Source organism: Ictidomys tridecemlineatus, chromosome 4, assembly GCF_052094955.1.
Source record: "Ictidomys tridecemlineatus isolate mIctTri1 chromosome 4, mIctTri1.hap1, whole genome shotgun sequence".
NCBI classification, from domain to species: domain Eukaryota; kingdom Metazoa; phylum Chordata; class Mammalia; order Rodentia; family Sciuridae; genus Ictidomys; species Ictidomys tridecemlineatus.
Genome location: NC_135480.1, coordinates 86,827,599 through 86,971,777, shown reverse-complemented (window position 1 = coordinate 86,971,777; position 144,179 = coordinate 86,827,599). Strand labels below are relative to the sequence as shown.

Genomic DNA, 144,179 nt, shown 5'->3' with positions numbered 1-144,179 from the left:
TAAGTGGAGAAACTTTGAATGGGGCGAAGAGGTGTGGGAGGGGGCAAAGTGGTAGGAAAGAGAGTGGAATGAGATGGACATCATTACCCTAGGTACACGTATGATTGCAGGAATGGTATAACTCCACTTCATGCACAACCAGACAGGTGAAAAATTCTGCTCCATTTGTATACAATGAATTGAAGAGCTTTCTACTGTCATGTATAACTGATTAGAACTAATAAGTAAGTAAGTAAATAAATGAATAAATAAATAAATAAAGTTATTTATTCTCTCTAGTTTCCACAGAGGAGAGAAAATATTTGACTCTTAACAGGGTTATTTCACTTAGCATGATATTCTTCAGTTCCATCCATTTACCAGCAATTGACAATTTCATTCTTCTTTATGACTGAGTAAACTTCATTGTGTACGTATTCCACATTTCATTCATTCATTTATTTGTTAAGGGATATTTGGGCTGGTTCCATAACTTGGCAATTATGAACTGCGTTGCTATAAGCATTGGTATACATGTATCACTATAGTGTGCTGATTTTAGTTCTGGAATAAATAACAAGGAGTGGCATCACTGGGTCATATGGTGGATCCATTCCTAGTCTTTTGATTACTTTCATATTTTTTAAACAGCATGATTATATTATCACTCTTGATTTTTGAATTTCGTAAATGTCCTATAGCCTTCTACTATGAAGTATTTCTTATACCATTCTCCATCCTTCCTTTTCTCCTAGAATACTAAAATACTTACCAATGTTATAATTTTTGTTAGATATTTGAAGTTGTATTATTATGACTATGTAAATAGTGATTTTTGCTGTTGTTATCTAGTGTACCATGAATATTTGTTTATTTTGGGTACCAGGGATTGATCCAGGGGCACTTAATCACTGAGTCACATCCCTGGTCTTTTTTTTTTTTTTTTTTTAAATTTTTGAGACAGCGGCCTTGCTAAGTTGCTTAGGGCCTTGTTAAATTGCTGAGGCTGGTTTTTGGACTTGTGATCCTTCTGCCTCAGGCTCCAGAGCCACAGGGATTACAGGCCTGTACCACCGTGCCTGTCTCTGTTTACTTTTCTATGTGGTTTATCATTATTTCTCTTCCAGAGTGCAAAGATCCTTTTAAGAACAGTCAAACATAGTACATTTTCTATCAATTTATCTTTTGGGGCCATATCCTCTGTGTCTTGACTGGTTATGTTCTAGGTTCTCTGCACAATTGAAGTTTTCCTTTATCATCACACTGACTTTTGTTTGTTTTTGTCTTCTCCTGTTGGTTCTGGGTCTTCAGAGAAGCTATTCTCTGGGCTGACAGGTTTTCAGAGCACATCAGCTGAGACTTTGGTCCATTTGTTTTTATAGTTGGAGGGCAAACAATAGATGTGGCAACTATGGGCATGTACTAATTAAAAACCAAAAAAAAAATTTTTTTTTTTAAAAAAGAGATAACCTGCGCCAAAGAGGATGTTGGCTGAAAGCTTCTACCTATCCAGCATTATAATGTATGGGGTTTGGATCTGAGGTCTGTTTCTTAAACCAGACTTTTAACTAATTCTGTTCCAGCCTTATCTTTATCCCCAGGTTTCAGTGCTACCTGATGACTTAACAAAACTGACTCTGTTTGTGGCTTGCCTTAGGCTTCTCCCACTGCCAGCCTAAGTGTTAGCTTTCTTTGGTTATCTAAATTAGTTGTCTCTTGACCATCTGCTTTCTAGCTTTCAAAGTTTTGGTGCATCTTCCCTCCCCTTCTTTTGGCTTTTTTAATCCTTAATTATCACTTAAGAGGCTTCAGGAAGCAGCAGAGGTAAAGCGTATTTTCAATTGTTCTGTTTGCCTAGAAGCTATCCTCAGTACTCTTCAGAGATTTATGAAGGGTAAAGCAAGCTGAGTTTGACATAGGCTTTCTTTTTTTATGATTTTTTAATAGAGAATTTATTTATTTATTTTTTAGTTTTTCAGCGGACACAACATCTTTGTTTGTATGTGGTGCTGAGGATTGAACCCGGGCCGCATGCATGCCAGGCGAGCGCGCTACCGCTTGAGCCACATCCCCAGCCCCGACGTAGGCTTTCTTTAATGCCGGAAATTACTCCTTCCTCTTTCATCTTTGGAATGGATATATATTATATATATATATAAATAAATACCTGAGGATATGGCTCAGTAGTTAAGCAATACTAAGTTCAATCCCCAGTACAAAAAACAAACAACAACAAAAAACTCTTAAAAAGTTTATTATTTAAACTTTTAAAAATATTTAGGCATTATAAAAATCTCTAGAAGAAAGGCTTCACTATAGTTACTATGTGAACAATAAAATATAAAAAATGGAAGATGTTTTAAAGAATTTTTTAGGTGTTTTACAGATATCATGTAGGCCATGATCCAAATTTTGAAACTATAAGCAACAATAATAATCAACTTAGCTATTTAGTATTGTAATTTATATATATACATGTAGTATCTATTAGAACACTACTCTAACAGTGCTTTCATAACCTTGTTTTCAAAAGTACTAGCCAGTGGAAGGAAAGTCTGACCAATGCACTATGGGAAAGCTCTTGAAGAGTTGGTTTACACTGACAGTCATGTGTGAAAAAAAATAAAGCAAATTTATGCTCAGTTCTGATTCTGGTGGTCAAGAGGGCCTTTCAGGAATAACCGTGGATCAGAAATACCCTGGGAGATGCTGTTGTGACAAGCAAACTTGTCCTCCAATGTGGAAAATCTGTTACAGCTTCTGAAATTCAGGTTCATAGGACATCTTGGAAGGCAAACTTAGAGGGATATTCTTCCTTTTCTCATATAAACACTTTTATCAAAGGAGATAATTTCATTTGCTCTTTTTTTTTTTTTTTGGTACTGGGGATAAAACTTAGAGCACTCGACCACTGAGCCACATCCCCAACCCTATTTTTTGTATTTTATTTAGAGACAGGGTCTCACTGAGTTGCTTAGCACCTTGCTTTTGCTGAGGCTGGCTTTGAATTTGTGATCCTCCTACCTCAGCCTCCAGAGCCACTGGGATTACAGGCGTGTGCCTCTGTATGTGGTCTTATTTGCTCTTAATAATGTATTTTGGACTTCTCTATTTAAAAAAATTGTACATATACAATGTGGAAAGTACAGAAAAATTCATTAAGAAAAAATTTAAATCACCTGAAATCCTACTATTGAGGAACCACCATTGCTAATAGTCTTTTTTTGACATTTGTTTCTTCCAACAGTTGAGAGGCTATAGTTGCCTCTTTTCCACTTAATATGGATCATTGCTTCTCTTTCATTACATATTTTTCAAAAACATGATTTTAATGGTTGCATACTGATTCTGTAATTTAGCAATTTCTCTTTTGTCATGTAGTATTTTATTAAATATTTTCCTATTATAATGATAAGCTTTATTACATATCTTTATATCTTTTTTGTTATGCTTGAGGAAACTGGGTCTTTAACTTTGAAGAAAAACACAAACAAGTTTTTGTAGAGACTCATTTGCGATAATATATGTGAATTTAGGAAAGATAATATATTTGGTAATTAGGTAAGTTTTTTATTAGTGTATATTAATTAGAATAATGAGCTTCATTGTGGCATGTTTGTAACATACATACTACATATTTTGATCATATACACCTTATTATTAGAGAAGAAGAAGGGGATTTCTCTTCTTTCCCCTGATTCCTTTTCTCTTTTCTAATAGTCTCCCTTTTCCTTGGATAAATTTTGTTATTAAAAAGTTTGGAAGCTACCAATTGGTCCATATAGAGTTTATTGTGTTAGAACCACTAGAGGGCAGTAAATTATGAGTTTAAAAAAAAAAATCTCAATGCAAGTCGACTTAGTTTTACAGCTGTTTATGATAGACATAACATCACAACTTGTTGTTGTGGTTTCCATAACTTATTGTTACTTGAGTACTTGCTACATAATGCACATGGAGTTAGGGATTCATTGGTGAATGAGATGTGTTCTATAATTTAGAAGGGACAAGGGCAGTCACTTTTTTCCCTTCAGCTTGTTTGCCTTTCCAACCTGGCTTCCTGCTCCTCCCCAGCTTGCAACCTGAACTGAAGTTCTGCTGAGCTACTTTTAGTTAATTTGCATTCAATGTTCTCTCTTCTAGAATATTGTCTCCCTCTGCCCGGTGACCCCCAACTTAAACCTCAAACCCCTATATCCTGACAGAGTAAAGTGCAAGTATCGGCTTTCTCTGCTGCACTCCTTTGGGGTAAAATTCAATCCTACTACAGTTAGTTACTTATGTCTTTTTTTTCCCTAGGAAACTGAACTAGAGGAGGGCAGGCATATGTTCTTCTCTTCTATTTCTCTAGCTGTGGATTGGTGCCTGGCACACAGCTTAAAATATGTATTTAGTAGACGAACAAATGAAAATGTTACAGAGATGCTGTAATGAGGGCATTTCCTATGTGGTCTCTTCATTGATCTTTCTGACCTCTCATTTTGTATATATATCACTTAAATTCTTAAAAAAAATTTTTTTTTAGTTGTAAGTGGACAGAATGCGTTTGTTTATTTTTATGTGGTGCTGGGATCAAACTCAGTGCCTCACGCATGCTAGGCATGTACTTTACCACTGAGCCACAACCCCAGCCCCCACTTTTAAAAAAAAAATTCTTTAAAAAAAATTTTTTTTTTAGTTGTAAGTGGACAGAATGTGTTTATTTTGTTTATTTTTATGTGTATATCACTTAAAAGTACCATTCAATCTTCCAAGCAAACCAAGACAGACTGGTTTGATGATGGTAAGGAAGAGTTAGGCTTTACTAAATATGAAAGGGAGAGGGAATCTGGGATGATAATTTAGGTTTCCCTAATATTTCTCTCATGTTACCTTGGAGGATGCCATTCATTTTTGAAATATAGCAGCTCAGACTAAATGACATTTGTTGTATCCCTTCCTCACACTAACAATATTTACTTAGGTGAAGAGATTTTGTTTGCCATTTGACCAGCAGGTAATGACTCTGATACCTTTGATATTAAGAAGACAGGATGTCTAGTACATTCCACCTGTGGTCATAAAAGCTTAAAGGATTTAGAGTCAAGTTTCAACATGTTCTAAGTACTCATAAGGCAAATTAAACAATTCTCCAGCCAAGTGGCATGTGCATTTGTTGATATTTTTTGTTATATGTTCACCTTAGTCATATTTGTAAAAAGTTAAAAAATATTTTATTCCTATTCTAAACTTATACATATACCAATACTCACAATCATCTGCAAAATTCTGCTCTGTAGAGAGAATTTGGTTTTACATATAGGGGTTGATTCAGCTCTATCCAGGTTTGATTCTTGGATATGTCTTTTCCTACTTTAGTGACCTTGGGGAAATTACTTAATCTAGTTCCTTCTTTTTAAATATGGATATAGCAATAATATGTAGCTCATTGGGTTGCTATGGGGGATTAGACCACATTCTACATATAAGGAGCTTTGCACAAGATGTGGTATATTTTAAGCTTTCATTATAACATTTTTATTATAAAAATGTTAGCTGTTATTGTAAGATAAAGGTCTTTATTGAAAGATAAAAGCATTTCATTTTTCTTAGCATGTAGGCTATTTTTTTTCTTTCAAATATCCAGAACTTAAAGTATTTTATTCTCCCTGACAGTAGAGTCTTTTTTTTTAAAAAAAAATCATTTCATAACACACAAGTCCTAAGGAACCATGAAAACCTTGCCAGTAAGGCCTTTCTTGTGGGATGCTGTAGTCCAGGGAGGACTCTGGGCACCCCAGAAAACTCTCAAACTGTTTTCCTGTCTGCATGTTCTTACTTTTGATGCTGCTGCTCATGCAGTAGGAAACGCTGCTGTTATGAAGCACCTTCACACTCTTTCACTATTTTTGGTGAGAGACTTTGGTGTCTGTGATATTTAGGTTGGAATGAGGTTTTAAATGATAACTTCTGTGGGCAAGAACATTACTTTGTTCAATCTTTATTAAATGCAAGATATTCATAAGTGCTTAATACATTTTTAACAAACTATTAAATGTTATGATTTTATATTTTATATGATTGTAGGGACATTTGTTTTGAACCCAAAATTGGGACATATGATATAAGGAAAGATTTCAAACATTTTGATAATTTTAAAAAATTGTAACTTTTTTACTTGAAAATAATTTTAGACCCTGTTATGGTTTGAATCTGGAATGTCCCCCAAAAGTTATATGTTGAAGACTTGGTCCCCAGTGCAGCAATGTCTAAAGGTAGGGCTTTGGGAAAGGAATTGGGTCATGAGAGCTTTGATCTTCCTCATCAGTGGATTCAAATCCATTTGATGGTTTAATAATTTGAATGGACTACTGGGAGGAGGTGGAAACTCTAGGTAGGTGGGGCATGGTTGGAGGAAATTAAGTCACTGAGGGCGGGCTTGTTCTTAGGGACTCTATCTTGTTCCTGACTGTTTCCTCTCTCTCTCTCTCTCTCTCTCTCTCTCTCTCTCTCTCTTTCTGCTTCCTGGCTGCCATTAGTGGAGCAATTTTCCTCTTTTCTTTTCTGCTATGATGTTCTGCTTCACCTCAAACCCAGAGCAATGAAATAGGCTGACTATGGACTGAAACCTCTGGACCCATGAGCCCAAATAAACCTTCTCCTCCAAGTTGTTTCTATCAGGTATTTTGGTCACAGTAATAAAAAGCTAACACAGACCCACAGAGGTGTTGCCATATGATACAGAGTTCTGTATATCCATTACCCATCTTTCCCTAATGTTAATATCTTATAAACCATGGTACACTTAACAAAACTAAGAAACATTTGTATAATATTAAAAATTATGGACTTTATTAGGATTTCACCAGTTTTCTTTTTAAAGAGACAGGGTCTTGCCATATTGCCCAGACTGATCCAAAACTGCTGAGATCAAGTGATCCCCTTACATTAGTCTTTCAAGTTTTTAAGCCTACAGGTATGTGCCACCGCACATGGCTCATCCCTCCCCCACCCATATTCTTATTCTGTTTATTTATTTATTTAAAACCTATTTATTTATTTATTTTTGCATTACGATTTTAAAAAAATTTTTATTTTTATTTGTTTTAATTAGTTACATATGACAGTACAATGATCTTGACATATCATACATTTGAATCAGATAGGGTATAATTTCTCATTTTTCTGAATGTACAGGTTGCAGAATTACCTTGGTCATATAGTCACGTATATACATACAGCAATAATAGTGTCTATTTTATTCTGCTGTCAATTCTTAATACACCATTATAACCATAATTTATCATATCTCTGATTATATATAAGGTATGTTGACACCAAATTCACATCTTCATACATGTATTTTGTATAATGATGAGAGTCTCCTTTTACCATTCATGCTATTCTTATTCTGTTTTGAGGTTCAATTCAAAAGGCTGTTTTATTTTCATGTACTTTAGTGTCTTCTAATCTGTGTTGGTCTTTATTTTCATAACCTTGATGCTTTTAGAATATCCTTCAATTCATGTGTGATGCTTTTCTCTTCATTAAGTTGAGGTTATAGAGTTTTGAGAATATTGCAGAAATGATGTCATCTCAGTGCATTGTATTAGGGTGTACAAAATGATATGATGTATCTTCCTTTGATCATTTTAAACTTTGTCACTTGGTTTAGGTGATAGCTGCCTGGTTTCTGTACTATAAAATTACTTTCTCCTTTATAATCATGGATCTTGCTTGCAACAGTTCTGTGGTTTTCTAATGGTAATTTTAACATATTTCCCTTCTTTCACATTCATTAATTGGAATTCTTCTAGAAATTCTTCTAGTTGTTTCTTCTCTATTTGTTCAATCACTATTTGTGTCAGTATAAACTCATGTTTGTTTTATTCTTTGGGTTATAATCTAATATTATCATTATTTATTTTGTTGATCAGATTGTTCCAAATTGTTCTCATTGGCTCTTGTGTTCTTTTGGAATGTTTCTATTTTTATTTAGGATGTCATTACTTTTTATTTTATTTTATTTTATTATTAGTTGTTCAAAACATTACAAAGCTCTTGACATATCATATTTCATACACTTGATTCAACCAGATTATGAACTCCCATTTTTACCCCATATACATATTGCAGATTCACATCGGTTACACATCCACTTTTTTACATACTGCCATACTAGCGTCTGTTGTATTCTGCTGCCCTTTCTATCCTCTACTATCCCCCCTCCCCTCTCCTCCCCTTACTTTAGACATATATTGTATTTTTCCTCTTTCAGCCCTGAAATCAATCATTGCTCTAAAATCCTTGGTTCCTTTTATTAGAGAATAATACTTAGAAACCAAGATCTGAATGTTGGATTCTCTCAGTAGACAGAACAAAGAAATATATATATATACATATATATACTAACCCATGTAGATATATTTATTTTTACTTATATCCATTTATCTGTATATATATTATTAAAAAGTATGAGTTAAAGAAGATACTCCAGGAAAAACCAAGATGGCGATGAGGATGAAGGCACAAATGAGTCTCAGATCGAGGGAGATGAGTCAGATGATGAAATCCAGGAATTACCAGGAAATTTTAATAGATTATGTCTAGCAGGACCTGCTCCAGCTATTTAGAATCGGCTGCTTCCAGTTGGGAGAACTGATATTTAACAGAAATTGCAAGGAGATCCTTGCCTGAGGCAGAGAGCACGAGGAGCCATCCCAGAGCTTGGTTTAAAGGAAGCAACCAGATTTGGGGTAGAACTCTTCCCAGGGAAGGAAGAAATAATATGAGACATGCAAAGCTCACTGCCAGCCCTTCATATGACAGACCACAGTATTTCCCAACCCGTCCAAGTGACACCCTGTTGATCTCCCAGGATCATGGATAAGTTAAGAGTCTCTTCAAACACTAGAATATCCTCTGAAGACGTGTTATGAAGAAAGTTTAAAATTGTTTTCATAAGTGTCACCTGGGGAGAAAGTTTTCAGCAGTGTCCTCAGCTCCCCTAGCCTGTACAACCATTGCTGCTGCTGGCACAGTGATAATTGCAGGTCCCAGGGGAGGTGAGGTCATAGAGTCACAGACCCATATTTTAGAAGCTGGCCACCTCCCTGCAGCACACATCTTGGTCAGAGAGGCCTCTGCACTGAGGTCACCAGCCTGGCAGAGAAGAAGAGCCTGGTGAGTGACTCAGTGTGAGTCTGAGCGCAGCATCTATGAGAAGAGATCCATTAAGAGTCTGGTCAGCCAGGTTCAAGACCCCTCTGTACACCTGATCAGAGTATGAATCTGGACAGAGACTTAACATCTGTGTGCACAAGTTCTGGTTATCAGCAAAGTCATCTCAGCACCTGCCTCATGTCATGAAGATGAATCACCATGTGCTGGCTTCACAACAGGGATTTATACACACTTCCTGCCTTGACTAGTCATACAAACCTCATTAAAACCTGCCAGTGAAAATAAAATCTTAGGGTGGGCAGGGGTATGTCCATTGGCAGCACCTACCACCTGAGTGTCTTCCAGGCTATGAAGATTAGTGCTGAGAATTCCAGCTGTTCAGAGCTTAAAGTGAAAGTTCCTAAGTACATTGGCTTCTCCATATACCTGTTTATAAATATTATTATTATTTCATATATGACTGGAAAAAAGAGCAACAATAATGCCGCAAGCCTGAGACATCCTGGCTACTGTTTTGCTGTTGATTCTGACATAATCTTATGATCTTTGCATGCAGCATTGGTAACAGTTCTAGATTTCCTGTGTGTGTGGCTCATGCTCTGGGCCAGAAGCTCCATGGTGCTCATCCTGCACAGGGACCAGCAGAGAATGCAGCACTTTCATAAGAACAGTTCCCTCAAATCCTCCCCTGAGTCCAGAACCACTAAAACCATCCTCCTCCTGGTGAGCACCTTTGTATTTTTTTTGCACACTTTCCTGCATTTTTCAGATTTGTGTGACTGTTATTTATAATCCCCACTGGTTCTTGGTAAAGGTTGGTGCAGTGGTTGCTGGGTGTTTCCCAGCTCTCTGCCCCTTCCTGCTCATGAGCAGAGACTCCAGTGCATCCAGCCACTATCTCTATCGGATAACGAATAGGAAAACCCTTGATGTCAGGAAGAACGTGTAAATTGTAGGCTTTTGCACAATTCTTACATGTTTCTCCATTGTCACTCCCAAATTGAAAGAAGAGTGATATAGTCACATCTCAGGAGAATGAGAATCAACACACACATATATTCTTTATTATAGTGTGAGTATGTGTGTGTGTATGTGTACCTGAGTATGTGTGCATGCAGATCACTAAGATTTGTCTTATTCTCCATCCAACAATATTTCTGAAAAATTAGATGTAACATACAAATTTCACATTTAATATACCAATTACAACAAGAGCAAAATTTTTCAGCATAAAATCTGCTTTCATTATTTTCCTGCTATTATGGAATGTAGTTTTTCTTTGTCTACTCTTTATGGTTTTGTCTAGCTGTGTCATTTGAAAGAAATATCAAAGTGAACACTCTCAAAACATTTTTCTTTTGCAATGAAATGAGACATGTTTCATGTGATCTTGGAAATGACGGGAAACAAAGTTCACTGATGCTTTTTATTAAGCAGTGTATATCCAAAAAAAAAAAAAAAAAAAAGAAGAAGAAGAAGAAGATACTCTAACTTCAATCCAGTCTCACAGGTTTGTTTGTTAGGTTATTTATTTATTTAGGTAGTGCTGGAGATCAAACCCAGGGCTTGCACATGTTAGGCAAGGGCTCTGCTAAGAGCTCAGTATCCATAGATTTTATTTCCACAGTTTCTTTTCCTGGAAAAGACAAAACTTTAGACACAAAACCCAGATCAGTTGGGCTCAGGAATGTACAAGTTGATATGCAACTCAATGTACTTGTCAGCACTCAGAGAATTGTATTACACAAAGAGGGGATTTTATTGTATGCAAATAAAAATATCAACCAGGTTGTTGGAGAAATCCAACATGAAATGAAGATTAGATAAATGAATCTGGTTGTATAAAAATTAGCGATTAAAGTCATACTGAAGGAGGTAGTGAAGAAGAAGGTGAACTTGGTAATTTTGGTTCTTTTTTTTTGGGGGGGGTGCTGGGGTTTGAATCCAGGGCTTTGTGCATGCAAGACAAGCACAACAGTGTATTGACTGAATTAACTTGGCTAGAATCAAGAAAAATGACAATATAACATGGTACTTTTGCTAGTAAATTTGATTCTCATAGATATATGGCTGAAGCAATTTTTAAACAACTTTTCATGTATCTGTATTAAAATTAAGCAAATTAGTACATGTATTGTGGCGAATAAGAGCTAGTTTTCTTAAGGTCAAAACAGATACAAATATACATTTTTTTGGAGTTTTAATTGTAAAAAAGTGATATAAAAATTAAACCATACTTAATTACACATTTAATGAGTGATTTTTATTGAAAATGATAAAATTACATGAAATCGACAAAATCTAGAAATATACTAATATGTCACAATACAAATGTGTGTGTATACTTATATATAGTCCCACCCCCCACAATGCCTTATTGTATGGGTCTTATACAGACTTTAGCAATTTTGAAACAACTTTAAAATATATATATATAATATATATATGTGTGTGTGTGTGTGTGTGTGTGTGTGTGTGTGTGTGCATTTTATTGACAACATGGATATAAAATGAGGCCATATTAAAATCATTCCAGATGCCAATTTTAAAGATGAAGTTTGTTTTTCTCATCAGTTATTAAAATATCTGCTTCTCACAAATGAGTCTAAACTTTTTCCCATTATCTGATATCTTTTGCCCATGAGATTACAATTTTATAATGAGTTTTATAAGTATATCAATTGGGGAAAGTGATATTTTCTTTGATTTCCTCTAAATTTACCTTTTCAAATTGGAAAGAGGACTCTATTTCTTAGAACTTGAAGATTAAGTGTATAAACCCATTTTTCCTTCTTATGTTATTAAAGCATGGTATGTACATTTTAGCTGATACATTGAAACAAATATACATATTAGCAGAGTAATGTGTAAGGTTTTGATGTATGTATTCATTGCGTAATGTTCAAATTAAGTTATGTCTATCCCTTCAAATATTTACAATTTCTTTATGGATAACACTTTCAAAGTCCTTTCTTTTAGTTGTTTGAGATGTACAGTACATTATGGTTATCTACAGTTATCCTACTGTGTAATAGCACACATACTACTTGCTCCTATCTGTGACTTAGTACCTATCGATCAACCTCTCCTTATCCTTCCCTCCCTCCTACTCTTTCCATTCTCTGGTAACCATCATTCTACTTTCAATTTTTATGACATCAGCTTTTTAAGAGAGATATTCTTTTTAAGAGAGATATTGTCTTCTATGACTGGCTGATTTCACAATGTTCTCTGGTTTCATCCATATTGTTGTAAATAACGGGGTTTAATTTTATGACTGGATGGTATTTCATTGTGTATGTGTAGCACATTTTAATTATCTATTCATCATTTGGTGAATAATTAGGCTGTTTCCAGTTCTTGACTATTGTGAACAGTGCACTGAATCGAACATGGCAGGTGCAGGTATTTCTTTGACATACTGATTTCATTTCTTTAGAATATATACATAATAGTGAGATTGCAGGAAAACAACAATTTTATTTTAATTTTTTGAGGACATTCCATACTGTTTTCCATAATGACTGCACTAATTTACATTCCTGTTCACAGTGTGTAAAAGTTCAGTAGGTGCTGCTTCTTCTCTTCCTTCTTCTTGTGCTGGTGATTAAATCCAAGGCCTCACACATGCCAGGCAAGCACTCTCCCACTGAACTACACACCCCTCTTTTTTCAATTTTATTTTGAGATAGAGTCTCATTAAATTGCCAAAGCTATCTTCAAACTTGTGATCTTCCTGTCTCAGCCTTCGAAGTTGCTGGGAATGTAGGCGTGTACCATCACAGCTGGCTTCATCTCTGGTTTTGAGTCTTCTCTTTTTCTTGGTTATTCTAGGTAGGGGTTTATCTATCTTATCAAAGAACCAACTTTTTGTTTTGTTGATATTTTGTGTGTGTTTTAGTCTCCATTTCACTTACTTCTGCTCTGATGTTTATTTTTTTCCTCCTTCCTATGAGTTTTGGGTTTGGTTTGTTATTGTTTTCCCGGTCCTTGTAATATAGTGATAGGTTGTTTGAATTATTTTTTTTTGTTTTGGTACTAGGGATTAAATGAAGTGCACCCTACCACCAAGCAAGATCCCCAGCCCTTTTTATTTTATTTATTTTTTAAAATTTTGGGACAGTGTTTTGCTAAGTTGTACAGGCTGGCCTTGAACTTGTGATCCTCTTACCTTAGCCTCCTGAGTCACTGAAATTACAGGTGCTTGCCAGCTCCCCTGACTCTGCTTTTTTTTTTTATTTTTTCATTTGTTTTAATTAGTTACACATGACAGTAGAATGCACTTATATACTTTGATATATCATAAACAGATGGGATGTAATTTCTCATTTTTCTGAGAATACATATTGTAGAATCATATTGGTCATACAGTCACATATATACATAAAGTAATAATGTCTGTTTCATTCTCTTATCTTATCCCCACATCCCCTGCCTTCCCCTCCTTTCACTTCCCTCTATCTAATTTAAGATAATGCTATTCTTTTTTTGCCTTTATACATGTACTTTTTTTTTGCCTTACAATTCTTAATACATATATGTATCACAATTTTTGTATCTGTTTGTATATAAAGTATGTTGACACCCAATTCATGACTTCATACATATACTTTGTATAATGATGTCCCTCACATTCCACATCCTTGCTCATCCCCTGCCCCCTCCCCTTTCCTTTCTAGAATTCATCTATTCCTCCCACGTTTCCCCTCCCTACCCCACTAAGAGTCAACCTCCTTATATCAGAGAAAACTTTCAGCATTTGTTTTCTTGGGATTGGCTAACTTCACTTAGCATTATCTTCTCCAAGGCTATCCATTTACCTGCAAATGCCATGGTTTTGCTTTTTTTAATGCTGAGTAAAATTCCATTGTGTATATATGCCACATTTTTTTTTTATCCATTCATCTACTAAAAAACATCTAGGTTGGCTCCACAGTTTAGCTATTGTGCTGCTATAAACATTGATGTGGCTGTGTCCCTGTAGTATGCTGTTTTTAAGTCCTTTGGGTAAAGTCCAAGGAGAGGAATAGCTGGGTCAAATGGTGCTTCCATTCCCACATTTCCAAGGAATCTCCATACTGCTTTCCATATTGGCTGCACCAATTTGCAGTCCCATCAGCAGTGTATGAGTATACCTTTTCCCCCACATCCTCACCAACACTTAATTGTTGTTTGTCTTCATAATAGCTGCCATTTTGACTAAGTGAGATGATGTCTTAGAATGGTTTTGATTTGTGTTTCTCTGAGTTGCTAGAGACAATGAGCATTTTTTCATATATTTGTTGATTGATTGTATATTCCCTTCTGAGAAGTACCTGTTCAGGTCCTTGGCCCATTTGTTGTTTAGGTTATTTTTTCGGTGTTTAGCTTTTTGAGTTCTTTATATATCCTAGAGATTAGTGCTCTATCTGATGTGTGAGGGGTAAAAACTTGCTCTCAGGATGTAGGCTCTCTCTGTTCACTCACAGATTGTTTCTTTTGCTGAAAAGAAACTTTTTAGTCTGATTCCATCCCATTTATTGATTCTTGGTTTTAATTCTTGTGCTATAGGAATCTTATTAAGGAAGTTGGGGCCTAATCCTACATGATAAAGATTATGGCCTACTTTTTCTTCTATTACATGCAATAACTCTGCTTTTTATTGATATGGACATTGGTTAATATAAACTTCCCTCTTAGTACCATAGGTTTTGGTATATTTTATGTCCATTTTCAGTTGGTTTAAAACATTAAAAAATTTCCATCTTGATTTCTTTCTTGAACCATTGTTCAAAAGTAAATTATTTAATTTTCATAAGTTTTTGTAGTTTCCAAGTTTTTGTTGTTATTGAATTGTAGTTTTATTTCACTGTGGCAAAATTTCCCCCTCCTTCCTTCTTCAATAGCCTTTTCATCTGGTTATACTAAAAGCAGATATTTTACTTGATTTCCTTAACTCTTGTGAATGAAGATTGGTGTACCTGTGGAGAGAGGATCACCAGAGGCTCTTAGCCACTGTCTATCTTGCTCTGCCTCCCAGTTTTCACTTTAATAGCAAACAAAATGCTATTCTTTTCCAGAATTTCTGTTCTTTGTCTTCCCACTTTTGTCATTTTTAATGAACACATTTTGGATCACACATTCTAATATCCTTCTCTGGAGGGGTTCTGGACAATATTTCCCAAGAATTCTGGTTATAGCATAGTTTCACAAAAGGACAATGTCATAATATACAAGTATGATAAAATACAAATATTGCCTTGTTTTATTAGTTACTAGAATTTTTGTTTTTGGCTTTTACTGACTTTGGACTTAACTATCTTTTGTAAAGGCATTCTTTAATATATAAGTAAAAGATGTGGAAGTTAGGGATTATTAACTGTGAAGTTGGTTTGGCATGCAGAATCCTGCTTGCGTATATTTGCACTAGTGAATAAGTACAAATACTTTTTTTTTTTTAAATAAATGAGTGTTTATCTGAGATGCTGAAATGTTTTACAAACAACATGGCACAGTGCTTTTGGCCTGCTTATTCCCATTGAAATGTCATTTTATAAATTATATTTTAAAACTTTTTCTTTTTAAAAATTTTTATTCTAATTTGTTATATATGACAGAATGTATTACAATTCATATTACACATATAGAGCACAATTTTTCATATCTTTGGTTGTATACAGAGTATAGTCACACCACTTATGTCTTCATACATGTACTTAGGGTAATGATGTTCATCTCATTCCACCATATTTTTTACCCCTTTTCCCCCTCCTTTCCCCACTCTCCCCTTTGCCCTATGTAGAATTTGTCTAATCTTCCCATGCTCTCCCTCCCAACCTGGCTATGAATCAGCCTCCTTATATCACAGAAAACATTTGCATTTGTTTTTTTGGGATTGGCTAACTTCACTTAGCATGATATTCTCCAACTCCATCCATTAACCTGCAAATGCCATGATCTTGTTTTTTATTGTTGAGTAATATTCTATGGTGTATATACACCACATTTTATTTATCCATTAATGTACTGAATGGCATCTAGGTTGGTTCCACAGTTTAGCTATTGTGAATTGTGCTGCTATAAACATTGATGTGGCTGTGTCTCTATAGTATGCTATTTTTAAGTCCTTTGGGTATAGATTGAGGACTGGGATAGCTGGGTCAAAAGGTGGTTCCAAGGAATCATTTCCAAGGAATCTCCATATTACTTTCCATATTGTCTGCACCCTTTTACAGTCTCATCAGCAATGTACGAGTGTGCCTTTTTTTTCCACATCCTCGCCAACACTTATTGTTGTTTATATTCTTAATAGCTGCCATTCTGACTAGAGATGAAATATTAAGAGTAATTTTGATTTGCATTTCTCTAATTGCTAGAGATGTTGATTGTTTTTTTTTATATATATATTTGTTGATTGTATATCCTCTTCTGAGAACTGTCTGTTTAGCTCCTTGGCCCATTTATTGATTGGATTATTTCTTTTTTTGGTGTTTAGCTTTTTGAGTTCTTTATATATCCTAGAGATTAGTGCTCTGTCTGATGTGCAGGTGGTAAAAATTTGCTTCCAAGCTGTAGGCTCTCTATTCACCTCACTGGTTGTTTATTTTGCTAAGAAGCTTTTTAGTTTGAATCCATCCCATTTATTAATCTTGATATTCTTATGTTATAGGAGTCTTATTAAGGAAGTAGGGGCCTAATCCAATATGGATGGAGATTGGGGCCTACTTTTTCTTTTATTAGACATAGGGTTCTGGTTTAATTCCTAGGTTCTTGATCCACTTTTTTTTTGTACCTGGTGAGAGATAGGGGTTTGATTTCATTTTGTTGCATATGGATTTTCAGTTTTCCCTGCACCATTTGTTAAAGAAGCTATCTTTTCTCCAATGTATGTTTTTGGTGTCTTTGTCTATAATGAGATAACTGTATTTATGTGGGTTTGTCTCTGTGTCTTCTGTACCATTGGTCTACATGTCTACTTTGGTGACAATACCATACTGTTTTTGTTACTATCTTTGTTGTATAGTTTAAGGTCTGGTATTGTCATGCCTCCTGCTTCAGTCTTCTTGCTAAGACTATTTATATAAGAAATGATGACAGGATTTTAATTGGAATCACATTAAGTGTATAGCACTTTGGGTAGTATGGCCATTTTGACAAAATTAATTTTGCCTATTCAAAAGCGTGGGAGATCTTTCCATCTTCTCAGGTCTTCTTCAATTTCTTTCTTTAGTTTTCATTGTAGAGGTCTTTCACCTCTTTTGTTGATTCCCAAGTATTTTTTTTTTTTAGGCTCTTGTAAATGGGGATAGTTTTCCTAATTTCTCTTTCACAGTATTCATCACTGATATACAGAAATGCATTTGATTTATGGGTATTGATTTTATATCCCTCTACTCTGCTGAATTCATTAATTAATTTTAGAAGTTTTATGGCATGTGGAGTTTTTTGGATCCTCTAAGTATAGGATCATGTCATCAGCAAATAATGATAATTTGAGTTCTTCTTTTCCTATTCAGATCCCTTTAATTTCTTTCATCTGTCTAATTGCTCTGATTAGGGTTTCAAGGACTATGTTTAATAGAAATAGTGAAAGAGGGCATTCCCTATCTTGTTCCAGTTTTTAGAGAGAATACTTCCAATTTTTCTCCACTTAGAATGACGTTGGCCTTGGGTACATTTTTGGAGTAAATTTTTGCCACACGCATAACAGATAGAGCACTAATCTCCAGGATATACAGAGAACTCAAAACAATTAACATCAAAAACACAAACAACCCTGTCATAAATGGGCTAAGGAGCTAAACAGACACTTATCAGAAGATATACATTCGATTAAAAAATACATAAAAAAGTTCTACATCTCTAGCAATTAGAGAAATGCAAATCAAAATTGTTCTAAGATTTCATCTCACACCAGTCAGAATGGCAGTTATCAAGAATGCAGACAACAATAAGTGCTGATGAGGATGTGGGGGATAAGGCACACTCATTTGTTGTTCGTGGGACTGCAAATTGGTGCAACTAATCTGGAAAGCAGTATAGAGATTCCTTAGAAAACTTGGAATGGAACAACCATTTGTTCCAGCTATCCCACTCCTCAGTTTATACCCAAAGGACTTAAAATTAGCATACTACATGATACAGCCACATCAATGTTTATAGCAGATCAATTCACAATAGCTAAATTGTGGAACCAACCTAGATGCCCTTCAGTAGATGAATGGATAAAGAAAATGTGGTATATATACATAATAGAATATTACTCAGCATTAAGGAAGAATTATGGCATTTGCAGATAAATGGATGGTGCTGAAGTCTGGCTGGGCACAATTCAGGAGCCACTTGTCAAAAGAAATGAACTTTATTTTTAGAACCACACATGGCCAAACAAAACAGCTCCTCAGGAAAACCTTCAGAGCCCAACTGCCACCACCGGCTTCCCACAAGCCTCTCCACCTCCCCGACTCCTCCTGCTCTTGAGGCTGATTGGCTGGGTCGTGTGGGTGGAGCCAAAAAAGTCCCCCAATGAGCAGCTCCGTAGTCTGAAAGGGTGGGGAAACAGCCCAATGAGCATCACCACAGAGGAGCCAATCAGCTAGAAGTTGCTGGGGCCGCTGTGAGCCAATCATCAGCTGGCAGTCTGAAAGTTTGCTGGGGCCCCTTCGGTTGTGGCTCCCCTCTCTGTTTAAACAACAAGCATATGGCTCAGGGACTGTGCCTGTCTTAGGTTGTTCAATAATACATATGGTCCTTACCCATTATTGGATGAGCTGACCTCAAGGCATCAGCCTCATGTCTTAGGTTGGTACCATTGCAATTGGATCTTACCCGTCACTGACTACCGGTCCAGTATACAGCCACACCTGTGGATAGATCTTTTTACCAGCAGGGGGGTGAGGTTCTTTGCCTCACCTCTGTTGGCCCCCAAATTTTAGCTGAACGATCATGACAAGCAGAAGGGAGGAAGATACACCAAGCCAACTGACGGCTCCTTTTGGAAAAATTGTACCACCGATGACATCATCAGCAAAAATACCCCAACACTACCACAAGTCGCTGCACCAACAGATAATTCACAATGCATACAGGTGAGTTCACAATGCATACAAGTGATACATAGTTCAGGAAGTTCTGCAAGCAGTTCAGTGATGGCTGTTGCAGAAGCTGTAGATTGGTTTTATCTTTGTCTTCACTGGCACTGGGATGAAGATAGGAATTCTGGTAATAATGGCTAAAGAAAAAATTATGTAACATTCCAGAAGGCACTAAAAGAAAACAATTTTCTTAACAATTTACATTGTCTTGAAGAGAATTATTAAATATAATGAAAAGGAAAGGTGAAAGTAAACAAACAGATCGGTTAACCTCCTTTTTTATTCACATATTAAAACAATCCTCAACAGTTGTCTACCCAATTTAAATTAAACCATTTAAATCACGTGAATAAAAAAAATATTTGGATCCATTTTTTCATGAGCGCTCATCATATATGATATATGGACATACGTACGTACAAACATACAACATAAAACACAAGTGTGCACACAACACATAATAGTAAAGGCCTTATAACTTTTTACAGGTGAAATCTCCATTGCAATATTTAAAAACTCTATAGTCAAAAAATAGAACTGATCAGCAAAACATTAACTTAGGTCTGTATGAGCTAAAAAAACAAAATAGAACTTTATGATGTGGGAAAGGGCAATAATAAAATAGATATTGAAAAAAGCATCCTGGTAGAGTGGATAAGTGTGAGGGCAAGCTGGGAAATGCAGGCCATCTCTGTGTCTATCCATCACTGTGACTAGCCGTGGTGGTCTTGCAAGAATCATGACTCTGCCCACTTCCACCTTCCTCTTTTGACCAACTCTAACCTGGAAATGTGGATCCCAGCCTTAGCAATGTTGACTATTTTATCCTTATGAATGTATTATTGGAAGTAGCAAAGCTTTTGGCACATAGATAGTACTTAATATTTTGTGAATGAAAGGAATGGGAAGACTATTTACATAATGCAAATGAGAAGCAAACCAAAATATGTTCCAGAAATATACTTGACTATAAATAACCATTAAATATTATGTAGCATTGCTATTTTATTGTTAGATTTGTGACTAAAAGGAGTTCAGGAAAAGAATGTCCAAAGAAGAAACTGCCTATAATTTCCAGCATTATCAGTGGGAGAGGATTTTAGATCTACAACTTCACAGGCATTCCTCACCACTGCAGGCTAGAACTTGATCCATGTTTTGGGGGAAGTACAAGGGATTGAACTCAGGGACACTCAACTACTGAGCTACATCCCAGCCCTATTTTGTATTTTATTTAGATACAGGGTCTCACCGAGTTGCTTAGAGCCTAGCAGTTGCTGAGGCTGGCTTTGAACTCGAGATCCTCCAGCCTTATCCTCCCAAGCCTCTGGGATTACAGGTGTGTGATACTGCTCCCTGCTAGACCTTGATCCTCTTTAACCATCTATTTGTATTTCCTCCTCAGTGCTTCTATGTAAGTCCAACTTTTCTCCTTGCACTAGAGCCCTATTACCTACACAAAGACTTTGGTTCTGTAGATAGTTTTATATAATTTTCTATAATTATGCTGTGTGTAATAAAGCATCTGATTCCACTTAGATTTTATTTTATTTTTTTGTAGTACCAGGGATTGAATTCAGGGTCTTGTGTGTGCTAAGCATGCATTCTAACACTGGGCTATATTCTTAGCTCTGACTCCATTTTTCTGTTTGTTTTTGGTGCGGGGGCCTGATTCTACTTTTTGATGTTTTAACCGTTGATAGCTGTTTTAACCTTTGATAGCTTTTAAGCCTCACCCCTTCTGTTCCACATCTGGGCATACTGATAAGAGAGCCCAGATGCTTTTTCCTTTGTCTCTGCAGAAGATTCAAACAAGTAGATTCTTCAGCTTGCATATGGGAACTCTCATTCTGGCTACACCCTCTAATCACAATTAAAAACTCCAAGCCAGATTTCTTTCTTTGATCTCCTAAGCCATTTCAGAGCTGCTTGGGAAGCCTGATCTGCTGCCCTAGAGATTTGAATTATGTATGTAAATAACATTTTTCATATGTTAACATTTTTTTATGTGTGTGTATGTGATATCAACAGCCTCCACATCTGAACTAATTTTGGGTGGGAGTTCATCTATTGCTAAAGAATGGTTACAACATTATAATATCTCCCACTTTATTTTTCCCCACAGGATTTTTATTTTTATGTTAAATGATTGAAATAAAAAACTATAAAAAGAACCACTTGTTCTTGCCTATCTTGTCCCTCTCCTTAGGCTTGAACTTAGCCTCCAGTTGCTCTTACATTAAGAGCAGGGTTGCTGGGCTGGGGTTGTGGCTCAGTGGTAGAGAGTTGGCCTAGTATGTGTGAGGCCCTGCGTTTGATTCTCAGCACTGCATATAAATAAATAAAATAAAGGTTCATTGACAACTAAAAAATATTAAAATTAAAAAAGTGCAAAGTTTCTGAAGACATCTGTTGATCACAGTATTATTTAAGAGGGCATGACATATTATTACAAAAGACATTTGACCTTTGACCTGTTGGTAATGTTCTTCTTGTATGGCAGCCAGCACTTTGCAGGGATAGTGGTCAATTCCAGCTACCAGAGAATGACTTTTGAGGTGGCATGAAGTGAAATCATCAATGTCAGAATAGCATCTGTTCAAGACTAGTTCTGCTTTTCCTGGGTTTCATGAACTTTCCCATTTCAAAAGCAAACACCTAGACCTAAAGCAGAAGGAAAGCATACTAATCAGAGTTATTTAGAACAACACAATCAGTAGATTGTGTGTGTGTGTGTGTGTGTGTGTGTGTATGTATAGTGTGTGTGTATGTATGTATATGTATATATGTATATGTATATATATATATAAATTTTTTTAACAATATTCTTTTAAAATTTTTTTTGTAGTTGTAGATGGACAGAATGCCTTTATTTTAATTGTTTACTTATTTATTTATGTGGTGCTGAGAATAGAACCCACTGCCTCATGCATGCTAGGGAAGCACTCTACCACTGAACTATAGCCTCAGCCCCTAGATTCTCTCTCTCTCTCTAATAGAGAGAGAGAGAGAAACTTTTTTAACATTTATTTTTCAGTTTTCGGTGGACACAACATCTCTATTTTATTTTTATGTGGTACTGAGGATCGAATCCAGCGTCCTGTGCATGCCAGGCGAGCGCATTACTGCTTGAGCCACATCCCCAGCCCCTGTATATTTTTAAGAGGGAATTTATTAGACAGGTTTACATGATCAGAGGATCAATAGTTCACAATGGCCATCTGCAGGCTGGAGAGCCAGGGAAATCAATAGCTGTTCAGTTGAAGAATCTGGAGCATCAGCACAAGGACAAGGAATGATGCAGCCCCAGTCCAAGGCTGAAGGCCTAGAAGCCAACTGGAGGATTGCTGATGTAGTTCCACATTTAAAAGTTGAATAATCTGGAGTCTAATGTTCATGGGGGATGGTGTCAGCAGCAAAAACGCATCTGCTTAAGAAGAATTGAGCATGTGTGGAGCTTCCCCTTTCTTCTGCCTTTGGTTTCATCCAGGCCCCATGCCTATGCAATGGCACCACTCCTGTTCAGGTGAGTCTTTGCTCAGTTCACTGACCCACATGCCTGTTATCTCTGGAAACATCTTCATAGACATACCCAGAACTGTGATTTGCTAATTTTTTAGGTGTTCCTCAATCTAGTCAGGTTGATGACTAAGAATAACATCACAGGAAGGAAGGGCCTATCTCCCACTTTTAAAAAGTATGTTAACTAGGATTTAAGTTAGGCTTTTTCAACAGGATTCAAAATAACAGTAGCTAAATAAATTAGAAATTTATGCTTTGTTCACATAAAAGTTGACTGTTATGTAATGCTGTCATGGGCCCAGGTTTCTCTCAGTTTGCTTTCCATGTCAGACTTCTAACCTTCAGAATTATAATATATTTGTATGTGTGTTATTTATTTTTTACTTTTAACAATGAGCTGTGTCTGCATGCTACAGTGATGATACACATTGAAGTCTGCATTCCAGCTAGCATAGAGAAGGAAGAGATAAAAAGAGGAAAAGGAGTGTTTATCTCTTCTCTTTAGAGGCACAGTTTCAAACTTAGTCATATAGCCATCATTAGTCGTAAGAGAGCTGGGTAACACTGTTTTTATCCTGGTGGCCACATATCTGTAAAACAGATTTTATTACTAAGGAAAAAAGGGGAAACCGAAAAAAATGGGGCCAGCAAGTTAGCAATCTCTGTCCCTCAATATCCCTTTGATTTTATATCCCTGTGGTAGGTAGAATAATGACCCCCTCACCCCTATAACCTGTGAATATGTTAGGTTACTTGGCAAAAGGGAATATAGGTTGCCGATGAAATTAAGTTTGCTAATCAGTTGATACTAAGACAGATACCGAGATATCCAGAGGGGCCCAATGTAATTAGAAAAGGGGGACAGGAATGTAGCTCAGTATAACCATCACTAAACACATACACACACCCAGGAGGAGGAAGCAGGGAGGTCAAGAGATGTGATATGTGGTTTTCATCTTAGATTTGAAGATAGAGGAAGAGAGTCATAAATCAAAAGAATGTGGGTGACCTCTAATAAAAGTTAGAAAAGACAAGGAAGTGGATTCTCCCCCTAGAGCTTCCAGAAAGTAGCATATCGCTATATACACTTTGATTTTAGTACAGGGAAACCAGTGTCAGACTTCTAACCTTCAGAATTATAATATATTTGTATGTGTGTTATTTATTTTTTACTTTTGTTTGTTTTTGTAGTGCTGGGGATAGAACCCAGGGCCTTGTGCATGATAGGCAAGTGATGTAACTTTGAGCTATATCCTAGTCCTCATGTATGTTTTAAAAGCAAATAAATTTGTGGCCATAAGACACTAACAACAGAATTTTTACTGGAAATGGAGTGCTGCTGTAAATCAATACCTAAGAATGAGAAAGTGACTTTGGAATTGGGCTGTGGGCAGAAGCTGGAAGAATTTTAAGTAGCATGGTGCCAAAAACCTGGGTTGATTTGAATAGACTATTAGTAGAAATATGAATGTTAAGGATGCTGCTGGCAAAGCTCAAGAGGAAAGGAGAAACATGTTATTGGAAACTAGAGAAAAAGGGATATTTGTTATAAAGTGGCAGGAAAATGTAGGGGAATTGTGTTTTGCAATTATGTGGAAAGCAAAACTAAGAACAATGAAACTGGACATTAACTGTGGGTATTTGTGGATATTTCCAAACAAAGTGTTTCTTATAATAAAATGCCATAGGAAAGAGCTAGATTGAGAGAAAAAAGATAAATAAAAGGGAAGTATGACTTGATGATTGCAGGATTGCAAATGATGCTAAAATTGAGATTCACTATCATGATAGAAAAAACTATGGATGAGGTTGTAAAACATTTTATTAATACCACAGAAAGAACAAAAGGTCAGAATATTTAGTCACAAAAAGGCTATAAAGAGATTAAGTATATGACTCAGATGTCCTCAATTATCTCTTCAGAAGCTGAAAACAGGGGAGTGACTATCTAAGAGAAACCTCTTGTCTAAGAGCAAATTCTCTGACAACCAGGGAAGACCCCATAAGGTTCATGAGAATTTTATATAAGCAGAAACTTTCAGCCTGGAATGAAAAGGAAAATATGAAATGAAATGAAAAAGAGAATATGAAATAAAAAATGCTGTGCAAATGCAAAATTCTACAGGCAAGTAACAGGCTGATAAAACTACTCCTTTACAAACATGTGTTACCTTTTATGAAAAAGAAGGGAGAGATCCAGAGGGGAGAGTCTTGAAAGGGAGGATTATTTCTGGACTTTGAAACTTAATGGATTTGTGTGGGTGTATTTTGAATTTTGAGGGGGAAGAGTGATTCCTTTTTTTTCCCCATCCATTATACCTCTTTTTGAGAGGTAGAAAGTGGAATTTTGAATGACTGAATATTTTCTCCTTTATTCGTTATTTTGACCTGCCATTATGTTCCCTATTTTAATTCCTAAGAACATACAAGTGAATGACAGTGTCTGTGTTCCAGGAGCTCTTGTGTTAGGAGAACAGGTGACATGTGTGCAAATAAGGTCAGTTCAGGGTATAAGAATAAAATTTGTATAGAAGAGGTGGTAGATAGGATTATTAGGGCAAAATGGAGAAAGTTCAACCTGAACAGTATGAATAAAAATTTACTGGGTAGATTAAGTAGGGCACAAGGGGAAGTCAGTTCAAGCTGAGAGTATAGCATATGTGTAGGCAGAGACGTATGAAATAGTAGTTTTATTTGGAGACCTATAGGTGGTTTGGTAAAACTGGTATGGTGGGAAAGATGTTACAAAAATATGGAAAACTTGGAATGTAAAGAGTCTTAGATATCATGCTAAGGAATGAAAATTCTTCCATTAGTGGGAGGGGAGACTTTTAAGATGAAATTGATATGGTTAATTCTCACTCTGGACATTTCATTATCACTTTAGATATGTTATCAGAAAAGTAAAAAAATTAGTTTGATATAATTCAGATGAGAACCTGAAGTAAAAATAGTTGAGGGAAAATAAAACGATGGAGGGATTATTATATCATACAAATTTTGGCTGTTTCATATTTAAAAAGAGCAAACTTCTAATATAAATTGTGTTTCCTAAGTAGAAATTCTGTATTTGGAAAAAATATACTGACTAGGAAATTCAAGTTAGTTGGTTGGAATTGCAATTTATTTTTCATGTTTACCATTTGATCCCTTCTGAGATTTTAAAAGTATGGTCAAATTTTAAAGACTAATTACCCCTAGAAAAGATGATAATATCAATTGCTGAACATGCAGAGTTGATAAAACACCTATTTGTAACATCTTCAAAGTATAGAGATCCTGTAATGTCTTAAACAAATAGCTGTATTATTTATGTAAGATGTTATCAATTGTAGACTTTTTATACCACCGTACAAATTTAATAGAATTTATTAGGAATTTCAGAAAACAAAGCTTCATAACTACAACTAATGCATAAATGGAATAACAAAATACCCTCTTTTTTATTTTTAAATAGAATTAATTTATATCCAGTAGCATGCTTGTTGAAAACAATGAAATATTTCCATTCATTAAAAATGTATTCATCAATAAAATACATAATAAAGTATAATTTATAGCATAAACATAAACTGATCAATTTATCTCCATTACCTATATTATACTTCATTTTTATGATTATAGTATTTTGAATCATTAATAAATGCAGAAATATATATTTACAGGAGATTCTCAAAAATAATGATTTCATTAAATAGTTACTGTCACACTTCATCAATATTTTCTTTGCAATCTGGATCCAACATCAGGAGATGGTCGAGGTCTTGGCAGGCTGTTCTGTAACAAAGTTTCAGAATATTCCTTTACTAAAGTATTCACCTTTGACAAGTAAATCTCTTTATAGATTACAGATTTTAATAAGACTATGCTCATAATTCAAATTCTAAATGCCATTTACACATCATTCGCAACAAAACAGAGTAATTACATAAGGCATCATATTAATTATAATAATCCATGATCTTCATACTTTGCTACTGGTAACATTTATTTAAGAAGTGCTTAATATAATCTGCTGTGAAAATGGTTAAAATTTGGGGCTGGGGATTTGGCTCAAGCGATAGCGCGCTTGCCTGGCATGCGTGGGGCGCTGGATTGGATCCTCAGCACCACATAAAAATAAAATAAAGATATTATGTCCACTGAAAACTAAAAAATAAATATTAAAAAATTTTCTCTCTCTCTTTAAAAAAAGAAAGAAAATGGTCAAAGTTTAACAATTTTATTTTCTACAGGAAGCACTTGGAACCCACATAAGATCCTAAGAGTGTTTAATAATATACTTTGGGCTAAAGAAGTACGTTGCTTGAGAGGGTAATTGCTAAAAAATTATTACATTTATTTATTAAAAAAGTAAATAAAATGCTTTAAAATGAAAATTCTTCTTCTAAGAATTTTATACTTTGAAATTTATAATGGCAGTGGCAGGAGTTTTGAGGTTGCCCTTGCAACAACCCTATTACACTGTAATGTTTTCATGTTGTCCCTATTAGAATGCAGGTTACTCTTCCTCTTTATTTGCAGTCCTAGCAGAATGCCCAATACATGGAAAGTACTCAGACAGTTTATGTTCAATGAATAAAATGAACTAATATGGTAGCTTCTACAAAAAGAAAAGGTCAGGCTGAATGGCTGCCAACAGGAGGAAATTCTAAATTTTTGGGCAGGACGAAGGTTGGACTGAAAAAGCCTTCCCAGATGGATGACAATGGGGCCAAGTCCTGAAGAGTAGGTAGTAGAAAAGCAGATGAGAACAAGGTCTGTGAGGCAGTGGGAACAGCGTGGGTCCTGAAAGCGTGCAAGGAGTTATGGGGAGACTTGCCAACTACTCAACAGAAGGTAAGTCATAAGATGGGGAGCAACCAGAGGTGAGGCTGGATGGGTGTTGAATACCTTTCTCTGGAGTTTTAATTCTATCTTTTAGGTAACAGGTAACAACTGAAGTTAAATTTTAAGCTGGAGAGATTATTCTGGTGATGGTGGTATGAAAGATGCACTTAAGAGAGCAAACCTGATGGCAGTTGAAATGGTTCAGATTAAACATGATAAATTCTTTTAAAAAATTGATTATCTAAATAGTACATATTTATGAGGAACAGTGTGATACTTTGATACATGTATGCAATATGTATACATTGTGCATGCTAGGCAAGTGCTATACCACTGAGTATACTTGCAGCCTTCCTTAAACTTAGAAGATTTTCATTAACACATAACATTTATACATATTTAAGAGACATTGTGTGTTATTTCAATATATGTTGCAATGTAATGATCAATACAAGGTGATATTTCCATCTTCTTATTATTACTTTGTTTTTGGAACCTTCCAGTTCTTCTATTGTTCATAAAGTATATGTTAATGTAAACATGATAAATTCTTAAACCAGTACACCGTCACATTTGGAAAGAACTGAATATATTTGAGGTATATTTAGTGAATATGATTAGAAATACTTTGGGTAATGGAGAATGAGAAACCTGGTTAGACAAATATTTCTGTCTGGGAAATTTGATGGAAGATGATATCATTAATTGAAATAAGGATTATAAAAAAAAAACTAGAACAGATTTTGTGGGAAAGAGAGACAAGTTTAATTCCTGGCTCTGTCACTGAACATCTCTGGGACCTTGGGAAACCTACCTGATGTCTGTAGCTCATTTGATTCAGAATAAGGGGGAAACCATGTAGCATAGCACTTTTCAATGATAGAAACCCAGTAAGTTAAGTTTCCTTTACTCTAATTATATCTCAACAATATCTACTTTCCACTAAATAGTATTAATTTATTAAACACTAGCACTCATTAAAGAATTTCGGAGTTGCGTGCAGTGGCTCATACTTTTAATCCCAGCAACCCAGGAGGCTGAGGAAAGAGGACTGAAAATTTGAGGCCAGAGTCAGCAATTTAATGAAGCCCTGCCTCAGAATAAAAAATAAAAAATACTGGGAGAGCACTCCTGGATTCAATCCCTAGTACTTGAAAAAAATTGATATTTTATATGGAGTATAAACTCTGCTTCAGACTATTAGAAAAAAAAATATTTCAACTTCAAGTAAATCACTGCATTTTACTGAAATCTAAAGAAAGGAGATAATTTATCTATTCATAAAAATCATAAAAAGTCAACCAATATTTTCTAAATATTTCGTATATGCTTGTTTCTATAAAGCATTTAGGGAAGTGGAAAACAATTTAGGCCTCAAGAACACAGTTCCAAAAAAGATTATTCACTTAGAAAAGCAACTAATAAAAATGCCTGTGTAGTTTAAATACAAGATTTGAGGTGCTATATTGATAAGTTCAGAGGAGTGAGAGAGGATCATAAACTAAAATGATTATGGAAGGTCTCATGAGGGAAGTGATATATGTTTGTTCTTAGATAAGTTGAATTTGCAAAGGTGAGAAAACAAATCTAAAATACTAAAGTGCAGTTAGAAATTGGGCATAAACATATGTAAATCATGAGAAAAACATAGAGACACAACAGGATATTGCAAACGTGATGGACAAAATATTAAATGTGCCTGGCTGTAATGGAAGATTCGTAGTGTAGTGAGAAGGACAAGGAAAAGAAGGGGGAACTACAAATGTTGTTAGAATTATTCAGATTTTTACAAGAAAAAGTTATGCTTTCACTTTAATACTTTCACTAAAATACTCAAATATAAATCTCACTTATATATGTAACTACTTAAATTTCACTCAAGTGCTATCAGGAATTTTACTTTTTTGGGGGGTGATTTAAACAAGTAAAGTGATCAGAATAATGTCAATAATACTACCAAACACCTATTTAGCATGTTCTATGTTACCGGCACTGTTTTCTCTGTAGGGTGGCTGCTATTACTATTAGAATGATTATGAGTATCATTGAACGAGAGAAGGTGGGTTGCAATTATTATTATTCCAATATCTCAGACTTGCATTTGCTCTAAGCAATGGTAGGGTATGCTACAAGAGATACTGAGGAGATTCTCCCATTAAAAATATTTCCCTAACCTAAGTGTTAGTGTCTGATATTCTACAATTAGAAATTTGTTGTTATTATTTCCACTTATTGTTTTTAAAATTATTTAAATATTTAAAAATGATTTTTAGAATGATAATTTAAAAATTTATCCTAAATACTGTGTCACGAATCACAGTTCATTTCTTTCCCTAAGAGAAAAACCCAAAATCAATACTACTTAGAACTATAGAGGAGGGGAGAAGAAACTAAAGAATGATAAAATGGGAGAGATAGGCCTCTACCCATGAAATAAGTGTGCATATGTTGGGGTGATGGTGAATCATCCTGGGTTTGATCATGGATTAGAAAAATAAAATGGCCACAGAGGAAATTTTATTCAAATAACTGGGATATTTTGAATCTGGAATGTATCAGATAATACTATTGTAATCAACATTAGATTTCTTGGGTATAATAACAATATTGTGGTTTTGTAGGAGAATGTCTTTTTACTTAGCAGAACATGTATGCCAAAGTATTTAGAGGGGAAGTATCATTATGTCTGCAGTCTACTTTTACAAGTCATAAAAATGTATCTTTCTGTGTGTATATTCTACTTATTTATCCATCCATCCATCCATTTTATAAAGCAAGTATGGAAAAATGTCAATAATTTGGTGAATCTAGGTGAAGAGTAAAGTTAAATTAAAATAAGGAAAAGGGAAGACAAGAATAAAATATCCAAATCCCCAAGCAATATATGACAAACCAAGAAAATTTGGTGTAGCTGTTTAAACAGGTAGTTAAACATTCTTTAGTTTTGTATAATTTTCCCTGAAAATAAATTGTTAATGCTGTTGTTAAAATGAAGGAGAGAAAAATATTTGTCAATAAAGACTGAAGAAAGTTAGTGATTATCAATTGTCATGAAGACTGAAAAAGATGTAAGATAAAAATGATTTTGGGCTGGGGTTGTAGCTCAGTGGTAGAATGCTCACCTTGCATGTGGAAGGCACTGGGTTGGATCCTCAGCACCATATAAAAATAAAATGAAGGTATTGTGTCCATCTACAACTAAAAAAATTAAAAGAGTGATTTCAAGTCTACCAGTGTTCCCCAATGCACAACATTAACTTTTCAGTTATTACATATTTTAGCAATATAATAACAAAGTGAATTAAAATGTATAACAGGGTAATTTTCTGATTAGACAACTTTCTCTCCCTATTGAAGAGTATCTTACTATTCATACTCTGTGGTTAGTACACTGCTTTCAAGTTGAGTTGAAGTGCACAAAAGAGTGATCTCAGTCATTAAAGTGAAATAAGAATCATTATCATAAATAATAACTGTGTCTGAACTGATAAAAAATGTCCCAAATCTCAGGCACATAAAAATTACCATCATAAACATCACCAAATTGCTGGATATGAAAAATTTAGAGAAAAACTAAGATAGTATGTAAAAAGTAGCCATGGGAAAAAACAATCTATCAGAAGTTAAAGTGACTATTGACAAGAGAGTTATGTCCAAAAATCACAACTCAAAAATGCCAAAGGCCACTTTGAAAAATTACATTCTTAAAGGTAAATGATAAGTTTCAAGAGGGCAGAGATAGCTTCTTTCTTACTATCATTCACTATCATAGCCAGAGCACAACAACACTCTAAAACATGGATAAGAAATATTTAACTTTACTTGCATAATCTTATTTTTCCTGTTAAGATTTCAGAACTGAAGGGGTGTGATGAGAGTAATTAGATAAGCATCCAATTAATTCTCTAACGAACATTATTTTAATGAATACCTAAATTGAGAATTGTGAAAGTACAAGTAATATCTTAGTTTGAGGACACCCTTTGTATAGAACTTAATGTCTCCCAATTACTTCTAGCTAGACATAGTTTCCTTCTTCGGTTTCTTAAATTTGTAGTTTTGTATCATAGTTATTTGTATATATATAAATATATGTCTTTCCCAGTTTGACTGGAAATTCTTGAATGTAGGGACTATTTTTTATTTAACATATTTTTCTTTACCAGAGTCTAGTGCCAAGGTAAAAAAAAAAAAAAGATTCAAGATAGTAATGTTTAGTTTTGAACTCTGAGGACATGGAAGGGATATGGGCCAGGACACAGATCATCACCAAGGTAATCTTAGTAATTTTTCAATTAGGTTACACAACTAACTAAAATTACTTGAAGATTGGTGCACTAGTGCTTGTTTCTGATCTCATGACTGATAAAATACTCTGTATATAAAAATACTTACATTTTGATTTTCAAAATGAAAGAATATTTGCTTGATTGTAATGAAACATGATAAAAAGAGTTGGTTGGGAGAGTAAAGCTCTAAAAAATCAGTATCAAGAAAAACTGATACTAGCAAAGGATTCTTACCTTTATTGATGGGCACATGAAAATCATGACATTTCCTAAAATAAGAAAAAAAAAAGAAAGCTTCTTCAAATACTTACCAGAAGTGGTATTATTTGTAGAGTGTTTTTGATGGATGGATTTTGGCAAATGGTTTCTTGCATATCTGAAAAATTATACCATAACACAAAAATAATTTGTTTACATATATTGAAAGAAAAGAATGACTAGAATCAAATATTACAAAAAAGAATCAAATACTACATTCCAAAATGTCAAAATGTTCAAAATTGAGTAAGACTTTTCTTTCCTGTTGACCCTCAATCTTTATTGAGATATTATGTCTTCTTTCTTTTTTTAAACCAAAACAGGAATTTCATCCTTGGAAACTTTTTTTTTTCTCAGGAAAAAATATATGTTTATTTAGCTATTGAAGCACAAAAATTTGAGTAATTTTATCAATTCTGGTTTTTTCAATCTTTAGGCTTTGGTCCATACACTAGGAAGAATCTGGGTAAAAGAAAACAATTCATGAAGAATCTTTTATGTGAAGCATTTAAATATAGGAGTACCTAATAGAAATAAAACCTCCAAGTTATTGACTTGCGTTTTTTATTCTTTATCTGCATAATTTTACATCTTAAAGGGATAGCCTTAGTTCTGTGTTTCTTTTGTGTTTTAGTTTTCTGCTTTCTATATCATTTTAAAATTCAGTTTTAATTTTGAAGTTAACATGCAGAGTATATAAAATATATGCATATTTTAATTAATAATAATAAAGTTAATGTCTATGTAACTACCTTGAATTTATCATTACTTTAGATAACTTCCTTGGGCTGGGGTTGTGGCTTAGCAGTAGAGAGCTCACCTAGCACGTGCAAGGCCCTGGGTTCGATCCTTAGCACCACATAAAAATAAATAAATAAAGGTATTGTGTTCAACTATAACTAAAAAATAAAAAAAAAATTTTAAAGGAAACTTCCTGGAGCTCTCTGCCCCCATACTACTCTATACTGAGTTTCTTGCTTTGTTGTTTTAGCACGTGTATGCATCCCCCAAACAACAATTTACTTTTAACTATTTTTGTAATGGATTTCTTCTTTTTTTTTTTACTCAAAATTATACATTTTAAGATTCATCAGGATGATGTGTGTAGCTATAATTTGTATATCTTTCTTGCTGAATAATATTTCTACAATAAATATACTTTAATTTTTTTTAATTTTTGAATTTTATAAATAATGATCTCCACATTCTTATACATATATCTCCTGACAGGCATGTGCAGGATTTTCTCTAGAGCATACACATCTAGAAGTGAAATTGCTGGGCTGTAAGGTATGTTCATGTTTAACTTAGATGGTGACAAAACTTCCTAAAAGGATTGCACCAGTTTACCCTCCCACAGTATTACATGAGAGCTGCTATTGCTGCACATCTCTCCCAATACATAGGATTCTCAGTTTTTTAACCTTCAGTCTTTTTAATGAATATGTATCTAGAACGCATCGTTTTAATTTGCATTTCTCTATTAATAGTGAAATTGAGCATTAAAATCAATGTTTATTGTTATTTGCATTTCCTTTGTTGTGAAGTTCCCAATCAAAATCTTTTTTGGTTCCATTTTTCTACTGGGTTATTAGGGTCTGTAAACAAGTCAGGATGGCGCCTGGCATTTTGCCAGAGGGAGTGGTTTGTGAAGTAACGCCAGCGAGCCATTAAGTGTGGAGATTCCTTATTGGTTGACTGCTGCATCTAGTTTATGTTAATTAAGATAAGCTGTGTGGAATGTATATATACCCCTCCTGTCCTACAATAAACGGCTCCCACTCCTGCTGTATCAATGTACACACTCCTGCTGTATCAATGTACACAAGTTGCTCGTCACCCCCTGGTTATTTTGCCCAGCCAGCTGGGCTGCGGCACTGGGTTGTCTTTTTTTCCTCATTAACTTATAGGCATTCTTCACATAGTTTAAATGAGAATAAAGGACTCATTTAAACTATCACTTTGTGGCTTTTTCATTCTTTTAATTGTATTTTGATATGAGGTTTGTGATTTTAATATAGTCAGATTTATTTTTTTCTTTTATAGATTATATTTCTTGTGCTTAAGAAATCCTTCCTTATATTGAGGTTAGAAATATTTTCTTATCTCTTAAAAACTTTATTTTCTTTTATATTTAATATTTAATTACCTGGAACTGATTTTTATGTCTAGTACACATTTAATTTCTTGCTGTTTAGTGTTATTACACACAATGTTTTTGAAAATAATCCCAGAATTTCTTCATATCTTTTCTGGCAATATGATATCTGGAATTCAAAAGCAGATTTTTACCTTAAGTGAGGGGGACTGTATCTAAATCCAACTTCCTTTGCAATTAGTAGTTGTTCTTTTCAACAAAAAAGGATGTAACTTTTAACATTGGGATTCTAATTGTATGTTCTCAGCCATAGGGTATTTTTGCCATCCAGGGGACATTTGGCAATGTCTGGAGACACTTGGTTGTCATGACTGGGAGGTGCTATGGCATGTAATGGGTAGAGACCAGATAAGCTGCTAAACACTTTATAATGCATAAGATACCCCCTACAATAAAGAATTATCCATTCCTTAGGCTGGGGATGTAACTCAGTGATAAAGTGTTTGCCTAGCATGTATGAGGCCCTAGGTTTGATTCCCAGCACCATTTAAAAACAACCAGAATTACTGAATCCAAAATGTCAATGGTGCGTAGGTAAAGAGGTCCTGATAAAAACATATACTCACAAATATTTTTTATTCTTGTTCACATGTAAATATTTTGTAATTTTTATTATGTATATATATTTTTTGAGAATAAAAAAAATGTGTTTCTTGCCTGGAGTGGTGCTACATGCCTATAATCTTAGCAACTAGGGAGGCTGAGGCACGAGGGCAAGTTTGAGGCCAATCTCAGCAACTTAGCAAGAGCCTTTTTGAAAATATGAAATAAAAAGGACTGGGAAATAGCTCCATGGTAAAGCATCCTGGATTCAATCTCCAGTACTGGGGGAAAAAATGTTTCTTAATGGTAATCTTTTTGTTATTAATGGTTCACTTTTTTTTTAAAGAGAGAGTGAGAGAGGAGAGAGAGAGAGAATTTTTTTTAATATTTATTTTTTATTTCTCGGCGGACACAACATCTTTGTTGGTATGTGGTGCTGAGGATCAAACTCAGGCCGCATGCATGCCAGGTGAGCGCGCTACCGCTTGAGCCACATCCCCAGCCCTGGTTCACTTTTGTTATTAGATTTTATCTAAATTGTATTGCAGCCAGGATATAGATTGCCCGACTCTAATCCTTTGAATCATATACGATTTATATTATAAATGTTCTGTGTGTGCTTATGAAAAATGTGTCTTTCTGATCAAATTTGTTAATTATGTTCAATTCTTTCACATCTATTGTACTTTTTCTATTTGTTCTATTCAAGTACTGACAATGGTAGGTTAAAATCTTCTACTACCATTGGAAATATTTCATTTGTTTTTTTGGTGCTGGGGACTGAACCCAGAACTTCATGCTTGCTAAATATGCATGGTAAAAACATACTCCAACACCAAGCTATACTTCCAGGCTTAAAACATATTTGAGGCTACATTCTTTTTTTATTAAATTATTTATTTATTCTAATTTGTTATACATGATGGCAGAATGCAATTCATTTCTTATTACACATATAGAGCACAATTTTTCAAGTCAAGATTGTACACAAAGTACTTTCACACCATTCGTATCTTCATACTATTATACTTAGGGTAAGGATGTCTAACGTATTCCACCATCATTCCTACCTCCTCATTCCCTTCTCTCCCTTCCCTCCCCTTTGCTCTATCTATATAGAGTTCCTCCATTCCTCTCTTGCTCCCTGCCCCATCACCATTATGAGTCAGCATCCTCATATCAAAGAAAACATTTGGCCATTGGTTTTTTGGGATTGGCTCGCTTCACTTAGCATTATATGCTCCAACTTCATCCATTTACCTGCAAATGCCATGATTTTATTCTCTTTTAATGCTGAGTAATATTCCATTGTGTATGTATACCAAAGTTTCCCTATCCATTCATTTACTGGAGGGCATCTAGGTTGGTTCTATAATTTAGATATTGTGAATTGTGCTGCTGAGGCTATATTCTTAAATTCATATAAAACATTTTATGTATTTCTCCTGTATTAAAACTTTAATCATCATGAAGTAACCTGTCTATTTAGCTTTCTACTGTATAGTCAATTTTGTCTGACAATATTACATTTAAACTAGCTTTGGTTATTATTTGCTTTCTACATATTTTTCATTTTTTGGTTTTCTGCTTTTCTATATTCTTATGTTTTGAATACGTGGTTTAGAAATAGAATATAATTTTATCATAAAATTCCATTTGACAAATTTTGTCTTTTAAGTGTAGTATTTAATCCATTTACATATATTGTAAATATATTTGTACATACCATCTTATAGGATAGTATTTCCGTTTGTTCTACCTCTTCTATGTTTTTCTTTTCTTTCTTGTTTTATTTTGGCTTAATCTAGTATTTTTTGAATGCCACTTTCCCTTCCTTACTAGTTTGAAAGTTGTATATTATATTTCTAGTCTTTTAGATGTGACTCTAATAATTACTAGATGTATATTTCAATTATCAGCATTTAAACTTAATCCGTATCTTTACTCTATTCTTTATCAAGAATCCTAGTGTATGTTACCTCTATTTGTTTTCCCAACTTATGTATATTTATAAGTATTTGAATTCTAAATCTTTAAACACATGATGCTTTGTTATACTTTTAAAATGTTTGTTCAAATTAACTCAGATTAATTTCTATCTGCTAAAGTGCATTTGTTAGAATTTCCTTAGTGTCTATTAACTAAGTTTTTGTCTGAACATATATTTAATTTGCTCTGGTTTTTGAGAGACATTTTCACCTTGAAAGATTTTAAGTTTAGCACATTGAACACATTGTTCAATATCTTCTGATATCTTTAATGTTTTCTGCCATCTTTGTTACTGATTAAAATTTAAAATGTGTCTTGGTGAGAATTTCTTTTCTTTGTGCTGGGCTCTGAAACCATATATACAAGGGGATTTCTTTTTATTTACTCTGAAATGTGTTAGGTTTTTGAATTTGTAGGTTGGTATTGTTCATCAGATTGGAAAAATTGCCAGCTGTTATTACTTCAGATATTGCTTGTGGCCTACTTCAGACTTTCTTATTCCTTTGTCTTTTAAACTCTTTCAAAATTTCCATCTCTTTGTGTCTTTGTACTTTATTCTGGATAAGTTTCTTTGATTTATATTCCAGTTTACTAATTCTCTCTTCAGATGTCTGTAATCTGCTGAATTTTGAATTTCAATTATTATATTTTCCATTTCTAGGCATTCTGTTTGGCCCATTTTTTTTTTTCAAATCTGCTTGGTCATTCTTTATAATAGTTTATTATTCTCTGACTGGATTTTTAAACACAGTTCTGATTACTTTAAAACATATAAATGTAGTTATAGCCTGTGTCTGGTAATATCATTATCTAAAACACTGTTTGGGTCTGTTTATTTGGTCTTGTGGTTTCTTTTGATTTTTTAATGGTGCCTTTTTCTTTGTGGATCAAGTTATTTTATCTTATTTTTATTTTTCTTTTAAATTGTGGGCTGCTTATTTTCCTTTGTGATAATTCTTTGAAAACTAAAATATGAGTATGTTTCTATAGAAGGGACATAAATTTACTTTTTTTCAGATATTTTGGGCTGTTACTAGATTGAGGTCATTCTAAATTAAATTCTTTGTTTGAGACTTTAAAGACTACTCAAGTAGTGTGAACATGGGTTGTAAATTTGTGTGGTAGTTATACTACATGGTGGTTCTAAATTCTCATGGATTTCTCTCTGACCCCTCATCTGCTCAATACTGAGATTCAAGAATTACAAGTTTCTTTCTCTTTCTTTTCTTTTTTACCTTTCCCTCCTTTCTGTGTATGTGCAATGCATAGATCTTTGTATGGTACGGCTTTATGTGGGAGGCTCTTTTATGAGACTACTAATCTTCAGTGGGCCCTGGGTTTCATCTTCTGTCCCCTCTATGTTGTTTTTATACTCTCTGAGTCTTACTGTGGGCTGCCCTTTTTCCTTGGATTTCACTTGTGAAATGAAAATATCCTGAGTTAAATATGCTCAGAATATAAGCTAACTGTAGTATTCTCCTTCTCTTTCTGAGTTCTTACAAATTTCCGAGTCTTAAGAATTTGTTATATTCTTGCTAGCTCATTGCTATATTTAGATTTTTAAATACTTAATCAAGAATTCATAGTTGTTTTCATGGATGGTCAATATAGGTACCCTGCCTGTCCATGTTCATATGTTTCTCAAACACAGTAAGGCTTTTGGTATCATCATAAATGATGTCATAAATGATATGGCATACTTGAAGCAGTATGATTTCATTCAGATAAATTCTTAATTTATGTATACTCCATTAATCTAGATAGATGTTGTATTTTTATTTTTTATTTTATTTTTGGTACCAGGGATTGAACCCAGGGGCAGCTGATTACTGAGCCACATCCCCAGCCCTATTTTGTGTTTTATTTAGAGAGGAGTCTCACTGAATTGCTTAGTTGCTTTTCCTGAGGCTGGCTTTGAATTCGCAATCTTCTTGCCACATCCTCCCAAGCCTCTAGGATTATAGGTATGTGCCACTTTTTTAACATTAAATTAAGATTAAAATGAAAATAGTCTAATTTCAAAACACCACATTTTCCGCAAAGGATATTCTTCCACACTTACAGCGTAACCTTCCATTCAGATGATTAAGGGATTGTAGGATCTTTTGTTCTTCAGCTGATAGTGTACAGATGTTGAATTGCTGGGTCTTACTTAAATTCAGATTTGATTTCTGTAGTTGCTTGTTATTCATGACAGTTAGAATTTCATCCTCAGGTACTGAAGCTTTCACTAGGTTTTCAGCTGTCAAAAACTCAGAAGTACTGTCTGAAACTACAGAAACTTTATATCAATTATTCTTTGATCCCTTTATGTTTTTGGAATCAGCCCTTATATGTACTAGGATGAATTATGTGTGTATACATTATTTCACAAATAGAAATACAGTAAATATTCTATTACTTTGCATTTTATATGTTAGGATCCTCAGTATGTAGCATTTTCCTATCCTTAATTTAAAAAAATCCAAAATAATAGAAATGAGGCAATAGAAATCCCTAGAGTATTACTTAAATAAAAGAATAAAATACACTAGGTTTAGATAATTTTTGTGTTATTTTTTTACTCATTGATGGTACAAAGACAATATAAAGGAAGTTGTCTTTTTAGTAGCAGTTAAATTAACTATAAACAAAAGAATAAGAGAAAAGGAACTTAGAAGAGAAACAGAATTGATAGCCTAGAAACAGACCCAATTAGATTAAGAGTATATGATCAAAGAAGCATTAAAGACTTGAGAGAAGGGAAAGATGACTCAATAAATTAGTTTGATGCTTAATAAAGAGCTTAATTTAGAGTTTCATTTGCCACCATTCATCTAAGAAATTCCAGTAATTGAAGAGTTAAATTTAAGAAATCAAACTATTAAAACAACCTATATGAAAAGGAAATATCTGTAAATTTCTGTACTGGGAAGTTTCTTTGAATTTAAAAATAATGGAGAAATCCTTAAGAAAAGGTTAACACATGTTTATCTAAGGTTGGGCCAATCCCTGACATACTTTAATTTCTAGAGGGCAAGGCTATTGTATGTTTTGTTCATGACTTTATAACCTAATATTTACTTGTAAGCAGAAAATTAGCTCTTAATAATCATTTATTGAATGAATAAATGAAAATTAATACTTACATATGTAAAAATACAAAATAAGTGTAATATAGTAAAAATAACCAAGCAATGAAAACATTTTGTTCAAGAATTTGTAAAAATTATCAAGAAATTTTCAAAACACTAATACATATGAAAAAATAAGATGAAGAGACAATTTACCAAAAAAAAAACATAAAAAATTTAGCATATTATTAATAAAATATAAAATAAAAACTAATATAACACCATTTCCTTGCCTACCATATAAGCATGATTAGAAGTGACTCTTTAAATTGACATATACCACTGAGAGAATTTCTAAAGGTAATACTTTTTTGGAAATACTTTAGCAATATATATGAAAAGCTGTATCAATACATCTGTCCTTTGATCCAGTATCATTTAATATTTGTAGTTTCATTAACAAATATTTCTTAGGTGCCAATTACATGCCAGATACTGTAATTTTAATTCTGGGAATCTATCCTACAGAAATAATTGACAAGTCAGAAAATAATTTGCTGTAGAAAAGATGATCAATGCATTGTTATTATGAATGAAGAAAAACTGGCAATGAACTGTGTAGGGATGAGGAAAAGTGCAGGTTCTAAATGGTATTTTAGCATTCACATAAAATGTAAGCAACTGAGAAAATCCATATAAGAAAAGAAAATTGTTGGAAACAAAGCTCTGAAGAAAATGTACAGAACAATACCTTCTCCATCATTAGAAGTACCCCTTGTAGTTAGTTTTGGCTCATTTGAACTTAGCTGGGCACTTTGTCCAAAATTCTATAAAAATAGAAAAGTAAACCAGAACATGATTCCACACTTAAAATTTATGACATATAATAAACTTAAAATTTTTTAAATTGCTGCCTATATTTTCAGCTGTCATTATTCAATAACAAAATCATCACCAATATCCCTTGAAAATTATAAAGCTCATTTGATTTTCCTTTTTGCCATGTCTTCCAGGAAGCTCAGATTCAAGTAGGATGTTCAATCAGATAGGACTGTCTTAGTCTTTATGATTAAAATACATGCTTCCTTTATTCATGATTCTAGCCTTCCTTCCTTCCTTCCTACCTTCCTTCCTTCCCTCCCTCTCTCTTTCCTTTTCCCTTCTTTCTTCCTACTTTCCTCTCATATTTTCTACCTCCTTTTCTTTTTCTTCTGTATATTTAAAAAACTTTGTTGAATTTTGTTGTGCATGACCTAAGTTTTTTCCAGAATTCGTTATAAACAATAACAGGTAAAATAACAATAGTGATTTCTTAAAAGTTGATTTAAAACCTTTATTGGTAACAGATCATATAGGCTAATTACAGGACAGAAAATAAGTACAGTACAAAAGCTTAGCGTAAGATTCTAAGACTGCATCACAAATGACTTTGGCTATATTTATATTTATGTTGTGGTATACAGTTTACAGCAAGCACTGTAACAGCATTCTGTTTCCCACACAATTTTTTTTGCTATTATATAGAAATTTTTACTAATGCTGTACTTACATTTATTTGCTCACTGTACTTCTGTCCTACAGATCCAGGGTTTTTTCTTTTCTGCTCTAAAGGACTTCTCCTCTTATTTTCAATTTGCTTTCTTCTTCTAACAGTAGAATCTTAAACAAATGCCAGCACAATGTCAGAAATTATACAAGTTGAGTATACTATACCAATTGCAAACTTTCCAATTATCTTGGAACATCACAGAAAACTTATTTATTTCATCTATAAATTTCATTTAGTTTTATGTTCTTTGAATGGTACAATTACAAGGATAAATTCAACACAATTCCTGCTTTTGAGGGACTTATGCTTTGGATCAGTGACTTCTGACACTTGGTGCTAGAACACCAGGAAGGTATGTAAAATAAGCCATTGGTGTGCAGGAAGAACATATTAGAATTCTAATTTATGGTTTATTTAAAAATTAGAAATTAAACTTTACTATGCAATAAATGATTGACACTGATAATCTAGTTAATTTGCAAGATAGATTGTTATATATCGCACATAGTAATCTTGGTTATCTTGAAGGAATGAAAGTTACAAATGAAACAAAAATCAACTTAAAGTATATTAAAGACATAGGAATTAGAAAAGAAACATTGCAACTGCTAAAAGAAAATTTAAGTTTAACACTTCAAGATATTGGCACAGGTCACCAACTTTCTGACAAGGCTTCTAAAACTCAAGAAATAAAACCAAGAATCAATAAGTCAAAAGGATTCAAATGAATAATCTTTTATGCAGCAAAGGAAACAAGAGTATGAAGAGAGAATATATAGAATGGGAGAAAATCTTTGCCAGTTACTCTTCTGATGGGGGTTAATAACCAGGTTATATGTATAACACAAAAAACTTAACATCAAAACACAAATAATTAATTAATGTGAATATGAACAACATATATCTCAAAAGAAGAAATGCAAATGGCCAAGAAATATATGAAAAAATGTTCAATATCCTTAGCAATCAAGGAAATGTAAATCCAAACTACACATAGATTTCCTCTCACTCCAGTTTAATGGCAATCATAAAAAATACAAGTAATAAGTGCTGTGAGAAAAATAAAACAATAATAACATTGAATGTAAATGGCCTAAGCTCATCAAACAAAAGACATAGACTGGCAGATTGGATTAAAAAACATGACCCAACAATATGATGTCCTCAAGAGACTCACCTCATAGACAAAGACATCCACAGACTGAATGTAAAAGGATGGGATAAAACTTACTCACATGATCTTATCCACAAGCAGGGTTTCTATACTCATATCAGATAAAGTTGGCTTTAAGCCAAAGTTAATCAGAAGGGTCCAAGAAGGGCCATTTCACACTGCTTAAGGGAATTATACATAAACAGGACATAACAATCATAAATATTCATGCCCTATTCGGTGGAGCATCTACATACATCAAACAAACCCTTCACAATTTCAAGAATCAAATAGACCACAAAACAATAATACTGGGTGACTTCAACACACCTCTCTCATTACTAGATAGATCCTCCAAATGAAAACTAAATAAAGAAGCTATAGAATTAAAATAATGCAATTAATAATTTAGACCGAGCAGACATATGTAGAAAATGTCATCCATCAAGGACTGAATACACTTTCTTCTTAGAAGCACATGGATTCTTCTCTAAAACACATCATATTTTAGGCCACAAACTCTTAGCAAATACAAAAAAATAGAGATAATACCTTCCATTCTATCAGATCATAATGGAATGAAATTAGAAATCAACAATAAAATAAAAAATAGAAGCTACTTTAACATGCTATTAAATGACCAATGCATAGTAGAAGAAATCATGGATGAAATAAAAAATACTTAAAGGTAAATGAGAATTGTGATACAACTTATGAAAATCTCTGGGACAGTATGAAGGCAGATCTGAAAGGAAAGTTCACTGCACTGAATACATTCTTTAAAAGATAGAAAGTCACTGAATAAATAACCTAACATTACATCTCAAAGCCCTAGAAAAGGAAGAACAAATCAGGAAATAATTAAAATAAAAGCCAAAAATCAATAAAATTAAAACCAAAAATTCAAAAAAATAGATGAAACTAAAATTTTGTTCTTTGAATAAGTAAATAAATTGATAAACCCTTAGCCAAACTAATGAAGAAAAAAAGAGAGAAAACTCAAATCACTAAAATTTGTGATGAAAAAGGAAGTATATGACCTACCCAAATTGAAACAGCAAGACATAGAAAATTTAAGCCTTCCAACTAAGAAAAGACCAGGGCAATGACACATCAAGAAAAGAAGGTTTTAGAATATCCCTGATGAATATAGATACAAAAATTCTCAGTAAAATTCTGGCAAATCACATACAAAAACATATTAAAAAGATAGTGCACCATAATCAAGTGGGATTCAGGGTTGCATAGTTGGTTCAACATATGGGAATAAATAAGTCACAACAACAGACCTAAAGACAAGAACCACATTATTTTATCAATAGATGTAGAAAAAGCATTTGACAAAATTCAGCATCAATTCATGCTCAAAACCCTAGAAAAACTAGTGATTGTAGGAATGTACCTTAACATTATAAAAGCTATATACACCAAACCGAAGGCCAGCATCATTCTAAATGGAGAAAAATTCTACAGATTAGAACAAGACAGGGATGCCCTCTTTCACCACTTCTATTCAACATAGTCCTTGAAACCCTAGCCATAGCAACTAGACAAAGGAAGAAATTAAAGAGATTCAAATAGGAAAGGGGCACTTACACTATCACTATTTGCTGGTGACATGATTCTATATTTAGAAGACCCCAAAAATCCACCAGAAAACTTCTTGAACTCATAAATTAATTCAGCAAAGTAGCAGGATATGAAATTAACATCCATAAATCAACTGCATTCCTGTACATCAACGATGAATCAGCTGAAAGAGAAATTAGGAAAACTACCCCATTCATAATAGTCTCAAACAAACAAACAAACAAACTTGGGAATCAATCTAACAAAAGAAGTGAAAGACCTCTACAATGAATACTACAGAACACTAAAGAAGGAAATTAAAGAAGACCTTAAAAGATGGAAAGATCTCCTATGTTCTAGGATAGGTAGAACATGTCAAAAATGGCTACACCACCAAAAGCACTATACAGATTTAATATAATTCCTATAAAGGTTCTGAAGACATTCTTCATAGAAATATAAAAAGCAGTCATGAAGTTAAATTTGAAAAATTAAGAGACCCAAAATAGTCAAAGCAATCCTTAGTGAGAAAAGTCATGTAGGAGATATCATAATACTAGACCTTAAATTATACTATAGAGCTCTAGTAACAAAAAATGGCATGATACTGGCACAAAAATAGATATGAAGACCAATGGTACAGAATAGAAGACATAGAAACAAAGCAACATAAATTCAGTTATCTCATACTAAACAAAGTTTCCAAAACCATATACTAGAGAAAACATAGCACTTTTAACATATGGTGCTGGGAAAACTGGAAATTCTTATGTAGTAATTGAAATTGAACCACTATATCTAACCCTGCACAAAAATCAACTCAAATTGGATCAAGAACCTATGCATTAGACCAAAGACCCTGCAACTACTAGAAGAAAAAGTAGGCCCAAATATCTATAATGTTAGCTTAGGAGCTGAATTCCTCAATAGGACTCCTAAAGTGCACAGGGTAAAACCAAGAAGTAAAAGTAATTGTATCAAGCTGAAAATCTTCTTCACAGCAAAGGAAACATTCAAGAGTGTGAAGACAGAGCCTACAGAATGGGAAAAATTCTTTACTACCAGCACCTCAGATAGGAGCATTAATCTCTAGGATATATAAAGAACACAACCTCCCCCCAACAAATAACCCAATCAATAAATAGGCAAAGGAGCTAAACAGACACTTCACAGAAGAATAAATACAAATGCCCAACAATTATATAAAAAAATGTTCAACATCTCTAGCAATTAGAGAAATGCAAATTAAAACTACACTGGGATTCCATGTCACTCCAATCAGAATGGCAATTAACAAGAATACAAGTAATAATAAATGTTGGCAGGGATGTGGGGGAAAAGGTAGGCTCATATATTGTTTGTGGGACTGCAAATTGGTGCAAATACTCTGGAAAGCAGTATGGAGATTCCTCAGAAAACTTTGAATGGAACTACCATTTGCAAGCTATCCTACTCCTAGGTTTATACCCAAAGGACTTAAAATCAGCATACTACAGGGATGCAACCACTTCAAGCTTTATAGCAACTCAATTCACAAAAGCCAAACAATGGAACCAATTTAGGTACTCTTCAACAGATAAATGAATAAAGAAACTGTGGTATATGTACACAATGGAATATTACTCAGCATTAAAGAATGAAATTATGGCATTTGCAGGTAAATGGATGGAGCTGGAAAACATCATGCTAAGCAAAGCCAAACCCAAAAAATCAAAGGCAGAATTTTCTCTCAGATAAGTGGAGGCTGATCCATAATGGAGAGGGCATGGGAAGAATAGAGGAACTTTGGATTGGGCAAAGGGGAGTTGGGAATGGGAGGGGGCATGGGGATAGGTAAGATGGTGGAATGAGACTGACATCATTACCCTAGGTACATGTATGATTGTATAAATGGTGCAACTTTGCATTGTGTACAATCAGATAAATGAAAAGGTTTTCTCCATTTGTATGCAATGAAACAAATTGCATTCTGCTGTCATGTATAATTAGAAAAAAAATAAAATGTTGTGTTCTGATTAAGGTTCATATGCACATGTTAGTATAGTAATACATATGTACAGCATATATATTTCTCAAAATTTTATTAATAGTGATAATATTTGACGCTGTTGGTTTAGAAGGATGGATACAAAGTTAAATGGATTATTGCAGTAAAGTGCTTAAATTGCATGTAGAATTATAGACAGAACTAAATGAAAGCCCAGAGGATTACAATGAATTAAAAAATTAAGAAAGCTTTCATAGAGAATATTATATCTGAGCTTGATGTTAAAAGGAGTAGTTGATTCACAAGTAAAAAGGTGCTTTGATACAGGAAGAACATTATGTGCAAAGACAAAGTTATTGTGGTATATACTTAGGTTTTTAGGGGCTAAGGAGTAGAAAATTTACTTAGTCTGGGGCATAGAATATGAATATTTTTTTAAATATATAAATGTCTTGGGGAAGTACATGGAAGTATGCACATATGTTATATTAAGAGTCAGAAAGAAGAACAAAATTAAAGTATTTTGAGCTCTGAGATTAAATTATATACTGGAGAACATGGGTTTGAATATTAAATTTAATTGATGTTAATTATGGTCCTATAGCTAATACACACACATATGCACAAATTTATGCAAATGATATATAAATATAAGTATAAAACAACAGACACAAAGAAGCCACCAATTTTCAGGAAAATTGTCCAGGATCTGAACATCTGACTTTTGAGAGTCAGAAATAACATAATACTAGTTAATATTTACTTAGCATTTATAAATTTCCAGATATTGTTCTAAGGGCTATAGGTACGATTACTACCACCATCTTTACAGATAAAGAAATTAAGGCACAGGAGACGATAAATAACTTGTCCAAATTTGTAGAGCCAGTAAGGGGTAAAGCTGAGATTCAGCTCCACTTAGTTGGGCTCAAAACTCTAAAATTCTAGCTCTTATACATTATGCTAGTAACTTTCATGCTGATTTGATTGTGTCTCAGAAAAATAAACATATTTGTCATAGTGACCCATTATATATATGTAGCTTTAGAAAACACATTCTTATAACATACGATGCCCACTGGTAGTTTCTATTCTAGAACATTCCAGCTCTAAAGTTAGACTTTATTTTAAAAATATCAGTCATTAAGTTGATTTCTCAGCACCCTAATGACTTAACCTCTAATCCATATATCTAAATTACAAGTAGACATTCAACCTATGCTTGAATGGTATAGTGATAGGGACCAAATGGGGCATCATCTATCATTGTTGACAAGCTTGAATCCTGCCCCTTGCAACTTTATCCTTTCATTTAGTTTTATTTAGTTCTTTTTAAGCATAATAAACCTTCAAATATTTGTACAGAGCTATTATATCTCTTAGGCTGTGTTTCTTTAATTGATCTTTAGATCTCCTCTCTAGTTCTGAGTCTCTAAAGTTTTTTGCATAGCCCTTTCTCTACATTCTTTATGAAGACAGAGTACAGCATTTACATCTAAATTATGTTATTACTTAAAATAATTCTGAAATTATTGTAAAAAATTTTATTGACTTTGTAACAGTAATAGCAAACTTTTATTTTTGTCTTTGGTCCTTTACATATGTGTTAAGTTTGGTGGATTGGAGATTATTTATCCCAAGAACAGATACAGCGTATACTTAAAACTTATTATTTCATTCACATATGTGCACCTAAATAATACCTAATAATTATTATAATAGCCAATAGCTTGGTCTCTTCTTTTCTTTTTTCTCCCCCCCCCCAAGATTTTCTTGTCAATATTGAGGATTGAACCCAGGGAAGCTTTATCACTGAACTCCATCCCCTGCCCATTTTAATATTTTGAGAGACAGTCTTAATAAATTGCATAGGGTCTCGCTAAGTTGACAAGGCTGGCCTTGAACTTGTGATTCCTTTGTTTCAGCATCCCAAGTTGCTGGGATTACAAGTGTGCAGCATTGTGTCTGCCTAATTCTGGCATTAGGGTAAGTAATAAAACTTACCCTGGTGTCTCTGGCCAAATTTTTAGTGTCATATGAAAATTCTAAATGTGATAGTATCACTACCCAACTGTCTTTGTGGTTTTCTCAAAGAACAGCTGCCAAAACAGATACCTTCTTCCTTAGAATTGTAAAATGATTAAAAATATATTTTTGTGTTAATATTATATCAACACTAATATAATAAATATAAGGAATTCCTACCCATAAAAGATATAAAAATGTACAAAGACAATAGATATTTCAAAAAAGCAAAGCAAAGCACACATAATTATATGAAAATGTTCAAAATGCTCAATTCATTTATACTTAGGGTAATGCAAATTAGCATAATTAGAAACTAATTTACATCCTAATGATTAAAAACATTAGAAAGGGAGTCAGAGCTTTGGTGAGGACATAATAAAATAATTCAGATTACCTAGTAAAGGTGAAAACATACATACCCTAAGACGCAGCAACCTCAGAATCAGTAATGTTCAAAACTGTTCTTAGGGTCATTATTCATAAAAGCAAGAAATTAGAAGTAACCTAAATGTTTAATGATAGAATTAATTTTTTGTACATTCATATATAGTAAATATGAAGAAAGTAGAGGTAAATTAATCAGAGAAAAATATTGATTGAAAAAAGAAAACCCCAGAAGAATAGAGATGACATGATTTCATTTATAAAATGCTTCAAAACTAGGTGAATCTAAACAATATTTTTTTGGATACATTCATATGATGGTAAAATTATAAAGAAAAGCATGGAATAATTAACATAAAGTTCTGTATGGTGTCTGCTTCCGTCAGGAAGGAAAGGGAAGCAAGTTGGAGAAGCATACTGAGTGATTTTCTATTTCTGAAACTGAGCAGTAAATACAGGACTCTTGTTCTTAGTCCCTGTTCTTATAGATGATATACATAATTTTGTATGTAAGATATATTTCACAATTTAAAAAAATCAAATGAATGGCTTGAGAGTTTTCTTGCTCAACCTAACTTCTTTGGTCTTGGTTTATCAGTTTAGTTGATCAGGATGATTTTGAATCTTGTTTCCACCTCTATTTCACTAATGACTTTGTTGTTTTGTGCCATCCACAAATTGAATAGATTGATGTGTTTTTTTTCCATGTATGTTATGGAAAAATCTGTTGTTATTTGGGAGAGGTTTTAGAAAACAGTATATAGTAGCTAAGTGGTAAAGAACACAGACTTGTATTTCAAAGCAACTCAGAGCCCATGATGTAGACACTGTCAATAAAGCTCTTGTTCCTGAGTTGAAAAATTTATGGATAAGATGTTAACATTGTCATTAAATGGTGGTAGACATGCCCAAAGAATATTGTGGGGATTTGATCCCTTATGAATGCATGATGATAACTACTGGATAACAGAACAATATTGGAATGGTGGTAATAGGAGGAAATATTATCATCATGTTAGAAGCCTTGGAACAAGTATACATAATGACTGTCCAGTAGAGAAATCCATGTCCCCTCTATAAAGAACCTATTTTATTTTACTATGATGTAAAAATTGGGTCATGTACATTTTCATCTTAAACGTTAGGTTAAATAAGCTTTTGTAATTAGTCAAAAAACAACACAAAACACAAGACTCTAGAGATAGAATGCTTTAATCCTGGGCCTCACTTATATTAGCTATGAAAATTATACAAGTTTGTTATCTCTATGTACCTCAGTTTTAATTTTATTTTTTATTAAATTTTTTGGTACTGGGATTGAACCCAGCTATGTTTTACCATTGAGCTACATCCTCAGCCCCTTTTATTTTTAATTTTGATACAGGGTCTCAGGCTGTCCTACAACTTGTGATCCTCCTGCTTCAATTTCCTGAGTTATTGGAATTGTGGGCATACACCACTGTGCTTCTCAGTTTTAATTTTAAAACAAGGGTAATGATATTATTTACTTCACATTCTTATTGGAGAATTAAACTTGTTTCCATTTGTAAAGTGCTTAGAATAGCACTTAGAATAGTGCTTCAAATGGACACAGAACAAATGCTATCTGATTTTTACACAACAATTTGTTTCTATGTTTCTGATCAAATTTCTGGTCTCATAAAAACTATTTATTCTAGGGTAAAAACGCTGGAGCTACAATTCAGAATTCTAGTTCTCCTTTGAATTTTTTTAAACTGAGTATAACGTACATAGAATAGTGCACAATTATAAGTAAACAGATTCTATTCACAAACCCAGATCACAAGTGAGTACTAAAAAACTCCCTTTACCTATTTCCATTTTATTCCCCACCATAGGTTTACCTGCTTTTGATATAAATGGAATATAATTTCCATTTTTATTGTCTAATTTTCTTTTGTAAAACAGTATGGTGTGAAATTCATTTGTTATTTTTTTTAGCAATAGCTTATTAATTTTCACTGTGGTATGTCATTAAATGAATGCTTGAATTTCACTTAATTCGTACTATGTAGTTAATATAGATAATTCCCAGTTCTGATTATAAAGGTGCTAAGAAAGTTTTTGAACATGTCTTCTAGTTTCCACATGAATCAATCTCTCTCTGTCTCTTTAACACACATATATACAATTTATTGCTAGGTCATAGAGCATACACATATATTCAACTTTTGTAGATATGAGAATTTCAAGTTGATATACATCTTTATCAATCCTTGGTTTTGTGTCTTTCCAATTTTAGCTATTCTGATGTAGTTGTATCTAATTTTTTAAATGTGCATTTTCCTAATGACTAGTGAGGTTCAGACTTTTGAATATGTTTATTGACCATTTGGATATTCTCCTTTATGAGAAACATATTCCAAACATATTCCATTTTTAATAGTGGGTTGATCTTTTTGATGTGTTACCTAGACTAGTTATTCAGTCAAACACTAATGTTGCTATTGCTCTGATAGTACTTTGTAGATATTAAGTCCTATTAGTTATTTCTGCAACTGTATTTTGTAGATATTATTAAAGTCTCATAACCAGTTTCCTTTAAGGATGGTAGATCAATCAAGATATTATAGGTGGTCTTGATTAAACCAATTAAAAGGATTTAAAATCAACTTTAAATAAGTCTTCCTTGAGAAAATAAATTTTTTTTTCCTGTGGAGAGTCATGTTAGCCATACCTATAATTTGTAGCCTGCCTTACCAATTTTGAATTTACCTAGACAGGCTCCATATTAATATATACCAATATCTTGCAATAAATCTCTTTGTAGCTCTTTACTGACACTGCTTTTCTAATTTAATTCTGGCTGATACAACTGGGTTGTCTTTTTCTTAATTCTTCTTTAATTGTAGTTCTTATTTATTGCAGTTCTGGTTAGGAGCTCTTTGTCAGTATTGAACAATACAAATATTTTCTGCCACCCTGGGTGTGCCTTCTCAATCCCTTTTTTTTTGGATGAAAAACATCTGTAATTTTTTTTGGTCCTGAGGATTGAACCAAGGACACCCTCATGCATGCCAGAAAATTGCTCTCCTATTGAGTCACCACCCCCCCCCGCCAGACCAAAAGTTTCTAATTTTATTGTACAAATTGTTAATATTCTTCCTCATAGTCTTTGCTTTTTTAATACTGAAATCTTTGACCATCCTAAAATCATAAACATATTCCCTATATCATATTTAGGAGAATCTTATTATAAAAATTCTTTTTATAATAAGAAAAAGATTCTTTCCATATTTAGATCTATAGTTCACTTTGATTTTTTTTGTGTGTACAGAGTGAGGTCAGGATCATTTTCACTAATTTCATATAGTCTTCCATCTGATGAATAATAAGATGAACCTTTATTATCAGCTATCCACTGCCACCTTTACCAAAAACTAAACAGTTAAAAATGTGGGTTCATTTCTATACTCCATATTCTATTCCATTGGTCTAAATATCCTTATGCAAATGCCATATTATACTAATTACTGTATCTTTTATACAATATGTAGTAGTATAAGTTTTACAACTTTATTCACTAAGATTATTTCAGCTATTCTTGGCCGCTGCATTTTCACATAAATGTTACACAGAATTTGTCAATTTTAACAAAAATCCTGCTGAAATTTTAATTGAGATTGTACTACAGTTATGGATTAGCTTTAGGAGAACTGGCTTCTTTATAATACTGACTCTTCTAAGGCGTGAACATTTTGCAGGTCTTTATTTCTCTCAATAGCGTTTTATAGCCTTCCATGAAAGGACCCAGGCAAAACTTTTTATATTTATCCACATAGGTGTGTGTGTGTGTGTGTGTGTGTGTGTGTGTGTGTATTTATATTTATTTATAACTTTATTTATTTATTTTTATGTGGTGCTGAGGATCAAACCCAGTGCAGTGCCTCACCCATGCTAGGCAAGCACTCTACCATTGAGCTACAGCTTCAGTCCTCCATAGGTTTATATTTTTAAATGTTATTTAAAAAGTATCATTGTTCAATTTCTCAGGTCTTCCTATATTTATCAATTAGTTTAATTTATTTTCAATTCTCCATACCCATCCAATTACATATTTAGTATGGAATCTGTCTTATTTCTGGAGTAAAACATATTAATATTCATTTTTTTCTGTCAGTGTCATCTTTCTATAAAATTTCTCTCAAATGATACCTTTTCTCCTTAAGTTTATTCTTTAGTCAAAAAAAGCTTCACAGTCTCTATTCTTTACAAAACTCACTCTTTAATCATGTTCATATACTGTATCCAATCTCCTAATAGTTAACTGATGAAACAGAGGCCATCCAAACTCAGTTCTTTCCTTAGCCACTCTAAATATCTCTTCTTTAATATGCCTTGTAGGCTAAAGTTTATCTCAAAGGAAAGAAATATGAAGAGTTGTAAAAAATGCTAGAGTAGAATCTCATAGGAAATTTGACATTGAATCAAAAATATTAAAAGAGGATTTGCTCTTAAAAGTTGAATCCATGAATTGTTTCTTCTATTTCTTTCATGCTTTTAACTTTTTTCCTGTTAAGATTATTGATCTATACTAATCCTTCCATAAAAATGTTTCATAATGTATCTATTCAAGTCACTGTCATAGACATTATTATTCATGGCTAAAACTGCTTTGGAAGAATGGCTTATATTAATTTAACCCTGCATCCTCACTGCTCATTCTGTATTATTATTATTTTTTCATTTGAAATATTATATAGAGCATAGTAAAGAACAGATATTGAACAACCATAATTGAAGATCCCTGTGTATCAAGGTTGCCTCATGCTCTAATATGAATGGTGCTGTTTGGAGTTTTGCAATTTATAACCTGAACAACTACAATGCAATCGTGCTATTATAGACACTTGTTCTTCTTCCCTCCCTAGAGATAATTTCTATTCTAAATTTATGTTTATCATTAATATGTCTGCTACAATTTTACTACCCATGCATATGTCTAAAAGCCACATAGTATCATTTTATATTCTTATAAAAATTTATTTAAGTATTCTAACTCTACAATTTTCCTCTCATTTGGGATATTTATTCCTATTAATATGTGGTCTGGGAAAAACTAGTAGATGAATATTGGATGAGAAAGGAGAAATGGGTTTATTGGATATTTGAGGAGAACAAGGGTTTGAAATAGCTATTGTAAAAGATGGAGAGTGAATTTACCAGAGAAATAGTCAGATTAATGGGTAAAGTTGATAATTAGGGGCTGATGATCATGACTCTACAGTGTAATCAATATACTTGGTACATTGTGTACATTCTCTCTGCTACTTAGAAGCAAGCTGAAAGTAGATTAAGTTTTTTTCTTGGAAGATGGAGGGTTGCCTGACTGGTGCAAAGGAGCAAAGAGTTTAAGATATTGGCAGAATAATTATTAAAATGATGGACTATTAAATCTAAGCTAGATAAGTAGTAGAAAATAGCTGATGGAATGAAATACGAAAGCAGAGAAAATAATGAACTACAGACCTGTGAGATAAAAGAATGGTAGGAATAAGAAGAGAAAGAATAAGAGACTGTAGTCATAGTAGATAATGTGATCGAGTTTCTGATTATAGAAGTAGAGAAGTTATAGATCATGGTAAGGGCCAAGATATCAAAAAAAGGAGGAGAATTTATGGATGTTGGCAAGGTTCAGGATAGGGCAAGGGGAATGCATAGTTGAGGCAGAATGTTATAGAATATCATTTTTTTTAAAGAGAGAGAGAGAGAGAGATAGAAAGAGAGAGAGAGAGAGAGAGAGAGAGAAAGAGAGAGAGAGAGAAAGAGAGAGAGAGAATTTTTAATATTTATTTTTTAGTTTTCGGCAGACACAACATCTTTGTTTGTATGTGGTGCTGAGGATCAAACCCAGGCTGCACGCACGCCAGGTGAGCTAGCTACTGCTTGAGCCACATCCCCAGCCCCTATAGATTGTCATTAGTAATAAAAAAGGATTGAGGAAGGTCAACATGTTAAGATTGTTCATCCATGTTTATGTTGAATTATCTAGTACGATGGCAAAAACTGCAATAGAAAGGAAAACTGTGAACCATATGACATGGTTATCTTTAGGGAGGAAATTACTTGAGACATTGGAGGTGATTATAGCTGAATGTCTTGGACCTCATGGGGATAGTTTTTTTCCTAGAGGACTCTGGAAGATTTAATAAAGAGCAAGATATCCTCCATAATTGTCAACTCTAGGCACATAAGAATGTGAAAACAGAAATGACCTGGCAAATAGGAGTGGGAAAATGAAAATGAATAAATTCTCACTGAACTATAATTTGTTATTACCATAGAAGTAACTTAAAATGTTAGACATTTAGTTTTGAAAAAAATCTTGAATGACTGCTAAGTATTTGGTTTTGTTAGAATTTTTAGATTTTCTAATTACTGTAGTAAGAGGTATAGATATATACAACAGTTTGAATATTTTTACATCTATCAAAATGTGGCTAAAATTCTTTATGTTTCCAGTGTTTCTTATATTCCTGAGAGAAGTACCTCCTTTCATTAAATTTCAGGAAAATAGTAGTTTCTCCAGTTGAAAATACATATCCCATTCTTTTATCAGAGAATGAGGATTCTAGTAGGCTACCCTTTATTATATAAGCTATTTGGGAAACTCAGTTTCCAATTATTTTTTCTGATAGCTCAGAATCTGATACATGATATATGTTTAGTAACTATATTTATTGTATAGTTTTAGTAGAAAAAAGCATAGGTTTTAGAGGATTAAAATGCCAATTCTGTTATTTATTAGTTCTTGCCATAGGGCATTTCTGTTTCCTTCTTTGTAAAATGGGATTTTTAAAAATGTTTATTTTTCAGGGTTACTATAAAGTTTAGTAAGATAAAAAATTTAAAGCCCTTAATCCTGTAATTAAAAGAAAATAGAAATTAGAAATAGATAAACATCATTATTTATTTATTTATTATTTATTATTATTACATAATCTGTATGAGACTTTTATTTTTGAAGTATTAAAGTTATATTGTGAAATAACTGGGTAAAAAAAGAAACTCTAATGAGAGAAAAAAATTTTAAATTTAGATCTTTGTAGACAAGCACTGAAGACTTTTATATTGCAGTCTTTGCATTTAATTTTCTATCTGGCAATGTGTTTGTGCCTGCCCAATTCACAGAAAAGTTGGGGAGCCTATGAATTGTCAGGCACTGTTAGGGCCTGGAGACACAGTGATGAAATACCTAAAAGTTTATGGTCTAATTGAAGAAGACTTTGAATATTAAATTTTAAATTAAGTCTCTCTTTAATTATAATATTTATTTATACCTTTGGAAAAAGAAGTGTTGCTTTTTTGGATTATTTTCTGGATTTCTCCCCCCCCCCAGTCCTATTTCTCCATGAGCAACCAGTTCCTACTAGCAGGAAATATGGGCTCTTAGTTCAATCCCTCAGAAGAGGAAAAGTAGCTCATGAGGAGTCAACCAGTTGCTATGGGCAATGACAGTCTATACAGAAGTAATTTTTTTAAAAAAAACTTAAGGCAATGGTATCATTCTTTTCCTTCTGTGAAAGTCAATATTTGTAGCAGATAAATGCAGAGCTATCACACTTTTGAAAAGAAATGGTAGGATTTGGTACATATTATTAACATATAGCAGTTCAATTTAATAGTTTTAAAGAAAAATAAAGGATTTTGTTATAATTACATTTTCTCAACTATTTATAATAATTTAAACAATTATATTCACTGTGCTTAACTTGACAGAAAATATGACTTCAATATTAATGACAGAATAATGTGGGAAAAGAATCAGATCCTATTTCTTATCTACTCTCTTTTAAATTAACAAGAGAAATCATGAAAAACATAAAACACTGGCAATACTTTCTAAGTTTACTTGAGCGTAGGTTGGGTCACTCAAAAGCTTCAGCTACTAGATCAAGTTAAAATATAAAGTAAGGTAAGTTATTTCTATAAGGCTAATTTATAATTGAATATCAACATTTAATCATAATGAAATGTACATTGTAGTGTATATTGCTATGTCTCAATAAGGAAAATTTCATATGAATTTAAAAAGTCATACATTTTATGTATAAAAAGATATGAATTTATTCTTACCAGTGGCCCTCTCATTTTGGCTCAGAATGTTATTCCCTCTTTTCCAAAAGGGAGCCGATTCTTCTTCAGTAGTTCTAAGAGTCACAGACTGAGGGCTTTCTTCACAAACAGGACTTCTTTGGGTGCAATATAATGTCCCATCTTGCTGTGTAACCATTTGAGTATCATTTGAATGATTTGTTTTTGCTAAAGTTTGGCACTCAGAAGAATAATAAGATGGTAAAGATGTAATCACAGTGACCAGGTCAGAACGAGGATCTGAGAGTAGAGGACTACTTTCTTGATTCCACTGATTTAAATTGTGTTCTGTTGGAAGCATGCATTTTGAATTAAAACAGTTATACGTAATAATGTTTTGAGAATTTTCAGTTATGATTGATTGACACTCAGATACATGTATATTTTTACCACTTCTAATATTTGATGTAGGTTTAGGAGGAGGATGAGGTATAATGAATTTACCCTGAGTTTGTAGAAATGTGTTGGCTTTACCTGCAGACCGTGGTTGAATGACAGTGCCTTTTCTGTTGGTATACATAAAGCTGGATTGGACTTTTGCAGATCCTGTTCTTCTGATTACTTTTGCTCCACTTCTATGTGGATTACCTTTCGGTGTTCTAGAATTACCATTACGCATAGTGATTTTATTTTCCTCTTTTTTGGAGGCCAGCCAGGCTTGTTTAGTAAAGTTATAACTTGAAGGTATAAAGCAGTTTAAAGGTGCATGGTCTGTTCCAGGACCTCCTAAAGCAGTGACATTTTCAGAGAGAGAGTCATCCTTGGACTTCTTTCTATTAGAATTTACAGCACAAGCAGGAACACTAGTTAAACTATTGCCAGCACCACTTTTAATGTGGAGTTCTTGAGACCATGGTTGAGTCATTCTTGTTCTATTCTTTAGTGAATGACTGTCTTCAGTGTTGTTTTCTACGTCACCAGTTTCATCAAACCACCTCAATTTTTTGGTAATCTTTGGGATTTCTGCACTTTTTTCCTTTGTTAATTCAATACTATCTCTAATAGCTGCTGCTTTTTGATTTCTGAACTTAAAGCCTTGATTTATAATTAGTGCCTTAAAATAATCATGTTCGTATTTAGATTCCTTCTTTAAAATACTTTTAAGAAACCTCACACCATTTCGCTCATGAATGTTGTATTTTATTTTCTTATGCTCATCAAATAAATCATAACTAGGAGCTACATTAGACAATGATGTTGATGATTCATACAGTTTTTGTTTTTTATCTTTTGAATCAGAATTTTGAGGTAAATAGGTGGCTTGAACATTGTCTGAAAATAAAGGAAACTCTTTTTTGTTAAAATTGAAATATTTTATCCTTTCATCTTTAACATCTTTTAATTCTTCTAACTTATCTGAACACTGCACTGGGTCAATTTCTTTTATGTGAATATTGTTCTTTGCTAAAGGCCTAGCTGATTGTGTATTAGATGGCAAGACTAAAGGTGTTGCTGTTGGCATGAATGAAGCAGGAATTGAAGTACCTCTATTTTCTTGAGTTAATTTAGAGTATGTTTCTTGGTTGGAAAATGTAGCCACTTCCTGGTTTAGAAAATCTGGAGCTGTCCAGGCTTTGCTGAATTTAAATGTTGGACTCTTAGTAACCAATGGCCTCTCCGTTTTAAGTGCTGCCAAAGTAGAGTCACTTGTCCTCATAGTGCTGGCTTCAGAGGTTTCTTCACTTTTTTTATCTAGTTCAACTATGGGTGGACTATATAAAAAGGCTACTGAATTATTATTAGCAGTACTTGTAACTCTTTGCACAGTTCTATTCAAAGTGGATGGATTTTGTTCTTTATTATTAAAAGCTTCCCACACAGGTAGAACATTAGATTTACTTAACATATCTGAGAAACATGTGACAGATTGAGTCTTTTGAGCATCTAAATTCGTAAGCCAATTATTGATATGCTGAGTTTTAGAGACCAACAGTTTATCTTCATCAAAGCAGTTTATATTAGTTGATTGAAGATTTGCTAGTTTGAGGGAAACAGAATTCTGCTGGATTGATGTAGAAGGCTCCTTATTAAGTGTCAAGTATACTTCTTCATGCTGCCCAGTCTCAAGACTGTCTATACTTGAGAGTGTTTCAGAATTGGTTATACGATTAACTTCATCACAAAAGTTCTGAGAATAAAAAAAAAAAAGAAAAGAAAAAAAGAAAATTTTAAATTGTGAAGGTAATGTCTCGCACCATTATTACTGAGTCCAGTTTTCACTGGCATGTAAAATAGAGGACAATTTAAACAGACCAATATCAAGTGAGGAAATAGAAGAAGCCATCAAAAGCTTACCAACCAAGAAAAGCCCAGGACCAGATGGATACATAGTGGAGTTCTAAAAGAACTTTAAAGAAGAACTAATACCAATAATCTTCAATTTATTTCAGGAAACCGAAAAAGAGGCAGTAATTCCAAACTCATTCCATGAGGCCAATATCACCCTAATCCCAAAACCAGGCAAAGACACATCAAAGAAAGAAAATTTCAGACCAATATTTCTAATGAACATAGATGCAAAAATTCTCAATAAAATTCTGGCAAATTGAGCACAAAAATATATCAAAAAGATTGTGCATCATGATCAAGTGGGATTCATCCCAGGGATGCAAGGTTGGTTCAACATACGGAAATCCATAAATGTAATTCATCACATCAATAGACTTAAAGATAAGAATCATATGATCATCTCAATAGACACAGAAAAAGCATTTGACAAAAATACAGCACCTCTTTATGTTCAAAACACTAGAAAAACTAGGGATAACAGGAACATATCTCAACATTGTAAAGGCTATCTATGCATCGGTCAACATCATTCTAAACAAAGAAAAATTGAAGGCATTCCCTCTAAAAACTGGAACAAGACAGGGATGCCCTCTTTCACCACTTCTATTCAACATAGTTCTTGAAACACTGGACAGAGCAATTAGACAAAATAAATCAAAGGGATATGTATAGGAAAAGAAGAATTTAAATTAGCACTATTTGCTGATGATATGATTCTATACCTAGAAGGCCCAAAAAACCTCCACCAGAAAACTTCTAAAACTAGTAAATGAATTCAGCAAAGTAGCAGGATATAAAATCAACACCCATAAATCAAAGGCATTTCTGTATATCAGTGACAAAGCCTCTGAGAAGAAAATGAGGAAAAATTACCCCATTCACAATAACCTCAAAAAAAAAAGATATTTGGGAATCAATGAAAGAAGTGAAAGATCTCTATAATGAAAACTACAAAACCCTAAAGACAGAAATCAAAGTATGTCTATAAAAAATATAAGGGTATAAGCAATCTATATTTCTGAAGTAGTCCTCAATGTAAAACAATAGGAAGATAACAAAGATTTATAATCTGATTGCCTTAATTTCAAACTCCTAAGGTAATTATTTAATTACTCCAATCACAATTATAGTTTCAAAGGTCTCATAAGGGAAGTGAAATCCTACAAAACAGTTATTTACAAATTGCATTCTTTTTCTGAAACCCTTACTGGACTTGAATGAGGCTTCTAGTAGCTCTGTGACCTTAATATGAACTTCCTGTTGGCAGGGGATACATGCTTTTTATAAAAGTTAATCTTATGGTCTATAGTAAAGTTTTTAACTCTGGCTGCATCTTAGAAGTCACATAAGGAATTGTCTATTCAGGTTCTTGGCCCATTTATTGATTGGGTTATTTGTTTTTTTGGTGCTTAGCTTTTTGAGTTCTTTATATACCCTAGAGATTAGTGCTCTATCTGATGTGTGAGGGGTAAAGATTTGCTCCCAATATGTAGCTCTCTACTGACCTCACAGATTGTTTCTTTTGGTGAGAAGAAACTTTTTAGTTTGAGTCCATCCCATTTATTGATTCTTGATTTAATTCTTGTGCCAAATGAGTCTTATTAAGGAAGTTTGGGCCTAATCCCACATGACGGAGATTAGGGCTTCTTTTTCTTCTATTAGATGCAGGGTCTCTGGTTTTATTCCTAAGTCCTTGATCCATTTTGAGTTGAGTTTGGTGCATGGTGAGAGATAGGGGTCTCATTTCATTTTGTTGCATATGGATTTCCAGTTTTCCCAGCACCATTTATTGAAGATGCTTTATTTTCTCTAGTGCATGTTTTTGGCACCTTTGTCTAATATGAGTTAATTATAATTTTGTGGGTTAGTCTCTGTGTCCTCTATATATCAATCAAGAAATATATGAAAAAATGTTTATCATCACTAGCAATTAGAGAAATGCAAATCAAAACTAGTCTAAGATTTCATCTCACTCCAGTCAGAATGGAAGCTATTATGAATACAAACAACAATAAGTGTTGGAGAGGATACACAGCTGGTGGGGCTGCAAATTGGTGCAGCCAATATGGAAAGCAGTATGGAAATTCCTTGGAAATGTGGGAATGGAGCCACCATTTGACCCAGCTATCCCTTCTCCTTGGTCTATACCCAAAACAGCATACTACTGGGACACAGCCACATCAATGTTTATAGCAGCACAATTCACAATAGCTGAACTGTGGAACCAACCTAGATACTCTTCAATAGATGAATGGATAAAAAAATGTGGCGTATATACAATGGAATATTACTCAGCAATAAAAGAGAATAAAATCATGGCATTTGCAGGTAAATGGATGGAGTTAGAGAAGATAATGCTAAGTGAAGTTAGCCAATCCCAAAAAAACAAATGCTGAATGTTTTCTCTGATATAAGGAGGCTGATTCATAGTGGGGTAGGGAGGGGGAGCATTGGAGGAATAGACAAATGCTAGATAGGTCAGAGGGGTGGGAGGGGAAGGGAGGGAGTATAGGGTTAGAAATGATGGTGGAATATGATGAACATTATTATCCAAAGTACATGTAGAAAGACACAAATTGGTTGAATATACTTTGTATACAACCAGAAACATGAAAAATTGTGCTCTTTGTGTAATAAGAATTGTAATGCATTCTGCTGTCATATATAAATAAAAAAATAAAAAAAGTTCCATCTTGGTAAAAAATTCTATTCCTGGGTCCTGTTAATTTAATATATGTATGGGGGTACTGAGGTTGTGGCTCAGTGGTAGAGCACTTGCCTAGCATATGTGAGGCACTGGGTTAAATTCTCAGCATCACATATAAATAAAGGTCCATTGACAACTAAAAAAAATTTAAAAAAATACTTGTATGGGTTCATCCATTGGTATTATTCTTATTTTAAAATTTCTTAGGTAATTATAATATGGGTTTAGGGTCATGAACTATTGACTTTGTAAAATGATTCCTTTTTGGAGATGTAGGACAATAATTTTCATAAATTCCAGCTATTTCACTAAAATTTCACTAAAATTTCCATGGAATTTATCAATCTTTACTTAAAATTTTATGATTACTTAATAATATGTTAAATGTTTAAAAGTATATCTGATTTTTCACATATATCCAGAATGCATTAATCTATATTGGATATATAGCAATAAATTTTAAGATGCTAAGTTATAAATCTAGTAAAAAAAACTGAATGAATTAAAAAGTAGTGTATCTTAAGATTACAAATTTCATAAAATTTAGATATTCTGCTATGAAACAAAAATAATTTTTTGTAGCCCAGAAAGTAAGCCAAGAAATCAAGGAAATAAATTATAGGATAAAATATTTTAGTTTATATAGTTAATTCTTTTTGATATATTAGTGTGAAATAGGTTTTAAATATTATTCATAAAAGTTTTATATTACTAGTGTTTATCCCTTGTACATAATATGTTTGGCATACTTTGTGTACTGATAGTCACTTAACCAAATCAGAAGAATAAAACAAAGGACAGCTACTTCACTGTTTGGTTTTGGGATTAAATTATTTTAATTGATAACAGTAAGGAAACTAAGGTTGGATGGCTTCCAGAGACACTGAATCCAGTGAGATACAGAAGTCTGGATTAGAAGGTAGAAGGTAGATGGAACTGTGCTATCTAGGCCTCTAAGATTTCTGTTTGCATTAAGTCTGTGATATTCTTATCTCCAAAAGCACCTCTAAAGGTGTCTGGCAAATTTCTTTTGTTTTTGTTTCTTTTTGGTATCAGGGATTGAACCCAAGGGCACTTTACCATTGAGCCACATGGCCAGCCTCTTTTTTATATTTTGAGACAGGGTCTTGCTGAGTTGCTTAGGGCCTCCCTAATTTGCTGAGGCTGGCTTTGAACTCAAATCCTCTTGCCTCAGCCTATGGAGCTGCTGGGATTACAAGCATGCACCCTGAGGTGTCTGGAAAATTTACGATTTCATAAACTGTACATTTTTCCCTACCATTGAAAAATGAAACATTTTTATCAGCTTTTCAAGTTTTGTTCATAAGTTATACTAATTGTCCTCTTGTCTTTGTTCTCCTGCATGTAAACATATCTATTTTTCCTCTAGGTTAATTTGATTTTGATGTGCCTTTGTTTGGTGTGTATATGTGTTTGAGTGTGTATATGTGTGTGTGTATGTAGACTTCTGTAGAGTTTGTTGAGTTCCTTGAATCTGTGGGTTTATAATTTCATCAAATTTGAAATTCCTCATTGTGGAATCTTAATTATTGTTTTTTCTGTTGAATGTTGTTTTACAAGCCACTAATGCTATTAATTTTTTCTAATCTTTTTTCTCCCAATGCTTCAGTTTGGATAATTTCTATTGATTGCTATGTCTTCAAGTCTGAGGATTTTTTTTTCTGTAATAACTGAATTGTTAAGTGAAATTTTCAATTCAGATATATTTGATTCTTTAAAAATATATTTCTTCATTACATTTATTGTATTTTAATTCTTTGAATATATTTATAAAATGATTTTGTTTATTAATTCCATTATCTCTGCCATTTCTGTGCCTGATTATATTCACTAACTTTCTTCTAGGTTATGTGTCATATTTACCTGCTTCTTCACATGTCTAGTAAATTCTGATTGAATTGACATTATGAGCATTATGCTATTGCATGTATACATTTTAAAGTCTTTAAGAGTGACAGGAAGTTGGGTTACTTGTTGATTTTTTTGAGGTTTATTTAGATTATCTAGGTTAAAAGCCCATATCATCATAAAGTTTAGCTAATTCTTTTTCTAAAGATATTATCCTGTACTGCCTGTTATCCAGTATATAAAAACAGTTGTTTCATATATTTTATTCATAATTATGATTGTTTATAGCAAGAAGGCATATTATCATCACCAGCAGAAATCTCCTGTTTTGTTTTCTTAGCCTTGACCACAATTGATTAATTGTTGGGTAAATCAGACCAATTTAATCTTGATATTAATCTATTAAGATTCTCATAAATGTGTGTAATTCTTCATGAAAGATAAAGTACATGGGGTTGGGAATGTAGCTCAGAGGTAGAGCACATGTCCTGTATGCATGAGACCTTCAGTTCAATCCCCAGTGCCACAAAAGTCAATAAAAAATAAAGTGCAGGAACATTTTGTAAAAATTAGATGCAATCTACATTAATTTATAAAATATGTAACCAAGTAAATTTCTTACTAGGGGTTAGACTAGAAACATCATTTCTAGATAATTCTGCCATATTTCACATAATCTTGAAAAATAGTGATCCATTATACTTTCAAATAGCTTGCTTGCTTGTATGTATGTATGTATGTATTTATTTATTTATACGTGCTGGGAATGGAACTTGGGACACTCTACCACTGCGATACATCCCCAGCACTTTTTATTTTTATTTTGAGATAGATTTTGCTAAATTGCCCAGGATGGCCTTGAACTTCAGATCCTCCTGCCTTAGCCTCCCAAGTCTCTGAGATTATTAAGACATGCCACTGTGCCTGACCTATAAAGCATGTCTTTTGAAATAGGAGATGGTAAAAGAGAAAAGAAGTGGCAGAGAGAAAAATGAGGAAGAGGTGAGGAAAAATTTAAAAAGCCTTTTCTTCTAGCATCTGTGATGCATTCTTGCCGATTTATCCACACTTTCTTTTATGGCCTACTCTTAGCTAGTGGCATACATTTCTTTAGTGGAGAAATGAAAAGTAGGATCAAAATATTACTAGAAATTAGGATATTAATAACATTATAGTTTCATACTTGCAAACTGCTTAAATGCTGATCTTCCAGGAGTTTCTGAGTTTCCTCCAGTTTAAGCTGGAACACATTTTTGTTAGCAGCTACGTTTGCCATGCTGTTTTCCTTCATTTCTTTATCACAACTGATTTTGGATAAGAGATGTTTCTGATTCTTATGGTCATTTTTTGACAATGTTGAAGGCAAGGAAGAATCTATAGCTCTGTGAACCAGACATAAAAAAAAAAACATTGAGTACACTTGAATAAAATTAACTTATTTCTATAAGTATATAAAATATACATTTGTATAATATGTGTGTATGTGTCCAGATAATCACATATAAGGATATTGGAGAAGTATATAGATATATTAGAATGGGAATTTAAAGCAGTCAATAGTAAAATAAAAATGATTATGAGACTATAGTGCTGATTAAACAACTCTTTCATGTAGGAATGCCCAATTACCCATGACTTTATTATATCCCATTCTGACAGGGGTAAAAGTAATTCCTGGAAATGTGTAGAGTTAGTTCTCAGTTCCTTTAAGAGCATTCCTATATGGATAACAATATTCTGCATTACCATTTGTTCTGAGTTGATGTCATGGCTAATAGGTATTTCTATAACCCTAAGAGAGTTGGTTGAAGATTTAAGCAGATGGAAACTAGGAAAACTGCTTGTCAGGGTAGGCAGGAATTTCCTCTCTACTTTATTAGGTTTGGGAGTGTGGCTCTTAAGGAAGAGTGTACACATTTTTTTTTCAGTTTGTTTCAGGAATATAAGCATGTTTTTCATGCTACAGAAAGAGTATCTTTAATATAGAGTCTACTTTTAGTATGCCAAAGTGCTACCCCAAAATTATTAATGCATGACATCTTCTATTAGAATTTTGTATCATCTGGAAATGGATAGCATGTTACATTTCAGCATGCATACTGAAGTGAAAAGCAAAGAACTGAGGAAGATTTGTGGGGAAGGACTGGTGGGGATGAGGATGTCAAATAGATGACTGACTGCCTGCTGTAGGGTAATGTGAATTCCAAGGGTATTTATTCCAATTCAGTTAAATTATTCTCAACTAAATGAGTATAAAAATGTTTTGAAAAGTGCCATGGCCACATGTGGCATATACCTATCTCCAATACCCATACATATCTTATTTGGACAGACTGGAATAATCAAGATCAATGATCATTGAATTCCTAATTATCCCTTTATTATCATAGAGAGATCAGAGAGAGCAAGAAAGTATTTAACACAAGTTCCTGAACTTTGAGGGTATGTATCTGCCTCTTCCTTTTACACTTTCCTGTGCTTATATAATCTTTCCCCTTTGGTCACCCTTCCCAAACAGAATAAAGCTAAATCTACAAAGGATCTAATAAACTCAATTGATTTACCTTTAAAGTTGTCGTCTCTCAACTTTTTCTTCTCTATTCCTTTCTTCTCTACTCCACTTTCTTCTCTTCTCTTCTCTACTTTCTTCCCCCAGGGAGGAGGATTGAAGGGATGGATAGGAATAAAAGGAGATGGGGAGGTAGAAATAGAGGAAGAGTGAAGCATGGGGGGAAAGGAAGAAGAGATCATAAAGGAAGAAGAAACAGGAGAAACTGGAGAGGGAAAAGCTAAATAAGTTGGAGGCAAACAAGGAGAAGGAGATGGATGCAAAGGAGAGGGCAAAAGAGGAATAGGTGAAGGAGGTAAGGATGGAGAAGTAGACGAGGAAGGTGAAGGAGGGGACAGAATAGATGAAGAGGAAGAAAACACTGAAGAAGAGGATGTGGAAGTAGAAGGAGATGGAGGCAAAGAAGAGGATGAAGAATGACAGGGAGGTGTGTGGGAGACAACTGAGGAAGGTGGATGGTCTACAAAGGCCTGGGGCTGATTTGACAACGTGGCTTGTGGAACAGATTGCTGAACTGACTGCAAAGGATCCAATCTAGCAGGATATTCAGGAAATGGAGTGATACGAGAAAGAGGGGGGACTTGTTGATGAGGGGGATGACTGGATAAACAGGAAGGCTTCAAAACTGGAAGAACTTCCAAAGGGGCTGGGGAAACAACCAATCGAGCTGGAAGGGAACGACGAATAAGTGCAGGCATTAGAGTAGCAGGGGTAGAATGCTGTGGTGGGAGGAAATGTTTAGATCTGGAAGTTCTGTAAAATAACTTGTTCTGTGAGTCAGGATCTGAAATGATTGGAGAACTTCGGGATGGGTGAGGTAGATGGTCAGGTGGACCACATGGAATGGGGGTTGGTAAATGAGGGAAACTGCTAGAAAAGCTGGAAGTAACAGGAGCTGGAGGGCAAGGAAGATATTTGATTGGGTAAGACAATGGGGCTGGTATAAAGGTCTTTGGGAGAGTAGAGGGGACAGATGGCAGGGTATGGGACTGGGAGGTGGAAGAAACAGTTGGGTAACTAGGAAGAATTAGGGAATGGTGGGATAGTAATGGAGCCCGTGAAGTAGAAAGCTGATCAGATAAGTAGGGATCAGGTGTGGAGACAGCTGGATAGGCAGGAATGGATCTGCACAGGTGGAAAAGCATTTGGACAGGCAGGTATAAAGAGCCTTATTAAGATTTTTTTTTTTTAAATTGGGCTGCCTCTAGGCTTTTTGATTCATGTCACTTTTTTGTCCTTTGGGTCCATGCATGATCTTCCATTGATCAACCAGGGTCTTCTCACAATTGACTGAGAAATGTACATAGCTTATTCAGGTTCCCCTTCTTACTCCTTGCCCCTATTTTCAGAAGTCTGTTAGTCATTCAGATACATGAATAGGGGCTGAAAGAAGCACTGATAAAAAGGGCAAATAGAAGTCAAATAGACAACTGCTCAGCTCTGGCCAAACTTCTCAGGGTAGCATGTGGTTTAGAATCAGCTGTCTCACTATGAATACATGGATATTGGAGATAGATATTTAACAACAATATTATTTTATTCAAGAATATTCAATATGGCAAAGAATATGTCCTCTTTTACCCTACACCTGCCAGAAGGGTCAAGTCAATGAGCTTTGTGATAAAGAGATGGTTGTGATCAAAGTCTGATTACTTCTCTACTACTAACATTTTCTACATAAGAATAATCCTTTATGTGTACTGAAATATTTATGCTTCTTTGGAAACTATTTTCTTGGCTTTATTTTATTCTTTAAGATATTTTAGGTTTATATTATACTGAAAATGTATTTTTAATGTCATAATATTTGTAGCTTAATTATATTTATTTGCTTCAAATATTTTCATTAACCTCACACCTGATCCTTAATATTCTGATATCTCATATTTATATAGCATTTAGTTTAGGAAGCACTTTCATATATATTATTTAGTACTATTAGTTATATGTGGAAAGAAGTCAGACTTCTTAATAAGTAAACCATAGAGTCCTCTCTAAGGATTATATACATTTGTTATTTTCTAAATACATAACATTTATGTGATATGTGTGTATATATATGTGTGTGTGTGTGTGTGTGTGTGTGTATAAACACACAGATATATACATACCATGAAGTCAGAATCATAATAATATGTTACAATAACACGAAAACTAAGCATTCTAATATAGACTGAAGATCATTTTTCATAAAACAAAGATGTGTGATATTTACTTATCTTAGCACAAATTTGCTGTAATAACTATGAGTTTGCTTCAGAGCAATCAAAGTTATTCTGACAGTTTAACTTTTCCATGACTTCAGATTGTTGAATAAGAAAAAATATCTATGCTTTCATTTATTGTGCAAAAGAGGTGTTTTTAAAATTGAAAACATCTAATTAACATCAAGGACAACTGCTATACAGAAATAAAAACTTGAAAGTGAAGAATCCATGTATAAAAAATGCATAGTTCTTCCATATTAAATGGCTTAGATATTTTTTAAAGGAAAGTAATTTTCTGTCATCTTTTTTCAGATGTGACTTTCCTTAGAGAACTCTAATTGTTTTCAATGCTTCAACTTCCATTTGTTTCTTATCACATTGCTAACTGATTCCACTTTGCCATTTCAGTGCATTGCTTTGTTTGTGATTAACTAATTGACCAAATAATTGTAAAAATAGACACTTGACCGTTAACTTCAATGACTTTAATCTCCTTGGTTTCTATTCATCATGTTTTCCTACTTCTCAGATTGTTCTTTCTCAGGATTTTTCTTGAGTTCCTCTTGGCTTGTCCTTTACATGCTGGAATTTTTGAGAGTTATGTGACCCTCTTCCTTTTTTAATCTATCAGTACTCTCTTTGTAACCTTATTTATACTATCTGTAATCTTATCTGTATCTGTAACTGTGGATGAGTAAAGGACTAACAAAATCCCATCTCCTTCTCTATGGACCAATTCAATATTGGTTTACTTTCTAAGTCTGTATCCAGGTTTTTGGTCCACCCACTGTGATCTCACTTTCTTACAGAGGAGCTGTAATTTGTGGAAGCTAGAGACATGGCAAAGACTATATGCTTTGGGGCCTGCTCTGAGGATTCTTTTCATTGAAGAATGTTGTCTTTTTTGCAGTGTTTTCTGTTCTCTAGTTGAAGCCAAACATGGTCTACTGTATTTATGGGAGTTTGCTTATTTAGCTCAACTCAAGCCACCACTGGTAGATATTGAGCCATGTATCTTTTATTTATCCATTTATTGATGACTGTCATATCTATTCTCATAGCCCAGATTTCTTACCGTGAGAAATGGTCTCCTGAATATCCCACATCTCAAGCTCACAACTTACCATCCTCCTTTCATTTATTTCCTCTCCTAAAACTATTTATTTCTCCTTCAGAATCATTAAAACATTTATTTTTAAATTGTGGCAAGAACTTATAACATGAGAGAATCCTGTTATCCTCATAGTCCTTATTTTGATAAATGATTTCACCATCCATTCCCTAATTCCAATCCCTGGAGTCATCCTTGATTCTTCCCTATTACCTTCCAGCTATCTCCTAAATGCTTTTAAGAATTCATCATATATTTTGCCAGATTTTCCCACTGTAAGTATTACCCCATTCTTTGCATTCTGGCAATATTTATAAAATATATAAAATGCTGTATGCTTGTTTCAAATCTTTTGGCAGCTGTTTGTAGAACACATTCCTCAACAAGGCTCTTCAATGTTTAATTCATGTCTCCTTTTCTAATCCATTTGCCTATAACTCTTGCCACTGTACTCACTAGCAAATTGAACTACATGAAGACTCATTAACATAATATGACCTTTTATACCTTTACACTCAATAATTATTCCTTGTATCTGAAGTTTCCTCCCAGTTTTTGTCTCTGATGAGTACCCTTTTTAGCTATTAAATGCCAGGCAAAGTTTATACCCTCTCTGTTATTTATGGAATACATTCCATATGAGTAGCATTAAACTAAGTGCTAGAGGGAATAATTCCATGTAAAAAATTTAACTATTGTTCCTAATATTACAGTCTAGATGAGGAAACAAAATTACACATACAAATTACACAACTTTTCAGGGAGTGGGAGAAGGGGAGGGAGGTAGGAAGTGTTGGAGAGTGATATTGGCCAAATTATATTGTTATATTGTGTGCACGTATGAATATTTAACAATAAATCCCATCATATGTACAACTATAATGCGCCAATAAAAATATGGAAAGAAAAAACCCAAAATGTTTTTTCAAATCTATTAACTTTTCATAACTTTCAAATCTATTTCTATAGCCTTGCCCTTTTACCTCATCTTTGACTTTTTTTTGTTTTTTGTTTTTTTTGGTTCCAGGGATTGAATTCAGGGGCACTCAACCACTAAGCCACATCCCCAGCTCAATTTTGTATTTTTATTAGAGACAGGGTCTCACTGAATTGCTTAGCACCTTGCTGTTGCTGAGGTTGGCTTTGAACTAGTGATCCTCCTGTCTCAGCCTCCCAAATCCCTGGGATTACAGGCATGCACCCCCGCGTCTGGCCTCTTTGGCCAGTTTTAAAAAACACATTCCCACTCAGATACCTATCCTCTCAATTTAAAGACTCAGATGAAACTGTTTAAAAAATCAACAAATTCTCTTAATAAGATTCGAGATTTCAGTCTCTTTCTTGTATGTGTATTTGTGTTTTTTTTCTCATTCTCTTTAACCTATCATATAACAACCTTATAATCTTTTCATGAAATATCTTTTTCTTGTGCCTTTCTTACTTCACCACTACCCTTGTAACATAAATCCTTTTAAACTCATGAATAGACACCTTCCTCCTACTATTTTCTCTAAACTCTAATTTTTATATTTCTAATTGGTCAATATCCTTAAATTCTTATTTCTTTATGTCACTTCTCTTTCTCTGCATTGTGAAAATGCATTATTTTTATTCTTCTCTTTCATCCTCACCACTCAAACCTATTTCTTCTTTTTATTTCTTCTTCTTCTTCTTAGTGCTGGCACTCAAACCGAGGGATTTGTGCATGATGGGCAAGTGTTCTGTCGCTGAGTGACAACTCCAGCCTTATCTTTTCATTCTTATCAGATATATCCTTTATACATATATGTCCTTTATTCTATATACAAAACAGTGCTGTTTTAGACTAGGCAACAATGATTTATCTATTGGGTTATCTGAACAATTTTCTCCCTGGTCTCCTCCAAATTTAGCTAATTTATTCTCCATCATTTACATCATTTATCTTTCTAAAAGAATAAAGAGGATGTTATCCTTCCTTGCTTAAAAACCTCCACTTAGCTGGGCATGGTGGTACATGCCTGTAATCCCAGAGACGGGGGAGGCTGAGGCAGGAGGATTGTAAGTTCAAGGCTAGCCTCAGCAACTCAGTTTGGCCCTAAGAAACTTAGTGAGACCCAGTCTCAAAATGAAAAATAAAAAGGTTGGGGATGTGGCTCAGTAGTAAAGCACCCTTAGGATCTATTTCTAGTTCTCAAAACAAAAACAAAACAAAACAAACAGAAAACAACAACAAAAAAACCTCCACTGGATTTCCACTAGGATAGAGTTCCAAATCTTTAGTTGGACATAATTTTGCAATCTAATTTCAATTTTCACTTCTAGACCACCTCCTGTCCTATTAGCAACATCCTACAGTCCTTTTACTCTGAACAAGTTCTGTTTCCCTAGAGGGTTGTCTATGACTTTGATAATACTCTGACCTATACATGCCTAAAACTCAATCTATGCTTCTTTATCACACAATTTTTTTACTCATTCTTTAAGACTGATTATCAATTTTCATGTCTTTATCAGTTTGTTAGTATTTAATATATTATGCCATTCTGGAGAGGAACCAGATGCTGTAGTCTTTTCAGGATATCCAGGAAAAATTTTCAGTGAGAAAAATTTTTTCTACCATAAAGTTACTTGAGTTTTTTTTTTTACCTAATTTGTATCACAATAATTAAAAACATTTTTTATCATGAATATAAATAACCAGTATCAATATATTAAAATAATTTTGATTATTCTTACTTCAGAAATATTGTTCAACATAGGCAATATTTGTAGTACCAAAGACCTCAAGACAACAAATTAGAATTCTAACTTATTTTGGAGCAATTTTACATTCTATTCTACTTCATTTTAATTTGTGAAAATAAAATAATAACTCTAAAACAGAGGTGAGGAGTAACTGATGAAAAGGCCTAGAAATTTTAAATTATAAAGCTATACAATTATTATATACTAACAATTATACATAATAATAATGTTACTTACCTCCAGTTGATTGTTGGCCTGTGGGAAAGGGGAAGGTTTACTTCTGATTTTAAATTGGATTCCTGAATTTGCTTGAGGGCCTCTTCTAATGGAGGAACTGATTTTGGAAAAACTATGGGATGATAAAGAAAGATCAAATAGTAAAGAATCAGTCGAGCCTCAGTGGCTTTTTAAAAATATGTAAATAAATAAATAAATAAATATGTAATTGGTCAATAAAGAAAATGTTACTTTATATACGTGTAAACATATATTTGTAATAGTATAAATACTATAAATTTTGACATCTAATTAAAAAAACCCTCTTATCTTGAAATTTTCATCATTCTTAAAGTTAGGAATATTTTTCTGGGAAAAAGAAACTCAGAAATGTCCAGAGTTTAAATTCTGTTATGTAAACCTCTATATCTGATGTCATAGTCCCTTAAATTTCCAATAAAATTTACACCCATATAAATAAAGGGGGAAGTATATATTAAATTTATCGAATATTTACTGTTATAACTCTTATTTTTAAGTACTTTATAAATATAATAACTGATTTATAAATATATACTAATTTAATCCTCATTATGGTCTATAAACAGATGATATTTGAATTTTATATATGAGGGAACCAAGAGATAGAGAAGGCAAGTAGCTTGTTCAAGGTCATGCATTATTATGGACAATCATCCAGACTTCATCCACATATTGCTTTGCACAACCTTTAATCCAACCCTGCCTCCAGTATGTATTCACTACAAAGCCTTTCAAATGTGTACTTTGGTATTCAACATACTCTACTTCCCTTACTTCTCTATGAATAGTCTCTTCACTTTCTTATTCAAGATGAGACACAGATGTCTTCCCCACCCCAGCACTAAGACATAGTTGTCTTTTGAAAACATTGCTTTTCCTGTAGCTCTCTCGAGTGGAGATATTATTCTCATCATATGCTGTAATAACTTAAGGTTCGGAGGTAGGTAGGTAACTTTCTAGCTCTAACTTTCCATTGACACTGTCAAACTTCTTTAAAACACCCACATGTGAAAATATTCCACTATTATATCTATAATTTACATTAAAATGTTTAAGCAAAACCAGTATATTATTATATCAGGTTTAGTTCAAACTTGAACTCTAGAGTCAGTCCATTTCCCTAATCAATTGGTGATGATATAATATGCTAATGAAGAATGCAGTTATGGGGTGGTCTGCTAATATTCTAATCCTAAAGGACCAATGCTCTTGAAACTGCTAGTATCAAGTTTTAGAGATTATATTAGTTCATTTAGGATGTTATAACAAAAAATTTATACTGGGTAACATAGTAAACAATAGAAACATTTCTCACAATTCTGGAAGCTGTGAAGTACATGATCAAGGAGCTAATGGTGTATGGTGAGGGTTCATTTCCACATTGAGGATATCTTCTGGGCTCTGTCCTTATGTTGTGGAAGGAGCTAACTAGCTCTCTGTGGTCTCTTTTAGGAGGGCACTAATCCCAATCATGAAAGATTCATGATATAATCATATCTGAAAGGTCCCACCTCCAATACTATTGCCTCAGGGGTTAGAATTTCACCATAAGAATTTTGGAGGGGACACACACATTCACACCATACCAAATATTGACCATTTTTCAATATTCAACATAGATCATTATTGGTGAAATTAACAGCCTATTGAACAGCCTGATATTAAAAATAGAATTCTGGGCTAGAGATATAGCTCAGTTGGTAGAGTGCTTGCCTCACATGCATAAGGCCCTAGGTTTAATCCCCAGCACCACAATACATACATAAAAAATGAGATTTCTTTGTTGAAATTAGATGTATTCAAGATAAGTGGATGTTCCTAAACATATTTTAAACACCCTTTACCCTTGCATGAGCAGAGCATGAGAATCCAAGAATATCTCTATCCTTTATCCTTAGGGGTAGCATCGGAAGCTTGCTTCTATTATTTTTTTTATATTTTGCTATGAGTTTATTATGATATAACCCCATCAGAATTTGAATAGCATCTGTAATAGTCTTTTAAAATCAGTGCAGTAGTCTTTTAAACAATTGTTATTAAAAACATTATTTTAGTCAGGCACAATGGCACACACCTATAATCCCAGCAAGTTGGAACGCTGAGCAGGCAGATGGAAAGTTCAAAGCCAACTTAACTGAGACCTTGTCTCAAAATAAAATTATAAATAAGGGCTGCTGGTAGAGTCTGGGTTCAATACCTAGTACTGCAAACAAAACAAAAATCTGAGGCTTGATTCATCATCAGTATTGTGAGTAGCCATAACATAGGAAATTTTCTGATTGCTCAATGCCAGAAGTCACAGAATTCTGTCCCTCTAATGTATGCCTCTGTGGTTCTTTCATGATAGATAGAGAACCTAAAAACACAAAGATCTGGGATGTTTTTGAGATCACTAAACAAGTTGCATGAATTGTTTTGCTAACAAATGTGTAATTGTGCTAGGCTATAGTCTGAGGCTTGTCTTGATTAAAACTTCCTGTTGTCTATCAAAAAGGACTTAAAAAGTTATATATGACAAAACTTAGATCAACTCACAAGTACCCATGACTGCTTCCTGTTGCTGTTATGTGATGATCTTCCAGTTACTACCTCTCATTCACTGATGATTATCTAAGCTTATATGTTAGAGTACTTACTGGATATTAGGGTTTTATTATTTCATTGAATCTACAAGAGCTCCAATCCTTCCAATTTTTTTGCCCTACTATTTTTCTTCCAACCATTTTCTGACCTTATTGAAACCCCCAACCTATTCCCTTCTTTGCACCAAGAAGAGTAAGAGGTGAATATCAGGTGATTCTTTGGTTTAACCCTGGTAATTTGGGGATAAATCAAACTAATAAACAACTAAATAAATAGTTGTTTTTCATAACTTTGTTCTTGTGTTTTATTCATAGGATAGAATTTTCTTAAAATATCTTTTCCTGCAGGCTATTTTTAAAGTTTTAATTATGAAAAATTTCAATTATGTATATTAAAGATAAAAACATAATGCCCCTATGTCTCCATCGACCATCTTCAATAATGGTAAAATATTCACTTAATATATTGTATAGTTAATATATTCATATGGTTCAGAAATAAGATCTCGTCATATTTGTATGTACGTGTGTGTGTGTGTGTGTGTGTGTATGATATATATTTGGAAGTCTTGATCTCTAATCACTTGTATATTCCTTCACTGTTTCTAGATGCAAATAAATGGAAATTAAATTCATATTTTAATTTTTCCTTTCTTAAAGAGAAGGTGAAACATTATGTATTTTTTCTGGACTTTATTTTTATATACTTAACAACATATTCTGGAAAAAAGATACAGTTCCAGATTTATGAAGATATAAGTATCATATAATTTGAGGACCTTCATTAAGAACAAATAATGTGCTCTCTCTGCTTTGTGGTTCCATGTCCTGAGTTGCTCTCCTCCACTATACTTTCTGCCATGATGTGCTGCCTCAACTTAGGCCCAGAGCAATGGAGTTGGCTACCTGTGGACTGAGATCTCCGAAACCATGAGCCCCCAAATAAAATTTTCCTCCTCCAGTTGTTCTGGTCAGGTCTATTGATTGCAGCAGTGAAAAATCTGATTAAAATATAGAAATTGGTACCAAGAAGTAGGGTTGCTACTGTGACTAACCTGACTATGTGGTTTGTAAGCTCCTGGAGCATTTTGGAATCTGTGGGAGTAATTTTGGGAAAGTTAGTGATTGCTGGAAAAACTTTAAAATGTTATAAGTGGACCTTAATGGACAATTTTGGTGGGAGTTCAGAAGACCAGAATGCTGATAGGACTGTGGTCAATAAAGACTGGGCTCATGAGGTTTCAGAGGAGAAGGAGGACTCTATTGGAAATAGGTTCAAGGTCATTCCTGTTATATTCTGGCTAAGAAGTTGTCTGCATTTTGCCTGTGTTCTGAGACTTTCTGCAAATTTAAAGAGACTTTCACTGAATTTAAAGGTGATGGACCTTTTAATCTGGCAGAAGAAATTTTTAGGCAGCATAGCATTCAAGTAGTGGCATGGATATTGCTGGTGGCTTTTAACCAAGTTTATCATGATAACCAGTTGCAGAAAGCAGAGGTAAAAGATTTGAAAAACTTAGTTTGGCCAAGAAGATGGAAGTAAAACTGGGGCTAAGGAAGGTGTGGTTGTTAAAGACAATACAGCCACTAAAGAAACACCAAATTCTTTACCAAGAAATCACAGGAAAGATGCCTTGAAGGCATCCCATGAATTGGCAAGATAATACCCATTTTCAGGCTCAAGGTGTAAAAGTAAATATTCCTTTGAGAAGAGACCAGTGGGGCATCTTGCCTGCATAGAGGGGCCTAGGAACTTGTTTCACATGGTGCTGATTCCCAGGGCTTGCAGGATACTGGAGTTAGGGGGACATGGAGGCTTCACCAAGATTTCAAAGGAAGGCCTGGGAGGCTGGGCAAGATGCTGCAGGGTTGGAGTCCCTGTGGGCAGCCCATGAGAGGGCCATATAACAAGGTGTGTGAGAAGGAAGTCAAAGTTGGAGCAAAGACCCCTGATATTAAGAAATGCCAGTAACATGGGATATCTGCTAAGGAAAGCTGCAGGAATTGATGAAAGATAAGTCAAGAGAGAGGCCATGTAGACTGTAACTGGCAAAGTCATAGGGGTAGAGCTACATAAGCCCTTTGGAGAGAACATCATGATGCCATGTGCCCAAGATGCCTGACATGGAACTACAAGACTTGTTTGCTCAGCTGGATTTTGTTCTTGCTTTCATCTCATCTCTTCCTCTGTGCCCCTATTTTTCCACTTCGGAATAGAAATATTTAATTTCTACCTTTAAACATTGGATATGTAAGTTGCTTTTGATTTTTACAGGGACTCACACTGAGAGTTTGCCTTGAGCTTGGACTTCTGGAACTGTTAAGGACTCTTGGAAATGGAATAAATGTATTTCACATTGCAAGGTGGGCCTGAGTTTTGGGGGGCCAGAGAAAGAATACTATAGTTTAGATATAAGGTATCCCACAAAAGTTCATGTGTGAGACAATGCAAGAAAGTTTAAAGGTAAAATGAGTAGGTTATGAGAGTCTTAATCTATTTAGTACATTAATTCTGTAATAGGGAGTTAAAGAGCTATAGGAGGGTAGGGCGTGGCTGGAGGTGCTGGGTTGAGGGGGGGATGTCCTTGAGGTTTATATTTTGTCTGTCGTGAGGGGAGTTTATCTCTCTGCTTCCTGTTACCATGCCTTGAGCTTCTTTCCTCTGTCACACCCTCTACCATGTATTTCTGCCCCATCTTGGGCCCAGAAAAATGAAGTTGGCCACCTATGAACTGTTAAGACCTGTGAAACCATGAGCCCCCAAACTTCTCCTCAAAACCAAAACAAAACAATGACAACAAAAAACAAATAGTGCCAAATTATCAATGTAAAATTAGATGTAGAGGCTGTGACAGTAATGCATCCTGAAATTCAAACCTCATTAACTTTATGGTAAATCTATCTCTGCTGTAGTTCCTTTCATATTTGTTTTCTTCTTCTCTATCTATAGGAAATGCTAGTTTAATTAAAGGTTCTACTTTAGCCCTATTCTTAATCTGTGGCCTATACCTTATTGTTTATTTATCTTATCCCATTACTTCATTTATCATTTTTTTGTTAGTCACTCTTAAACATACATTTATAATCCATAGAAATGGAAATTCCATCTTTCTTTTGAGTTTCAGATCCATATTTCTAGTTGCTGATTTGGTTTCTCCATGTGGATGAGGGATGGGTAGCTCCAAAATAAATGCAACTTTATATATAACCATTTATATTTCTAACTTATACTTTCTTATTCTTTATTTGTTATTCTTTATTTGTTATTCTTATACTTTATTTGTATCTTTGATTCATATTACTAAAATAATTTATTTCAAAAGTATTTATTGAGTACTTAAAAGTGTGAGGTTCTTTGCCAAGTTGTGGAGACTGTTCTCACAGCCTTTCCTCAACCACCTTGATGAATTAGAAATAATCAATAAGCTAAGCAATCATGTTCATTGTATCTTCTGAGTATATTACCCCTTACCTTTCTATATATTGCACTGCTTTAATTTAGGAACTTCTTACCAAAGTTTCTCAAAAAATATTCTCAAGTCTTATCAACTTTAGTATGTCTCAACTTCAAACCATATTACATGTTGTTACTGCAATTATCTTTTTAACAAACAGATCTAATTATAACAGACATCCCTAATATCCATTTTCCCCTTTATTGTTATCCACATTCCTTCTATTGTTAGGCATAGCCAATGCACCCAATGCTAAGCAAACAAACAAAAACAACAGCTATACTTTTCAGCTTCTCTTCTAAATGAAGTTGCCAATCAGATTAAAACATATAGATGAGAGCTATCTAGGGAGAAAAAAAATTTAAAAGACCTTTCCCAATGAAATTGCATAACTTCAAATCAGTTTTTGACTACCTATTTTGGGACTTCATATTATATGACAGAAAAATAAGCTCCTATCATTCTTCAGCTTCTGTTATTTGGGGCATTATTAACTAACTTATTTATAGTAAGGTCCCTTAATGACACAGTAATGGTTTGCTTTCCAGTGTAGTGGCACCCCCTCCTCCACAGAAAATCTTCTAAGCTTCTTCAGAAATCTTCACCATAATTGATTTTAGGACTATTAGCAAAAGAGTATCTACAAAAGAGTTCAATGTAGGTAAACTTCCTATTTTCCTGTTGCTCTATTTTACTTGACCACTGGCCTAGAAGAAATTGGCACTCTAGGTGCTGGATGCCCCCTTATTATTTTTCCACAAACATGTATCCAGTAAAGTAGTTTGTAGAAGTGTGTTTGCAAATGCAAAATGTGATTAAAAAAAAAAAAGACAGATCCTTTAACAAAATCTCTGGCCTTGATTTGGAGCTTCACAGAGATGTCTACATTTCTGAGATAAGAGTTAAGTTCCCAATTGGGCTCCATAGTAACATCGGGCAGGAGGAGGAAAAGAAGGGGAGAAGAAACTCTTCCCTTCTCAGGTGTTGTCCTTGAAGGGTTAACTTGCCCAGAACAGTGAAAGAAAATGCTGCTTTTTTGTGAGCTTCTGTAGACTGTGAACTTCCGAGACCCTCTCCCTACACGCTGGGTATAAAGTTTTGAAACTACCTGAACTCAGGGTTTGGGGGATTAATTGATTACTGCAAAAACTGTGCCCTCTGAACCTGGCTGCAGCCAAATAAACCTGCTATCTTTGCTGCCCTGCCTCATCTGTCTCCTACAACACTAGTTTAAAAACTGTAAGTGGACTGCATTTTGCATCAAGATGAACTTCCCAGCATTGCATTCAAAGCTCTTCAACTATTGGTTCTAGTCTCATATCAATATTCTCCCCCCACCTGCAATTTTGGTTTCAGATACATTAAAATAATTTATTTGCACAAGCTGCTTCTTCTATCTGGGATGTTCTTTTATTTTCTCTTTGCTTGACAAAATACTGATTGTTTAAGATTCAACTTAAGTGATTTTTCCAGGAATGGTGTTGTCCCAACACAGCCTCAGTGTTCCTTCCCTTGTGCTCTCACAGTACTTACACATTCCACTATAACACCAATCATCATATTATCTATATTGTATATATTACTTTCATCTTCAAAATAGGTTGTGAGATTTTTAATGGCAGGGTACAGTTAGATTTTCTCTGTATCTCAGCTTAACCCAGACTAAGAACAACACTATATAGCATTTGATGGATGAATATATAAAGTGCTAAGAGCCACAGCCAAGTAAAATGATGCATGGCACTTTTGGTTGAAAGATGACGCCAGCTAGCCATTGAGATGATATGATTATGTTAAGATTTGCATTCATATGGATATTGGATTCCTGCTGTTCACCTTGGCCTGCTACGGGACTCCTGGAGAGTTCCCATTGGTTGGGGAAGTACAGTAGGAGGGAATTCCGGAGGAGAAACTCGTTCTGGGATTCCTGGAGAAGGCCGTGTGGGTGGATCGGCTTCTTCCCGGACGGACGTGTACAGAGTACTGTCGGCATTTTCAAAAATAAAGTTTGTTCCTGCTTGAGTGGCTCGTGATTTTGTGCCCAGCCAGACTGCGGCAATAAAGTTCTGCCTATCCTTTATCTTTATGAAGTGTTGATATATTGTTAATTATATTTAAGATATAAAAATATATACGTTATTACAGAATCAACCATAAAGAAAATTTTAATTGGTTATAAGTCTTAGATTGTTGGATTTTAATACAGTGTAGACTTTCTTTTTGTTCTCCCAGTTACTCAAATAAGAATTTAAACCAATCTGTGAAAAAAAATGCTAGAATGAATGTGACATTAATTCCTGAACTCAAATGCTAAAATTTCTTTTTGTTGAATTACTTACTCCTTCAATTTGAAAAAGACAAAATATTTTAAGCCAGTTTGAAGTTAAACTTGTGAGCTAATAGTTTACTAACAGAATCTACAAAATATTCTCTAAATTAAATCAAATTACTATTTTTCATTTGATTACAGTCTGATTTGCTCAAAAGCATATTGCTATTTTTATTCTACTCCATTTATTATTTTATCATTTTATTGTTTACTCAAATTAAATGTGATAACTTTAATTTTTGTTCTAATTTTGCTCTAGAAATAAGGTACCTGTTCTCCTCCGCTGTGAGAAAGGAATATGGGCACGCTGAAATTTTTCAGTAACTTCTTCAAACTTCTGTTTTCTTTGTTGAAGTATTTTTTCTCTAATTTGGTGTTCTTTTTCTTCTTGCTCTTTACGTTTGTCTTCAAAAGCTCTATATTTAAAACATAAAATAAGTGATAGAACTCAACACAGGAAATAGTTTCAAAACAATGCCATTTATTACATAATGGTGTTTGGATAGTTCAAAATTTTACTTAGAAACAACATATTTTATATATTTTTAAAAACAGGGACTTAGCTAAGAATTTAGCTATATTTGTAAATGGTAATTTCAATATCCAGACCTTTTGCAACTAAGAAAAGGCTATGGAATTTTTAATTTTTGAAGACCTGCACATCTCCTTTACCTCCCACGTCTTGATGTGGAAAGATCCTTTCCTGAGAGCTATGCTATGTCTGGTAATTGAAGAACTAATTCATTGTTAAAAAGAAGCAGACTTGCAAATTATGAGGCAGTTAAATTTTTGTTTTAGATTGAAAGTGTAAAATTAGCTGTTATGTTAAAAGTGAACTGTATTAAAAATCCAGATAATTTATATAAAAATGTTAATTCCTAGCTTCTCTTGTAAAATAGGAAGATTTGACAACCTCAAACTCTTCATCAGACATATTTGTAAACATCTGCCCTATAATCCCTATTTTTCTCAACTTTCTTATATAATTTGTTTCTGATTGCCCCTGAGCACTTGAGTTTATTTTCTCTAGTTTAAACTATACTGTCTCAAAGAACTAATTTTGTCCTTGAACAATGCATGTGTGTGTGTGTATGTGATTCAATAATTGTTTGCTAGAAGATAAGAAAAAATAAAAAACATTGGTAGAAAAGCCTCTAAAGATACTCATTTAAAATGCATGAAGTTGGGGGATTGTTGATAAGTTTCAAGATTTTTATTGCCATATGTTATTATTAACAACCTTTCTAAAGATCTCCCCTGTCTGGATCATTATTATAGTCTAAATAACTCAGATTTAGGCAACTATACTTCTGTGTGGTAGGGAAACAGACCTTCAAGTGGTCTAACCTGTGAGGTGGATAGAAGGTAGTGATGTAGCACCACAGGTAGGAAGAAGACTTACTTCTCCAAACTATCCCTTTCAAAAATACCCTCAACCATGTATGGTGGTGTCTGCCTGTAATCCCAGCAACTCACTATGCTGAGGCAAGAGGATCACAAATTTGAGGCCAGTCTTGGCAATTTAGAAAGGCTCTGTCTATGGGCTGGGGATGTGGCTCAAGCGGTAGCGCACTCGCCTGGCATGCGTGCTGCCCGGGTTCAATCCTCAGCACCACATACAAACAAAGATGTTGTGTCCGCCAAATGTTAAAAAATAAATATTAAAATTCTCAAAAAAAAAAAAAAGAAAAGAAAGACTCTGTCTAAAAAAAATAAGGGTTAGAGATATGGCTCAGTGGTAAAGCACCCCTGGGTTCAATCCCTAGTACTGCAAAAAAAAAAAAAAAAAAAAAAAAAAAAAAGAATCCCCTCAAGACAAAGAGTTGCTGTCAGTGCTTGATTCAATATAGTACTGGAAATCCTAGCCAGAGCTATTAGGCAAAAAATAAAAAAGAAATAAAAGCCATCCAAATTGAAAAGGAAAAAGCAAAATTATCTCTTTATAGATGACATGATCTTCTAGAAAGCCCTGAAGATTGCACACAAAGCCCCACAGGCATAAACTTAACTAAGGAGGCAAAAGACTTGTACACCAAAAACCATAAAATATTGTTGAAAGACAAATAAATTGAAAGATATTCCATGTCCATGGACTGGAAGAACTAATGTTGTTGTCAATACTATTCAAAGCTAACCACCTAGATAGGCACAATGGCTCACATCTGTAATTCCAGTAATTCATGAGGCTGAGGCATGAGGATAACAAGTTGAAGGCCAGCCTATACAATTTATCAAGACCTTATCTCAAAATAAATACCATAATTTAACTCAGTTGCAGAGGACTTGCCTCACTTGTGTAAGGCCCTGTGTTCAATCTCCAGTAATATGCATATGCATCTATGCACAAATACACACAACACACACACACACACACACACACACACACACACACACTATTTATAGGTTTTATCCAATCACTACCAAATACCAATGACTTTTCTCCTCCCAGAAATATAAAAATTTTCAGTGCTGTGACACATGCTTGTAATCCTAGTTACTTTGAAGGCAGAGGTATGAAGTTCACAAATTCAAGGCCAAGCTTGGCAAATTACAGACATCCTATAAAAGGTTGTATGTATAGTTCAATGAAAGAGTGTTTGCCTAGCATGAATGAGGTCCTGAGTTCAATTCCCAGTATGAAAAATTAATCCTAAAATTCATATTATTTTACTTTTTTTGTCAAAGAATAATCAAGAATTTATTACATAAAAATGATATTTCCTTCTTTAAAAAATTTTAATTGACCCTAATATTTGTACTAATTTATGCTTTGAGAGAATTTTTATTTCTCATGTGGAATTTCAAGGGATGCTAAATATCCAATCATTTTTTTTTTTTTTTGTGGTGCTGGGGATTGACCATAGAGCTACATCCCCAGTCCCACAAAGCTTGAAAACATAACAAAATTAAAAATTGGAGGTTGCACCCTTCTTGCTTTCAAAATACTACATACACATCTGTGTAGTATTGGCATATAAACATTGAAGACAGACATTTAGACTAATGGAAGATATTAGAGAGCTCAGAAAGAACCCTCCTGGTTGATTTTCCACAGCGGGTAAAACCATTCAATGAGGAAAGGACAATCTGTTCAGCAAATGGCACTGGGAAAAGTGAATATTCACATGCAAAAGAATGAAGGGACACCCTTACCTTATATCATATACAAAAATTAATTCAAAATGATTGAATATTTAAACATAAGAACTAAAACTATAAAACTCACAGAAGGAAATATATGGGGAAATCCTTCATGACACTGGATTTGGAAGTAATTCTTTGGTGGGGTTCTTTTTTTTTTTGTCTTTTTTTGTTTTTGGAACTGGGGGTCAAACCCAGGGCTTTGCGAATGCAAGGCAGACGCTTTGCCACTGAGCTACATCCCAGCCCTGGAAGTAATTTTTTGGATATAACATCAAAAGTACAGACAACCAAAGGAAAAAAGAGATATACTGAACTTTAAAAATTAAAAACATTTTTTTCTATGACCAACCTCCAACGCATATTTATTCAGTATATGAAAGTAATTGTCTTATGCAATTATGTAACCCATTACAACATAGCATCAATTCTGAAATACATTTCAATTTCTTTTTTATGTAAATTTTTTATTTATATATGATAGCAGAATGCATTACAATTTTTATTACATATATAGAGCACAATTTTTCATATCTCTGGTTGTATAGATAGTATATTCACACCAATTTATATCTTCATACATGTACTTTGGATAATAATGATCACCATATTCCACCATCATTAATTACCTCATGCCCCCTCCCTTCCCCTCCCATCCCTCTGCCCTATCTAGAGTTCATCTCTTCTTCCCATGCTCCCTCTCCCTACCCCACTATGAATCAGCCTCCTTATATCAAAGAAAACATTTGGCATTTATGTTTTGGGGATTGGCTAACTTCACTTAGCATTATCTTCTCTAACTCCATCCAGTTACCTGCAAATGCCATGATTTTATTCTCTTTTATTGCTGAGTAATATTCCATTGTGTATATATACCACATTATTTTTTAATATCCATTCATCTATTGAAGGGCATCTAGGTTGGTTCCACAGTTTAGCTATTGTGGATTGTGCTGCTATAAACACTGATGTGGCTGTGTCCCTGTAGTATGCTGTTTTTAAGTCCTTTGGGTATAGGCCGAGGAGAGGGACGGCTGGGTCAAATGGTGGTCCCATTCCCAATTTTCCAAGAAATATCCATACTGCTTTCCATATTGGCTCACCAATTTGCAGTCCCACCAGCAGTGTATGAGTGTACCCTTTCCGCCACTTCCTCACCAACACTTGTTGTAAAAACTTTTTTTTTATATATCAAAGGACACTAACAACAGATTAAAAGGCAACCCAGGAAATGGGAGAAAATGTTTGAAAGCTATGTGTTTGCAAAGGATAGCTATCCAGAATATATGAGGAGCCCCTACAACTCAACAACAAAACAATCTTATTTAAAAATGGGCAAATGATTTGAATAGACATTTCTTCAAAGAAGAACAGTGTGTATGTTAGCACATAGTATTGTGTTTGGAACTATAGTGTTATAGGGTTAGCAGACAGTAGAATTGTTGAATAAAAGAATCAATTGAATTTTAACTATTGCTGTCATCATTAAATGCAGGGACTGAAATTTTAATGGCTGAATGCCTGGTTCTTATGCAAAGCCTTGCACCTGGTAGATGTTTAATAAGTAATCCTTGAATGAATGTTTGACTATATGGCAACTTCTAATGTACTTATATTTTTTAATTTACAAATCCTTAGACACTAAAATATACCCACTTACTTAATCTACTACCCCAAAACCATGACATGGAGGCAATACTGGATCCCAGTCTTTCACTGTAAGCCCTTGAATTCTCTGTATCAGAATCACTCTGAGCATGCAGTGAACCTTTCCTATACTACAGGCATTTGTGTTACTTATCTACATATAAAGTAAGAGGTCATTGTGAGTATGCATTTAGAAACTTCCATAGCAATTTGACATAGTAGTAGTCTATATGTTAAATCTAAAAATAAAAAAGAAGAATTAAAATGTTAAAAAATAATGTAATTAGAACACTTTTAAAAGCAGTTATTTACTATTTTTACTTGACAATTCATCTGCTGGGAATTAGCATAAACTAAAAGAGCTATGATCCATGTAGTAAATATTATGTAATGAGACAAGATAACAAAACCAAGTAAACAAAGAATTGCTGTCATAAGTGAAACTCTAGTTTGAGATAGTGAACTAGGGGAACCTGTATTAACTAAGGTAAACAAAATATTTATCTGTTTTTTAATTTTTGCAGTACAAGAGATTGAACCCATGGCTTTGGGCATGCTAAGCAAACATACTACATCACTCAGCCTGATAAATATTTCTCTGGAGACAGTCAAATAAGCTAAAAATTTCAGTATGCAGAAGTCGGTCATGACAAATATGGAGAAAAAGGTGCTTTAGAAGAAGAAATAGTATGTTAATACCCTGAGTTGGGTAAAAGGAAAAAAAGAAAAACAACTTAATATGTTAGAGAAATTGAAAAAATAGCACTAGTAAAGTTTGGCAATGAGGAATGACAGACTATTGAAGCTAAGATATTTATATTGATACACCAATGAAAGTAGGCTGAGCACAATGGTACATGCCTGTAATCTGAGATTGTGGAAGGCTGAGACAGGAGGATCACAAGTCTGAGGCCAGCCTCAGCAATTTAGTTAGGCCCTAAGCAACTTAATGAGACACTGTCTCAAAATAAAAAATAAAAAGAGCTCAGGATGTGATTCATTTGCAAAGCTTCCCTGGGTTTAAAGCCCAGTACAAAAAAAAAAAAAAAGTAATTTTGCTAGGAAATTACCATCACTATCATTTCATATTTTCCACAAATATAGCCCTGTTCTCTGGGCTAAAATATATATAGAAAGTAATAATTTCACACATTATTTTACAGAATTATATAATATAAAGTCCATGCTAAATTGAGTCGAATTACATTTCAGATGGAATGTGACCAATAAGCAGATGTTTCCACTCCTGAACTCAATGGTAAGTCTAATAATACAAACTTCTAAGAATTATAATGATGATTACTAAAGTTCCTTCCTTACTCAGTGATGAGTTACTAAGTTCCTTTTGTACCTATTAGGTGCCAAGCAATGTGATAAATGAGATGGGAATAGAAGGAACAGGTGGTATAAATGAGAAATTTGGCTTCTCTACCATTGTAGAGTTCAGGCTTGAAAGAGTATGTTATGGCTTCTCATTAACCCTGGAATTAGTCTTTTGCACAGAAAAAACAGTATGCCTTGGGAGCTTCCAAAGGGTCTGTTCAACATGTGCAGCTGTGCCTCATGAAACATGCAGAACACTTTGGTTCAGAGTGAGCCACCTCATTAAATGACAGCCATATTCTGTTCATGTTCTATTCATGTTCTGTTTTCCCAGGAGTCTGCAACTATGGAGCATGTTGTTATTCTGTTGCAAATAACCACCACCACACAGTTTTCTTTAACAATAGAACCTAAGCAATAGTATTAAAAGTACCTGAGGTCCCAAGACCTTACACAGATTGGAGAGCTTGACTTTTGCGACACATTTATTTTTTCTGGGTGAAACCACATTTCAGTTTTAGGTAGTTACAACTTTCTAGAAATATGACAATATTTAACTTTAAGACTCAACTATATTTTGAGACAATTAGAAATTTAAAAACTTAAAAATAAGAATAAATAGTCATTCAAATGAAAAATGCAATTGGAGAAAAAATAGTTTTTAGAAATAAAACGTTTCAAACAATTGTGCCAACAGTTTACAAGAAATAAAATTATGCCCAAGAATAATTATAAATTTTCACTACTTAGCAACAAAACTTGTGTTCCAAAATTAGTCCTGTGCTTTTCAACACTTAAAATTTTATTTGAAATCCTAAAGATCTATATTTCAAAATCTTATTTTCCACTGTGTGTGGTGGTGCACATCTGTAATCCCAGCAGCTCGGGAGGCTGAGGCAGGAGTATTGTGAGTTCAAAACTAGCCTCAGCAACTCATAAACAGTGAAACCCTGTCTCTAAATGAAATATATATTTTTTATTTTTTTATTCTAATTTGTTATATATGATAGCAGAATACATTACAATTCATATGACACATATAGAACATAATTTTTCATATCTCTGATTGTATACAACGTATATTTACACCATTCGTGTCTTTATACATGTACTTAGGGTAATGATGTTCATCTCATTCCACCATCTTTTTTACCCCCTTGCTCCTTGCCTTCCCTTCCTTTCCCTCTGCCCTATCTAGAGTTCGTCTAATCTTCCCAAGCTCCCCCTCCCAACCCCACTATGAATCAGCCTCCTTATATCAGAGAAAATATTTGACATTTGTTTTTTTAGGGATTGGCTAACTTCACTTAGCATTATATTCTCCAACTCTATCCATTTACCTGCAAATACTATGATTTTATTCTCTTGTATTGCTGAGTAACATTTCATTGTGTATATATGCCACATTTTCTTTATCCATTCATCTACTGAAGGACATCTAAGTTGGTTCTAAATGAAATATTTTTTTTAAAAAAGGGATGGGGATATGGCTCAGTGATTAAGTGCTCCTGGGTTCAATCCCTAGTAACCCCACCCCACAAAAGAGAAAATCTTATTTTCCAAATGATTGTCTTTTCCGTGACTAGAAAATAAATGAAAAGTAAAAAATGACCCTTAGCTGGAAAGCAAAATGCCCAAACACAAAACATTATTAGCCATATGGAAATGTGAATTAAAACCACAATTACTATTATTATAGTTCAGATATGAAGTGTCCCCCCTGCCTCAAGTCTCCTGTATTAATGCAGGAGGTAAAATGATTAAGTTATGAGAATCATATTCTAATCAATGGATTAATCTACTTGATGGATCAATAATTAGAATGGGTTGGTTACTGTAGGCAGGTAAGGCATGCCTTGGGGATTATATATTTTGTCCCTAACTCCTCCTGTTCTCTTTCTGCTTTCTGTCTTTCATGAGCTAAGCAGCTTTCCTCTGCCACATCCTTTTACCATGATGTTCTGCCGTACCCTGGGGCCAGAGCAATGGGTTTCAGCAACCATGAACTGAATCCTTGAAATCATGAGCCCAAATACACTTTTCTTCCTCTAAGTTGTTCTTGTCAGGAATTTTGGTCACATTAAATAAAAGTTGACTAACACAACCTCAATCTTATCATAATGGCTAGAATAATAATAAAAAAAAATGATAACACCAATGTTAGTGAGTACGTAGAAAAACTACATCCCTTGTACATTGGATCCTACCTTAAGCTTTACTAAGTTATACTGTCTTCATGATTTTCAGAGACTGACAGAAATACTAATTGTTTTTGTGCTATTTTTGTTTATAAATGCTTTCCTCTTGTTTATAGTCTAGCATGATCCCTGCCCTACGTATGCCTTGTCTACTTACCTGCCAACTACCACCATGGGCCTCTGGACTGTCCTGATGCTAAAAACCTTTAACTGTCCATACCCCACCTAATAGAGAACAAGGAATTCGGGTCACTTGCCCCCAACTTTTCTCTTAGTAGGAAGAGCTTGGAGACATCATCACCAATTGTTCCATAGAAATGGAATATAGAAATTGATAGTGGGGAAATGTAACAGTGGTCCACTTTATGCTTTAAATGTAGTCCTTGCTGCTCTGCTCCTGTGACTTATTTTTAATTTAATTTTATTTATTTATTTATTTATTTATTTATTTATTTATTAAGCAGCAAAGAGGTGTTTATTGTGAGCTAGCTCAGTCCTCTGTGTGCAAGCAGCAATTGGTGATGCTGAGAGGCCCAGAACCCAGGGTTTGCAGCAGTTTTATACACTCTTTGGGGAAGGCAGGGACTTCACATACATCATAGCATCTCTTAGCAAATCATCACACACCACAGGAAAATCATAAAACAACTCTAAAACATGATTAGCACATTCACTGGCAGGAACAAGTTGGGTAGGGGTGATTGGTTACTACAAGAGGGGGAGTCATCTGTGACTTATTTTTTAAATGGACATTTTTTTTCCTCTCTCCTTCCCCACTCCCTAATTTTTTCCCCCTCTCTAATCTCCACTCCCTAATCTGGTGTGGGAGTTACAGATAGCACCAGAAGATATTATTATCTCCCAAATTAACAAATGAATGATAATAACAACTTTTGTCAGAGAACAACTAAAATGTAGCCTTTGAATCTTTAAAAACCCTTTATTCCCCCTTATGGGCAGAATCACAGACTCTGGGACAGGAATCCCCTGTTTCTCCTTTGCTAGCAAAGCAATAAAACAACTTCTTCTTCTTCTTTTTAAATGGAACAAATAAATAAATAAATGTATTCCAATTCTGACAATTCTCTCCATGCATCACCTATGATTGATCCTTGACTCCTTACTTACTTAATCCCAACCCCATTTCCATATACATTTTTCTTGCCTAGATAATTATAATAGCTTTCTGTGTAACAATTTGCTCCCGTCTGTGCTTTCAGTTCATCTTCTACAGTTTATCCTCTATCCCTTTGCTATAATAAGCTTAAATATAAATCATGCTTTATGGGAAATGCTAAACTCCATCATTCTCACAGATGGATAATGAAGCCACCCCATACTTCATGTTCCCCATATAATTAATTTTTAAAATTCTCTAGATAATTATTTCTGCTTTTAGGATATTTATGTATTTTTTCTTAATTATATATTTTAGTGACTCCTACAAAGTACTTGTCCTTCATATATTAATTTGTAGTTTTCTCACTTGTTCTTTGGGTAATTTTTCCAATTTGGTCATTGTCTTTGTTATTTTGCTACTTAATTACTTAAAAATTCTGTCTTATCATCTGAACTTCTAGGTCTATGTGCTAATATTATAGTGTTTTAAAACTATATAAAGTCTCCCATTGGGTGCCTTCTGAAAATTTTATTTCAATTTCTTTTCTTCATGAGTTGAATTAAATAAGATTATTACTATTGTCTAAAATTTAATAGAAATAGATTAACAAAATAAGTTCTTCTGACATAGTGTTGAATCATTGGTATGCAATTAACTATGCATGTTGGGTGAATAAATTCCCATTCACTTGTTTACCAAAACGTAGTTCTGAGTAGTGGACTGAAAACAATGTAGAAAACAAGTTAATTTATTTCCTTTGTGCAAACCTTAAAATTACTTGGTCTACAAGACAGCATATTATAAAGTACCTTTAGGATGTACTCCAGCAATAAAGGAATGGTCCAAGATGCCAGTTATATAATAGGCCTGAAAGGTAATCAGTACTTATGGGAGCAGAAAGATAAAGGGAGAAAGCCAATAGAAGGAAACAGAGGAGACTGACTCTTTTTTTTTTTTTTCTCTTTATAGATATTGAGAAAAAGGAAAATGAGAAAGTGACAAAAACATACATGCAAGAAAACTATTGGCTAACAGAAAGGCAAGAAAATAGTAAATAAGAAGAAAATAAACATGATTTTAATTAACCAATGGAAATAAAGAGCATTTGATGCTAGGATGTTTTACTTGGACTACTGCTGGGGACACAACACTGGCAAAGTAGCAGATGGAGAGTACTCCTGCCTGAAGGAAAAAAATACTTTAAAAAGTTATATAAATACACTATGTGAGTGAACAGCATGAATTTAGATGACTATAACCATCTTTATTGAACACCTGTCATGTGCCTTTTACAGGCTTTAAGAACCAAAAGATAGGAGATAAAAAGAAACACATGCATACACAACAAAGACAAGAAGCTTCATTGAATCTTTTAAACAGTGTTGGACCAAGAAAGAGTTAATCTAAAGAGAAATAGAATGTCAGAAGAAAAATTACAGGTAAACAATTTTGTATTCCCCAACTGGGATTTGCAGCATATGCCCAATGATGTAGTCTAATAAACTCTAGGGATTTTCTGCTCTTCACGTATTATAGGAAAATGAATAAAGCAGCAAAAACAACAATAAATAATGGTCTATCTATCTTAAAAAAATCTAGTAATTACAAAAATCCTTAAAATGTTAAGCAAATGTTTGAGGGGTCCACATTATCACTTTATTTTAATTTTCATGAGAAAGTGTTAGTTCCATGAGAAAGCTTTTTTTTTTTTTTTGGCAATCATTACAAAAATCTATCACATCTATTTACCATTATTCACATTTCCCATTTTTACAAAAGAATGAATAAGGGGAGCACACACAGGAAAACTATATGAAGTGAATAATGAGTAAAATCAAATTAGATTCTATTAGAAACTAAGTAATACTTGGAGATTTTCTGCTTTTCTTTCTTCCTTCTTTCTCTCCCTCCTTCCTTCCTTTCTTCTCTCTCTCTCTCTCTCTCTCTCTCTCTCTCTCTCTCTCTCTCTCTCTCTCTTTCTTTCGTGTTACTTGGAATAGACCAGGGCCTCTGCATACTAAGCAAGCACTCTACCACTGTTATATCCCCAGACTTTTGTTTATTTTACTTTTGAGATGAAGTCTGCATAAATTGCCCAGGCTGGTCTTGAACTTGTGATCCTCCTGCCTCATCTTCGGGAGTAGCTAGGACTACAGGTATTTGCTACTTTGCCCAGCTATAATCACTAATCTTTTAATTCATCATGAAATGATACAAAAAATAAAAAAGATATTTTATAGTTATTTTAAGAAGTGTACAGGACACTGTAATAAACTGTTCTATCACAAAAAAAGATTGTAAAAAAAGTCACAAGTCAGTGAACTAGGCAATATATTACTATATTTGTACTTTAGGTGGAAAACAATAATAAAATTTACAAAGTCACAAAAATCTTGATCAGCGTTTTACAGATAAAGCACTGTCATAACTTTGTCTCTACTATTAATTGATATTGACCTTGAATTTCTTCAAGTTACTTACTTTTTTCTCCGGTTTGACTCCAAAAAATATTTACGTGCTCGATTTCTACATATTTTTTGTTGCTGCAGTAATATTTGGCGCTCTTCTTCTAAATTTTTCTCTAGGTGGATTTTCATATCTCTAATGACAGCCTTAAGTTAAGAACAACAATTTGTCTTTAGTGGAGCAGTGTCAGGAGTATGATAAATATATTTATAGCCTCATGCTTATGATGTAGTGATGTTTTGGGGGAACAATCAGTATGTGTACACATTAGTGTTACTATATGATCCCAATATATTTTATATAAAAATTCTGACTTGGTTTAGAATTTAAGATATACTTCACTTACTTTAGGGGGAAATAAATCTCTCTTTGAATTCATGGAGCTCAGTTAAGGGGACTGTATATTTTCATTTATTACACAGATACTTGAGTACTTACTAACAAGTTGTCTTCTTAGGCATGTATATAAGAAAAATGAAAGAAGGTTGATTTCACTAATAGAAAGTAAATGAATTAAAAGCTTTAATAGATTCTTTAATCTGTAGTATGAAAGTAATATTCAAACATTAGAGAATAAAATATCAATATACTTGGAATGTTAGGGAATATAATTATTTACCTTAGTGATTTACTTTTAGATTATGAAAAAAACCACCAAGATGACATGCATAACCATCTGTTTATCCGGAAATTTTCTAGACAAGAAATGGAAGTTGGTTATCTTAATCATTCATTTATTTGAAATGTATGAATTAAACTTTCTTTACATAAGTTGTATTGATATGGTTAATTGGTTTCCTAATTGCATTTTGACTGTCATTATGAAGTATATTAATCAAATGTCATAATATTTATAAAAAAATGGTTATTGAATTATACTCAACCATTCAGTGCATCATTAGATATAGATGTTTGTGAAATTACTTTGAAGTTATAGATTACAGGGCATGTCTACTTGTCTTTTTTCTTTCTTTCTTTCCTTTAGAATAAATAACTGTTTAAAATATTTTTCCCAAAAACTTGAAGTTCAAAATTCTGTTTAAGAGATCCGTTTAATCAAGGTACTACAAACTGTCTATTGATGGTAATATAGAATACAAGAAATATGTTCAACAATAAATTATGCTGTACATGACTTGTTAATTTAAAATATGTTAATTTCAGTATCCTATACTGCTTTACATCAATATTATAAAGAACTATTACAAATTTTAAAATAATCATATTTATTAGAGTTTTTTGGTTGTTTGACCTTGTGCTAAGTGGAAGCTTGTTTGTTTTTAATTATGTTGTTACTTAATCATCTACAATAGGCCATAATAATTTTAATCTTCATTTTTTATACAATTTTGCACTACTTCAATACAAATACCCCAAACACATTCATACACGATATTTTAACTTAAAGATTTCTTTTGAAGAATTTATAACAATGAGACAAAAATTGAAGGAAATATGGTTATCTGGTTCTTTGCTAGCACAAATATATGCTATAGATATATCTTGTCCCTCTCTAACAGAATACTTTATTAGGAGGCAAAGCTCAACAAGATAGTTAGCTACTAAAAGTCACAATTCATTAGTAGAGGAAGATTCAGTTTTCTTTTTTCAGGGTACACAGGAGGAACATGGTGTGGGTGGCAGGGAGAAGTTGCTTTGGGTCAGGTGAAAAGCAGGGGTATCTATGCTGCTGGTAAAGACAATTCTGTTCAATGTTTGCGATCTCATAAGAGCACCTAACAATCACAAAATGCAATGTTTGTAATGGACCTGCAACTGTATATTCTTAAATGTAATCAAGTAACTTTACTACATATAGTGTTTGTGTATGTGTGTGTATATATGTGTGTGTGTGTTTGTGTGTGTATAGACATAGTATAGTATAATGTAATTATTGTCTGATGAATTATAAAGAATGTGATGCCTTTGTATCTTTTAAAATATGGTATTCAAGAGTTAAAAATAGTTAAATTTTTATTTTTTAATAAGCTGTATCATGAGGGTAGTTTCCATAAAAAACATTCCTAAACATCTACCTAAATGACAATTTTTGTATGCTTAACATTAGAAGTATAAAACAAAACCAAATGAAGACTACTATAAGTATCCATCCATGTTCCAATTTAGTTTTTATCCAATTAGTTTAAAATGTTAGCATCACAAATAACTGTTCATCATACAACCTATTTTCTTGTCAAACTTCACACGTGTCTCCTGTACATTTCTATAACCCCAATGCTTAGCATGGTTCTTAAAATATAGTAATGGCTTAATAAAAGATAACTAGAGTATTTCCTTGAAGAAAATTCTCTGAGGTCAATATAAAGGAAAAAAGGTCTGATTATTTTTATAGCTTTTTACATATTAAGGAAAAATTGGCTTCTCGTGGATTTATATGCCCCTAGAAATATACTTTATGAGCATAGGGTAGGACTTTTTTTTTTTGAAAGGTAAGGTGCCAAATTAAGTTTTATTATGTCTGCACTAGCAAAATAGAATGCTTTCTATTTTGATAAAAATTTAAATTTTCATCTTTGGAAGACCATTAGTTCAGAGTCTTTGGTCCTTTATCTGAGAAACTGATTTTTAAAAATCAGTTTTGATAATCAACTAGAAGAGTATAGATATTAATCCTCTATCATAGGTAGTGCTAGCATTTTCTCAGATATTTCAAGTTTTATTATACAATTTCTCCCTAAAGTTTTAAATTAACATTAGCTCTAAGATATTTTTCTTTTGAAATTTATTCTTTCCCTTACAAAGATAAAACTACTATAACTTTAAACAATAAAAATATTTTCTTTTATAATTTTACATTTATCCTTTTTAGAAGCTTGAGTTTATTTTGGAATGTAGAATAAAATATGACTCAGGGTAGAGATAGTAGACATGGAGTATTCATTTTTAGAGGTTTGATAAGAAGAGGCAATACTAGAACATAGCCAAAAGGTATGTTGTGATGAAAGGTTTGATTGTTCATTTCCCTGATTTTAAGGATAGTCAAAACCTGCACGTTTTTAGGCTGTAGGGGAAGAAGATCATTAAGAGAAATTGAAAATTAATTATAAGATTACAGAGAGAATAATTTGTAATTCAGGTCTATTGAGGAAAATAAGGGGGGTAGAAATAAAATAATTTAGTGGGAAAAAAAGACAGGTGGGTAGGAGTGTGTGGGTTTGTGTTATTTGTTGGGAGGAAACCTGAGGCAGTTCATGGAATCTATGTTCTATGGTAGTCACTATAAGAGTGGTGGGAGGAGATAGATATGTGGCACAGGCATTAAAAGGAAAAAGAACTCTGTTCCCATCCAGGTAAATCTGGAAACCATTAATCTTTCATGGTGCCAATCTGTGTTGTCTTATGACTTTTCTCTGACAACGTTTTTATTATACACATGAAGGCATAGAAAAGCAGGACTATGGTAGTTTCTGGGTGACTGAAGCAGGATAGGGGTGCAAAGAACAAAGAATGTTGGTGAGAGAATATGTATAAATAATCAAGAATATGGCATAAACTGGGTAAGACAGAAATGTGGGGTGTTAGGATAAAATGGAAGGGTAAGGACTGGAGGTAATACAGGTATGATGATGTGAGGGGAAAAAAAAGAAGTGGGTCACATTAGATTGGGTAGAAAGAAGTGATGGGAGGGGAGGGAGGAGAAGGGGGGAATGAAAGGACAGCAGAATAAAATAGACATTATTATTGCTTGGGTATATACGTGACTGCATGACCAATGTAATTCTGCAACCTGTATGCTCAGAAAAATGAGAAATTATATCCCATCTGATTCAAATGTTAAAAAAGAGGCATAGTATGGAATGCTGAACTTTTTCATTATTGTCTTTTTTTTCTTAACAAATTTTGTTCTATTTCTATTTGAATTCTTGTAAGAGATTCAAATGATAGAAACTTAGTTAATTTTGATCATATAAGGTTTATTCTTTTATAATCTTTAGAGGAAATTCTGACTCCAGTTAGAACATCTTCAACAGAAAGCTGGAAGGCCTCTGAGTATTGCTTTTATTTTTGAAATCACTCCTAAAAGTTTTACCATTACACTTGCTTATTTTAAGATTATGATTCTTTTTTGTTTTTCTTTTCATTTAGTCATTAATTTAATAAATTTGAGCCCCTACTACTGTATATTAGGAGTCCAATAGGAAACATTATAGACACATCCAAAATAATAAACTATAAAAAGATGTATTAGTGTATCTCTATCTATGAAAAAAGTCTTGATTTAGTGTTACAATCTTTATTATGTCCAGATTCCCTCCATCTCAATATATGTTTCTCTATATAGAAACATATATTATGTATACCAGCCATTTACAATGCTTCCCTATATTTTGATTTAGAGATATATTAGGCACAGTATAATAGGTGTTCAGTGCTCAAGAAAATAAGTTTGAAGAAGGAAGAATTATATTCATATAGATGACAATGCTGTTTATTTCAGATTATATTTTTGAGAAAATTTAGAGCAGCAAGGGCAAAAGACAAACTCAATGAGATTAATAATGAATAAATTAAAGGAACTAGAAGCTGCTATTGCAGACTAGTGTTTTGAGAACTTGGCTAAAGAAAAGGAAAGGCTGGGATTGTGGCTCAGCAGTAGAGCGATCACCTATCATGTATGAGGCCCTGGGTTCGATCCTTAGCACCACATAAAAATAAATAAATAAAATAAAGATGATGTGTCCAACTACAACTAAAAAATAAATTAAAAAAAAGAAAAGGGAGAATGGATGGAAGTTTGAGAAAAGCATGATCAGAGGGGGGATATTTTACCATTAGTGAAGTTTTGTACATACCAGTCTTTCTGCATAGATTTGGATCTCTGTAATCTAGAACAAAGTGGGCCACAAAGCAGACTCTCCCAAAAAATTGTTTTGTAACTTGGATTTTTATATTCCATTACATAAAGCTATAATGGAATATAAAAAAAATGTCCTGGAAGAAATTGGAGACAAGAGAGGAAGAAAACAGGTATAAGAAAATGGGAATGGGGAGCCTTAGGGGTTAACTTGGAAAGAGAAGCCACTCCATTTCCTAAGAATGAAGATGATCATTACACAGCACCATCACTGCCAACCAAAGTCCTTTGAGAACATAAAGGTTAAATTCCAAATATCATATTCTCGGAAGGAATAAGCATGGTTTATAATTTTGAAAAGCAAACTCACTTCTTCAATTTTCTACAATGTATTTAATTGCAACATCGAAAGTGGGCCAATTCTTAGGAGAAAATCTGAAATGGTCCAGATTGTGAAGGTCCAGGAATTTTGCTTCTCATTTCCTCTTTGCCATCTCTCTGACAACCGACTGGGCTAAGAGGGAAAACAAATGACCAAACTGTCATAGGGTCTAGTAGCTCTGGCAAATAGATTAGGGGTGTGCTAGATTAATAGCTAAAACGGCCTCCTCAGGATAGGAAAGCATTTTACTTATTTGTGCAATCTCTCCAAGTAGTATTGTTAATCAGGAAGTGGTTAATATGCAAGAACATCCTGGCATAATTCTAGAGGGCAAAAAATTATTCCCACAGACTACACTGTTGATGTATTTAAAAAAAAATATTCACAAAAATTTGAAAAGAAGTTGAAGAATGGGGTTGGTCGTGGGGGAAACGGTGGCAAGGAAAGCGCCTATAGAATAGGATAAATGACATAATTTTAGGTCCAGAGGGGGAAAATGACAGTTGCTAAGCAAATATCTCCACTAAGATGACTTGCTAGTTTGAATCACCTTGCGTCAGAAGTAATGGGAATCTAATGGATAAAAGACGGGCCCCACTTCGAACACCGCTACCCGGACAGCCACAGGCTGGGAAGGATACAGGTAAGCGCCAAGTCGATGGTGCCCGCCCCTCTCCCGAGGGCTGACAGGTGCTCTGCTCGGCGAGTCCGAGGATTCAGTGCCCAGACCAGGGACCGCGCTCTGGCCTCCAGGCCTCCGGGTCAGCATCCTTCACCTCAGCGCCGCCTCCCGGCTCACCCCCAGCGCCTCCCTCATGGCGGCTCCGGCTTCCTGCTCTTCTCCTCGGCCCCTCCCTACAATCCGTCTCTCAGGCCTCGCGTCACGGGCGCTGGAGGGTTGGTCGCGGCAGCCCTGGCTCCCGCGCAGCGGCGTTGGTGACTGTGGTGGCAACTGCAGCTGCGACGGCGGCGTCCTTGCTTGGCAATAGCAGAGGTGGCGGCAGAGACCCCGCCGTTGCCATCTTGACAACCAACGGACGCCGCGTCCTTCGCGACGGAAACCAGGGAGGAGGGCGTGGAGGGGCGGTGCGCCCGAGGCAGCCAATCAGAGGCCCCGGCGGCCCCTCCTCTCGGAGCTGAGGCTCCAGGGGCGTCACCCTATCCAGGGGTCCCTGAGCTCCACCCGGTCCCTGTCCCGAAACCTCAGGCCCCGCATTTTTGCAGAAGAGGACAGTTGACCTATACGTTAGAGCCAGATTCGGTTCTCCCTCCCTTGAGGGTGCTTCCCTGGCGGGTATTGAGAATGACGAAGAACAGTGAGATGGAAAATCCCCAGATACAGGCAGATGCCACAGGCGGATCTGGAATGATTATTTCGGGGACAATTTGGGGTTTGGTTTGTTGTTTAATTAGAGAATCACGTTGTAGAGGGTTTGAGACGTGAGGTTCAACTGGGGGAGTCTCTATCCTCAAACACCATGTCTTGTTAAAAAGCTTTGTGAAGTGGGAATTTTCCTTCCCTACATTCTCTCACCCACTTTATGATACCTCTCTCTCTCTCTCTCCCTCTCTCCCTCCCTATTTATGAAGTTTACATTTCAAAAGCTCCTTGCTGCCCGATTTTGGAAATGGACCATCACAGCAAAAGCAGCTAAAAAAAAGTCCAGCTTTAACCTAGTAGTAATCTCCTGGAAATCTATGCCCAAAGGAATCATCACATTGAAATTGTTTCAGGGGGTATAGAAAATGGAGTTTTGAGCCACTTGCAAGCTAAAATTTGGAAAAGGATGAAACTTTTTGTTGGAGCTCAACATAAAAAACATATAAAATTTGTATGTTAGCCTGGGTACATTGTGTGTGTGTGTGTGTGTGTGTGTGTGTGTGTGTGTGTGTGTAAAAACACCCATCGTGGAAGCATAATGTACAAACCAGATAAATATGACTCACCTATCGTTCAAATCTCTTTGCCTTTGTGAATCAATTTGTTCAGTTTTAAAGTTCAAATAATAAAATTTCCCCTGAAACTATTAAAACAGACCTTTTGCAAACTTGAATGTAATGACTCAAATAGGAATATGTGCTGGGGACATATTCAACACAAATCCAGTTTTGATTTTAAATACAAAATGTCTTATGTCTGGTTCAGGACAATACCAAGAAAATAAAATATATAATCCTAACAGCAAAAACTAAATGTGTATACTTTGGCAATTAGCTACCTTGGTAAGTTTTTAATTGACCTAGCCACAGGTATTGTCCTTGATTCTATTCTCATTGCTGTCATTACAACTCTTGTGTCTCCAGGCATGATTTGAGGCTAAGCAAAGTAGGACAGTGTAAAGGGCAAATAAAAGTGAGATGATTGTGGTTGCTCTTTGGGGGCATTTTAGTTTTCCTGAAAGTTTAGCTTTTGATAAATTATTAGTGTGGTAACAAGTAACACCTAGCCATGTTATTGCTTTGTTGTATGGCATATTTATTAAGAAGCATGATTTGGTTTCTCATTTGGCTACAAATGCTTATATAATCAGTCTTCATAAAAACCAAGAAGAAACTTAAGGTTATCAATTTTTAAAAATCATAGATATTTTTATTTTAAAGATTCTTTCTTCAAAATATTGTTCAGGTTTTCCATATTTCATTTAAGTTGTATAGTTCTAGATTCTTAAAAAAAGTTTTATAGTTAGATTTTATAAAAGAAATCTTTTAGCAGGAAAGGCAAATATGATGTAAGCAATAATAATAGACTAAAATCCCTATATTTTATCAAAGAAAACATCTGAATTAAATATAATGTTAATTCTTTTTTTTCAATGCTGGGTATCAATCCAGGTTCTTCAGCATGTAGCTAAATGCACACTCACCGATCTACATTCCCAGCCATCTAATGCTTAATTCTTTCACACTTCAAAACCATAAAATAATTTTAAGATAATTATTAATAATAATTTTAAAGAATAAATTATTTTATTAAGGAAATATATGTTGATCACTCTATGCCAAGCATGCCAAACACTTCTAGGTACTAGTAATATAGTGGTGAATAAAGCTTAAAAATATTACTCTCATGAAACATTTATTTTTCTTCCATAAAAGAATAAACATATTAGGTAGTAAAAAGTGCTATAAGGAAAAAATAGAGTGTGGGTGTTACAGGTTAATGTCTGTTCTATTTTAACTAGTGTTCTCAGGAAAGGCCCCTAAGGAACGGAAATTAGGGCAGAGGTTTGAATGAAGGAGAATGGTTTCATGCAACTATCTGGATGAAGTATATTAGAGTCATAAGGAGTTATAAGAACAAAAGGCTCTGAGAGCAGAATCATGTTGGTCTGTTCAATATCAAGAAGACCACTATGGCTGGGGCAGAATGAGGTATGGGAAGAATGCTAAAACATAAAACTGGAGAAACATATGGCTCAGATTAAGTGGGGACTTATGTTATATGCAAGGACTTAAGATAAAATCCAACTTCCAGTGGAGGGTAAGCCATTGAAGAGTTTTGAATTAATTTAACCTTTAATGAGGGTCATGCTAGCTGCTATAGGGAAACTATAGGCGATAAGAGAAATATTGAGGATCTATAGAATATTTATATAGAGAGCAGATTAGGTGAAAGATGATAGAGACTACTACTATTATAGTGTGATAGAATTGTTTAAAAATTAGTGTTTAAAATTTGAGCCTTGGGTCAATAAAATGTGTTGATAGATAGTTGTAGCAAGTCTAAGAAAGAAAAGGAGTCAACTGTCAGGCTCAGATTTAGGGCTGGAATAACGTATAAGGAGTATTGTTATTTACTAAGATGGGAAGGAATAAGTAGGGAGAAGGAAAAGAGGATTCAAATGAGTTAAATAAGATATTGCTATTAGACATCCAATTTCATTAACATGGTTTCATAAATGTTCTGCTAACAAAAGATATTTTACTTACAAAACAATTAACCATTTTATAGTTACTAGGTAGGTTCATATAACATCTAATTTGAATACTGTGTTAATAGAAAAACTTGAGATGAATTAAACTTAAAAGTTTGTTTAAACAAAGAGCAATTTATGAAATCAAGCAGGATTCAGAACCAGAAGCAGTTCAAAGAGCTCTTCAACAGTGTGAACTGCAAGCCTTTATAGACTCAACACAGAAGCAAAATAGAGAAATATCTGATTAGCTATAGCTATGCTTTTGTCTTATTGGGCATGGCCTAATATGTTGACTTCTCCTGATTGGCTGAAGCTCAACTGTTTGTGATGGACTGAAAACTGGTTATTTCTTACAAATATACACTCTTACTTTAAGTTATGGTTTTTTTACAAAGGAGCTTCGAATATGAGACAGCTTCACCAATGGTTTTCTGCTTATTTAATTTAACAATGCTTACAACTTGGCAAGTCATGTGGCAGTCTGTGATGAACAATTTTTTTGTTCTTTCATTTTTATCTTGGCTGAGGCTATTTTTTCTCCCATCTTCTGCAAAAGTATTTTCTTGCTCAAACAAGAATTTCCTGAATTTATATCTCTGTGAAATAAAAAACTGAAAGAACAAAGATTTTTAATGTCTGGTTGATTCAAATTGTCAAAGTCCTGTCATCTTCAATTCAATTTCATAAGACTTCAACTAAAGATTTATAATTAATGAGATATACTCTTCTCCAAAAAAGGATGACAAAGGTCTTTAATATTGTGACCAGTGTTGGCCCTGCATATAGATAAAATGAAAAATATCTATGAAACAGGTGAAGCTGTTTCATAGATAAAATGAAAAATGACACCACCCAACATTACATTGTTGTTTCCTACACATTGTGTTAAGGGCTTATGTACATTAAATCAGTCAATCCAGACAACAATCTCCATTCTACAAGGGAGTAAATGAACTATAACAATATTGGGGAGGTGAAATCAAGATATAAACCAGGTAGACAGCACTCCCACACACTTCACACAGACTCTCTGGAGAAATTCTGGGAAAGAAGTATCAGTCAATAAGAGTTTGGGTTTAAGTAGCAGGTAGAGGCACAAAGAGATAATTTAAGATTTCTTTTTCAGAGTAGATAACTTGCATGCCTATTGTGTGTCAGCCACTGCATTACTACTATAAAAACTCTCAGAGGAGGAATACAATCAATAAACAAGTACATGAAAAAATGTTCACCATCTCTAGCTGTCAGAGAAATGCAAATCAAAACCACCCTAAGATACCATCTCACTCCAATAAGATTGGCAGCCATTATTAAGTCAAACAACAACAAGTGTTGGCGAGTATGTTGGGAAAAGGGTACACTTGTACATTGCTGGTGGGACTGCAAATTGGTGCAGCCAATTTGGAAAGCAGTATGGAGATTCCTGGGAAAGCTGAGAATGGAACCACCATTTGACCCAGCTATCGCCCTTCTCGGACTATTCCCTGAAGACCTTAAAAGAGCGTACTATAGGGATACTGCCACATAAATGTTCATAGCAGCACAATTCACAATAGCTAGATGGTGGAACCAACCTAAATGCCCTTCAATAGATGAATGGATAAAAAAAATGTGGCATTTATATACCATGGAGTATTACGCAGCACTAAAAAAATGACAAAATCATAGAATTTGCAGGGAAATGGATGGCATTAGAGCAGATTATGCTAAGTGAAGCTAGCCAATCCCTAAAAAAACAAATGCCAAATGTCTTCTTTGATATAAGGAGAGCAACTAAGAACAGAGCAGGGAGGAAGAGCAGGAGAAAAAGATTACCATTAAACAGAGACGAGTGATGGGAGGGAAAGGGAGAGAGAAAGGAAATTGCATGGAAATGGAAGGAGACCCTCATTGTTACACAAAATTACATATAAGAGGTTGTGAGGGGAAAGGGGGAAAAAGACAAGGGAGAGAATTGAATTACAGCAGATGGGGTAGAGAGAGAAGATGGGAGGGCAGGGGAGGGAGGATAGTAGGGGATAGGAAAGGTAGCAGAATACAACAGTCACTAATATGGCATGATGTAAAAAAGTGGATGTGTAACCAATGTGATTCTGCAATCTGTATTTGGGGTAAAAATGGGAGTTCATAACCCACTTGAATCAAATGTATGAGAGATGATATGTCAAGAGCTTGTAATGTTTTGAACAACCAATAAAAAACCCCAAAAAACTGTGACATGGTTCTTGCCTTCCAGTTCTTAGGCTAGTAAAGGAGAAGGGAAAAACAGTAGTTTGAACCAGAAAAAAGACTCAAAAAAGTTTTACTTGCCTCATAACTTTAGTATAATGAAGTCTTAGGTATGATTCTAAGATGAAGAAAAGGAACCACTATAAAGGAAAATTTGAAGATTCATTATACACATTCTCTATCAACTTTCAGAGTGGTCCTTTTATTTATTATTTTTTTAGTTGTAGTTAGACACAATATTTTATTTATTTACTTTTATGTGGTGCTGAGGATCAAACTCAGTGCCTAGCACGTGCCAGGTGAGTGCTCCACTGCTGAGCCACAACCCCAGCACTCCCCAGAGTGGTCATTTTAAATAACAATATTTGTTACATTCAAAATTTTGAATTTTTAACAATGAAGCTGAAAGATGTAAAAATCACCTGAAATCCTAGAAATCTGGCAATTATGTAGTTATTATGATCATTAATAATAGCTATATTCAGTTTAAAAGCATATTTTAAATCTGAAATATCTGCTTTGGATATCCATACTGAACAAGTTTTTTCTTATAACTTGGAAATAGTTCTAATGTAATATTCTTCCCACTCTTTTAATCATTTATACTTTCCTTTTTTGTGCAAACTATTTTACAGTTTTTGAGATATAACTTTTCAAAGGCATTTTTCAAAGGCAAAAAATCTGTCTCATTAAAACTAATTGAATTTATAAATTCATATTGTGCCTATTTATATATCTACTTATCTATGTATTTTTTGCCTATATAGCAAAAATCATGGATTTATGAAGCAGGCATGACAAGATAAAAAAAGGTTTTGTATAACTTAAAATGACAGGATCTCTAGAGGATTCCTTGTTTTTCATATGAAGGGTGTTGTTTCAAACGAGGGCATGGAAACCAGTAAGTATTGGCTTCTGTTTTTATTGTACAACTTCCAGAAATTTTTAACTGAAGACTCTATGCACTGTAGTTCTTTCCACAGAGAGCTGACTGATATTTGAAGAAGTGTTTTCATTTATCCAAGAAAAATATAATGTATCCATCACAAACTTCATTCTTATTTTTAAATGTATGTATTTTTATTTGTGGGGAAGCTGTACAAGGTAATTGTGTACATCATTCTAAGGTAAGAATCCTAGCAATAATATTTTAACTAAGAAAGCATGATTAGCTTTCAAGATATAAACTATAAGTTTGAAAAGACTAATCATAATACCAAATGTAATTTATAGATTAATTTAAATGGTTATTTTGAAATGTTGAGATTGCTTAAAGGTTACTGTTTTTAAACTGAAGAAACTATAAACTTAGAGTTGACTGTTAACAATTTTCTCATAAAGATTTTTTTTTTTTTGAAAGAAATCTAGGGCTTAGCCTAAAAACTAATTCTCAACTTTCCAACTAACTTTGATAATGAAGTATCTCAGAGGAAATTGAAAATGACTTTGCTTTTTAAAAAAGCAATTTTATATCATTTTGAAGTTCAAATATAGTGCTGTGGATGGTTACTTAGGCCATTAAAAATTTCATCCACAACAATATCAGTGATAGCTGGTATGGTTTATTAAATATTAGGAGTTCTTAGGGGATTTGAGTTCCTCCACACAGCTAAATGTTGGTTTTTGATTTTTCAATGTCATGAAATGTATTTATCATTGTCTCAAACAAAATTCCAAAGTTCCATGGTTAAAACAAGAATTAATTCTAAGAATGCTACAAAAATATTGATTTAACTCTTTAAAATACTTGCTACAAATTAACAAACATACTGAAAAAAGGATAGCTATCATGTAGATTTTTGAAAGCATGTTAGTCATTATAGAGGTAAAAAGAAACAGCAAGAAGTTTAAAATAGATCTATGTAAAAAATATGTAAGCATCTTTTGAGGGGCAAAGATTTTTTTAACTTGGTTAAACCTGTAATTTTTTCTCAATATCCAGGAAAAGCAGAGAAGAACTTGTTATTATTTTCATTTAACAACAGAGTTATTAAATTTATGTGACTTTTACCAAAGAATGTTTCATATTGAGGAAAGCAATAGGATGCCAATAAATATAGATAGCTTTGGAATGACAACTATAATTGGCCTTTTAATGTTGATTTTGGAAATCAAAAGTCTAGACTGTTTTCTTTTATCACTAGTAACTTTCAAATCTATAAACACTTAACCTTTCATATTTTTGAATATTTTAGCTTATACAATTTTATTCCAGCTTCCCACACATTTTTTTTTAATATTTTCTAACAGTGGTGGCAGAAGTCCACTTGGCTAGAAATACTGTAGATATCTCAGGGAAACTATTTAGTCCTTTTTCAAAGAAGTTCAAATTGCAAGATTCTTGGAAGAGAGATGGGTCAGCTTTGTATTACACATATAAATTTGTGAAAGTTAAATGTTAAGACCATAGAGTCAGAAATGAAAATAAACCCTAAATAAATTATTTCAGAATTTAAAAAGAAAAGAGGACAGTGAAACTATTAAATTAACATATGTTTATTGTCTGTATCTGAAATTTACCTATAAGGTTTATTTGTGGGACTTTGAACTAACCAGTTTGTTATATTTTTTTCTGCTGATCATCTTCGTCCTGTATTCCAAGCTTTCTTTTTTCTATAAGGCTTCTTATTTATTATATCGTATAACATTTAATATTTGTCCTTATTTCTATTTTTTTAATGTAAAGGATTCTCCAGTAGTTAATGTTATAGAAGATGTATCTAATGCAAAAGATGGAATTCAAAGTAATGATACTGTTTATAAGGAAGACTGTGAAGAATCATGTGATGCTAAAACTAAAATTACACGAGAAGAAAAACATTTCATGTGTAGTAAGTATTAAAATAACCACAATTGTAAAGGGATACAACTTGTTACTTATAGGTGGACATCTGGGTCATTTTATATACATCCCCATCACTCTAGGTATGTAAATATGTATGTATTTGACATGTAGTAGGTATTTAATAAAATAAATATTTGGTAAATGAATGGATTCTTCTACCATATAGAAGTTGTGGCATCAACTGACCACAGAGGGAGGGACAAACCAGAAGATTCTGATAGGAATATATTATTTTTTCCAGGAATATTTTCTTCCTTTCATTAGATCCCTAGGAAATTTCACGTAGATTTAGATTTTCTTCTTTCTTTTTCTTTTTTTTTTTGAGAGGAAGAAAATTCTAAAACCCAATACATTAGCATTGAATACTATTATAAGAACTAATGCAAAAGGTATAAAACAAATCATAGTTGATTTATGTAGCAAAGCATAATAAATAAAAAGTTTTAGTCTTAATTTAAAAAGTTAGTCACAGTTCAGTTTTTTTAAATTTACTATGTATTCATAAGAAACAGGATAAAGAAGGGAGATTGGAAAGGGTGGAGCTGATGATCTGATCCAGATCTTATAGGACCATCATGGCTACATCAAGAAGTATGAAGTTTCTACTTTAACATAATAATTCTGTGTATAACATAAGGGTTACAAGCTTCTCAAACCAATGAGTGCAGTTTTAGTCCCATTAAGATAGATATCTAAATCCAGAAAAAAGCTAATAGACTTTTTATAATAAGTTTTTAAAATAAGTTTTTAACAATAATAATTCTAATTTTTAAAATAATAATGAAAATTAAAAAGATAAATCTGGATGAGTCAGAATTAAAAATAATCAGAAATTACTAATGTGATTCTATCATTCAGGTGAAATAAACTTAGAAATAAAATATTTTTAAAAGGATAATATATGCAATCATGTCAGGGTTTCTTTGTTATAGAGGTCAATATCAGTATCATAGGTAATACTAAGGTGTGAGAAATATAGTAAATATTTTTCTTGATTCTGATGATTATATTTACTAAGGATGTCTTTGGTGTAGGAAATATTAAAGATGATAGAACATTATGGAAACATGATCCCAAATATATTAGGACAAAAAACTACTTGCAATTTTTTTCAATTTATCTTTAAGAAATATTGAATATAGAATATTTTCTATTAAAAAAGTTTTTTTTGTTAATAGGTATTGAACTCAGGAATAGTTAACCATTAAGCCACATCTCCAGCCCTATTTTGTATTTTATTTAGATACAGGGTCTCACTGAGTTGCTTAGAAGTTCTTCAAAGTTGCTGAGGTTGGTTTTTTTTTTTCATTTTTTAATTTTTTTTATTGTTGGTTGTTCAAAACATTACATAGTTCTTGATATATCATATTTCACATTTTGATTCAAGTGGGTTATGAACTCCCATTTTACCCCGTATACAGCTTGCAGAATCACATCAGTTACACTTCCATTGATTTACATATTGATATACTCATGTCTGTTGTATTCTGCTGCCTTTCCTATCCTCAACTATCCCCCCTCCCCTCCCCTCCCCTCCCCTCTTCTCTCTCTACCCCCACTACTGTAATTCATTCCTCCCCCTTGTATTATTTTTCCCTTTCCCCTCACTTCCTCTTGTATGTAATTTTGTATAACCCTGAGGGTCTCCTTCCATTTCCATGCAATTTCCCTTCTCTCTCCCTTTCCCTCCCACCTCTCCTCCTTGTTTAATGTTGGTCTTCTTCTCGTGCTCTTCTTCCCTAGTCTGTTCTTAATTACTCTCCTTATATCAAAGAAGACATTTGGCATTTGTTTTTTAGGGCTTGGCTAGCTTCGCTTAGCATAATCTGCTCTAATGCCATCCATTTCCCTCCAAATTCTATGATTTTGTCATTTTTTAATGCAGAGTAATACTCCATTGTGTATAAATGCCACATTTTTTTTATCCATTCGTCTATTGAAGGGCATCTAGGTTGGTTCCACAGTCTTGCTATTGTGAATTGTGCTGCTATGAACACAGCATGTAGGTCGTAGCCAACTCTGAGGTTGGTTTTGAACTCTCAATTCTCCTGTCTCAGCCTCCCAAGATGCTGGAATTACAGGTGTGCACCACTGTGCCCTGCTAAAAATGTTTTTTAAAAAGAAAATATATGCAAAAGTTCCTTCAGAAACTAACTGACCAAAACCTTTGACTAAGGTCTATGCTATGTGCATATATACTAATAATTTAATTATATGAAAATATAGTTTTAGGGCTGGGGTTGTGGCTCAGTAGTAGATCGCTTGCCTAAAACATGTATGAGGCACTGGGCTCAATTCTCAGCACTGCATATAAATATATAAAAGTAAAGCTCCTCAACAACCAAAAAAAAGTTTAAAAATATAGCATTATAAAAAATTAAAACAAAGATTTATCTTTAAACTCAACTTACTTGGTACGCCAGTGAATTGTTACTTTTTTACCTGCTTGCATAGTAAGAATTGAAGAATCCTGAACCTCTTGCTTCTTTCTTTTAGAAAATATTAGCTAATATTCATAATGTTGTCTTTTAATTAGAAAAGATTAGATTAATTATTTCAGATGATCTACATTATTAGGAAGCATAGTTTTATTAAGAAATGTTGAAACAATTGTTTTCTTGGTTAATAATGAATGAACAATATGAAGTAACAAAAATGTATGGTTCTGAATGCTCAGATAAATTGAGATATTGTTTCCATATTTATCCAAAATCATGTTAACCTCATTATTTTTCACTGTAGTTTTCTATAATAACATAATATTTAGCATCCATTTTATTATGGTTAAGGAAATCTGCAAAATTCTATTGTTTCCTACACACGAAGTATGAAAAAGCTATTAAGAAATATAATGGATGAGCAACAAGCCTCCCTGGACTATTTATCTAATCAGGTATGGAAGTTTCAGTATTATGTTGTTATTCTATGTGCATAGACACTGATTCATAGGTAACTGTGGGCATAATTATTTTTCTTCATTTATGTTCAGATATCTATTTAGTTCCGACTATGTGAGAGGCAAATAGTAAGTCTTATGTAAACAGAAAGCAATAAAAACGCTGGGAGCATACAGTGTAGTGGGGCAGATAAATTCATTGGAAAAATGTGGCTGCTGTTAGAATACACAAAGAAGAAATTTGAGATACAGGAAAACTTCTCAGAGGAGCAAGCCTCTGAGCTGAGTCATGAGAGTTAAGTACATCTTTTAAAAGTCATGAAGGTTCAGTAAGTAGGGGAGTATGTTCCATTGTGGGGGGAGCTTCTTGGAGATAGTTCAGGGATGAAGTGGCTAATGAGGTAGGTTGGAGAGTATATAAGAAAAACAGGATAAAGGAATAATCAGAAGCTAAATTATGCCACCCCATGAGGCCACTGAATTGCTTGAGCAAGGACATGCCGTGATGCAGTTGATGGTGGTGTGGAGGATGACTTGAAGAGCAAAGGGAAGCAATAGCAACAATTCAGATTCAGGCACAATCTGGTAAAGCAGTCAAATGCAAAACAGGGTCAGGAAAAATCAAGGTTAGGGACATAGACACTATTGAATTTAATGATTGTTATTTAACTCTGACTTTATTGTTTTGGCAAAGCAGTAAGAATTCAGTCTAGGAAAAGTGGCCTCATTATGTATTTCAAAGCTGGGTTTATAAGAGGTTTAGAGATAACTTTTCTATAATTTAGCTAAAGGAGTTTTGTTCAAACATAAATTTATTTAAATGTTTGTGTGTATGTATATGTGTGTTTAGGTTAATGAACTCATGAATCGAGTTCTCCTTTTGACTACAGAAGTTTTTAGAAAACAGCTGGATCCTTTTCCTCACAGACCGGTTCAGTCACATGGTGAGAGCTTTGGTATTTCAGCTTTTTCATATTTGTCTTTTATTACTTAAAAATTTCCTGGACAGCTTGTGCATTTAAAAATTTTGTTTAAAAAATGCAGCTCCTTATTCTCTAACAGACAGGAGGACTAATACCTGCCATTAAGTAAATTACACCATAGACAAAGTGTATTTTCCTAAACTGGAAAACTTCTCTAATCCATAGCTATAAAAATATAACCTGAATTTGTTGAAAAGAGAATAATTTTAGAGTAGCTTTATTCTCGGCTTCTCCCTTTGGTTTTTTATTAGTAATTATTTTTTAGACAGAAGAAAAGAAAGTTTTAGAGTTCCTCCCACCTGTAAAAAAATGTTTTTGACATGTATGAAATGTTTCAAACTGGGATATGAAATTTGAAAAGAAAAAGAAATTTAAGAGAAATAATCAGAAAGCAAGCGCTTTCATACTTAAATACAGCACATTGATTTCTTTGGACTTGGACTTCTAAGAAAAAAGCTCTATAAACTTTATAAATATACATTTATACCAAAGAGTTCCAAGCAAATAAATATCATTAAGGGCTTAGTATGCAATATTTATTTATTACTTAGGAAGGGAAGAAAATAAATAATGCCCGGGCATCCCTTATGTTCTAGGTACAAAGACAGGTGATTTCATGTTATTTTATTATTTTAAACAAAATGTATTTTCCATAACTGCCTCTTTGTAAGTAGTGTAACACAGTAGTTAAGAGAATGGACTCTGGTGTCAGTCTGGCCTCAAATCGTTGATCTGCCATTTTTTGGTATTGGTTTCCTCAACAGTAGACTGATAGTACCTACTTCACATAGTTGTTGTGAGGAGTAAATGGATATATACATGAAAACTCTTAAAATATTGCCCAATGAATAGTAAGTATGATATAAAAGGTTGGTATAATCATATCATATGAGGAGTATACAGCCCAGAAAATATAAATAATCTGTTCACATTTATTTGTATGGTAGACAAAGCAGATACTCCAGCCTAGATCAGTCCTTCAGTGTGAACTTCTATCATAAGTCAATATAAGAATGTCTCAACAATTTAGAACATAGGCAACTAATCTGTTTCCTGGAAATGAAGAGCAAAGTGGGCCATCTTTTATAGCTAACTTTTGAAGATATTTTCTATATATTAATACGTGATAGGCCCTGTGCTAGGGGCTTTATATAATTCCTTGCTATGTAAATTGTTAGAATAATACTATTAAGTAGAAAGTGTTATTTTTGTTCCAATATTAAGCAGAGAAAGCAAGACTTTGAAAGGTTAGTTAATGGTTCTTGGCTAGAAAGGAGTAGAACCAGGACTCAAAGGCAAGCATCTAAGAAACTGATGCTATAAGAGCATTTACAGAAGATATCATAGATTGTCTTCAAGTAAAATGTAATACTTGTTGTACAGTATAACATCACTTCCACATTCATATGCTTACAGTCCCCTGGGAACTAAATGCTTTGTAGAAGGTGATTATGAGCTATGACAGCACTAACTGCTGTCCATAGAATGAGTCCTAACTTCAAGCTTAATTTCTCCTTAGTGAAGAAAGTGGTCTCTCTTTTCCATCTTTGTGGCTATTGTTAATAGTGACCTGCAACACATTAGAGTCTCTGAAATTTGAAATAGTGTAGTCAAGGATGTATCAACAGTAGTCAATACACTTATTCTGAGTTTTATCCTCTCCTTTCATATAAATTTCCTTTGAGCACTAAACCCTCTAAGAAAAACCTAGTTTCCTGAAAAGATATTATGTATTTTATAAAAGAAGGAATGCTTATAAATATATTAAATAAATGTTTATCCCAAATAAAACATTTAAACAGAATAGAGTGCAAATCACTTCCTCGTTTCTAGATCACTTTTTATTTCAGATCATTAATGAAAATTTTAGTAATAATTTTAGATAGCTGTATTAGTTCTCCACAGTGAAATGACTTTCAGAAACATTCAGTTTAAAATATCCTAAATAACTAATTTTATTTTTCTAGGATTAGATTGCACTGATATTAAAGACACCTTTGGCTCTGTGACCAAAACACCAAGTGGTTTATATATAATCTACCCAGAAGGCGCTAGTTATCCATTTGAGGTAAAGTTTTATCTTATTATTTGGGATAAGATAAACATCTGACCAATTTAATCAATATTAAAAATTTAATTGTTTAATATTTTTTGGAAATTATAAATTAATAATTTTTTGGTTTTCTATAATACTAATGCCCCATCATAAACTATTAAAAGAACTAGACTACCTTTCACTTATCTATTTGAGTTTCCATGATTGCACACTAAAAGTAAATCCATTTGGTGCAAGATCTTATATTATCCTTACAGTAAGCAGAACTGTGCAATATAAATCCATTCCTTAAATTGTCTCTAGAAAATACTGATCTCTTTTGCCTTGGAGCCTACTAAAAATACTTTTGATTTACCTCCTATTAATTATTATACTTTCTTTTGATGACAAATGATTGTATAAGAAGTTAATAATTTTTTAAAAAACCTTTTGATCTGATCTATTCACTCTTAATTTGAATAAAGTGAATTACTCTTATGTCTATTCTTAATAGTCATGTTGGGATTTCTGGTAGAAATTTCTACTAGAGACAATGTACATGTGTATGTTTATACCTATATGTGTTTTATCCTGGGTACCTTTTCTTAGTGCAAAAGAAAGTTTATGATACCTTTTCCTTATTGATAGTGTTTATTGCTCAGTAAAATAAGTTTTTTTTCTAATTAGATTCAACCAGTTTCTCTTCTTAGAGTTACTACCATTATTTCTTTTGTAATCTATTGACAAGATGTCAAAAATTGGGAATTAGGTGGGAAATAATTTTAAAATTACTTAAATTACTTTGCCTACAGATTCAAACATGGATCTGAACAGCCGTGGCAAGGAAGGCTTCTAATTTTGTCAAGAGTGGGATGCATAATTCCCTCTTATGTGGGGAAGTGTTGGTTCCCTAACTTCCTCCACACTGCTTTCTCTGGCTCTGTGTGGGAAGTTTCTTTTGGAGAGGGTTGCACTGTTCTCTTCCCCTGTCGCTTGGACAAGTCCCCTGCAGGTACCCTCTTAGGGGCATTTTACATACCATCAACACATGTGCCCCTAAGCGCCTGCTGGGAAGGCACAGATCATGCCTTTCTATCTGAAAATGCCAGGCTGAACAGCTTGTGGGAAAGAACAATCAAGGGCAGGCATAAAGGCATTTTTAATACAGTAAAAAAGGAGGTTAGTGTTTTAATTCAAAGAAAGAGTTAGTTTGTAAACTAATATATTCCTATCACATCAGAACAGTATTGTTATTGCTAAACTGGAAGATACTTATAGAGTTGAGGCATAATAGGATAATCTTAAAATGCCACAATTATATATTTTAAAAGGTGACTGATAAGGGGACTATAATTTGGTTAATTATAAGTTGGTTTTTATAATAAACAGTATTATTTCTAGGCATGTAAGAAATCTGAATATGTTAATGACATACAATTGCATTCACAGTGTTTAATGAAAGTATCATCTTTTTCTCTAGGCCTACTGATGAAGCATGAGTTTTATATTGTCACATAATGAAAATAATTATGTATTATTTTGGTATTTTCTTGGCCTGTTTTAGGTAATGTGTGATATGGATTTTAGAGGAGGTGGATGGACCATGATACAGAAGAGGATTGATGGGACAATTGATTTCCAGAGGTTATGGTGTGATTATCTGGATGGATTTGGTGATCTTTTAGGTCAATTTTTATGTATTTGTATTCTATCTTTTGATATTATTTCGAAAAACTATATCTGTATTGGTAAAAATAGCAAATATATACGATTATAAAAATATGAATCAAATACCCTATCTTCATGGATAAAATGTTCTTCAGTTGAGGTCTAGAAATATTTATATTTAGTTATTGTTGAAATGTGAGTTTATTAAAAACTCTAAGCTGGATATTTATTAAGTATCTATTATGTATCCGGTGGAGTTCTTGCCTTCTGTACTAAGAAGATGTAAATGGGCAAGATTGCCATATATCTTAAAAGTTTTGATATGCTGTGTCCACACAAGCAAATTAAACAAAGAATTAAGGTATGATCAAATTCAGATGATTTGAATTGAACACAGTGTTTTATAAAATATTAATAAGCATTACCTTTGCTCAAAATTTAAAAATTATAAAACCCTGTTGAATTGTAAAATCTGTTTACATTATTGCCACATGGCAGCATCAATTTTGCTAGTAAACAGAAACACCAGTATTTTTGAACCATTTATATTAGTTGGAACTAAGGCGGTTTTGTTAATTTTTAAGTTATTTTAATGGTTGTTATTATAGTGTAAAATGTTTATCCTTCCATAAGAATATCATCTAAAGATTCAGTAAGTGGTAGTGTTGGTCCTGCATGCTAATAATTTTAGAAGGCATTTGGCTTACAGATAATTGCCATGCAGTTAAATAATTGCATGCAGTTAAATACTTGTATTTTTTTAGCATTATTTCTAATCTCTCATTGAGTGCTTCCTTCTGAATTAAGTAGTCATAGATTGATATATAGACTTCCTATTATCTTTTTCTTTACTTCTTGCTTATTTATATAGGGAGGTGATGTGAGTTTTGACTAATAAGGTCTTCATGCAGGTATTTTCATGCAAACTTAGACTGCCTTGTACCTGATTCATTTTAAAAAATAAATTGGGGATTAAGGAAAATGTACAGTTCAGTCTTAAATATGAGGTTGGAGCAAAGGGGAAAGATGACAGAGATGCTTAAGTTGAAAGACTGAACAGACCCTGTAGGGACCCAGTTGATAGTGCTCACTTTCTTACCATACTTATTCTGGATACTTTTCAATTCTAACTGGATGTTAGCTAAAATACCTCTGTAAGCCCTGGAGGAGTATTTAGTATCTTAGTTACAGTTTTAAGAGTTTTATGCTGTCACATTATGCTCTAACTCTTTGAAGTTTGTTTTGACTACATTCTTAAGTTCTTGGACAATTTCATAATTCAAGTAGAAGGACGTATGTTGGGGTGTCCACATGTAGGCTACATCATGGTGGGTAGAGGGAGGTAGAAAATCATTAGCTAGAAATGCATGCAGAAGCACATTGCCTGAATCAGGGAATTTGATGAGTCATCTGGATCTACAATTGTCTTGGAAATATTGACCCTATACCTGGGATACTTCAGTGTTGCTAGATTGTACTTCCAGTCATAGGTAATTGACACTGTATTATAACAACTATTTGTTTAGAAAGTACACTCTGAGAAAGAAAATGTAACTTCAAATAATCATTGTCATGAAATATTTCTTTAGGAGCTGCCAATTTGGAAGTTAAACCTCTGACTTTTATTGGTATACATAATTTTGTAACCTGCCATAATATTTCAACAAAGTTTCTGTTCACATTTCATGGAAAAACTGTACTTTGTATTTAGTTTTTAAGTGAAATTTTGAATTTAATATGGAGAGATAAAATGAACCAGTTTTATTTTCCCCAGTCTGGTGAAACATAAGTAGGAAGACTTTTTATTTTTAATTTTTTTTGTAAATTAGATAAATACTAATTATTTGAGCTAGGCCATATAGTCTCTGTAATTATTTGTGCAAGTCATCTCAGAGTTAATGACACACTAAATAACACCCAACATTCAATTAGGAAGGATTGTTTTAATTTGTGTTAAAATATAGTAAAACAAAGTGATTTTTTTTACAGGAGAATTTTGGCTAGGACTAAAAAAGATTTTTTATATAGTAAATCAGAAAAATACCAGTTTTATGCTGTATGTGGCTTTGGAATCTGAAGATGACACGTTTGCTTATGCATCATACGATACTTTTTGGCTAGAGGATGAAACAAGATTTTTTAAAATGCACTTAGGACGGTATTCAGGAAATGCAGGTAAGTTTCTTATTCCTAAAATTTTCCAGAAGGTGGAAATATCACCGACTTAGTATATAGGTAAAGATAAAAACAATGCATGTCTCTTGGTACATGTTATATTACTCATAATAGATTAGAAATGAGAAAGCTGGCCAAGTCTGGAGTTTTGAAACTCTGTTATGAACATTGTATCACCTCATGATTTTAAAATACTTAATAAAATTCTTTAAAACATTTACCATATGTAATCCCAGTTGACTTTTTGGATGGAGATCCTGTGAGGGTAGTCTAGGAAGGCATTATTCCTGTTTTTGTATTCACAGAGGCTGACATTTAGAAGTCAGAGAATGTTAAAGCTGGTCTGTACTCTTTTCTCTTTACCAGAGAAGAAACCTAAAACATTAAGTAATTTGCCCAAGAGTTCCAGCTCATCACACCTGAGCCAGGGCAATAATCCAAGCTGATAGAAACAAGAACTTATTGTTCTTTTTACCCCATCTGGATGCATCTACTCATTTCCAAAGAAATTAAATTTTCTAGAACTTCAAAATACTTGATGATAAATCTATGTTTTGGTTCTGAAATTTTAAAGTCATTTTAGTCCAGAAATACTAAAGTAAATGCCCCACCCACTTGTTTATTATGTATATTCAGTGTTAGAAATAAAAAATGAAAATTATATGATTCCAGCTCTTTAACCTATCACAATAGAGAGGAGAAGATAGCAATGAAAACACAGACTACTAATAGAGCTCTGGGGGCTAAAGAGAGGGTGAGAATGATTTCAGTTGGTTGCACCAGAAAATTTTCATGGAAGAGTAGTTTTCAACAAGGGGTTAATGTTAAAAGCTGGGAAGTTTTTTGAAAGTACATTACTCTTTCACAGTCTGATTCAGTGACTTTTGGGCAGATGGATATGTTGGCATACTTACAGTTGAGAACCATGGACCTGGTCTTGGAGCAATGGATAGGTTTTTGGCAAGTGAATGTTGGCAAATGGAACAGCTCAAGTCAAGGCATAAAGGGAGGAAAGTTACAGGGCCCAGAGAATTGTCTGGTATGGATGGAATCTATGACATCTGAGGGGGTTTAGTCTTGGGATATTGGGTGAATGTCTGAAATTCAAATCTGGATATATTAGGAAAATTTTAAAGAGTTACAACATACAGTTTTCAAAGCTTCATCTCTAAAAGTGTAAAGAACTATCTAAATATGGAATATGCTATGTTGGGAAGTTTATGTAGGGGTGATTATGATCTAGTTAGAGGATAAAATTTAAAATGGCATTTTTTTTTCATTATAGTACCCTGCCATCTTGTATTCTACATTTTCCCAACAAGGTTGTTAAACAACTTTTAGCTATTGATAACATAATATAATCACAACTGTGAAAGAAAAAGGTGTCAGTAGAATGTAAAAATAGAAACATGAGTAAAACTAGGGGCTTAATTGTAATTAGGTATGTGGTAGAAATGGGCCACTAATTTGACTTTGAGCTCAGAGCAAAAATAGAATATAAACTTGACCATTTGAGAAACACAGATGTTCCATAAGAAATCCAAATATTCCTGATGACAAAACTTGAGATAAATTTCTCTGGGTTCTTAGAGATAACAGTATCATGTTCTCTAATTACACTTTCTCAGGATATGGGGTGAATACATTTAATGAACTATTTCTCAAGAAATAGACATGCATATATTTTTTAAAAAATATATTGTTAAATATAATCCATTGAGGTGCCCATATGACGTGTGATTCTTCCGATGGTTTCACTTTGCTCAGGGAGAGTATTAATGAAGTGATCACAAAATTTAGGCAATGCTCCATAGGTGGTGTTTCTCTCTTATGAACTTTTGAAAGGTATAGCATGGTGTTCATGTTGAAAATTATATTCTCTCTGGAAAAAAATACCTGCAATGTGTGTATTTTGTTTTCCATCAAGTGAGGAGCCAGAGACTTTAATAATCATCAGACTCTGGGATTTAGGATAGGCCATACCACTAATGAAGTTCTTAAAGCACCTTGAAAAATTATCTTGAAAGATGCCAACCATTCAGAAATATAATGAAATAAATGTAGGCCTTGGTTTCTATATACATGTGCATAGCTTCTTTTATAGTGTTTCAAAGCTTTTTAATCAAAATTTATGTTTAGGGAAATGGAGGTATTATAGATTTACTAAGAATATGTTAATTTCATGGCACTTTAGGAAGCAAACTATAATTCCTGCTTCTGCGACTTAAATTGGATTGTCTTGGTCAAGATTCTTAATCTTTGAAGGGATATTGTGGATATCAGGCATACTATGCAAACAACCATCTATGAAGATAAATATAACCTCAGGAGTATAGCTAAATTTTTCTTGAGGGTATTAGGAATTCTATATAAACTTGATGATCCCTAAATAGCATCCAACAACTTCTGTAATTATAAATCTAAGTAAAAATTTCCCCTTTATCTATTCGTAACTATTTAAAGCGAGGCAAGTTGTAGGTATAAAAATCTACAGTGTGTAAGCTATTTTCTTTTCTTTATTTACCAATTGCCATATTGGTATGACAGGTCTTTACACCATCATTTCTGGCCTAAATTATTTGATTTTGTCTGCACAGCCAAACTTCTATTTTGATTTCTGACTTTTATATCTAATATTTCCGTTTAAAGATGCATGTCCTGTTGAGGAATTTATTACCAGATTTATGAGAGATTTTAAGCATGCTGAACAGTAGAAATATAAATTAAACCCTATTTCTAGATGCTATGCTTTTGCATAGTAGGTTAGTAGTGGTTAATTAGAATAATAGAAATTGTCTCTAAATTCAGTCACTTAAAAAATCTGTTTTACTCAGGTGATGCATTCCGGGGCCTCAGAAACGAAGATAATCAAAATGCAATGCCTTTCAGCACATCAGATGTTGATAATGATGGGTGCCATCCTGCATGCCTGGTCAATGGTCAGTCTGTGAAGAGCTGCAGCCACCTCAAAAATAACACTGGCTGGTGGTTCAACCAGTGTGGTCTAGCAAATTTAAATGGCATTCATCACTTCCCTGGAAAATTACTTGCATCTGGAATTCAGTGGGGTACATGGACCAAAAACAACTTACCTGTCAAGATTAAATCGGTTTCAATGAAAATTAGAAGAACTTACAATCCATATTTTAAGTAATTATATGTTAAATCGTAGTGCAAGTTCCACAGCTATTTTTTGGTATTAAATATTTCACAAAGTTCCTTTTTTTTTTAAACTTAGGGTTTCAAACATATTAGCTAAAATTTAATTATAGATGGCATTTTTGTTATGAATTTAATTAGAAAACTTAAAATTTCATAGCATTTTATAAAAGAAATCATGGCATATTGTATGTTTTTACTACTAATTATATAAATGATATATATAACAAATCTGTTTTAAGTGAAACAACTTGAAATTTATGGTGCTTTCAAAGGATTTTTGCCTCCTCTTTGAAGTTTATAAAATCATAGTACATTGTTAGGAAAATTGAGGACAGTATTTTACTTATTTCTACATTCATTTTATAAATTAATAACATACTCAACTGAAAATTTCCACTGAGGATAGTTACAAACAATACTTTTTATGCAGATTACTATATAAACTTTACATGTTTAAAAATGTTATTTGTTGGTGAAGTTACAATATATTTTACAAGTTTGCTGCCAAAAATAAACCCCTTGTTTTTCAATTTTATCTCGGTTAATATTTTTGTTCTAGCTTGTAAAAAATTTATTGTACATTTATATCCTGATCAGTCACGTTCTGAAACACATCTATGTCTTAGCTCTTTAAACCCATAGAATAGTAAGAACTTTAAGTGAAGGACAGTGGAGAGTGATGAATCAGTGGTCTAGTTGTGCTTGGAAGCAAGTTGACCCTTTCTATTCTTCCTGAGTTAGAAGGAGTTGGATGGTAAGGATTTCATGGGAGAAGACATCAGGGATCATCCTGGGCCAAGTGCTAGTTATTAATAAGAAAGACAAGAGAAGCAATCAAGAAGTAGCTTTGAACAAATAAGTACTGTGTCCAGAGTTAAGATTATGCAATGCACGAAGGAGGAGACAAGTGGTTGAAAAGGAGGTAGGAAGAGGATTGAATTAAAAGTAGTTAGGAGGGGATTGATGTCAGGGTGAGCTAGCTGAACTCAGAACAGGATTAAGCTTGTTCAGAATGAAAAATATGATTTGGGTTCAGAGATGATAAAAAACGACAATGAGGTCATTGTTCCAGATTGCTTTCATTTTGAAATCCTCTCAAGGCAGTGAGTGACTAAATCATGAACAGGATATACATGAGATAAAGTTGCAGATGGGTGCACATGGTTTCACATGGCCTCCTCCCCATGTGCATCTTGCAGAGGCACAGTTGAGGTTCTGTGTCTTAGTGATGGAGTAAAGTGCATTCCAGGCTGGAGGAGCACAGAGCAGTGGGCTCACTGCCTTTTATACCTATAGTGATGATATAAACACCAAAAGGCAACTTAACCTACAAATTAAAGTATTTGCTTTTTAGCAAGTCAAACTTGCTGTCTAGAGTCTGGGCCAGAATCCAACCTTCCGTATGGCACTGTAAAGTCTAGGAGTTTTTACATTTTAAATCCCACTGTAAAGACTAAGGAGGTGGTGAAAACATTGAAGGATTACTGCCCCACCCCTTACCTGAGGTTTAGCTTTCTGTGTTTCTTCTTTCAAAGTTTTCAGTTACTTACACTAAATACAGTATAGTATAACAAGATATTTTGAGAGGGAGACCACATTTACCTACTTTCTAGTACAGTATGTTGTTAAAATTGTTCTACTTTATTGTTAGTTACTGTTGTTACTCTCTTATTGGGCCTAATTTATAAATTATACTTTATCAAAGGTATGTATGTATAGAAAACCCCATAGTATATATAGGGTTCTGTACTATCTATGGTCTCAAGCTTCTCCTGGGGTCTTGGAATGTATTCCCAGAGATAAAGGGGGCTTCTGGACTTCTGGTACTTGAGAGAAGATGTATGTGTATCAGTTGCTAGATTTCTTTTTCTTGGAGACCTCAGAATTCTGCCCCTTACAATAAAGCTATAAAATCAAAAACAGTTAGGGAGCTGGGATTGTGGCTCAGTGGCAGAGTGTTTGCCTCGCCTGTGTGAGGCACTGGGTTTGATACTCAGCACCACATAAAAATAAAAACTAAAGGTATGGTGTCCATTGACAACTAAAAAAAGAAAAAAGCAAAAGAAAAAAACATCAAAACAGTTATAATGAGGAAGAAAAAGAACAGTAGAATATGGATTCTATAACTTAGTAAAATATGTAAAACCTTACAGTATTTGGAGAAAATAGAGAATTATGTCAGCGGGAGAAGAGATAAATAAATGGTAATCAGGTAAATGGCTAATAATTTGAATATTACAAAGGAACATTTTATTGTATAAAAATTCTAGATTCACTAAATATGTTAAAAAACAAAATTACTTAATATTAGGCAAACATATGAGTACATCTTTCATTTGATTACTTGAATATTTGAAGATTCCACATACCCCAAACACAACAAGCAAAATTAGAGACATAAGAAAAACCAGAAAAAGTATTTTAACAAATGACAAATTCTATTCCTTATATATGATGCATCTTAAAATATAAGTAAAGAATATTCTTAGAAGATAGGCAAATGGGAACAGCAATTGATAACTGGTGATAAGGGGTCAATTAACATAAAATTATCTCATGAATCCTCACAAAAATTAAGACCTCAGATTGTCAGCATTTACATGAGGTAACACTACTCAGTGTACAGAAGCTGAGAAATGGGATTATTCATACTTTTAATATAAATTGATATAAACTTGTTAAAAATAGTCAGGAGGAAACAGCTTATCTCACTTTTATATAACACATTAATATATACAAAATTATGAATATCCAACCATACATTTAGAGTTTACTAGCTGTCTGACACTGTGATAAACATTGTGGATCTCAGTCCTTAAAAAATCCTGAGAGTTAGATGTTATTTTCCTTTTCTTGATGAAGATAGTCAAATCAAACATAGAACCACAACAACACCACTTATGTATAAGTGAAATGAAATCTGAACACAGGTATTCTTAATCCTGATGTCACATTGCTGGTGTGGTGGGAAATGTGAAGGTCACAAATGTGTGGCCTTGCTTAGTCTACTTCCAAACACTCTGGGCTATCATACTATGCTATGAATGCTCTGTAAGGGCAAATAAATTCTTATGTCAGTTCTGAAATAGTTCTTCAGTGATGTTATAAAGGAAGAGTTTGGAAAGCCATATGTTAATAACAGGAGATATGAAGGCAGGTAGGTGAAAAGAAAATTTACTGTTTATTAAAATAAGCCTAAACCAGGCTTACAAACAGCTTGGGTAGTTGCTCATTATCCAGGGAATGAGGTTAGAGATTCACAGGATCTGTGCTTTCAATTCAAATAAACAAGCATAACAAAAAAAGGTTTTGAGAAACAGAAATGAGAAAAATTGGTATGTAGAAGCATGTAAAAGGCTATTTTCATTTCATTATTACTAGTATTATACACTTAACATACTCGTGCTTTTTGTTTTTTATAAAAGCTGAGTTTAAGAAGTCAAATACTTGTTATGTGGCACTCAAGAATTTAATGCATTAAACAGATGGGAATAAGACTTAAGGTATTTCATTTTCCACAAATGCTAAAACACTTCAAATTTTTTAGCAAGGCTAGTCTTCTGAAACTGAAACAAATGGCTCAAGGAAAATTTTGATTTCTTCTAAGTTATACAAATTTCTTAGATGCACATTTGAATACATTAATCTTTAACTTCACATTTGGATGTAAATTTTATTACAAAAAAGAATTTAAAAAACTGCACAGACATCTTAAAGTAGAACTCTTAAAATCTGTTCAAGGCTATTTAGAAGAAGTAAAAAGACTTACTACCATAAAAGATATTAATGCGGCAGATAATCTGACAGTTAAGTGCTTTACCAGTATTCTACCATCTGGACAACAGTGCTTAAATTGAACTTCTAATTCTAAATAAATACGCATATAAACAGATACAGATTTCTTTATCATGCAGCTGTTATCTATGCAAACTACTATCTTGTTTCAGCTTAAATACGCTCACTTTAGTCAGACCCCTGCTGGCTATCTGTGCTCCCAGGGTGTTTAGTAAATGTTTGCATTTGCCTAGGTAGTCCCTTGGGGACTAGGACTAAGACCAGAGCCTTTTCCTGGGAGAGAGTCTTTTCCTTCAAGGCCTTTTCTTTTAGCTTTTACCCTCTGCCCAAGGAGACAGGTGATCCTGAAGGAAAGTCAACTGGATTTCCCTTCCACCCCCAAACTATCAAATAAAAATAAAAGTTAAGAGAAAATGTTTTTCTTCTCTGTGTTTTCAGCCTTTTTAAAATATCCAAAGGTATTTTGGAGAAAAAGTGAATCTATGCATCCGAAGGAGTTCCCGCAGGCTCTGAAAATTATCTGGAAGGAATTCCTGCCCTGGGGCTCTTGTAGGCTGTTGGCAGCCCCCTATCATCTGAGCAAGTGGAAAGAACTTATGGCTGGGGTTGGAGTATTGCGTGAACCTGTGGCTCTTAGTGCCATATGATTGATAGGTGTAGGAGGTGGCTATGAGAAGTCTCTGCTCTTGGGAAGGTGAGGATGTCAGAGAAATGAGGCACCAGGATATTTTGTGTTGAAACTTTCCAAAGTGAAAGAAGGTCTTAGGAAAGAGGAAAAGTAAGTTAGGTGGTTAAATCTTGCAAGAATGAAGGTAGATGATAAACTGGTTCAACAACTAAGTGGAGAGTGGTATGTAGGTCTGGGAGTAAATTGTAAGGATTGGTTCTTTCTCAATGTAATGAAATTGCCTTTTTATTTGTTAGAATACTGTGGCTCTATGCAGGAAAAAATACAATGGCATGATCTCAGAGTTTATTTACAGTGATTATCTTTTTTTAATCCTAAATAAATGACTTATATTCATTGCTTTAAGGTAAACCCAAGCTAAGAGAGAGAATAAATAAGACAATTTCACCACATTGTGACCTTCACATGTTAGATTTTAAGGATTGTTAACTTGTGAAGTTAACTAGGTCATCTATTGGATTGAGTCAGACTATGCTTTCACCTCAGTCTCAGAAATGAGCTCTAATACATGGCAGTAAAAGTTCTGAGACTGAGAGAAAACTAAATTTCTCAGACATTTTAGCCAGAAGGTAAGTAAAGTTGACGTCTCTTCCATTTTCCCTTAATACTTTTTCTTACTGAGAGCTTGGACTAGGAAGGCTCCTAGACTTTCCCATGTGAATTAGGACATGCCAGGCCTGCCCACACTAGACCCATCCTTGCTCCAGACAGGCCTAAGTCCAGATGTAAGAATGGTTAAAATCGGAGGTCGGCAAAGTGGGGTCCACAGGCCAACATCCTCTGTAAGTTTTGGTCAGTAAAGTTTCATTGGAACTCAGCCATGCTCACTCATTTATGTATTGTCTATATCTTCTTTCATGCCACCCTGCAGAGTTTAGGAATTCACACCAAGGCTGTACGATCTGTAAAAGGGAAAATGCTTATTATCTTACCTTTTAAATAAAATATTCACCAAATTATGGATTAGATTTAAGAGGAGGAATTGGAAGAGGATCCATCAGAGGTTAAACTCACAAGGAAGAGAACAAATCAGAATGGCACTTGCTGCGGCAGCTTAGGTGTCTTGTCCTAGGCAACATGGATTACCAGGACTGGTACCTTCAATGCTCAGCTTCTGGTCATAAGTTACCAATTTCTTTGAAAGAGGTATCCAATATGGTAAAAGGGCACCCAAATAAAACCTTAGATGATCTGCTGCTCCAGCCCTTCATCCCTTGAAGAGAAGGTGAAGGAATTCTTTATGAGGCTTGTGAACTTAGTAGCAGGGCATCTGGGGAAAGGTTCTTTTCTGCACTCAGGGAGTCACTGTTCTTTCATAGTTTCCTCATGACACACACCCTCAGAGGTGCTGTTTGAAATTCCATTAGATGCCCCTATATTTAACAATTTCATCCCTTTCTATATATTAGGACCTGCATGCCCATTTGTCTGGAGAACAATTCCAAGCTTATGGGGAGAGAGGGGTCTAACCAATAGACACTAAGTCATAGTAAAGGGACGTCTGAAACTCAGGCCAGAACCTGATTCCACAGCAAAGTTCCTCTATCCCAATGTCTCTCTTTATCAGAAGAAATAAGGAGCCCCTTCATTCCCTGAGGAATACCCATCATATATACCTTTAGCTCTCGTGACAAAAAACGAACATTCAAAGACTGTTTTCAGGGATCATAAAGCAGTTATACTAGTTTCTAAGACTTGTGTGTGATCTTGGGAAAGATTTGTCCTCTAATAAGATCCAATCAGATCTTATTAACTCCTTAGAGGCTGCTTAGAGTCCCTGGTTCGAAGATTTCTTCATATGTGATTTAGTTTACCTCAGTTTACACAGTTCTCCTTCTATCTACTCCAGCTCTTTATTGCCCACCTAGATGCCTCATCAACTTCAACCCCCCTGCCCTCGGATTAATTTATGTTCAGAGGTTCAAATTATTTTGCAGCTTTATGAGGGCTACCACAGGACTCTCCCTTGTAAATCTTGCTTCTTTTCTAAGCAAGTAGGAAGGACTCACTGCTGGTTGAATTCATGGGTATAAGAGCTGAATAGCTCCTTGTAGAGAAGTCCAGAATTCGTCCAGGGATGTGGGTGGGAGAGGAGGTGAGTGACTAATATAAACCCATAGGTAGTCTTTGTTAGAGAGCAGTTCAGAAAACTGAGAGCCTTGTTGAAAATCTCTGGGGTGGTGTTCAAGTGGTCAAACTTTGGAATAGAGAGTATGGCAGAATGAATGAGAGTGGATAACCAGACTGGTTAAACAGCCACCAGAAGAGTCAGGTCTGGTAATTAGGTTCAGGGAATGGTGCATTTCCCTGGGTACTTTCTTGATAGTATGAGCTAAAAACAAACAAACAAACAAACAAACAAACACTCCCGAGGAAATCATCAAACCATCTAAGTCCTTCTCCAAAGCCATGAGGATATGGACCCATGTGTCTCTTGTATTTTATCAGTGGTGGGATTTGAAGAAATTTGAACCTCTGTCCCACAGAACAAGAATTATATGCCGAGAAGACTCTGGTGGTCTACAGGAGCTGCTTGAGGGTTGTGTGGGTAGAAATTTTGGAGGAATTTTGTCCTTGTGAATTGGCTGTTCAGGCTCTAGGGTGGTTCTGGTAAATTTCCACCTCAAATCTTTCTCTGCTCGTATATTATCAGAGGGTGTTTGTGATGAATTTGCTGCAGTGCCTAAGCAGGTTAGGAGAGTCTCTGATTAGATGATGTGGGGTAGTATGCTGGAGTAGATTTTTAAATTCTGTGATCAATTTCCTGAGCCTTGCTTCAAGGACTTTGTGAGAAAGTTCTTGAGCATCATGAATTTCTCTTCCACAAATATAACTCTTGCCCTTATCTGTGGAAAGGGACTGATTTTGATGGTTTCAACTGCATAATCAAATAGTTCAGGTTTGGGAAGAGGCAAACGTTCTCTTTAGTATCTCTTTTTTTTTTTTTAAAGAGAGAGAGAGAGAGAAAGAGAGAGAGAGAGAGAGAGAGAGAGAGAGAGAGAGAGAGAGAGAGAGAGAGAGAGAGAATTTTTAAATATTTTATTTTTAGTTTTCAGCAGACACAACATCTTTGTTTGTATGTGGTGCTGAGGATTGAACCTGGGCCGCGCGCTACCGCTTGAGCCACATTCCCAGTCCCTTTAGTATCTCTTTTCAAGAATGATTTCTGGATATGTTGGCACTGTCCCAGGGATGGAGTAACACTTGGCTTATATTTACTCAAAGTTTTTTTTTTTTTTTTACTTTATTTTGTTTATTTATTTTTTTTGTGGTGCTGAGGATTGAACCCAGTGCCTCACACATGTGAGGCAAGCAATCTACCACTGAGCCACAACCCCAGCCCATATGCAAAGGGTTTTGAGGGCCTCACTGGAATAAGATTTTTGAGGCCGCTGCCCTTTATCTTTTACAAGATGGCTTGCAGTATGGAATGCATTACTCATGGAAACAGTACATTAGGTTGGAATAATTGAAAGACCCACAAGGACTCACAGAGCTTTTTCAGTAAAGGCAAGAGAGAATATAGCAGGAGCATTAGAGATTCCAGGAAATCCCAGGTGCAGTTTGCCACTGTCTTTCTGATTTGAATTGTCAAGAATTGTGTGATGACAAATCTTTGTCTTGGGAAAGGTACTTTTTCTAGCATGATCTTTTATGTCTCTCTTGGTCATGTTAGCAAAGCCAGGCTGTTCAACTCGTTATACCAGGTATAAGCCATCAATAAACAAACTGGTCCAAACTGCTAGCAAGAGAATTCAAACTTTAAACAGCTTATCATAAATCACTAGTTTACTGTACTTATCTTGGCTAAGAGTCAGTGCCAGAAATCCCAGGCATTCCTGGAGATAAGCAGAGTTATCCTGGCCCAGATGGAAGATAACTATCCTATACAATCTATCCTCTGACACTTGGCCCTGTTTTTTAAATTATATATTCCTCATTCTTTTTTCTTACAATGTTCTTTTTTTCTTTTTTTCCTAGGAAAAGCAAAGCAGAAAAAGAAAGAACATTTTCCAAGGTAATAATTATCTCCAAATAAGTATAGGTATTGTTTCAAAGAAATATTTCAGTTTACCAAATCTCCAACACAATGTGCTCATAAACACGTACAAGCTTAACAGTCATTTTACCTCTTGCCACAACTGAAAACTTTATGATAAGGGAACTGCTGTTTTAAAAAATTGAGATATTGTCTACATGTCACAAAGTTTACCCTATTAAACTATACTGTTGAGCGAGTTTTTTTTTTACTATTTTCATAAGATTGTACCATTGCCAATATTTAATTGCAGGAAAATTTTATTACCCTAAAGAGGAAACTCATATCCATTATCAGTCACTCTCCATTGGTCCTTCCTACCAACCTCTGCAACCATAAGTACACTTCCTTTCTCTATGAAATTGCCTGTTATGAATATTTCATATAAATAGATTGATATAATATGGCTTTTTTTGTGACTGGCTTTTTTCACTTGACATAATTTTTAAATTTTTATGATTTTATTTTATTTTTTATTTTTTTCAATAAAAGAATTTATTCTGACAGAATTATAAAAGTATGGAATATAATTTGTTGTAATTTAGTCCCCAATACTTCCCCTTTTTTCCCCATTATCACCCTCCCCTTGTTCTCTTCCTCTACTGATCTTTCTGCTATTTACTTATAGTTTTTTCTTTTAATGAGTGTCTTGTGTATGTACATTATGGTAAGACTCACTGTGGCATATTCACACATGTACATGGGAATGTAATTTCATGTTCACAGAACTGTCTTTCCTTATCTCATCCTCCTCTCTTCCCTTCATTCCCTTTTGTCTAATCCACTGATCTTTCCTTTATTTTTTTTTATCCCCCCTTATTTTAGATTAACTTCTACGAATCAGAGAGAACATTTGAACTTTGAGTATTTTGAGGACTAGCTTATGTTACTTAGCATAATGGTATCCAGTTCCATCTATTTTCTGGCAACTGCCATAAAACCATTCTTTATGGTTGAGTAATACTCCATTGTGTATTATACCACATTTTATTTATCAAACCATCTGTTGAAGGGCATCTAGGTTGGCTCCATAGCTTAGCTATTGTGCCACTCTAAACATTAATGTGGCTATGTCACTATAGTATACTGATTTTAAATCACTTATATATATATATACTGAGGAGTGGGATAGCTGAGTCAAATGGTGGTTTCATTCCTAGTTTTTTGAGCAGTTTCCATACTGCTTTCCAGAGTGGTTGTACCAATTTGCAGTCCCATAAATAATGTATAAGTGTACCCTTTTGCTCATATCCTACTGATATTACTTGTATTCTTGATAATTGCCATTCTGACTGGAATGAGATGAAATCTCAGTGTAGTTTTTATTTGCATTTCTCTAATTGATAAAGATGTTGAACATTTTTTTAAAGTTTATTTATTTATTTTTAAATCTAGCAGTTCTTTCTTTTTGAGAGAGAATTTTTAATATTTATTTTCTAGTTATTGGTGGACACAACATCTTTGTCTGTATGTGGTGCTGAGGATCGAACCTGGGCCACAGGCATGCCATGCAAGCGTGCTACCGCTTGAGCCACATCCCCAGCCCTGAACATTTTTTTCATATATTTGTTAACCATTTGTATTTCTTCTTTTATTTATTTATTTTTATTTGTTCTAATTAGTTATACATAACAGCAAAATGCACTTTGATTCATTATATATAAACAGCACAACTTTTCATTTCTCTGGTTGTACACAATGAAGAGTTGCACCATTTGTGCAATCGTACATGTACCTAGGGTAATGATGTCCCTCTCATTCCACTATCTTTCCTACCCCCATGTCCTCTCCTATCCCCTCCCCTCCCCGCCTTTGCCCATCCACAGTTTGTCCATTCCTCCCATTCCCCTTGCCCACATCATGGATCAGCATCCACTTATCTGAGAGAACATTCAGCCTTTGGTTTTTGGGAATTGGCTTATTTCACTTAGCATGATGTTCTCCAACTCTATCCATTTACCTACAAATGCCATCATTTTATTCTTATTTAATGCTGAGTGATATTCCATTATGTATATTTACCACAGTTTCATCTATTAAAGGACATCTAGGTTGGTTCCATAGTTTAGCTATTGGGAATTGAGCTGCTATAAACATTGATGTGGCTGTGTCACTATAGTATGCTGATTTTAAGTCTTTTTGGGTATAGACTGAGGAGTGTTATAGCTGGATCAAATGATGGTTCCATTCTTAGTTTTTTGAGCAATTTCCACACTGCTTTCCAGAGCGATTGCACCAATTTGCAGTGCCACCAAAAATGTATGAGTGTATTTTTTCCCCCAAATGCTCGCCATCGCTTATTGTTGCTTATGTTCTTGATAACTGCCATTCTGACTGGAGTGAGTTAAAATCTTAGAGTAATTTTGATTTGCATTTTTCTAATTACTAGATATTTGTTGAACATTTTTTCATACATTTGTTGATCAATTGTATGTCTTCTTCTGAGAAGTGTCCAGTTCCTTAACCCATTTATTGATTGGGTTGTTTTGTTGGTGTTAAGTTTTTTGAGTTCTTTATATATCCTGGAAATTAATGCTCTATCTGATGTGTGTGTAGCAAAGATGTTCTCCCACTCTATGGGCTCCTTCTTCATGTTATCGATCCTTTCCTTTGCTGAGGACAAGCTTTTTAGTTTTAATCCATCCCATTTATTGATTCTTGATTTTATTTCTTGTGCTCTAGGCGTCTGGTTAAGGAAGTGAGGACCTAATTCGACATGATGGAGATTAGGGCCTACTTTTTCTTCTGTTAGGTACAGTATCTCTGGTCTAATTCATAGGTCCTTGATCCAATTGGAGTTTTGTGCATGGTGAGAGATAGTGGTTTAATTTCATTTTGCTGTATAGGGATTTCCAGTTTTCCCAGCACCAGTTGTTGAAAAGGCTGTCTTTTCTCCAATGTATGTTTTCAGTGCCTTTCTCTAGTATAAGATAACTGTATTTATGTGGGTTTTCTCTGTGTCTTCTGTTCTGTACCATTGGTGTATATGTTGTATTTCTTCTTTTGAGAAGTGACTGTTTAGTTCCTTTGCCCATTTAGTGATTGGGTTATTTGTTTGGTGTTAAGTTTTTTAAGTTCTTTGTCTATCCTGGATATTAATGCCCTATATGAGGAGCAGATAGCAAATATTTGCTCCCTATATTCTGTAGGCTCTCTCCTCGTGCTCTTGATTATTTCCTTTGCTTTGCAGAAGCTTTTTAATTTGGTGCCCTCCTATTTATTGATTTTACTTCTTGTTCTTTAGAATTCTTAATAAGGAATTCAGTTTCTGAGCTGAAATATTGAAGGTTAGCCTACATTTTCTTCTAGCAGGTGCAGGGTTTTTGGTCTAATTTCTAGATCTTTGATCCACTTGGAGTTGAGTTTTTGGCAGGGTAAGAGATAGTGGTTACATTTTATTCTATGGATTTCCAGTTTTCCCATCACTATTTGTTAAAAAGACTATCTTCTCCAATATATGTTTTTAGCACCTTTGTCTAGAGTAGATAACTGTATTTATGTGGGTTTGTCTCTGTGTCTTCTGTTCTACTAAACTAGTCTTCATGCCTACGTTGGTGCCAGTACCATGCTGTCTTTGTTACTATGCCTCCACAGTATAATTTGAGGTTGGTATTATAATGCTTCCTGCTTGGATTTTCTTACTAAGGATTGTTTTGGCTATTCTGGACCTCTTATTTTTTAGCAAGTTCATCACTGGAGTATAAGAACATGATTGATTTATGGGTCTTGATTTTGTATCCTGCTACTTTGCTGAATTACTTTATGAGTTACAGAAGTCTTCTGGTGGAGTTTTTTTTTTTGTTTTTATAAATATAGGATTATGTTTTTGGCAAACAAGAGATAATTTGAGCTCTTCTTTTTCTACTCATATCTCTTAAATTTCTTTCTCTTGCCTAATTACTTTGGCTAGAGTTTGAAGGGCTATGCTGAATAGGAATGGTAAAAGTGGGCATCCTTGTCTTATTCCTGTTTTTAGAGGAAATGATTTCAGTTTTTCTCCATTTAGAATAATGTTGGCATTGGGTTTTGCCCCAGCAACATCTAGCTGATTGGCTCCTCTGCGGTGATGTTCATTGGGCTGTTTCCCTGCCCTTCAGACTGCCAGCTGATGATTGGCTCACAGCTGCCCCAGCAACATCTAGCTGATTGGCTCCTCCACGGACCTGCTCAATCGGGGATTCCTCAATTGTCTGCTTTGCCAAAAACTTGGTATGTTTTAGTTATAGATATTAAAGATTGTTTTTTTTCAATTCCAATTCATCCTGAGGATAGTCCACGTTTTGCATTTACTATCCCTGCACTAAATCATGAAGGTCCTGATCAGAGATATGAATGGAAAGTACTCCCTCAAGGGATGGCTAACAGCCCAACTATGTGTCAAATTTATGTTAACAAAGTAATCCAGCCACTTAGAAATCAAAATCCTGAACTACAAATATTTCACTATATGGATGATGTGTTATTGGCACACAAAGCTAAAAACACATTGCTAGAATGTTATGCCACACTTACAAACTTATTAAAAAATTATAATCTAGAGATAGCAATAGATAAAGTACAATTAAATTTTCCAATTAATTATTTAGGAGTTCTATTATCCTCAACCATGGTCCGTCCACCAAAAATTCAAATACGAGTTGATCAACTCAAATCACTTAATAACTTTCAAAAGTTATTAGGAGACATAAATTGGATAAGGCCTTATCTAGGTATTCCAACAGGAGAATTGGGACCTTTATTTGATATCCTAAAAGGTCCATCAGATCCAAATTCACCCCGAATGTTAACGCCTGAAGCAAGAAAGGCATTAAAAATCATTGAAACATATATGGAAAATATGCATTTGGATAGAATTGATATAAGTTTGCCTTTATTATTTATTGTACTACCAACAAAATATATTCCTACAGGAGTATTTTGGCAAGAAGGTCCATTATTATGGATACATTTATCTTATTCTCCTAACACTATTCTTACTAGGTATCCTGAGGCTGTAGGTCAATTAATACTCAAAGGAATAAAAACAGCAAAGGCAGTGTTTGGAATTTCTGCCCATAAAATTATTACTCCATATACTATGAATCAAATTGATGAATTAGCTAATGAGTTAAATACTTGGGCAATAATAATGTGCAAATCTAATGTTTCATTTGATAACCACTTACCATCTAATCCTTTATTGTCTTTTTGGTCATTGCATCCTGTAATTTTTCCAAAAATGACAAGAAAAACACCTATCATGAATGCTCCAAATATATTCACTGATGGGTCAAATAATGGTACAGCAGCAATAGTTACACCTGATCAAACTTTTACATTTTTAGTACCCAAACAATCAGCTCAAAAGGTAGAGCTTAATGCAGTATTACAAACTTTTGTGATGTTTAAAGATTCTGTATTTAATTTATTTTCTGATAGCCAGTATATAGTTAATGCTATAGTATCCCTTGAAGATGCTGGTAGGATTTCCCCTTCTTCTACTGTTTTCTCTTTGTTTTCCACTATACAAAGTTTAATCTGGGACAGAAAAGATCCATTCTTTATAGGACATATCAGGGCACATACAGGATTGCCTGGAGCCCTTAGTTTGGGCAATGATTTAGCAGATAAAACTACACGTGACATACATATTTTCTCTACACTAGAAGAAGCTATAAATTTTCATGAAAGATTCCATGTCAATGCTAATACTTTACAAAAGCGTTTTAAAATAACTAAGGAACAAGCTAGACAAATAATAAAACAATGTCAAAATTGTGTGACCTTTTTACCACAAGTTAATCTTGGAGTCAATCCTAGAGGATTGATGCCTAACCATATTTGGCAGATGGACGTCACACACTTGCCAGAATTTGGAAAATTAAAATATTTGCATGTTACAGTTGATACTTCTTCTGGATTTTTGATGGGCTCCCTTCATGCCGGCGAAAAAACTAAAGATGTTATAGCTCATTGCTTACAAAATTTTGCCACTGTGGGCATTCCAAAACAGTTAAAAACAGATAATGCCCCTGGTTATACGTCTACTTCTTTTAAACGATTTTGCTCATCATTTGGCATTACTCATATAACAGGAATCCCATACAATCCACAGGGACAAGGCATAGTTGAAAGAGCTCATCAAACTATTAAAATGTACTTATTAAAGCAAAAAGATGGAATTGGGAAGGGGTATATATTCCCCAAAGATAAACTTAAAATAACCCTTTTTACTCTAAACTTTTTAAATTTGGATTCATCAGGACTTAGTGCTGCAGAAAGGCATATGTGTCCAAAAAATGTACATAAGCCCAAGGTACTTTGGAAAGATATTCTAACAGGACAATGGAAAGGTCCTGACCCACTAATTGTCTGGAATCGGGGGTCTGTTTGTGTGTTTCCACAGGAAGAACACCAGCCGATTTGGATTCCAGAGAGATTAACCAAGGTTCTGACCCAGAACAGCAGCCGATTTGGATTTCAGAGAGATTAATCAAGGTTCTGACCCAGTAATTGTCTAGAGTCGGGGGCCTGTTTGTGTGTTTCCACAGGGAGAACAGCAGCTGATTTGGATTCCGGAGAGATTAACTAAAATCCTGACCCAGTGATTGTCTGGAGTCGGGGGTCTGTTTTTGTGTTTCCACAGGGAGAACAGCAGCTGATTTGGATTCCAGAGAGATTAACTAAAGCGATTTCTACAGACCAAAAAGAAGATGATTTAGCTCAAATCCATAATAGCTGATATCCAAAACTCCAATTTGGCTATCCTTACATCTGCGACAGAACCAGGATGCTTTTTTCAATATCTATTTTATTATTGCCCTTTCCCATATCATGAAGTTCTATTTTATTTTTTTGAGCTCATACAGACCTAGGTTAATGTTTTGCTGATCAGTTCTATTTTTTTTTGACTATAGAGTTTTTAAACATTGCAATAGAGATTTTACCTGTAAAAAGTTATAAGGCCTTTACTATTATGTTATGTGTTGTATGTATTATATTATGTGTGCACACTTGTGTTTTGTGTTATATGTTTGAATGTACGTATGTCCAATGTACGTATTTCCATATATTATATATGATGAGCGCTCATGAAAAGATGGATCCAAATTTTTTTTTTTTATTCACGTGATTTAAATGGTTTAATTTAAATTGGGTAAATAACTGTTAAGAATTGTTTTAATATGTAAACAAAAAAGGAGGTTAACAGATCTGTTTGTTTACTCTCACCTTTCGTTTTCATTATATTTAATAATTCTCTTCACTATAATGTAAATTGTTAAGAAAATTGTTTTCTTTTAGTGCCTTCTGAAATGTTACCTAATTTTTTCTTTAGCCATTATTGCCAGAATTTCTATCTTCAGATGAAGATAATATAAATTGTTAAGAAAATTGTTTTCTTTTAGTATCTTCTGGAATGTTACCTAATTTTTTCTTTAGCCATTATTGCCAGAATTTCTATCTTCATCCCAGTGCCGATGAAGATAATATAAATTGTTAAGAAAATTGTTTTCTTTTAGTGTCTTCTGGAATGTTACCTAATTTTTTCTTTAGTCATTATTGCCAGAATTCCTATCTTCATCCCTGTGCCGGTGAAGACAAAGATAAAACTAATCTACAGTTTCTGCAATAGCCATCACTGAACTGCTTACAGAACTTGCACTGAACTGCTTACAGAACTATGTGTCACTTGTATGCATTGTGAACTATCTGTTGGTGCAGCGACTTGTGATAGTGTTGGGGTATTTTTGCTGATGATATCATCGGTGGTACAATTTTCCCAAAAGGAGCCGTCAATTGACTTGGTATATCTTCCTCCCTTCTGCTTGTCATGATCATTCAGCAAAAATTTGAGGGTCAACAGAGGTGAGGCAAAGAACCTCACCCCCCCCCCCCCCCCCCCGCTGAGACCTCTCCACAGGTGTGGCTGTATACTGGACCGGTAGTCAATGACGGGTAAGATCCAATTACAATGGTACCAACCTAAGACAGGAGGCTGACGCCCTGAGGTCAGCTCATCCGAAGACGGGTAAGGACCATATGTATTGGACAACCTAAGGCTGTTGCTGGGGCAGTCTGAAGCTTGCTGGCAGCTGGAAGTTTGCTGGGGCCCCTTTGGCTGTGGCTCTCAACAGGGTTTGTCACATATAGCCTTTATAATATTGAGGTAAGTTCCTTCTAACCCTAGTTTTTCTAGTGTTTCAAACATGAATGGGGACTGTACTTTATCAAATGCTTTTTCTGCATCCATCGAGACAATCATGTAATTCTTGTTTTTAAGTTAAATTATATGTTCAATTACATATATTGATTTTCATATGTTGAACCAACTTTGCATTCTGGGATGAAATGCACTTGATTATGGTGTATGATCTTTTAAATTTTTTTTTGCATGCAGTTTGCCAATATTATATTCAGAATTTTTGTATCTACATTCATCAAAAATATTGATCGGAAGTTTTCTTTCCTTGATGTTTTGGTTTTGGTATCAGGGTGATACTGGCTTCATAGAATGATATTGACAGCATTCCCCCATTTTCTATTTCATGGAATAATTTGAGGAGGACTGGTGTTTGAAGATCTGGTAGAAGTCAGCTGATAATTTGTCTGTTTCTGGGCTTTTATCATTGGTAGGTTTCTGATGGAGTCTTCAATTTCATTGCTTGAAATTGATATGTTTAAATTTTCTATGTTCTCCTGATTCAATTTGGGTAAGTAATGTGGTAGGTCTAGTAAGTCTAGAGATAAATTTGTTGATGTCTTCAAGATTTTCTATTTTATTTGGGTATAAATTTTCAGAATATTTTCTGATTATCATCTGTATTTCAGTAGAGTCTGTCATGATATTTCCTTTTTTTATCACCAATTTTAGTAATTTGAGTTTTCTGTCTCTTTGTCTTCATTAAATTGGCTAAGGGTTTATAAATTTTATTTAATTTTTCAAAGTTTTTGTTTCATTGATTTTTTTGAATTTTTTTGTTTCAATTTCATTAAATTTGGCTCTGATTTTAATTAGTTCCTATCTTCTACTGTTTTTGGTGTTGATTTCTTTTTTTTCTATGTCTTTGAGATGTAATGTTAGGTTATTTATTTGGTGACTTTCTAATCTTTTAATAAATAGCTCAATGAAATGAACTTTCCTCTTATAACTGCCTTCATAGTATCCTAGAGATTCTGATAAGTTGTGTCATTATTTTCATTTACCTCTAAGCAATTTTTTATTTCATCTCTGATTTTTTTCTGCCATCTGTTGATCATTCACTAGTGTATTATTTAGTCTCCAGATGTTTGAGTAGCCTTTATTTTTTATGTTACTATTGATTTCTAATTTCATTCCATTATGATCTGATAAAATTATCTGTATTTTTTTTTTTTGCAAAGAGTTGCTTTATGGTCTATTTTAGAGAAGAATCTGTGTGCTGCTGAGAAGAAAGTGTATTCAGTCATTGATGGATAAAATATTCTATATATGTCTGTTAAGTGTAAATTGTCTGTTAATTGTATTTTTTAGTTCTATAGCTTCTTTATTTAGTTTTTGTTTGGAGAATCTTTCCAGTGATGAGGAAGGCATATTGAAGTCATCTAATATTATTGTGTTGCTGTCTCTTTGATTCTTGAAATTGAGAAGGGCTGTTTGATGTATGCAGATGCTCCATTGTTTGGGTCATAAATACTTTTGATTGTTATGTCTTGTTGGTGTACAATTCCCTTAACAAGTATAAAATAACTTTCTTCATCCCTCTGATTAAATTTGGCTTGAAGTCTACCTTATCTGATATGAGGATAGAAACCTTTGGTTTGTTTACAAGATCCATGTAAATGATGTGTTTTTCCCCATCTTTTTATTTTCTGTCTGTGGACGTCTTTGCCTACGAGGTGAGTCTCTTAGGGACAGTAAATTGTTGGGTCTTGTTTTTGAATTCAATCTGCCAGTCTATTTGAGTTAGTTTTTACTTTGATTGATTATTCTTCTAGTGCAGTTCCTCTCTTTGCTGGTTTTCACTCTTTTTTTTTTTTTTTTTTTTTTGGTACTGGGGATTAAATTCAGTGGTTCTTGACCACTGAGCCACTTCCCCAGTCCTATTTTGTATTTTATTTAGAGACAGGGTCTCACTGAGTTGCTTAGTGCCTTCCTTTTGTTAGGGCCACGATCCTCCTGCCTCAGCCTCCTGAGCTACTGGGATTATATGTGTGCGCTACCATACCCAGCTCATTTTCACTTTAATTTTTTCATTTCTTCTTCATTAAATATTTTTTGAGTATGTTTCATAGTTGTCTTCATTGCCTGAAACTCTGTCTTCCAAATGGTCTAGTCTGCTGGTGATGTTTTCTATTGAATTTGTAATTTGGATTATTGATTCCTTTATTTTGAGGATTTTTGTTTGATTTTTTTTCTGAATCTTTCTCTTTTTTTAAGTGATTTTCATTTTCTGTATTTTCTCTCTGATTTCACTCCTTACATCATCCTTTTGTAACAGTGTTCCAATTTATGCTTTGAATATAACCGTTGCTGTGTTGCCACTGAAACTTATTTTTAAATTGTACATGTTTCTTTTTTTTCTTCTTTTCCTGCTCTTCTATAATCTATCCCCTCCTTAATTTCAGGAGAAACAGGATTACCTTTCTTCCCCATCCTAGGCAGAGTTATATGTCCTTGAGAACACACCCACCATAGGAACAAGTAATCCAGACTTTAGGAATGGTACTAAAAGATCTCAGAAATGTCTACTTCCCAAATTAGAAAAAAAAGTGAATTACAGTTCTGACAGACAACACATGGAATGTAGGCTTTAAATCACCTCTTTACATGCCCCCTGTTCTTGCTGATGGGCAGAATCACAGCCTTTGTGACAGGAGTTCCATGTGTTTCTTTTGCTAGCAAAGTAATAAGCCTTCTTTTTCCTTTTTCTCAATACTGTGTCCTCATTATTGGATCGGTATTGGGGACAAGAACCCCCCCATGTTTGTCAGCAACAGACAGGGAGAGAACAGAAGTAATGTAGAATGTGATGATTATGAGGGATGAGGAGAGAAAATAGAAATAAAAAACTAAAGAAAGAGTGAAAGAGAGCAATAGAGATTGGCTGTTAGCAGAATAAAAGAGAGAAATAGAATCAAAGGAAACAGATAAGTGAGAGGAATATTCTAATCAAATATCATAGTCTTCAAAATACTGATCCATGAACAATAACTGACTTCAAAAATGCTAGAAACCTGGGGTTGTAGTTCAGTAATTGAGCACTCACCTCACATGCATGAGGTATTGGGTTTTATCCTCAGCACCACATACAAAAATAAATGAATAAAACAAAGGTATTGTGTCTATCTACAACTAATTTTTTAAAAAAAAATGCTAGAAATGAGAAAAATAAAACAATATGAACATGCATAAATGTCCATGAACCATTCAAGTCACAATTAGACAGAAACAAGAAAAAAAATGTCTTGATGAAAAGTTAAAGAATTGTTTGCATTGGAGTTCAAATGATTCTCAGCTTCCATTCTCAGCAGTGTTAAATTGGTGGCCTGAAATGTAATGTCTGCTGTACCCTCACGGTGGGGTTCCTGGAGTGTAAGAGAAAATCCTGGAGGTGGAATTCCTGAAAGTGGGGTTTAGATTTAAGTAGTCTCTAGGTTCTTTGTTGAATGGTGATCGTTCTGAAGATTTTAAATCAGTGCATCTCCAGGGTCCAGCAGTTAAGAGTCCTTGCTGGTAGACCGCACCCCAGAAGTCTCCCCTGCATTCCACTCACGTGGTGGAGGAGCCAATTCTTAGTTCCCTCTGTCACCTTCAGACCCCACATTTCCTGTTCTCTTGGGTTCCCTCTCCAAACTCAATCTCTCTTGCCCAGTCCTTTCAAATTCCAGGCCAGGCACGTCTCTCCCATTTGGTCTTGCAAGATCCTGATTGGGAGTGGAGGGAAGTCGGGTGGATTTCCATGACCAGTATTCCCCTGTATAAACCTTTCTCCATGTTCGATTTTTCTCCTGATCACTTAGGCACACTCTATGTCATGCAGCATGGGTATGCCAGGCCTGTATTTGGGGCCCAACCCAGGTTTACCAGGAATCGGCTATCCCAGCTGCAGGCCTCTGTGCAGCTGCTTAAAAATAGTTTCTTCCTTTGTCCTCTGCAGGCAGCTGGGAGAGATGTTGTTTCTTTCTTGCACAAGGATATTGTGCAGCTCCCTTTTCAGTGTAGTCAGGCAGTGTCTTTGATCTCTAATCTATACATACCAAGATACACCTCAGGACTCCTAAAAATGCAGGTTCCTTTAATTCCCTTATCCCTTCACTTTGCTTGCAGAGGGACTGCTCTGGCTAGTGCCTCCAGCTTCGACAGCAGCATTGGTGCTGGGGATTTCTTTCTTATTTTATTATATCCAACCACCTGAGTGCCTGATCTACTTTGAACATCCAGTATGAAATCCCATTAAGTTCCCCCCACCTCTTCTATTTCACTCACCTTGCTGAGAAGCTGCCAGTCTGCTTTCTTGTTTTCATGTCACAGAGCATCCTGAAAAGCAACCCCCTCTATTCTGCTGCCTTCTAATCTAGTTCATACTTTCTGTTTCTTTGTACATCTGTAATTTTTTTTGGTTGAAATTTGAACATTTAAAATAATACAACATGGCAGCTCCAGAATTCAGATTTTGCCCATTCCACAGGGTTGTTGTTTTTCTTTGTTTAACAAGTTTTTAGAACTAATTTTGTTAAGTTTTTATTTGCTTTTTCTGTGTGGGTACTGAAATGTTTGCTTGGTCAGCTTAATGGAAAATTAACGAGTGGCTAGAGATTTCCTTCAATGTGTGGAATTGATTTCTTGTAGTTTTTGCTAAATCTTAGCATGCCTTCGAAAGGCAGCCAGGTACTTGACAATTCTGCCTTAAACTTCACTTCCTATTTGGGCAGAATCTCAAGATCAGCAGAAGGTGAGAGTTTAGGACCATCTCATGTCTTTCCTGAGCATGTGCTTATTGCTGTGCATATTGCTGTAAATGCACATAGCTCTATGTATATGAATAGGCTTCTTGATTCCTGGAATATGTCACAGCTTTTCAAAATCCCTAAGGACATCTTATTCTCCAGCTTTTCCTTTGATGTTATTTAATCAGTTTATTGCTTGTCCCAACTGTTGCCTACTGCTTCTAACAGCTGCAATGCTACACAATTTTATTTCTAGGTTTTTTTTTTTTTAACAAAAATAAAGGATTCCTGCCTCCCAATGAATGAGGTCTAAGCAAAGTAAAATAAAGGCAGCTTTATGAAAGTGGGTTCTTCTAGAGAAACAAGAGGCAGATAACATAATGATATTTCTCTCTGAATATGCTGGTTTTTTTTGTACTAGTATTGAATCCAGGGGTGCTTTGTTATTGAGTTACATCCCCAATCCTTTTTATTTTTTACTTTGAGACAGGGTCTCACTAAGTTGCTGAGGCTGAGGCTGGTATTGAACTTGCAATCCTTCTGCCTCAGCCTCAAGTTGCTGGGATTACAGGTATGTGCCATAGTGTGCATCTCTTGAATATGCTTTGAAGGAACTTTAACTCCATATTTCCTTCACCCACATATGATAGGGTGCTTGTTTTCATGTTGATTATAGATTATTGGTTTGTAAGTCTATAACTGAGTCATTGTGAGGAGATGGGAATGGGGAAAATTTTAAAATTATAAAATTCACTGTTTAGTAACATTTATCTTTTTTTTGAAAAAATTATCTTAAGATAATTTATTATCTTGGGTTAATTTCTATGATTCTACAAAAATTGATCTTGGTATTTTTTTCTTTGCCAGTATTCACATTTATTTTATAGATAAGTAATTTTTCAGATCAATTAGGTTCCAATAAACCTGATGCTTTTAATTCAATCTCTAAATGCATTTTATCATTGACATCAGTAGTATCATAAGCTTAAAACTTTCCCTCTCATTTTCTAAGAATCATCTATGTTCTGCAGTAGCTAAATCAGAAAATTAAATAGGGATGTGCTATAAATGATTATCCTTGAATTTCTTCAAGGCTTTAGAGAGATAATACTGAAATGGACAAGGCATTGCATTTGATTTATTCTTGATGAAGTTTGAATGCTAAAAGGGCATTTACTTGTTTATTTATTTTCCTACTCTAATGGTCATTACTCCATATGTCCTAAATTATTGTGCTTTTTTTTTTCATTTCCTGAGGATATGTATTGCAACATTGAAGAACTGAGGGAAATAACCATGTAGTATCTTCAGGTCCCAGTGGGCTTATGATAAGGGAGTTTTGGTTCAATGATCCAGCTGGTTTTTGATCCCTTCAATTCTCCTCTATGACAAGAAGACTACAGTAATATTCTGGTTTCCTAGGAATTAATTATAAGAATCAATGTCTAGTAATCCCTGAAAGGTTTGGGTATTTCTCTTTCTCCAATGCTTAGTTAGCCTTAAAAAATTTTAGTAGTCTCATTTAGGAACACCAAGAGGGTTGATTACCATTTAAGTTGAGATGTTAAGATGGAGTTCTCTATCAAGCATATATGGTTTCATTACTGACTTTGGATAGATTAGAAAACAGCACTCAGTCCTCATGATGCTCTATTGCCTTCTGCCAGAAATTCATCATAACATTGAGTGCTGCCCTCCAAAGTTGTGCAATGCACAAATCTGTCTATCTCTGTGTGGTAATCCTGCTGACCTCCCTTATATCCAATGAGTTCTTGTTCTGTGAACAGACACAGTTCTCTTTACATTGGAAGGGTAAATCAGACTCTTGTTCTCAATGCACAGAATATCTGTTACACAAATAAAGTTGAACATTATTAGAGTGTTCAAATATTTTGATCCTAGTAATCTCAAGTTAAAAAAAATTGGCAGAGTTGAAGAGGCATGATTTTAATAAATGGCAGCAGGGATTTTTTGGGTACAGAATGGTTCGAGCAATAGGGATTTCTATGAAGTTTCATTCACTGTTTTCAGAATCATTTTCTCACTATTGAAATGAGGGAGTCCATTTAATTTAACACATTTCATCAGCATTCCAATCTATAGAGAACCACCACTGTAGTGCTTCAGAGATATTAACATACTCCTTTCATTGTTTTGATGGAGAGGACATGCCTCCTGCATCTTTTACTAGGATACAATGGAGGGTAGAAGATGATTGTCTGGTTCCTATATAATAATCTACTACAGGATTTCTATCTTGTAAAACCCTTACTTGACATAAATTATTTATGTACAACATGGAAGCCAGAAACTAGCTCAGGCCCCCTTTGAGTTTGAATTTCTATCAGTTGACTGAGAAGCAAGAAATTAACTTCAGCTGCTTCACCTTTTATAGTTGAGCCCATAATGTTCAACTTTGTCACTAAATCATTATGCCCACATCACTAAATCAAGCCTGAGGTAAAATTTAGCACTTGTTTGCTCTAGCAGCTTTATATTTTCTAATCCAATTCCATACATCTTGTCCATATTTTGCCTGCTTTAAATAGCAATTAAAATATCCTGTAATCCTTTTGGCAGATTAATTTTTCCTTTCCTCCACTGCCACCATGTGGTTGAGGTAGAGATGTGCTGCTCAGATCTCATGAGGATTTACTGCTCAGATATGTGAGTCTGGTACAAGACAATGTCTTAACTGTGAGCTCCCTCAGGCTCAGCCTCTGTGGTAGAAAGCACACTCACCCAGTGTCACATCCTTGTTGGGGAAACCCACACTAAGCAGGGTGGGTTAAAAATGCCTGGCTGCAGCAGCCTGCAACAGGACAACTCTGGTGTGCAATGCTGTCTGTCCTTCTGATTGCTTAGATTTGTTGTCTTGCATTGGAGTTTAAAAAAAAATCAATTATTTTTTTATTTGTTTCATTAGAGTTTGACCTATCCTTCTTCCCAAGACTGTGTCCTTCTGGTTCCCTTCATAAATATTAATCCCTACAGCCTTTCTTTC

The 144,179-nt window shown here is 34.1% G+C and overlaps 2 protein-coding genes and 1 pseudogene across 7 annotated transcripts; 2 read left to right on the top strand and 1 right to left on the bottom strand.

The window, feature by feature from the left end:
• Positions 1 to 26,089: 26,089 nt before the first annotated feature.
• Cep126 (centrosomal protein 126) lies at positions 26,090 to 98,916 on the bottom strand. 6 transcript variants are annotated; one of them, XR_013437854.1, is made up of 12 exons: positions 98,479 to 98,914; positions 92,655 to 92,774; positions 81,015 to 81,160; positions 72,358 to 72,469; positions 64,690 to 64,888; positions 56,624 to 58,769; positions 41,406 to 41,515; positions 40,608 to 40,683; positions 38,866 to 39,075; positions 32,167 to 32,231; positions 30,689 to 30,764; positions 26,090 to 26,513 (listed from the first exon to the last, which is right to left on the bottom strand). XR_013437854.1 is itself a non-coding variant. In XM_005329123.5 (11 exons), exons 1-11 carry the CDS (start codon positions 98,604 to 98,606, stop codon positions 26,451 to 26,453), a joined length of 3,375 nt encoding a protein of 1,124 aa, XP_005329180.2. In that variant the 5' UTR covers positions 98,607 to 98,913; the 3' UTR covers positions 26,090 to 26,450. The 6 variants fall into 6 exon arrangements, 4 of the variants coding, with proteins under 4 accessions (XP_005329180.2, XP_077903040.1, XP_077903041.1 ...); XR_013437855.1 differs by lacking the exon at positions 38,866 to 39,075; XM_005329123.5 differs by lacking the exon at positions 30,689 to 30,764 and having other exon boundaries at positions 98,479 to 98,913.
• LOC110598527 (small nuclear ribonucleoprotein G pseudogene) lies at positions 49,385 to 49,583 on the top strand (annotated as a pseudogene).
• A 6,069-nt stretch (positions 98,917 to 104,985) lies between the features above and the next one.
• On the top strand, positions 104,986 to 120,257 carry Angptl5 (angiopoietin like 5). Its single transcript, XM_005329105.3, has 8 exons — positions 104,986 to 105,110; positions 106,670 to 106,814; positions 109,618 to 109,721; positions 110,575 to 110,668; positions 112,675 to 112,775; positions 114,307 to 114,427; positions 116,400 to 116,585; positions 119,420 to 120,257. The coding sequence occupies exons 1-8, from the start codon at positions 105,018 to 105,020 to the stop codon at positions 119,737 to 119,739; spliced, it is 1,164 nt and encodes a 387-aa protein (XP_005329162.2). The 5' UTR covers positions 104,986 to 105,017; the 3' UTR covers positions 119,740 to 120,257.
• The last annotated feature ends 23,922 nt before the right edge of the window (positions 120,258 to 144,179 follow it).

What these genes read in the sequence shown, in the direction of transcription:
- Cep126 (XM_005329123.5), bottom strand. Translation starts at nt 98,606, where the DNA reads ATGCTGACCCGGAGGCCTGGAGGCCAGAGCGCGGTCCCTGGTCTGGGC. An exon ending in GAGTCAAACCGGAGAAAAAA is followed by an intron (nt 81,161 to 92,654) that starts GTAAGTAACTTG and finishes TTTTAAATATAG; the next exon opens with AGCTTTTGAAGACAAACGTA. An exon ending in CCAAAATGAGAGGGCCACTG is followed by an intron (nt 41,516 to 56,623) that starts GTAAGAATAAAT and finishes CATTTGTTTAAG; the next exon opens with ATTCTACTGTTAGAAGAAGA.
- Angptl5 (XM_005329105.3), top strand. Translation starts at nt 105,018, where the DNA reads ATGTATCCATCACAAACTTCATTCTTATTTTTAAATGTATGTATTTTT. An exon ending in CAGACCGGTTCAGTCACATG is followed by an intron (nt 110,669 to 112,674) that starts GTGAGAGCTTTG and finishes TTATTTTTCTAG; the next exon opens with GATTAGATTGCACTGATATT. An exon ending in GCGCTAGTTATCCATTTGAG is followed by an intron (nt 112,776 to 114,306) that starts GTAAAGTTTTAT and finishes GGCCTGTTTTAG; the next exon opens with GTAATGTGTGATATGGATTT.